This window comes from Rhinopithecus roxellana, chromosome 5 (genome assembly GCF_007565055.1).
Source record: "Rhinopithecus roxellana isolate Shanxi Qingling chromosome 5, ASM756505v1, whole genome shotgun sequence".
In the NCBI taxonomy this organism is placed as follows: domain Eukaryota; kingdom Metazoa; phylum Chordata; class Mammalia; order Primates; family Cercopithecidae; genus Rhinopithecus; species Rhinopithecus roxellana.
Window position 1 is genome coordinate 83,898,917 of NC_044553.1, and position 141,703 is coordinate 84,040,619.

A 141,703-nucleotide genomic window follows, 5' to 3' on the forward strand; every position below is an offset into this window, starting at 1 on the left:
TCTGACACTTTGCGGCTGGATGACCAGAAGCAAGTTTCTCACCCTCTCTAATGGAGCCTGAATTGCCTTATTGGTAAATGGGACGATGTAAGTAGCACATAAATGCCAGCTTATGGATTTATGAATTAGAGATAACAAATATAAAGCATTTGACAGTTAGTAGGCATCAATAGAGTATATATATATTTTTTTCTTTTCTTTTTTTTGCTTGAAGCCAAATCTTCACAGAAGAGGTAACATTTGTGTTAGGTTTTGAGAGAGAGGCAGAGCTTTATGAGGAGAAGATGGACAGGACAGCATGGACAGAGGCATGAAGACATGAAAATATGGCATCTTCAGAGAAGGACAAGAAGCTTGGGGATTCTGGAGCAAGGCATGTGCAGGAGAGTGGTAGAGAGACTGGGACCAGGCTGTGATGGGCCTTGTACCCAATGTAAAGAAATTTGGATCTATGAACAATGAGGACCGTTAGGGGTTTTTGAACTTAGGCAAGACATGGTCGGCCGGGCGCGGTGGCTCAAGCCTGTAATCCCAGCACTTTGGGAGGCCGAGACGGGCGGATCACGAGGTCAGGAGTTCGAGACTATCCTGGCTAACACGGTGAAACCCCGTCTCTACTAAAAAATACAAAAAGCTAGCCGGGCGAGGTGGCTGGCGCCTGTAGTCCCAGCTACTCGGGAGGCTGAGGCAGGAGAATGGCGTAAACCCGGGAGGCAGAGCTTGCAGTGAGCTGAGCTGAGATCCGGCCACTGCAGTCCAGCCGGGCGACAGAGCGAGACTCCGTCTCAAAAAAAAAAAAAAAAAAAAAAAAAAAGACACGGTCAAATTAGCATTTATAAGATATGCTTTGTTAGCATTTCCTTGGCTGTTTGTTTTTGCTTGTTTCACTGAGAGTCGCATTCTAACAACAGTAACACAACAGTGATAAACTCCTGAATGTCTATCAGAACTCTCTTCATTGCAAGTGACAGGAAACCAAACTCAAGTTAGGTGTGATGGTTTGAAAATATGTCTGCTGGGCCAAGTGTAGTGGCTTATGCCTGTAGTTTGGGAGGCTGAGGTGGGAGGATCACTTGAGGCCAGGAGTCCAAAACCAGCCTGCACAACATAGTGAAACTCCATCTCTACAAAAAATAAAAAAAGTTAGCCAGGTGTAGTGGTGCATGACTGCAGTCCTACCTACTCAGGAGGCTGCGGATTGCTTGAGCCCGGGAGTTTGAGGCTGCAGTTAGCTATCATTGTACCACTGCACTCCAGCCTGGGTGACATCGTGAGACACAGTCAAAAAAAGAAAGAAAGGAAAGAAGGAAGGGAGGGAGGGAGGAAGGAAAGAAGGAAGGAAGGAAGGAAGGAAGGAAAAAGATGTCCACAAATTCTTTGATACTCCTCCCTTCAAGTGGTAAAGGCTGATTCCCCTTTGAGCGTAGACTGGACTTGATAATTCATTTCCCACAAATAGAATAAGTGGGAAGTGACAACGCAAGACTGCAGAGACTAGGTCATAAAAGGCACAGAGGCTTCCCCCTCACTGGCCCTCTCCTGGGTGACTCTTCCAGAGGAAGCCAGCTGCCATGTTCTGAGAACACTTCATCAGCCTAAGGATAGCCCGCATGGCAAGGAACTGAAACCTCTGTCAAAAGACACATGGGTGGACCAGCATGTGATTTCACATCCTTCAGGCCTGGTCAAGCCTCCAGATTCCTTGCTAACATTCAGTCTGAAATCATATGAGAGACGCCGAGCCAGCACCACACCATTAAGCTGCTCCCAAATCCTTGATCTACACACACTGTGCAATAAGAAATGTTTGTTTTTTGAAGCCCCTAAATTTTGCAGTAATCTATTATGCAGTAATAGATAGCTAATACATCAGCTTAAGCAAAAAGGGAACCTGTTGGTGTACATAACTGTGAAGACTAGAGGTAGGGACAACTAGATGCGGGTCATCAAAAGACGTCATTGGGGGCTGGACGTGGTGGCTCACACCTGTAATCCCAGCACTTTGGGAGGCCAAGGCAGGTGGATCATTTGAAGTTAAGAGTTTAAGACCAGTCTGGCCAACATGGTGAAACTCCATCTCTACTAAAAACACACAAAAAATTAGCTGGGCGTGTTGGTACATATCTGTAATCCCAGCTACTCAGAAGGCTGAGGAAGGAGAATCGCTTGAACTCGGGAGGTGGAGGTGGCAGTGAACTGAGATGGCACCACTGCACTCCAACCTGAGTGTCGGAATGAGACTGTCTCTAAATAAACAAATAAAAAGCTGGGCATGGTGGTGCATGCCTGCAATCCCAGCTACTCGGGAGTCTAAGGTGGTAGGATTGTTTGAGCCCAGGGAGTCAAGGCTGCAGTGAGCCGTGATAGGGCACCACGCACTCCAGCTTGGGTGACAGAGCCTCAAAGAAAAGACAGAGACCCTGCCTCAAAGAAAAAAAAAAAAAGTTTCATTGTGTGTCCTTCATTCCGATTGGGTCCCATGCCCTAAGCCAATCGTGTGCTCTGATTGGCTAGGCCTGTCATTTGCCCAGCCCTGTTGACTAGGGGTGGGGTCAACTCTACTTGAAGCCCAGGGATTGGATCAGGGGAGGTGCCCTCCCAGAGGAATAGCAAGGTATGGTTGCCAGGAGGGGGAAATGGTTGCTGGACAGCAAAACAACAGGTATCTATTATACCCACATTTGCATTGTACTTTTCGGTGTGTGTCTCATGTGCATTATTTCTTGGTAGCTACTGTGACCTATTGCCTGTTCCTGGAATGCTCATGTTTTCTCACCCATTTAGGTCTTAAAGGCTACCTACTCAACAAACCTTCCCTGAACACTGCATTTAAAATATGTAACCTCCCTCTACTTCTCCCCAAATTCTCAATTCCCCTTCTCTGATATATATATATATTCTTCCTTATAGCTTAACACTATCATATTATTTTACTTCTTTATTTTCTTATCAGGCTCTCCCAGTTGAAATGTAAGCTCCATGGGGTATGGACCTGTGTCCATTCTGGTCACTGCTACATCATCTGTGCCAAAACAGTGTTTGGCACATAGTAGGTACTCAATAAAAAATAGTTGAATGAATGAATGTGCACAGCCATCCTGTGAGGTAGGTGGGATGGAGGTGATTCTCTCTGTGTTATGGATAAGGACATTGAAATTTGAGAGAAGGATCCTGTTGGTACAAAGATTAAAAAAATTGTTTTTAACTTTAACTGTTCAGTGCTAATGAGAAAACAGCAGAGGGAACTTGATTCATTACAGTGTGTTCCAATCAAGTGAACGTTAAATGATGCCCTGATGCAGGAGTTCAAATAGAGAAAGTGGTAGGAGAATTGAGTCATTGCCTGGCACGTGGTGATACAGGCATCCCCAATGCAGAAAGAACCACCTGCTTGATCACAGTCAGAACTAAATCATGCTGGGAGTAGCAATTTTGTTTCAGCAAATAGCAACAGTTACATTTAAATTAGTGTGACTAATTTGGATCTTACTGGTTTTATAGTTTCTTTTAAATAGAATTTGTAAGCTCGTTTGCATTTTATAGTTGATTGTAAACCCCAAACCTTAGGAAGTTTTGTACCTAGTTTTACGTTCATACACATTTAAGGAACTTTAAAATAAAAATTAAGTAACTTTGTGAGGTTTTGTATCCTTTCAAAAGGAACTTGCTTAGTATTCAAGATAGAGAAACATTGTTTCAGAAGATTTCAAATCCTCTTCTCACTGAAGATAAAAAGCAGGAGTTGCAGAAAGATGTTCTTAGAACAGGGCTCAGAACTTCATTACTGAGAGCTTAAAGACTGTCTGGTGAATCCAGCCCTGTCATTTTGCAGATAAGTAAACTGAAGCCCAGCGAGTTCAGGTCTCCTGGCCTTATCCTGCTTCCCACATAAGGATATCTGCCCCTAAAAGCTATCCCATCATTTCCATGGAAGTGATCTGGACAGAGTGACTTTTCAGCTAGTGGCTGCTGTAACTTGTAAGGCCAGGGCTGTGTTGTGGGGGAGGTGGAGGGTTAGGCATCAAAGTGGGGATTATTGATTCTTCCAACCTATGAACATAATAAATCATCTTTCCATTTATTTAGGTCTTTACATTCTCAGCTGTGATTTGAGTGTATTGCTCTGATTTTTGCTGGGAACAAGAGACAGCTGGGGAAAAGCTCCCAGCCCTCCTTGGAGGGCCCAGGCTGGGCAGCTCTCGAGCCTGACTAGCTCTGCTCCCAGAGCTGACCTCAAGGTAGCCATCTAAGGCAGAGATTTCTGAGGGTCCAGGTTGGTTTACCCTGGATGTCTGGGGGAGATACATATGCCTGATAATTAGGGAAAAGAATGTACCAGGCCTGGTACGATGGTGCTTGCTTGCAATCTCAGCACTTTGGGAGGCCGAGGAGGGTGGATCACCTAAGGTCAGGAGTTCAAGACCAGCCTGACAAACATGGTGAAACCCCATCTCTTAAAAAAAAAAAAAAAACAAGCAAACAAACAAAAAAATTAGCCAGGTGTGGTGGCACATGCCTGTAATCCCAGCTACCTGGGAGGAGGCTGAGGCAGAAGAATTGCTTGAACCTGGGAGGTGGAAGTTGCAGTGAGCCGAGAACGCACCATTGCACTCGAGCTTGGGCAACAAGAGTGAAACTGTCAAAACAAACAAACAAACAAAAAAAAAAAAACAAAAAATGTGTGCCAGACAGGCCAGATATTCTCTCACCTGAGACCCTAGAGCTGGGCAGAGCATGGGAAGCACAGGAAATTTTCTGCCAGCCTCTTATTAGAGATCCCGCATGAGGTAAATTGCTGAGTGTCTCCTGCCCTGCCTCACTGGTCTCTGGTAGGACGGAGAGGAATTGGCCCTATGGCAAACAGTTCCAGTGAAGCAGAAGCTGGTGCGGAGGAATTCATCCTGGTGGGTGACGGCTGAGTGCTACTGGCTGGGGCATGGGACTGGGGACAGCCAACTCAATTTCACCACCCTGAGCTTCATGAGGTTCTCAGGAGGCCCAATAACTTAGGAAATGCTTGTGTGGACTATGGCAAAGAGCTGGCCTCCCTGAGCCTCCCATGGATTGATGGAGAAACAGGCACTGAGATGGAATTTTGCTGATGCCATTTTTCATTTAGTGAATATTGAACTGGAACACCTATTGTGTCCTAGGCTCTGTGTTACACTGAGTGGGGGAAAGAAGAGTGTTGAGGCTTCATAGAGACAGTGTGAGAGAAAAAATGGACAAAGGACTAAAATAAAGCAAAATATACTCTCTTAGTTACAAATGGTATGCTATGAGCGTTTGGGGAAGAGAAGTCTATTAACTATATTGCTACTGGGACTGAGGACAAAACTGAGATTTCTGATTTCCCAAGGCCGAAACCCAAAAAACTACAGTGATTTATTCCCTACCTCCTTCTAGCATTCTACAAACACTCTAATGACTACTATGCCCTGGGCTCTTAGGAAGAGCTCATAGGAGGCTATCACCATTAGATGTAAGGTTAGAGAATAACTTAGGATACAAGGAAGGCAATGGCCAGATATCTGGGCGGGAGGTTCATAGTGCTTTTAGTTTCCAGAATGTTGCAGATCCTACTTGTCTATGTTTCCAGACAGGGCCTCGCATGGTCAGTCACCCATAGCAGGGTGGAAAAGAAACTCATGAGCATTGAGGTGGCCTGCTGCATGTCAGGCATGGGGCTGGCACTCTCCCTTCTTTATGTCACCTCATGTGTCAATCCAGTTCTTTTTTTTTTTTTTTTTTTTTTTTTTGAGATGGAGTTTTGCTCTTGTTGCCCAGGCTGGAGTGCAATGGTGTGATCTCAGCTCACCACAACCTCCACCTCCATGTTCAAGTGATTCTCTTGCTTCAGCCTCCCGAGTAGCTGGGATTACAGGCATGCACCACCACACCTGACTAATTTTTCGTATTTAGCAAAGCTTGTGTTATACTGAGACTAAAGTCCCCAGTGTCATCTCACAGCGTGATGGTCATGAGTGAGAAGATGGGTCAGTGTGTTACCTTGGTCCACCTCAGGACCTCCCTTATTGAGAAGATAAGTTCATCAGTTATTGTTTTAACTTACTTCCTGACCGTCTTCCCACACACTGTGAGCATCCTCACCCATCAAAACTCCCCCTCTTCTTTCTCAGACTCAGATGAGGGTCTTTCTTTCTTTCTTTCTTTTCTTTTCTTTTCTTTTCTTTTTTTTTTTTGAGACCAGCTCTCGCTCTGTCACCCACTGCACTGCTGGGGTGCAGTGGTGAGATCTCAGCTCACTGCAACCTCTGCCTCCTGAGCTCAAGCGATCTGCCACCTCAACCTCCCAAATAGCTGAGACTACAGGTGTAAACCACCATATCTGGCTAATTTTTGTATTTTTAGTAGAGACAGGGTTTCACCATGTTGGCCAGGCTGGTTTTGAATTCCTGGGCTCAAGTGATCCGCTTGCCTTGGCTGTCCAAAGTGCTTGAATTACAGGCATGAGCCACCTCACCCAGCCAGATGAGGGTCTTTCTTCTTGTTCAATGGTCCATCCCTTAGCCTGTGTCCTTGAACCCATACGGTCCTATCTCCTCAAGAACTTTGTGCTGTCCCTCAACTTTCCTTTCCCTTTTTTTTTTTTTATTTTTCTAGACAGAGTCTGGCTCTGTCACCCAGGCTGGAGTGCAGTGGCCCAATCATGGCTCATTGCAGCCTCGACTTTCCAGGCTCTAGCGATCCTCCCACCTCAGCCTCCCAAGTAGCTGGGACCACAGGTGCACTCCACCACACCCAGCTAATTTTTAGTATTTTTGGTAGAGATGGGTTTTTACCATGTTCCTGAGTTCAATTGATCCACCTCTCTTGGCTGTCCAAAGTTCTAGGACTACAGGCATGAGCCACTCCACCTGGCTCCCTCAGCTTTCTTTTGCTTACATTTTCAACTTTTTCCTTTTAACCAAATTCTTCCTCTCAAACAGCTCACATTTTCCAGTTTTAAAAGAAATCCTCCTTTGATCTCAGTACTCACCTCTAGCTATTGCCCCTCTAGCTACTTCTTTTTCCCCTCTGTATTCACTGTCTCCATTTATTCACTCCTAATGTCTCTTTAAACTTACAGCTTTCGCCACTGTGCCAAAATTCCACTGGCCAAGGTCATCAATTAGTTTTCAACTGTCATATCCAAGAACACTGTTTAGGCCTTACTTTCCAGACTTTCTGAATATATCTGATATTGCCAATTCCTCTTACTTTGAAACTTTAACTCCTTTGACCTCCATAACATCATATACTCCAGTCCCTCCTCATTCCTGGATGACCATTTTCTTTGTCTGCTTCAGGGGTTTTTGTTCTTTGCTGTTGCTAAGTGTTGCTCTTCAGGGTTCTGCCCTCTTCTCATCTCCACCTGGGCATTCTTCATGGGTAGTCTCCTGGTGTTAATATCATCCATATGCAGATGACTCTCAACTCTGTTCTGCCTGAGGTCAGGGCTATGCAGTCAAACTGCTTTCTGGGCAACGGAATCTGGACATTCTAAGAGCACTCCAAATTCAATGTATTCAAACTCAATCCATGATTCTGTTCCCAAATATTTTCTTCTTCTGTTCTATTCTCAATTGGTCGTAGTGCCACCATTCACCAGATCACCTAAACTATAAACTCATGATTAAAGCAGGATTGCTCAGCCTCAGCACTCTTGATATTTTGGGCTGGTTAATTCTTTCTTTCTCTTTCTTTCTTTCTTTCTTTCTTTCTTTCTTTCTTTCTTTCTTTCTTTCTTTCTTTCTTTCATTCTTTCTTTTCTTTCTTTCTTTCTTTTTTTTGTCTGGACAGGGTGTTGCTCTGTCACCCAGGCTGGAATGCAATGGTGCAATCATGGCTCACTGCAGTCCTGACCTCCTGGGTTCAAGCAATCATCCTGCCTCAGCCCCCCATGTAGCTGAGACTACAGAGTCACACCACCATGGCCAGCTAATTTTTGTATTTTTGGTAAAGATGGGTTTTTGCCACATTGCCCAGGCTGGTCTCGAACCCCTGACCTCAAGCAATCTACCCGCATCAGCTTCCCAAAGGGTTGGGATTACAGGCGTGAACCATCATGCCTGGCCTGGAGAATTCTTTGTTGTGGGGATGCTGTCCTATACATTGTAGAATGTTTAGCAGCATTCCCAACCTGCATCCACTGGACACCAGTAGGAACCCACCAGCTGTGATAACCCAAAATGACTCCAGACATCAACAAATATCCCTTGTGAGACAGAGCTGTTAAAATATCCTAGGGTTGAGAACCACTGGGGTTAAAGGCATGGGTCTGGGAGTCACATATATTGGTGCCATTTTGGATGAGTTACTACCTCTCTGAGCCTCAGTTTGTTTTCTCTATAAGACAGACACAACTCTTACCTCATAGGAGGAACGTAATATAGGTAAAGTGCATGGGATCTCTCAACAAAAACACTTCTCTTTTCTCCACAATCCTAGGTCTTTCAGTATTATCTCTTAAGTATTTCTGGTCTTTCCACACTTTTCCATTTCGACCTGGATTATTGCAACAGCTTTGCAACTGGTGTCAAAGCTTCCAGCCAGCCTTGCTCCCTTTAGATCCACACTCCACCTGGCACATGAGGCCTTCATGGTCTGGCTGCTGTGCACCTCTCTAGCCCCATCTCTTGCCCTTCCCAGCCATGTTGAGATGCTAGACATTCCTTTGTATACCATGCAGTTTCCTGTCCCTGTACATTAGCTTGTGCTCGTCCTTCCTTGTGGAATAACTTCCCACACTCTTTATCTGGCTGATTCGCATTCTTTAAGGTTCAGTTAAGTTTCACCTCCTCCAAAAAGTTAAGCCTGGAGCCTCCTTTCCCACGGGGTTCAGTGTCCCTCCTCTGTTCCAACAGTACCCTTGTCATATCTCTCTCCTTGCATCTAGCTCATGACATCATATTTTTGTTTCTGTGTCTGTCTGCTGGGCTGTGTGTGACAGGGACTATGGCTTTTTCATCTCTATATACATATCATCTAGTACATTCCCTGATACGCAGATGGTGCTCAGCAAATATTTATTGAGTTAATGAATGGATACAGCACTACCATTACCCTCTGTGTTAAGTTTAGAGCCACAGTTTAGAAGTGGTGATAAAATAGTCCATAAATCAGCTGTCTCTGTGGCTCAGAAGCAGCGTTTCCTTAGCCAGGGGCTTTTGGAAGGCACAGTGCTGAAGGGTAACACTCATATGAATGTGTGTGGTTGACGAATGATGCAGCCAGCGACACCACCCGATATCTGCTTACAACAGCAGCAGCGGCTTCTGAGAACCAGGGGGCACTTTCTTCACCTTTTCCATGGGTGGCCTTTCAGGGTATCCACCATCAGCCTGGAGAGAAGGTAGAGGACAAAATCCAGCCCATAATTCAGGGCCCTTCCTGTCCGTGAACTTCTTCATCTAGCTCCTTCATTCACCTCTGAATTGACATATTTGCATTTCTAAATTTAAATTTAGATTTAAATTTTGCAGTTGATGCAGCCATTTATTCTACAAATACAGTCCTCCCTTGGTATTGGCAGGGTATTGGTTTCAGTATCCCCGTGGATACCAAAATCTGAGGATGCTCCAGTCCCTCACAGTCAGCCCGGGTATCTGCAGGTTCTGAAGCCTGTAGATATAAAGGGCCAAATGCATATATGTATGTATATATTTTAAGACAGTCTTGTTTTGTCACCCAGGCTGGAGTGCAGTGGTGAAAACGCACCTCACTGCAACCTCGACCTCCCAGGCTCAAGCGATTCTCCCGCGTCAGCTTCCCAAGTAGCTGGGACTACAGACGTGTACTACTATGCCCGGCTAATTTTTGTATTTTTAGTAAGGATGGAGTTTTGCCATGTTGGCCAGGCTGGTCTCAAACTCCTGGGCTCAAGCGATCTGCCCGCCTCAGCCTTTCAAAGTGCTGGGATTACAGGCATGAGCCACTGCCACCGCCGCCAGCCTCAAATCCATAAATGAAGCTCGACTCTGTGCTGGGTGCTGGGGTGGAAGACTGGCACAGCTGTTGTTCACAATACAGTGCATAACGTAGGAGAGATTTATTTGCTACTGTTCTTCCGACCCGGGAGCCCATAGAGAAGGCTGCCAGAACGCGAGGCCTGCTCCTTCCCGGGCATCAGCGCTTTTATACTCTGCTCTTACTAAGCGCAGGGAAAGGAGTCCTGGCAGGTGGCAAGCAGAAGTTAGAGCTGTTTAGTCACTCCCGCCCTCCGTCCTCCTCCAATGACAATAAGGTTTTGTTTGTCAGGCATAAGGTTACAGGATTGGCCTGTGGAGTCCAGAAGCTCTTTCCGCGCTCGGCTCTTTGAGCCTCAGTTTCTCCATCTGTCAGGTGTGTGTATGTGGGAGGGGGGCACGGAGTAGATCTACCTAGATCACTTGGGGCCGTCCCTTCCAGTTTTGGGGGAATGTCGGGGTGTCTGTGAGGGGGAGGGAGGACCCCGCCACGCGAAGGTAGTTTTGGCCGCAGCAGCCAGCCAAGTGTGCCCGCGGAGACCGGCAGGGAATTCCGGGAGGCCCCTCTGTGGAGCAGTCCCCAGAGCCCGAGGGCGAGCTGAAAGGGTTCCTGCGGCGAGGCGGGAATGCTCGGTAGCCCCTGAGAGCAGTTTGCTGGCGAGAAACCGGGCTCCTGCAGGGCATGGATCAGCCGGGTCGCGCCTTGTAGGGTGGGGTGGGGTGGGGCGGGGCCGGGGGAGGGCGGTGGAGCCATGAAATTCCCAAGAAATTCCTTTCCATTGCCTCACCCCGCCCCCTTTCCTAGGGTGCCGACCTGTCCAGACCAAGGTTCCCTGGAAAATAAAAAATGCATGCTCTTCGGGTTTTCTCGCGTCCCTTCTCCAGCCCCCTCCCACCCCGGGATTTGGAGCGCGCGTGGGAGCGCAATAACGGTGGCGGGGAACGGGTCCAATCCCAGCGGCTCCTGGGGCTCCCGAGCGCCCTGCCACTCAGTCCCCCAGCTCGGGGAGGCGTCTCCCGGCTTCGGTCCCGTTCAGCTTAAGCTGGCGTCACATGAACCGTGGGGGAATGGGCACCACGGGAGTGGGCGGGGGTGTGCGCGCTGGGAGGGGGCCGCCCAGTCCACCTATATGTGCCGCAGCCTGGCTGACGGATGCCAGGAATTCCCAATGAGAGGCGATGGGGGGAAGTTTGGGCAACTCGGCCTGGCCAATGGAGAGCCTCGGGAGGGCTCTGCCCCTTCCCCCCGCCCCCGCCCGCCTCGCCTCCCGCAGCGCAAGTGTGTCCGCCTAGCTCAGTGTGCGTGGAGATTAGTTAGGTCCAAGCGCCCGCCCAGAGGCAGGCAGTCCGCGAGCTCAGCCGCCGCTCTCGCCGCCAGTAGCAGCCTTCGCCAGCAGCGCCGCGGCGGAACCGGGCGCAGGGGAGCGAGCCCGGCCCCGCCAGCCCAGCCCAGCCCTACTCCCTCCCCACGCCAGGGCAGCCGCCGTTGCTCAGAGAGAAGGTGGAGGAAGAAATCCAGCCCCTAGCACGCGCGCACCATCATGGACCATTATGATTCTCAGCAAACCAACGATTACATGCAGCCAGAAGAGGACTGGGACCGGGACCTGCTCCTGGACCCGGCCTGGGAGAAGCAGCAGAGAAAGGTTAGCAGCTGCCCCCGCCCACCGCAGCCCCCAGCCCCCAGCCCCCAGCCCCCAGCCCCCAGCCCCGACCAGCTCTGCCCGCCGGGCTCTAGGATCCGGGCTCTGAACCGGTTCCGGGCGCGCACGGGAGGGGGCGGGGGCGGCGCGACCGCTGCGAGGTGGGGTGTTGGGTTACAGGCGCCTGGCGGAAGCGGGAGCGCCCCTGCCCCGGAGCCCGCGAACGCTGGGCCGGACCGCGGGGAGGTGGCGCCGCCGGCGGGCAGGTCTCCTTGGGGGTCCGTGGTCCAGGCCACCCTGCGGCTGCTGCAACCATCCCCGCGTGGGCTGTGCGCGGGGGCGGTGCTCCTCAGGCTGGGGCTGAGACCCCGGCTCTGGGCTGCTTGCCCCGGATCGATTTTCCCTTTTCTTCCGCCCCCGGCCACCTCTCCATATGGCGTGCGGTGGCCGCGCCGCTTCCTGGGCCGCCCTGGGTTCAACCTGAGCGGCGGGCCGCCCGGGACCCTGCGGCCCCCCAGGCCGAGGGGAGAGCACCGGAGAGATCTGCGGCCGCCTCCAGATCTGTCTAGAGAAGGACCAGCTGGAGTGCGTCTGGGGCCGAGAAAACTGGGGGGCGTACGCTGGCTCCCCCGCGGGCCTGTTGGAGGCGGAGTCAGGACTGCAGACCGTTTGATTGCTTAACTCAGTGGGTTGGAAGCTGTAAGACCCACATGGGCTTGCGTCTACGTCCTGCCCCTCCGACCCCCGGGAAAGGTGGGCAGCTCGGTTCGAGTTGAGGGGCTCCAGAACGAGGGTCTGTCTTAGGGGATATTTGGGGCCAGTCACTGGGGATCCCTACTTAGCCACGGAACTGCTTCCCAGGCAGGCGCGGTGTGCCGGGTGCGCGCCCCGCCATGGGAGCTGGGCTCCGAGTTGGCGATGGGACCCGGGCACAGTGGCCAGTGGCAGGAAGAGGTCAGAAACCACTCGTGGTGGTTGGGGGAGGGCGCCTCAACCCTGCCGCTGCTTCCTGCCTGCGCGGTGAGCCCGTGCCCCCAGGCGGCCACGTACCCTGAATACCCCTTTCCCTCCCCCTCCTCCCGGCTGCCCGCTTCCATCCGGTCCCTCCCCGTTTCATACCCTCCCCCCCACCCCCCTACACCCCCCCGGCTGATCTGGGAATGGGGTTTGGGGTGGGGGGGACAGGATGGCGCGTCCCTTTGGATAGTGCGGTTAGGGCTGGGCTTGAGGGAGAACGCTCATGTCCAAAAATGGTAACATTCATTCCCTTTTTTAAACTTAAAAGGGGGGTAGTTTATAGAGCCGACTGAAGTTTTTTTTTTTCAGCCAAAGGCATCCTGTATTAGCTCACTCAGGAATCCCAGGCCCTGAAACGGAGCCCTTTTACTCACTTCGTCAGACAGGCAGAGGTAATCTAAAACACACACAATGGGATTCCTCAAAGCAGGACGACCTGGGCCACGGTGCCTAAGGCCTATGCAAGGCTGGGCCCTATACAGCGACATCGGTCATCGGTCATCTAATCGGACATGGAAAGGTCCCCTGACTTCGAACTGACTTCTTTGTAATGTGCCAGTTGCTTAAACTCCCCCTCTTCCTGTCATCTTCCTAGTAAGAGCTGAGGACTGGGGGAGCTGCAGACAGTCCCCCACTCACTTGGCTAATTTCCTGGGACCATGGGTGCTGTGGGTGGAACTGAAAAGTGAGTGGGTAATTTGGAGATCCCTATGGGGCACCACACAGAAGGCTCTTTAATAATTTCAGGGTGAAGCCTTCTTGCGAATGGATTTTAAATTAGAAGTGAGGTTAGGATGGTGGATTGGGGTCTTCCTTGGGGTTTAGAAGCAAAAGAGAAATCCCTGCTTAGGGAGCACCTGCTTTGGGCCTAGGAGGGGCAGGAGTAACAGAGCTGCCCAGGAACTAGGCCCCAGGAACTGCCCAGGAAAAGGACTGTGAGACCAAGTTCCTGGGGGACAGACACTGAGCACCGGCCTGAACATAGTATTTAATATTTCTGAATGAATGAATATATTAAATGCAGTTGGGGAGAATATAGATTCCCAGGGCTCTGACCTGGGTGGCAGTGGGTGTGCCCCAGGCCTTTGGGCAGCCAGGTAGGAAGAGGTGGTCTGGGAAATTGGGTTATCCTGGAGGCAAACTCAACAGTGCCAAGAGCTGGCATTTGCTGATATGTGCCAGGCACTCACAAAGATGAGGAAACCAGGGCCAGAGAGGGGAAGTAACTAGCTCCAAGTCCAGACTGGTGTTTGGTGGGACTGGGGTGCAGCCATATTTGGGACTGGCAGCTTCCCCTCACTTTTCCCTCCTTGGCAAGGGAGGCAGGAAAGCTGGGCCTGGCAGCCAGAGCCAGAGCATCTCGGAACCAGGAGAGCGGACACGTGCTTTGGGCGGGGTTGATGAAGGGGCCACACAGAAGGAGCTCTGGGCCTGACTCGGAAGATTCAGATCCACATTTTTTTTGTTTCCTGTTAATTCTCTAGATTATCTTTCGTGGGCCTTAGTGTGCAGAATTTCTGGCCTGCCTGGTTCTCAGCAGGTTGATATTAAGGAGGTAGTATTACAGGTGAGGGATAAGACTTAAGGTAAACGTGTTGCTTTTGACACTCTTTCTACTGACTGGGAGGCAGGGTTTGTGTGGGACCAGAGTCCACAAGTGGACAGAGGCTGATGGTTCCAGAGGAGGCAGGGAGTGAGTGTGAGGAGGGGAAGAGGAGGACACAGTGTAAAGGGATACAAAGGTCACCTGGTAGAAGGCAGAAGGCCCTCTTTTTAGCTTTGGTGCAGCCATGGCGATTTGTGAGACTTTGGGCAAGTCTTTCCATTTCATTGAGCTTTTATTATTAGATCATTCAGCAAATACTTTGTGAGCACTCATTCTGGGCCAGACACAGTTCCAGGTATTAGGGATGGGGCACTGAGCAAGACAGACTAAGCTCCCGTTCTTGTGGCACTTTCATTAGGTTTCCTCTCTGTAAATGGGATGCATTTCTGCCCACGGAGCCCTCAGGACTCTTCTGGGGAATCAGGTTAAATGACGCATTGAGAAATGCTTCCTTGGTGAAAGTATGGCCTGATGTGGATGCAGGGAGAAGTCTGTGCAGGCAGGAGGCATGACTCAAGAAGCTGCACTGGCTTGGCCGAGGCTTGTCCCTCTTTCAAAGAATGCTTTGGTGCGGAGTTCATGGGCTGGTCGCCATGCCTCCAGACACAAAATGCAGTTATCTTCCAGATAGAGCACGTGGATTAGAGGCACTCCTCTCCTTTTCCAGCTTTCATAATCTTCCTGGTCTTTGAGGCTGGGCTCTGAAGTTGCTTTTCCTAGGAGTTGCTGTTATTTTCAGGGTGACTGCGGCCCCCAGTTTTCTTCCTTATGTAATTTTGCTCATGTTCTTAGGTGTATGTGTGTACCCAGTGTAGGTCAAGCTGGAGAGAGCATCAACTTGGAGTAGGATCCTGGCTCTATAATTTTCAGGCTTGTGACCTTGGGCAAGTTCCTCTACAAGTCTCCAATTCCCTACTTATAAAAAAGAGCTAATACCCACCTTGCTGGCTTGATGAGAACAGATATGTAAATGGTAGCTTCTGCTGTTAAATTTTATTTTCTCTCTTCCTTCTCAAGTCCTGGAGATTCTGGTTTAATGTGTGTTTCTACAGGTGCCAGCCTGTGGCCTTTTACGTGTAGGAACTTAATCAATACTTGTTGAGCTAATGGATGTTGAAACAGAGAGGCAGCGTTGGCAGGTGAAAAGAGGTGGTTGTGAATAAGGCCCACATCCCCATTCAGCAGACAGGTGAGGATAGGTCACAGGAAGAGGGGACATGTTGTTTGCACTTCCTTCTGGACAGCTAGGCTGTTGCAGGAGCTAGCCAAGGCCACCAGTCAAGGTGGAGGACTACAGTGAGAGGAGGATCTGCTGTAAAAGAGTTTACCTGGGGAGAGATGGGACATCCAAAACCAGGGTGATGCCTTGTAGAAATAAAACCAGAAAGAGGAGAGGATTGGCTGTCCTCCCCATTCTTAGGCCCCTCCCTGTTCTGCACTCCTTGCAGCTTCACCCCATGCAGTGTCCGTGGAGGCAGGGACCCAGCCTGTCCTGTTCTCTGCTGAATTCCTAGTGCTGAGCACAGGGGCAGGCCTGCTGTAGGTGGCCTGATCTAGGACTGTCTCTGAAAAATGGAATAAATGGCATCATGCGTGGCTCCCAACTTCAGGCTTGGGGTCGGGGAAGGCAATGAAATGCTTTATGTTCAGATAACCACCTATCCTGGGGGCTGTCCCAGACTCTGCAGATAAATGTGTGCTGGGTGCACCGTGAGTCCAAATCTTGGTGCCCCTGTTGACTGTTGAGATCTTGGCAAGTCAGCTTACCTGCTGTGTGCCTGACGATATCAATGGGGAAATGGGGATAATAATAGTTCTTGCCTGATAGAGTTGTGTGGAGGTTTAAATGAAGCAATGTATATAGGGATTTAGCACAGCACCTAGCATATAGTGAGTGCTCAGTAAATGTTATTTGGAGGAACCGGAATTTCTATGGTCTTTACCCAATAGGCTTTGAGATAAGCCATAGTATATAAACCCATCTTTGCAGGAGCCAAGGTTGTTTAGGGGTGTACAGGAGTTGTGTTGTCCTTGATGTCTGACCTTAACCTCTGTGATTGCTCAATCTCTTCACCTGTGGAATAAGGTAGCCTTCCTTGCCTACCGTACTCCCTGGGTATGGGGATGAAGGGTGGATGTTAAAGTACTTAAAAAACAAACAACCCCACCATGTCAGCTTATATAGGGAAAATGGCCACACGGTAGGAATTCCCTGTAAGTGATTTAACTCTGGATGTCTTCAGGCTGAGGCATTCCTTTTTTTTTTTTTTTTTTTTTTTTTTTTTTTTTTTGAGACGGAGTCTCGCTTTGTCGCCCAGGCTGGAGTGCAGGGCCGCGATCTTGGCTCATTGCTACCTCCATTTCCCAGGTTCAAGCAATTCCCTGGCCTCAGCCTCCCTAGTAGCTGGGATTACAGGCACGCACTACCACGCCTGGCTAATTTTTGTATTTTTAGTAGAGATGGGGTTTCTCCATGTTGGCCAGGCTGGTCTTGATCTCCTGACCTCATGATCCGCCAGCCTTAGACTCCCATAGTGCTGGGATTACAGGCATGAGCCATCGCCCCCGGCCCGGGCTGAGGCATTCTTTGGGCCCTACCCATCCCTCCCAGCAGTGAACCCAGCCCTGCTTTATCTGAGCATCTGATGTGTCTCCTTCTCCAAACCTTGCCCCATTGGTTGGCGAAGTGATTGACAAAGCTTGAGGAGAGGTGGACTGGGGAATAGGGCTGCAGAGGCCAGCTGGCCTCAGACCAGGCACGTGGGGGCTGCTTCTGGCTGCCACCCAGGCTGCGGTAAGACAGGCAGGTGTGAGGAGGCCTGGTGAGCCCTGAGAACCAGATTTTCCAGTTTTGAGAAATGGTGGTACTCCAAGGGGCTGCTGAAGTCACCGGACACTGGAGTTTGGTTTGGAGGAGAATGAGGCTAGCAGCTCCTGTAAGATGCATGGCTACCACCTTCTCAAGAGGAAGAGGAGGAACCTCCCTCCCTTCAGTCTGACTTCTGGGGAGGTGCTGCAGGCTCTGCAGGCTGTGTTGGACTTGGACACCCCTTTTCATCTGCTCGAGGAAGGCCTGGGGCTGGGCACCTGGCTGGGGCCATAAACCATCAGTCTGGCTCAAAGACTTGTCATACAAGACCTGGGGGCCTGGAGCCAGGGTGGGGCAGCTGGAGCCTGAGATGTGGCCTAGTCACAGATGTGCTATGGTGGGTCTCTGGGAAAGAGCCCAGCCCTTAATAGGGTGAGAATATGGATGGTTCCTCCTCATGGAGGCAATCAGTAGATGTTCATTAAACCCCTGTTAGGTATCAGATGCTCTGCTTGCTGTGTGGAGTGTGGAAATGATGGTTTAGGTAGATAGGGAACCAGAAAGATGCAGAATTGCAACAGGCTCTGCCAATAATGGCCATTGGCAGAAGCTTGTGGAATAGGATCTGCACTCAAAGGAAGGCGGTTCTGCTGGGAGCCTTACCTTTCTCTGGCATTTCAGCTGCATGTATGTGTGCGTGCGTATGTGTGCGTGTGTGTGTGATGTAGAACAGAGGTGCGGAGAGGGGAGATGCCTGAAAGGGCAGAGCAGAGCAACAGTGACTATCCTTGCTGGGGAACACCCCCTCCCATTACTCTCCCTTATCATTCTTCTATTATAGTTTTAAATTTGTGTTTTATAGAGATGGGGGTTTCGCTATGTTGCCCAGGCTGATCTTGAACTCTTGGCCCCCAGTCGTCCTCCTGCCTCAGCCTCCCAAAGTGCTGGGATTATAGGCGTGAGCCACTATGCCTAGCTTCATTGTTCTTTTCCATTTGTTTTGCCCCTCCCAGAGCTGACCTCTCACCTTTCTGTCCAGGCCTTCTGGACAGGTCACAGACCAGACTCTCAAGGCCACACCTCTGTACAGATTGTTGGGATCATCCCAGCCGGTTAATCCCACCTGAGCTGCCTCCATGTGTAACCCACCTATGGTTTTCCTGGGCTTGGTATGGAGCCAAAGCGCACCTTCTCCACCAGCCCTGCTTTTATGCCCTCTTTAGAGTACACAGAGAGGTGTTGGTAGGCCATGTCTCTGCAAGAGGGGCCTGTGGGTTGGGCTGAGTTACTCACCATGGACACTGATGGGGTCCTGGAACCCGTCAACTGAGTTGGTTTGGGCAGTTCTAGTCTGCACCTCCCCGGAGAGGTCACGGCAGAGAGGCCGGGGCAGAGGAAACCCACTGAGCCTGCTTACTTAGTTCTGGCAGATGGGTCAGCCCCCACTGCACTCATGATTCAGTTTAGCCCAGGGTTCTGGCTCCATCTCCCGTGGTGCCAGTGCAGGTGGCCTCCTAAGTACTGTTTGGCCAAACCTGGCTCTGACTGAGGCAAGGAGCCTTAGGAGTGGTGGGGACAGGAGATATAGTAAACCAGGGCTCAGAGCCACCCCGGAAACCCTCCTTCCTCCTTCTTCATGCATGACCAAGGTTTCTGTATTCATCCATTCTCACGCTTCTAATAAAGACATACCCAAGACTGGGTAATTTATAAAGCAAAGAGGTTTCATTGACTCATGGTTCAGCATGGCTGTGGAGGCCTCAGGAAATTTAAAATCATGGCGGAAGGGGAAGCAAACATGTCCTTCTTTACATGGCTGCAGGATGGAGAAGTGCAGAGCGAAGGTGGGGAAAAGCCCTTTATAAAACCATTGTATCTTGTGAGAACTCACTATCATGAGAACAGCACGTGGGTAACCACCCCCATGATTCAATTACCTCCCACCGGGTCCCTCCCGTGACACATGGGGATTATGGGAGCTACAGTTGAAGATGAGGTTTGGGTGGGAACACAGCCAAACCATACCTGTTTCCCACCTATCCCCAGGCTGGGCATCAAGTCGAGGCTCCCAGGAATCCATCCTTCTCAGCAGATGGGGGGAAACTCATGGAGAGTGTTGCTCAGGCTCTCCCTTCCCTGCCTTTCTTGCTTTCCCTCCTTTCATGTCATCCCAGGGGGTTATCTGGCAGGTGAGTGTGGTTATCTGGGCATGGGGAGTCTGGTCTAGTGATGGGCAGGCCCCAAAGCTGTGTGTGGCAACATTCATGACCCCAACTGGCCCCTTCTGTATGCACCATTCTGCCATGAAGTTAACAAAATTCCTTTTCTCATAATAATTCTAGTGGCTCCCCTTTTTGAGCACATGGTAATTATCAGCAACTGTCCTAAGGACTCTATATGCATGAGCGCATCTAACCCTGTGAGATGGATCCTCCTGTTATCCCATTTTGCAGATGAGAGAGCTGGCTCGGAGAAGCTGCAGAACTCCTCCAGGCCCACACAACCAGCAAGTGGTGGAGCTGGGATCTGAAGCCAGGCAGTCGGGCTCCAGCATTTGCACTTCTTCTCAACTTTGCTCTGCTGCTTATACAACAAATGCTTGCGTGGGTAGAACACTTAGCCCAAGACAAATATATACAAGCAAAACCCTGGTGATGGAAATGTTCTGGAATTGGATAGTAGTGGTGGTTTCACAGCCTTACAAATATACCTGAAACCAATGGATTGTACGTTTTAAAATGGTGACTTTTATGCCATGGAATTTTATCTCAATTTTTAAAAACCTAAGAAATTATTAACTAATATAACGAAGAAAATGACAATTGCTTGTCATCCCACCTCCAGAGGTAAACAAGCAGGATTTCTGATGGCTTCTGCCATCCTTGTCCCTCTTCCCTTGTTTGTATGTCCCCTCCTCTGTCATGCCCAGTGTTCAGAGCCGGGGTCCAGGTTCATGATGAATGAGAGGAGCCTGGAAGAGGAAGACAAGGGTGGGAGCTTTTGTAGAAAGCGGGATGTGGCTCTTTCCTTGGAAACTGACCAGAGTAGATCATAGATATGCACAGGCAAACAGAAGACTGGGTGGAGTGGGGAGAGGGTGGCCTTCATTTTCCAAGTCTCAGTCCAAGGGGAAAATTCCTTCCCAATCTCTGTCTATAAATCCTGTTGGCCTGGGATTGCTTCTCTCCATGTGCTCTCCCCAGGGTTGGCAGGGTGGGAGTCCACGTGAGGCAGCTTTCCTTAGGGTTGTAGGCAGGGGAAGGGGAGGGCAGGGTCAGGCTGCCCCCCAAAGAAGGCAGCTGTACCACTCTTGAAGGTTGCCTAGCAATCGTGGGGAAAGGTGACCTGGCCCACTACAGAGGTGGGAGGAGAATAAAAGACAGCCGAGGATGGAAATCGGGCGTACATTGCAGAGGATGCTGTTCCCCTGGAAACTGCCTCCTTGGTCCTTGGCTACAGCAGGGGTGGGGATCTGTTCTCCATTAAGAGGGAGTGGAGTCTTCCCTAGGCCTGTCACCCACAGGGCAGGGCTGGGGGACCTAGGGAAACCCTTCTTGCACATGAAGTGTATGTCAGACACGTATGTCAGTGGCTGCATTTAACGTTGACAACAGCCTTGTAAGATATGTGGGATGATGACACTTCATAGATGAAGATCCTGAGCTTCGAGATAGAGAACAACACACTCACAGCCACACAGGGAGAGAGGCCTGGAAATGAAGGTGCTGGTACCCTTCACCCTTAAAGGGAACCATTCATTTTGGTTCAAAACATTTCACAAGCCCAAGGTACTCGGAGGTAAATGTAAACACTGACCACCTCCTGGGGAGGGAAGAGAAGATGAGGGAAGGCTGGAAAGGTGTGTTACCTGTTTTATATCAACCAACCAACCAGCCAGCCAGTATTTATTAACAATGTCTTGGTTTTCCAAATAAGCACAAAGCCTAATAGTTCACACTGATTAAAGGCTGAATGGTTTGGATTACCTCCACCTGTCAAACAACTCTTTGGGGAAGGGACTGTTAGTTTTCTTGGTACAGACAGGGAAATGGAAGCCCAGAGAGGTTAAGTAACTTGCCCAAGATTAGGCAGATTGACCTCTGAACTCAGCTCTTAACCAGAAGTACAGACACACTCTTTGCTATTAGGAGTTTATGTTTGAATTGGGAGGCAAGGCTTATATAAAATTGAAATAAGAGAACAACTCATTGTGGCACATTTTTAACATTTATGCTTCCATGTGTGGCTTTCTCTCCAGTAATCACGGTGAACAAACTTGTGAGGTCTTATCCCCATTTTACATGCAGGGAAAGTAAGGCTCAGAAAGGTTAAGCGACTTTACCCGGCTTTCTGTAGCCTGGAAGTAGAGTTGGTTTTCAATCCAGGTCTTTGACAGGAGGGTCTGTGAGGGTTAAGGGGATGGACATAGGCCTCAGTGAAGGTACTTTTCTTGGTTTTGAAAGTAGTGAAGGATGCAAGTTGTATTTCTCTGTGTTTTTCAGTTGAAGCAGTAACTGTCAGGAATAGACTAAAGTCCCCTGAACTTGGAGGCCTCCCCAATCCCACGTTCCTGGTGGCCACTTCTGGTGCTGACCCCAGCTTTTGGGAGCTAGCTTCCCCTGCTTTAAGATTCAGCACCACCCTCCCCTTCTCTCTTGTTTTGGTTCCTTCAGTTTCACCTGTTCTGTCTGTCCTTCCCTTTAGAGAGTCTCTTCCTTTGTGGTCACCACGGGAACCAAACAGGCTTTGAACCAGGCAGCTGAGGCTCAGGTTTATTTTGATTTTAAAAGTCTGTGCACGTGAAACCTGTAACGTTTCAGGTTCTTGTTTAAGCCTTGAGACGATTTAGAAAATTGATGAGGGAGTGGGGGACTTAGGTTGGCTTTTGGCACTGCAGGGCTGGGGAGTTTTTGTGCCAGGTCAGAGAACAGCACCAAGTGGGGGGCAGTGCCATTTCCTGACCCCCAGCTTTGAACTTTCCAGGCCTAAATCAGAGGCCCCAAATGTTCACCTCGAGGTGGAAGAGCAGCTGGCTGGGGGAAGGGAGGCTCCTCCCTGTTACCTTGTTTTTCCTGTGTCTTGGTGGTGGGTGATGGTGGAGCTGGTTGGGAGCGTGGTCACAAGGCCTGTGATTGAGGCCAGGCCAGGGCTTGTAGGGGAGCATTTTTATGGGCCTGAAGATTTATTTTTTAAAAGCCATCTGCAAAGCTGATTATAATTGATGGGAGTGAGACAGCATCTGAGCTCTATTTTCAAATCATCTGTAGGTGAAATGACAGGAGGGGAGGCAACTTCAAGGTGGGTGGGCTCCTTTAGGCCGGTCCCCTAATGGAACTTGGCTTTCCAGGCTGGAAGAGGCACCAAGGCTTGCATGTGGGTGGGAGGGGATTGTTAAAATCAGGCTCTATCTTTTCTCCTTATGTCTGATGTGGAGATGTCCAATGCATAACAGCCTGTGGTTTGGGGATAGGGAAGAGGAGCTTTTAATTATTCTGAGTCAAGTCTCGACACCCCCAATATGAGGGCTTGGTCCAGGAAAAGGAGGGCAGCCTCCACCGAAGCCCTCTGTCTTGACACTTGTGTCTGTCAGGTCTGTGAGCATGGGGTGTCTGTCAGCGTTTGGCTGCATGTGTCTCTCTGGCTCCAAGAAGCCCCTCTGTTGTTTTTGGCCACGTCCTTGACCTTGGCAGAGGAGTGGCTCCTTTTTAAACGCCGCAGACATCCTCCAGATAATAGATAATGGCGCTTTCCAGTCAGTTCCCGATATTTTGTAAGGGCCTTTCTTTCCAGGAACCCAAAGTGCTTTTCCAGACTCGGCCCTGGGAGCTGGGAGATGCAGGAGGTGGCTTATGAATTGTGTTTTCCTGGAGGCAGGGAAATGGGGCCAGACCCCTGGTTTCCTGTCCTTCATTTCGGATACTGGTGGCTGGGGCTGCATGGAGGTGTCTTTGCATGCATGAAGCCCTGAGGCCTCTTATTAGAAATCTGCATATTTTCCCAACTTTAGCTCCAAATGAAGCTTTGCTTTGTAGCTTTCTCTCTTTCCTCTCTTTCTTTTCTTATATTTAGAGGTTCATTGTATGTAGTTTTTTTTAAGGAATACCACATTGGGGGCTCAGTTATATAGTGGGCCCATGTGCCACCCCCTCATTGAGGCTCCTTGGCACGGGCAAAGAGGCCACAGTAGCACCCAAAGGTGCCTGGCTGGAGGACCCGTACCCGACGCCTTTTCCCCAGAAGCCACTGGTTTGGAAGCAAGCTTACCTTAGGCCCATCTTGCTAGCCCAGGGACTGTTCTGGGAATATGGAGCTGAGCATCTGTGCATCCCCCTGACCCACCCCCAGCATTAGCCAGCCCTGGGACTGTGCTTTGGGCCAGGCACATTTCTAAGTGCTTTCAGATATTAATGTAATCCTCACAATACCCATATGGATGGCTTAGTGGGAGGTAAAGGACATTTGAGGGTATTTGGAAAGACCTGAAAGGTTCAGGTGGTTACAGCAAGTATTTCTAGATTTTCTGATCTTGAAGCCAGTTCACAAAGACCATGTTGGCTTCAGATTTTCATTTTCAGGAAAGAGTACCTTGTCGAGTTGAGGCCCCAGCATTCTCCCTTCCCTCACCGGAGTTAACCGCTGTTCCAAGCTTGGTGTTTTGTTCCTATACATTTCCTATACACTTCTTGCCTATGTAGCTGTCTGTATCTTTGTCCCTGTTTTAAAACTTTGTGTAGATGGGGTCATACCCAATGCATCACTTTGTTCATTGCTCCTTTCGCTCCCACCTCTCCTTTGCCGGGGAACTGTAAAGGTAGACCTGGTGGGAGCTCTGCCATCCCTGTTTTGTGGCTGAGACTGCTGAGTTCCAAAGCACTTGCCCAAGTCACACAGCTCCTTGTAGGTGGCAGGTGGGACTGAACCCAGCTTCCTGCCTCTGCGGTGGCGTTCGTATGTTACACCTGCCGCCCTGCACCCCGCCAGAGTTCAAAGACTTGCTGATGTTTGATGAGGGAGGGCAGGAGACGTCAGTCTCAGTGTCTTACTCTCTTCCCACCCACGCATGTGTGTGGCATCCGGTGTCCATACCTATGGGTCCCTGGTCCCTTGCTTGCTGCCCTCTTTTCCTGGGCTTGAGATTCAAGTTCTTAGGGACCTATGCCACGTTGCCATTTTTTTCACCTCCCAGGGTAATAGTTGTGCTTTTATTACTTCTTGATAAAGCAAATATGTCATGACGAAAAGCTATAGTGAATTTGGGAATGCTTCTAAATGAATTTATATTTTATGGCTCACAGCAGCCTCTTGCGCCATTTGGAAGCTGGTTGTGCTCTGCAAGACAAGAGACTGTGCTCTGGATACGAGGCTTGGGCTGCATGTAGAGTTTTGGAAGAGGCCAGATGTGGGGAGCCACGATGAGCCCCACTCTGCCAGGCCCGTTCCTGGACTCCGAGGACAGCAAGTGGGGTCCCGGTTGAGTGGCCCTTGTCCTTGCCTGATTTCCCTGCTCTTGCCTTCCTTATCTTCTGGCTCTCGGCCACTCAGCCGTTGCCTTGCCCAGTTAGTGCCTGAGCTAGGAGAGTCAGAAAGGACAGATGTATGGCAGCCTGCCTGCCTTCATCACACTTTCTTGGGGCACTGTTGTGAAACTCCTCTCTAAAGACATTTAGAGGATTCTCTGGGATGTCACTGATCTGTGACCGATCTGAGGCTCCTTCGATGATCAAAGGTGGATTTATGGAGTCTCCTGGGGTCCCCCTAGTAACTGACTCTCAGGAGCATCCTGATCAGCTCATCCTAGCCCCCCAAAGAGCAGGTAAGCAAGAATCAAGCTTGCACATACTAGGTATTCATCGAGTATCCAGTGTTGATGAACGGTGGTGATGAGGGCCTTTAGACAGGAGTGTGGCAGCTGTAGTCCCTCAGGAGACAACTGACAGATGCTGAGGGTCTGGGAGCCGGTGGTCTGAGTCACCAAGGACCACCCCAGAGATGAAGTTGATCCCTGGGGCCAGGGTAGAGGCCCAGTTGGCTCCTCGGGACTCAGAGGTGTGTCCTGGAATCAGAAGGAGGCCAGGGGCCAGGGAAGCTGGCCTTGTCATTGGGATGGGGTCACAGCCTAGGATGACCTCAGCCCCTGCCATGCTGCTCAGCACCCCTCTCTGAGCTGGTGCCTCCAATGGCAGGCAGGTTGGAGCTGGCACAGACCTCCCAGCTCCCTACCAGTCAGCCCAGCTGCATTTTTATCTTTGGCTAGCTGCCCATCAGATTCCAAGGTGCTGGCCATACTGACATGTCCCTCTGTACCCTGCCCCTTCCTCTCTGGAGGGTGGGGTTATTGCATTTGGCTGGGACCTGCCTCAGAAAATCACAGGGAATTTCTGGTCCTTTTGTGTGGGTTTGTGGACCTTAAAGGAATAAAACATGGGTCTTGGTTTTCCTTCTCCTTCCAGTCCCTCCACTGAGGGTTCTCTCTGGAGTGTTGGACGTCAGCAGCCCACTGCCTTTAGCCATAGTATCCCAAGGGGTGTGGATCTAGATAACTGTGGGGCCTCTAGCTTCCCAGCATGTGGGGTTCAGCAAAACTTTCACCTGCCTCCTGCTACCTTTCTGTTGGAACTTTGGGAGTAGCATTTGGGAGTGGGGATAGATGTGAAAAGACTGTCTTCTTTGATTTATTAGGCCAGAGAGCTGCTTGGCAGAAACCTATCTTGTCCCCCAGGAACAGAAAGAGTGGTCGTGTGTTAGGTACCAGGACCTCAGGAGACCTGAGGTCTTGTCCTAGTGCTGCCTGTGGCCACTTTGTGATGCTGGATAAGCCACACCCGAAACCACCTATAAACCGAGAAATTGGATGGTAGGATGGTGGTGAGGCTCTGTTCTTAAGGCTGTACTTGGATTATCATATGCAGATGATCTCTAAGGGTCTGGGGTGATGCCAACATTCTGTGTTTCTGCCCTCTTGGGGGACACTCTGCAGAGTCAAGCACTTCTTTTTTTAAAAACAAAATTGGTTATGTTTTTATTTTTTGAGAAAGGTCTCGCTCTGTCACCCAGGCTGGAGTGCAGTGACATGATCTTAGCCTCTACCTCCTGGGCTCAAGTGAGTCTCCCACCTCAGTCTCCCAAGTAGCTGGGCCCACAGGAGTGTGTCATCATGCCCGGATAATTTTATTTTTTTGTAGGGACAGGGTCTTGCTGTGTGACCCAGGCTGGTCTCTAACTTCTGGGCTTAAACAATCTCCTGCCTCCCAAAGTACTGGGATTACAGGCATGAGCCACCATACTTATCTGAGTCAGGCACTTCTAAAGGTGACCTTGCAGTTGACTCCTGGGCTTCGTAGCCTGGCCCTGAAGTTGACTATGCTGTGAACACAGCTTCTTTAGGAGCCCTCTGTGTCTCAGCTTTGAGGAATTTGTTCTCACCCTCTAGGGAGGGCGCAAGTGGGGCCAGGTGAATGTGCTTTCTTTATAGATAGACCCAGAAGCTAGTGCTCTTTGTGTCCTGGGCTCTGCATTCACTCTGTCTCTGGAAATACCTGCTTAGGGTGTGGTCCTGATTGGGAGGCTAGGTGCCTGGGGGAGGTGAGAGTCAGGGAGGCACTCTCCCTTGTTTGGTGTTGGTGAAGGGTACCTTAGCTCTGCCTTCTAGCCTGGGTGCTCCAGGTGTGTCTGGGGATGCTGGAGGTGGCTCAGGAGAACTGCAAGGTGGACTGATCATAATTGGTCCTTTGTGTAGGCTTGGCTGACCCACAGGCCTGGTGTGAGGAGGCTGCTTGCTTCTGGGCTCAGTGGGTCTGAAACACTGGCTGGAGCCAGGGAGCAAGGCTTTCAGTCTGGAATCTGCCCAAGGGACTGGTGTCAATAGGTAGCCTTGTCTTCCACTTGTTTATTTCCAGAGCCTAGCTCTGGCCCTTCTCTCCTTTGCAGCAGTTTGAGAAATCAATAGAATGCCCAAGCCAGAAGGGACCTGCACTGTCACCTACCCCTCTTCTCCCTCAGATAAAGGGATGTGGTCCATAGTGGTAATCTGATTTGTCCAAGGACACTCTGCCATGAGTTCATTCCTTGTGGGGCTAGCTTTGGTAAGGATTCTTTATTCTGGGTATACGTAAGCCATCTTCTGAAGTCATCCTTGCAGGTGGGCTCCAGAACACCTGCAGATAGATGCACATGGGGCAGGCCTCTGTATTCTGAAGGCAAATGAATCTGCTGGGGTTCTGGCTAGTGTGTGGGTGGTCAATTTCAGATGAATTTCACACATGCAGGCAGCTGTACCCTGCCAAGTTGGAGGTAGTGATCCACATGCGGGCCCTTACACTCTGATGTTCCTGAGACTGGCTCCTGCGTTTGCAGTTGAGGGAATGGAGAAATGAGCCTGCAGGACAGAGGTAGCCTGTTGGCTGTAGTGAACTTGGTATTAATAGCCAGCACTTATTACCGCGTGTCCAGCACTGTGCTAAGTCCATTACGTGCATTATACCAAGGAATCATCATAGTCGCCCTATGAGGAAAAGGTACTGTGACATTTTTAGTCCCACTTTACAGAAGGAACTGAGGCTTAGAGAGATGAAATATTTTCTCCCAACTCACAGCTTTTAGTGGGGCAGCTGGGCTTTGATTTCAGGGCTGCCTGGCCAGAGCGCACACTGCTAACCACTGTCCTAGTTGCTTCCTCTCTGCTGGGTCATTCCTTCTGGTGGTGAGCACCAGCTGTCAGCCCTGGCTGGAGAAGGGAGGCTCCTCATGAGAGATGGAGCTGAGTCTCCACCCTCCCGGGCCCCATACACTTCTCTCCTGACCCGTGCATTCCTGTGCACCAGGAAAGTGGCCCGTCTCTGGTCATGGAGACTGAAGTCCCAGCGCTGTATTGAGCAGTGGAGGTGGGGGTGGCTCAGGGTCAGGTGGAGGCTTTACGGAAAAGTCATAATGGTAGAGTGGAGGGTACCTGAATCCTGTTTTTTGAGGGAAAGTTGCCTTTAAGTTGGAGGGATGCTGTTGGCTTCCTGCAGCTCCTTGCTGCCTTTCGATGATGCCCCTGTGCATGGGAGCCTTCGAGTGTAGGTGGAATAGGCAGGGTTGGAAAGGCTCCCTGCTCCCCATAGTCCAGGAGAGGCAGTACTGGAGCCCCTTATTTGCTGTTCATCTTTGGTAGGTCAGCATAACCTTTATGTTACAAATGCCAATAGATGTTTAATTCCTGGGGTGGGATAAGGTAGCAAGCAATTTAGAATTTAATAAAATTACGAATTCATAAGGAGGTGATTCTTATTTCTTTCTTTATCCATGATGCATGTTAGTTGCATGAATAAATGAATGAATTTTTTTTCTTTTTTATTATACTTTAAGTTCTAGGGTACATGTGCACAACGTGCAGGTTTGTTACATATGTATGCATGTGTCATGTTGGTGTGCTGCACCCGTTAACTCGTCATTTACATTAGGTATATCTCCTAATGCTATCCCTCTCCCCTCCCCCCTCCCCACGACAGGCCCCGGTGTGTGATGTTCCTCTTCCTGTGTCCAAGTGTTCTCATTGAAATGAATGAATTTTTAAAAACTTATTATGGAAAATTCACACACAGGAGTAGAGAGAATAGTATAGTGATTTCCTGTGTACCCATTACTCAGTTTCAGCAGTTAACAACAGAATTGCCTGTAATATTTAACCATCTGGGCTGTTTTATTGGCACTGAGATTAGTGTGCTAGTGTGAACTGCAAGGAACTTCTCAAGTGAGAAGGGACGCGGAGAAGAAATGATACATAGTATGAATGAAACCTCATCTTTGTGGTGCTGCCATACTAGGCAAGTCGCAGGTGCTCCCCTGAGGGTTTGAACTAACTGCTCTGGATAACTGGCCAGTTGGTGTTGGGTTCCAGCCCCAAGTGGGAGGAAAGTTTCTGAAGGGTGAATTCAGCTGGGTATGTGAGCTTCTCAAACACACATTGGGGCGGAGGCACTGCAGCCAGCCCCAGTTCATCTACTCAACTCATGTTTACTGTGGATCATCTTTTTTTAAAGTTGACATTTCAAACATAAGAAAAAGCATTGAGAATAATAAAAATGAATATCTACCTGCTTGCCACCCAGACTTAACAAACATAAAGCAGACATTCTTTGCAGGTGAGGGGCAGATGCACGGTCTCTGTCTCCAAGGAGGCCCGTGGGTGAGAGACCCAGGGACGGGCAATTTCCTTGTCATATACAAAGATATCACATCAGGTATAGGAATGGAGTTCCAAGGAAGGCTCCAGCCCGTCCTGGAGGAGACAGGTAGGACTTCTTGGAGGAGGTGATCATGTGAGCTAAAAATCAAATCTGGAATATGTGAGTCAGGCCAAGCTGGTGTGGGGGCAGGGTCAGGGGGAGGTAGGCCTGCAAAGAGTGTGACCAAAGGCAAGAAAAAGGGAATGCAAAGTTCTGAGGAGGGAGGGGCAGGAGGCAAGTGAGGAGTTGGCTGGATGCAGCTGGAGTGAAAGATATTTGGGGGTGGGCAACAGTGAGGACTGGTGAGTCGGTGAGGGATAAGCTCTGGGCATCTTCGAGGCAGTAGCAGGCACCAGGCTTGTCCTGAGACCTGCTCAGTGCATGGCTGTCTGAATTCGACTCCATACGTTGAGAAGATTATAGACCAATATAATCCCATGCAGAAAACCCACACAGCGGGTGCAGAAGGGCGGAAACCGTATCGGGACTATTTGATTGATCTGGGATGTTTAGAGCAGGCTCCAGGCTGTCATTTGAAAGAGGGGATGTATTGGGTTGACCCAATGGGGAGAAGTAGGACTTGGTGAGAATTGTGTGGAGATGGAATCTAGCTCAGAATAGAATTTCTGACAGCCTTCCAGAGAAGGGATGCATGGTTGGGCGAGAGTTTCATGGTCTTAAATGTGTTGAGGTAGTCTCAGGTTGGAAGCAGGCAGGGCTGGGGTGTGGAGAGAGGAGGACTCTGCATTGCCTGGTCTTCAAGGCCTCTCCTTACTCTGAGTTCTGAGATTTAGGCTGGGGAGGGTGGGTAAGTGACCCGTGGGCACAGGCAAATGGTGCTCCTGGGAAGGCGGCTGTGGAGGAGGTGCTGGCCCGTTGCCATGGGAACCATCACTGCCGTGGGTTTCCAGTTCCAAGGATGCCCTGGAAGGGAATGAGCTCACTCCACCTGCAAGCTGGTGAGTCAGCCCTGCCTCTCCCGCTTGCTCGCCAAGGCTAGGTGGGAATTTGAGCAGTGAACCCTGCCTCTGTCCCCTCCTCAGATCACCCAGGTGCCCGTGCCCTGGATGTGGGGTCTTGTCATAAAAGATGCGGGGCAATAAAGGCAGCTGCCAGTCATTCTGGCGTCACTGGGGATCCTGACTCGGGGAAGCTACTAGCCTCGTTGGCTAAACCTTGGCCATGTGCAGAGGGTGAGCTATTCTCTCTGCTGGCCACTCAGCTGATGTGGGCTGCACACCAGCCACAGCTGTACTGGGCCAGGGCTTGTGGTCCAGGGGGTAGATGGGTGCAGAGGGCAAGCTTTCAGGGTGCCTTGTGAAGGAGAAGTATAGGCTGGGTGGGTGTGAAGGCCTGTCGTTGGGGCATGGGGGTAGTTTCTGGAGGTGGCTGAGGAATGCTTCCTGTGGGGAGTGGCTTCTGATCCGGTGCTGGAGGGATGAGGAGCAACTAGTTTGCCCACCAAGTCCTAGGCATCTGAGGCCAGGGTCATGGCCCCTGGCTCCTCCTTCTGTGCCCCTTCCCAAGTGCCCAGTTGTGAGGGAGTGATCAGAACATGTCAGGGGTATTGCAAGAATCTCAAACAGTTGTGACTTGAATGTACAAGCCATTTTATCCAAGACCCTGTGAAATCCATGGCACCACCCACTGGGGGCTGGTCCCTCAGGACCACATAGGGCCTATAGCCCGCCCCTGTACCCCCGCGCCCTGCGCCTTGCACCCCGTGCCCCATGCGGCATCCTGTGAGATGCATCAGAACACCCAGGGGAACGCTGCATTTCTAGCCTCTGCCCGCCTTACTTGCTTCACCCACATGGGCCTCTGTTTCCATTTGAGAAGATAAATAAGTTAGGGGAGAAAAATGACCATCTTAGACCCTTTCTCCTAAACACAACAATTTATATTTTTAGAAACCTATTTTTATTTTTAGTCTTCATGCCTGCATTATTCTGATAGCAGTAATCATAGTGTATATAAAATTTCGCTCTGCTTTTTTATTTCCCCACTTGGCATTTTATCAAAAACACTTTTTCTTATATAGCCACACAGCCTTCATGTTCCTTCCCTGGAGAAACTGAGATCCAAGTATAGATTTGTTTCATAAATACATGTTTATTTGTACTTTCCTGCCTCTTTCCAAAAAGCATTTGAGTTGGATATATTAAAAGGCTCGTGTATAACAGTTTTTTTTGTTGTTGTTGTTATTTTGTTTTAGAGACCGGGTCTCACTCTGTTACCCAGGCTGGCATGCAGTGGTGCTATCATAGCTCACTGCAGCCTCAAACTCCTGGGCTCAAGGGATCCTCCCACCTAAGCCTCCTCTGAGTAGCTGGGACTACAGGTGCATGCCACCATGCCTGGCTAATTTTTACATTCTTATGCAGGGTCTTGCTATGTTGACCAGGCTGATCTCGAACTCCTGGTCTCAAGAAGTCATCTGACCTTGGCCTTCCAAAGTGCCAGGATTACAATGTGAGCCACCACACCCCCTTCCTTCAGAAGCTTTTTGTTGTTTGTTTATTTATTTATTTATTTATTTATTTATTTTTGAGACGGAGTCTTGCTCTGTCGCCCAGGCTGGAGTGCAGTGGCCGGATCTCAGCTCACTGCAAGCTCCGCCTCCCGGGTTCACGCCATTCTCCTGCCTCAGCCTCCCGAGTAGCTGGGACTACAGGCACCCGCCACCTCGCCCGGCTAGTTTTTTGTATTTTTAGTAGAGACGGGGTTTCACCATGTTAGCCAGGATGGTCTCGATCTCCTGACCTCGCGATCCGCCCGTCTCGGCCTCCCAAAGTGCTGGGATTACAGGCTTGAGCCACCGTGCCCGGCCTATTTATTTATTTTTTAATAGAGATAGGGTCTTGTCAAGTCGCCAGGACTGCTCTCAAATTCCTGGCCTTCAGTGATCCTCCCTGCTTCACTTCCCAAAATGTGGGGTTCCAGGTGTGAGCCACGGTGCCTGGGCCAGAGTTTTAAATTAAAGTTAGAAGATCCAGAGCTATGTCATAGTGGCGGTGAGACAATTGTTAAGAGAACAACATTAAAAGAGGTTAGTTTTTAAGAAATTTTAATGTAATTCCGCCAGCTTTATTGAGGTATAATTTAAAATTTTAAATTATATATATTTCAGTTATGCAACATGATGATTTGATAGACATGTACACTGTGACATGATTACCACAATCAAGTTAATTAACACATCCATCACCTCACACAGTTGTCATTGTTTGTATGTGTATGTATGTGATGACACTAAGATCTGCTGTCAGCAAATTTCAAATAAACAATATACAACCGACCCTTGAACATCACAGGTTTGAACTGTGCAGGTTCACTTACAAGCAGATTTTTTTTTCGTAAAAGTTATACCGAGTGTGCCTGCCTCTCCTGCCTCCTCTTCCTCCTCTTCTGCCTCTTCTGCCTCTGCCACCCCTGAGACAGCAGTAGCTGTCCTCCTCCTCCTTCTCCTCCTCCTCAGCCTACGCAGTGTGAAGACAACCAGGATGAAGACCTTCATGATGATCCACTTGCACTTCATGAATAGCAAATATAGTTTCTCTTCCTTATGATTTTCTTAATAACATTTTTTTTCCTGTAGCTTACTTTATTGTAAGAATACAGTATATAACATACAACATGGATGTCGATGTGTTTTTAATCAAATGTTCGTACTATAGGTAAGGCCTCTGGTCAACACTAGGCTATAACAGTTCAGTTTTTTGGGAGTCAGTTATACGTGGATTTTCTGCTGCATGATGGGAGTGTGAGGGTTGTTGCCTCTTACCCACATGTTCTAGGGGCTCAACTGTAGTATTATTAGCAATAGTAACTATCCTGATGGAAGGTTTGTACCCTTTGACCAACATCTCCCCATTTCTCTCAACCCCCCCAGCTCTAGGAACCACCATTCTACTCTCTGCTTCTGAGTTTGATTTTTTTAGATTCCTTATACAAGTTAGATTATGCAGTATTTGCTATGTCTGGCTTATTTTGCCTAGCCTAATATTAAAAAAGATTAGTTTTTGTAAGTCAGCACAGACCCTGGTTCTGAGCTTCCTGGCAGCCAAAGCAAAAGGAGAACTTGGAAGTATCAAAATGTTTATTTCTTAGTAGAAGAAAGTATACCAGTTCACAAGAAAGGGGCACTTTTTGTAAGTACTAAAAACTGAGTTTTACCATTTTAGGAGAGTGGTGCAGTAAACAGTGTTGTCAGTATTGGTTTCATGGAACACACAGAAACTTTTTTGTATACTTGTTTCTTAAATCAGCTCCCACTGAAAGCCACAGGTATGGTGTTAAATCACACTTGTAGGAAGGCATTTCTGTGGGGAGCTGAGGCAATGAACTCGAGCTCCACTCTTTCCAGAGGTTTAACCTCTAACCTCAGAGAGGCACAAGTCCTTTGAGATACCCTTGAGCACTTCTTGGAGACTCTCTCGTGGCAGTTGTTTGACAAGAGCTGGAGAACAGGCTGTGTGGACTCCTGGTTCGGAATTCAGAGGTTTTCTGAGGTCTTGACAGAAAAGAGAGCTATTAGGTTGGTGCAAAAGTGATCGCGGTTTTTGCAATTAAAAGTAATGGGAATTTTGCACCAACCTGAATATTTGCTTTGGGTGCTAAGCATGTGAAGGGCAAAGCTGCTATTTTATTATGAAAATGAGAGCCTGGCCCACTCTCCCTTTCCAGAAGGATGGCTGTCGAGGTCAAAGTTGTCTTCTAGAAGCAGTTTGGGATCTGCCCACAGAACTGGGATGAGGCCCTTCAGGAAGGGAACAGTGTGGTCAGTCGGGGCTGGGCCTGGGTAAGTCCCCCTTACCAGCTGCCTCACGCTCGGCTGCTGACATGTCCTCTACTCATAATTCTCCCATTATTGGACACTTTCGTGGTTTCCAGTTTTGGCCTATCATAGATAATGCCTCTATAAATATTCCTTTCATGTGGACGTTTTCCTGCATTTTTGGATAATATCCAGAAGCTGGGTTTTTTGACCATACTTGGAGAGGATCATTTCTGAGTCCTTTTCCATGTGAATCAATTGCTTTGAAAAGACTGACCAGCTTAATATGCCACCTGTTGTTTTCTTAATTGAAAAGGAAAGTAATATTTATTGTGGAAAATTTGGAAACTACAGCAAAGTACAAAGAAGAAAATAAGAATTAGGAGAAATTCTACCACCCTGAGAGCACAGAAGTGTGTGGCCTGGTGCACACACCTGGTTCACTGCTGCAGTGAACTCGTCTCTTGGCAGGCAGGGGATTGAGCCTGGGACAGTCCCCTGCTAGTAGTCTGTCTAGGTGGATGGGCCACCTGATTTTCCTCTGCCCCAAACGGTCTTATCAGCCGCTAATTTGTCTGCCTCTGAGCATATATTTCTAAGGTTTTGAAGGACCTGTTAACCTATTAATCTATTAATCATAGAAAATGGTTTAGAAAAGTTTTAAATGTCTAAATGTTTGGGAGGAAATGTTAAATTATCAGTGACTGGCTTCTTAGCAGATTTCTCAACAGCTACCACCTGCCAGGCTTGAGACCCAAGTGGTCGGGACCCCGGGCTGATGTGCTTCGGTGCGAGAAGTGGTGGAATCGCCTGGGAAAATGTTTCCCAGATCTGACCCCTGACCACGTTCCTCAAGTTCCTATCTGGCTCTGAGGCTTGTCTGGAGAGCCACGGTGTTTGGTAAAATGGAAGGGAAGTGGGAGCGATCATAAATGAGAACCTAAACCTGCCGTCTCTCACTTCCCTCTCTTCACTTCCCTGAACCAGACATTCTCTGGGCCAGGTAGACATGCCCTTCTTCTCCCCAGTTGTTAGGAGGAAACTTTCAGGGCGGGGAGGCCTTTCCCATGCTGGCCAGATGCCTTGCTGAACTCTTGACCAAGGCACTGGTTGTGGGCTGAGGGTTACTGACCCCCGCAACCCACAGAGTTGCTTCTGTTACTGGGTAACTCCACCATCACTCAAGCGGTTACATGTCAGACTGAATTTCCCAGAATATGGGGCAGGAAGAAGACGGTCCATTCATGGAATTACTTGACCTCAAATAGAGAGTGAGGCTTCAGTCCTTAGGAACTGTAATGACTGACCAAAGAGTTCCCAGGTGGCTTTAAATGCCAGAATGGGCACGGCGGGTATGCTGGGCACTGTCATTGTTCAGCATATAGGAACTAATGCACAGAAGGCCCGCTCTCCTGCCACTCTAGTGGTTTCATTGTGTTGGGTGGGATCTGGGCAGGGACCACAGCTGGAAGTCACAAGGGGTCTCTTGGGGGAAGAGGAGATGAAAGCCTAAATGATGGCATCTTATCCAAACCCCTCTTACCATGCATGGAACTCTCAGACAGATGCTGTTAGAGATGTGCCTTGAAAATAGATGCTTGATGTCTTTAGAGCTGTGTATCCTCCAGCCAGCCCATCTGACACACAGTTGCAAACAGCTTTCAGTTTTCCAATTTCCAGAGGCTGTGGATGATTAGAACTTTGGAACCATGGGATTCACCAGAGAGAATCTTGGTTTGGGGATGTTTTCTTGGGGCAGAGAAGGGGGAAGCCACTGGAATGTCTCAGTTGCTGTTTGTGTTGTTTGGGTGAAGAGCTCCCTTTTGGGATCTCGTGATGCCTCCAGCTTGTGGCCATGTGGATGGGCTGGGATTGATTTGTTCTGTCTGGCTTGTTAGACACTCGACCCGCCTTGTCTCTCCCCACCCAGAAAACCATAATGAACTCTAAAGGCTGGTCCAATTAAGATTCATGGTAATTGGGGGAGAGAGAGGGGGACTTGAGGAGACAAGAGTGACTTGTGCTTTGGTCTGTGAAGGAGAGGTTCCTTTGCGATGAGGATTGGATGTGCGTCATGCAATGAGGGGCCTCCTGCCTAAGCTGTATTCAATGATCACCCACTGCAGGTGACCACAACTTTCTCGTAGGTATTCTCGTTCCCCTGGGTATGTCCACCCTCTGCTACCCAAATGGAGAGGTTCACTGCAAGGCTATATCCCTTATAGAATGGCCTGTGGATCACCTAGGTTTGTGTAACACTGTAGTTTCCTGGGCCTTTTCCAGACCTCCTGAACCAAATGCTCTGGTTAGAGCCCAGAAATCTGCATTTCCAGCAAGTGCCCTACTTACTTTTTAGATAAAGCTAGGTAACTCTATGAAGGATTATCTGGAGGAATATTGCTTCAGTCTGAATGGAAGGAGTTTAGCTAAAAGAACTCAATTCTTTTACTTTTTTTCCCCCTTTAATGTTTTTCGGTTTTTATGAAAATGGAGACAGGGTCTCACCATGTTGCCCAGGCAGGTCTCAAACTCCTGAGCTTAAGTGATCCCTCTCCCTCTGCTTCCCAGAGTGCTAGGAATACAGAAGTAACCCACTGTGCAGCCTCTTTTTTTTTTTTTTGAAACAGGGTCTTCATTGTTCTGTAACCCAGGCTGGAGTACAGTGGCATGATTATAGCTTACTATAGCCTTGGACTCCTGGTCTCAAGCAGTCTTCCTGCTTCAGACTCTTGAGTAGCTGGGACTATAGTGTGTGCACCACTGTGCCTGGCTTCAGCTCCTTCACTCTTATTTACTCTTCCTCCAGGACATTCTTAATGAAGCTTTGTCTCCTTGTGACTTAGGCCATAAATTCACTAGCCACCCCCAAATGTGAATCAAATATTTCTTCTGGACGCCAAAACCCCATGACTTAGACCAAAAGTGAAGAAAGGAAAGGCAATCTGTTATTGCTTTCCTGGTTGTAAATTGCTTTTGGATTTGGAGCACATGGTCTGGTTGACTGTCTGCAAGGCTGCTTTAAAGAACACTGCAGTGCTAGCAGTGGAGGCCCTGCTGATGAGTGATTCATCCCAGGGATTCTGAGGGGCCATCTGTATCAGGCAGGTGACCCACCCTGCCCACTGATCCCTCTCACCCTGCTCAGCAGGTCCTCCCCTGCCACCAAGCACAAACATCTGTGTCCTGCAGTGACCTGCCCAGCTCTGTTGTTCAGTTTCCTGTGGAGAAGGGCTTTTTAACTTTCTGCTTCCTGCCTCGCCCTGCTTCCCTGGTTGGCCCACCGGAGTGACCTCTGATCCTCTAGTCTCAGTTGAGCCAAATTCTGACTGTGCACTGTTGTCTGGGTTCTAGCTTTCTTCCAAACCGCGTGACGGTAGGAGTTTGGGTTGGCTCTAGAAACAGTGAGCGGCTAGTCATTGTCATGAGACTGGATCATTTCAGCCTGGGGGTCTGCCAGCAGTTGTGTGTTTTGCTGGGATAGACTCAGACAGCTCCTTTGAGACATTCCCAGGCAATGGGAAGCCTAGGAGGCCTGCAGGACTCAGTTTACATGCAATCTCCTAATGACTCCACACTTGAGGTTCATTTTGGAGGCTCTTGGTCAAGAAACCCTCTGGCTGCTTCCCTCTTTTTCCCTGTGGGAGCTTCATAGGGGAGATGTGGAGGCCACAGTGCAGATGGGGACCAGGAAGCTCAGAAATAGAGGGAGGCCGATGATGGGGGAGCAGAATTGAGTGTGGCATGGAGGCCGCCAGGGGAGCTGTTATAGGTCTGCTTGCATCAGAGTGGACAAGGTTGATGAGAAGGATTAGTAAAGAGGAGCTGGGACCTGAAGCTAAGATTTAAGAAAAAGGATCTCCAGGATACCTCATCTGGAGGCCCAGAGAAGGCAAAATCTTGCAGTCAAAACAACTTTGCTGAGAAACAATTTCTTAAAAGAAAAAAGTCTGACCAGGGCAAGGTTCTAGTAGAGCAAATGATGTGTTCGTTTCTTAAGGTGTTGCACATTGGCACAGCCTTCAGGTTAGCATCATGGCCACTGATGCAGCAAAAGCTATGAAAATGCTCAGACCCTTTAGCCCTATAATTTCACCCCCCAGGAGTGTGTCCTAAGGAAACTGTCCAACTGAAAGAAAGACATGCTTAAACATATTCTCTGTGTGGGCTGGGTGCCATGGCTTGTGCCTGTAATCCTAGCACTTTGGGAGGCCAAGGTGGGCGGATCATGAGGTCAGGAGTTCAAGACCAGTCTGGCTAACGTGATGAAACCCCATCTCTACTTAAAATACAAAATAGCTGGGCGTGGTGGCAGGCACCTGTAATCCCAGTTACTCGGGAGACTGAGGCAGGAGAACCTCTTGAAACCAGAAGGTGGAGGTTGCAGTGAGCCAAGATTGTGCCACTGCACTCCAGCTTGGGTGAAAGAGCGAAACTCTGTTTCAGAATAAATAAATAAATAAATAAATAAATAAATAAATAAATAAATAAATAAATAAAATTCTCTGTGTGGAACAGCAAAACTGGGGGAAAAAAAAGTGCTTCCATATCTAACTAACCCTGGGGAAGAAATTTAACAAACTATCCATCTTGATACATCATGGTGGTGTAATATTTTTGCAGCCTTTAAAAATGATAATTAGGAAGATTGTACAGGAACAAAATATTCAACATACTGTTGAAAGTCGGAGAACACTAAAGAGTAATACATTATAATTGATTGCACTGTAAATAAGGAAGATAGTGTAGTAAGTAGTATAAATAAGGAAGATAATATGCAAAAATACAAATGGCTATGTTAAGGCTAGAGAATTCATTATTTAAAAAAAATTAGTATTTAAATTATATGGCAAGTCAGGGAATTTCTATCTGAAGCATCATTCCTCTTCAAATATTTTTCTATTATCACTCATCCCTTTTCTTTTTTTTTTTTTTTTGAGATGGAGCCTCACTCTCTCACCTAGACTGGAGTGTAGTGGCATGATCTTGGCTCACTGCAACGCCCCCTCCTGGATTCAAGTGATTCTTCTGCCACAGCCTCCTGAGTAGCTGGGATTGCAGGTGCCTGCCACCATGCCCAGATAATTTTTTTTTTTATTATTTTTCATTTTTAGTAGGAGACGGGGTTTCACCATATTGGCCAGGCTGGTCTCAAACTCCTAACCTCGTGATCTGCCTGTCTTGGCCTCCCAAAGTGCTGGGATTACAGGCGTGAGCCAGCATGCCCGACCACTTGTCCCTTTTCTTAGGGAGTCATGGCAACTGGGTGAGACTGAATCAGCCATTTTGAGCACCCTTAATGTGTGCTGTGCGCTGCCAGGCTCTGTGGAGTACACACTGTAAGATGTCATCCTCTGAGCTTAAGGGCAGAGGATGTGTGTCTTTGCTGGGGAGATAAGATGTCCCTGTGCTGGACACGCTGATTAGTGCTGAGGCTGAGGCATGGCTCAGGCATGGAGTGAGGGACATGGAGGCTGAGGGTGGCGAGTGGGTGGAGTGGTTTGGGCCTTTAGCTGGGGTTGGAAGGAGGACCAGGAGAGCTTTCAGGACATGGAAGCAATCAGCCTGGCATTGGGGCAGACCAGCAGAGTTGAGTTTGCCTAAGAGGGATTTTCAGCTCATCACAGCTATGAGTGAGCTCTGAGTTAAATAAGATGTCTGTTATTCACCCTGTTTTCTAGAGATTGGAAACCGAAGTCCAGGAAATAAGCTCTTCCAGGAATCTCCAGAGTCCCCTGGGGACAGGGGTGGGTGCACAGGCCGGCTCCCATGGGTTGGCTGCGCTCCAGTGGCAGATCCCCCTAAGGGTGGGAAATCATCCTCCTGACCCTCTCGGGAAACCCTTTCGGTCCCTTGTGGGTTGGTGGCGTCACTGGTGGCGGAGGATCAGTGTTCCTTCTCCTTTCAAATCTGCCCCATGCCCTGCTTGGGTGTCAGGCCCTCCTGGGGACAGCCCCATCCACACTTTCCGTTTGGGGGACTTTGACATTTTGTTTAAGTGGGGATGTGATTGAGAGTGTGTGAGGGTGAGAACCGGAGGCTCTGGCTCTTTAAGGCTCGGCCTTCAAGTGAGGTTTGGCAGAGGAGATACTGAACGTTTAATTTTAGGGCCAAGGTAGGGGGTGGGGGAAAGTCCCTACCGCATCTGGTTTGTGTTAAGCCTGTGCCTTCAGAAAAGTACTGTGTTTATGGTTAAAATCCAGCAGGGAAGGGGGGTGGACGGGATGCCGCTTTCCCCTACTAGGCATTGTGGCACAGGGACAGGGCACACACCTACCTTCCTTCGCATGCTTTGACCCCATCCCAAGCCCGACAGTTGCAACTTGGAGAAAACTGCATGTGACATCCATTTTATCTCTGCAGTTAAAACCAGATGTTTGCTTTCAAGCAGCCTCCAGCAGCTGGACTTTGCCAGGCTGAAGCTGTATCCTTTGTGCCCCAGAACTCCCTGCCGTTGGCTGCCTGTCACTTCGGTCTGTCTGCAGCCCACAGGGTCCCGGGTGGGTCAGGGCTGCTGCGGAGTCCAAGCTGGGGCCTTTCAGAAGCTCCCCGGGGCTGGCCTCCAGCAGGCCGCCCTCCCACGGTCTCAGGATTGAGAAGTCGAGTCAATCCCTAGGATGTCTAGACTGCCAGCACTGGAAGGTCCCACAGAAACCAGATCCAGCCCCTTCTGTCAGATAAGAAACTGAGGCCCAGGGAGCTGGAGACTGAACCAGACCTCCCCACTCTCAGCTTGGCTCACTGCTCTTTTCCCGCCTCCATGTAGCTTCCCTTTTTTCTACTGTTTGTGTTGCTCTTCCATGCTCTACTCCCTCAGAGGGCCGGCCCTGGGAACAGGGAGTAGGGTAAAAGATCTTCAGACCCAATGGGAAGTTCACAAGGCTGTTCTTGTTAACTGCTGTTTGCCAGCATTAATATAGTACCTTGCACAGGGTGAGAGTTTAGAAAATCTTGAATGAATGAATGAATGAATGAATGAATGAGTGAATGAATGATGGGGTTGCTTGGCCTGAGGGTGGGGATGCTGGTGTTGCACTTAAAGCCATTACTTCTGGGAGGGCTACCAGGCACGAGTCTCCATATCCAAAGCTCGCCCTGTTCCAAGACCATGTCCAGTCTTCTCCAGGCCTTCCTCAGCCCAGCCTGTCACCCAGCTCTTACAGAAGCCTGGAGTTTCAGAGCTGAAAGGGGCCTCATATATCAAATGTTGCATCACCTTCATGTTAGAGATGGGGAAACTGAGTCAAGGGCACACAGCTAGTCAGCAGAAACGTCAGGACCAGATCCCAAGTCTGTGGGGTTGCAGAGCTTCCATGTATCCCTCCTTGGGCGTTTATATTGGGAGTTGAGGTTAGAAAGAGAGAAGGCCCTGTCTTGTCCATTGTGCCTCCCCCTTTCTGTATCTTCCTCCGTTGGATGAGCTGTTTCCTCTTTCTCTCCCTCTTCACTCTGACTTCCTCTCCTGTAGTGGAGGACGGTGGGGTGGTTTCTCCATAACAGTCTGAGTAAAAAGGCTGGGCCCCTGGGATTGGGCCAAGTCATTCCCTTGTGTCTTCCTAGAAAGGGAAAAAGAGAGTTGGCTGGCTCACTTCCTTCCGGGGAAACCAGTGCCTGAGTCACCCTGGAGTCAGGGCCCAGGGAGGAGCCTGCCCGTCACCCCGTTGCCTCTGGCCATGGGGGGTGCTTCCCTACCACTGTTTCTCAAAGGGCGGGGGGCCAGGGAAGGCCTGTGCCATACAGCTGCCCCACCGCTCGTCTGCCTTCATGGCTTCTTGGAAGGGTTTCTTGGCCTTCTGCAGGGAGGCTGGTGCTGGTGGCAAGGAAAGCAGGCAGGTGATAACATTGCCACCCTCTAACTGGAGGTCTTAAACACCCTTCTGAATCACAATTTGAAATGTTTTTGATGTACACGTCTTCAGTATCTGTTTTGTTTTATGATAAAAGTTTGACATGCTTAGGGCTGGGTGAGGTGGCTCACGCCTGTAGTCCAGCACTTTGGGAGGCCGAAGTGGCCAGATCATGAGGTCAGGAGATTGAGACCATTCTGGCTAACACAGTGAAACCCCGTCTCTACTAAAAATACAAAAAGTAGCCGGGCGAGGTGGTGGGCGCCTGTGGTCCTAGCTACTTGGGAGGCTGAGGCAGGAGAATGGTGTGAACCCGGGAGGCGGAGCTTGCAGTGAGCCAAGATGGCACCGCTGCACTCCAGCCTGGGTGACAGAGCGAGACTCCGTCTCAAAAAAAAAAAAAAAAAAGTTTGACATGCTTTTGGTAAAATAAAAAATAACTCCCCACAGGTAACACTGTTATTTTTCTATACCACAGATAAGATTTTATATGTTTGATTGATACGTATATACACACACGCACATATATATTATGGTAAAAGATACATAGTATGAAATTTACCATTGTAACCAATTTGAAGAGTACGTACGGTTCAGCAGCATTAAGTACATGTACCTTGTTGCACAACCATCACCACCATCCATCTCCTGAACTCTTTTTTTTTTTTTTTGGTGAGATAACAACTCATTGTCACCCAGGCTGGAGTGCAGTGGTGTGATCTCGGCTCTCCACAACCTCCTCGTCCGGGGTTCAAGTGATTCTCCTACCTCAGCCTCTCGAGTAGCTGGGATTACAAGCACCCGCCACTACACCTGGCTAATTTTTGTATTTTTAGTAGAAACGGGGTTTCATTATGTTGGCTAGGCTGGTCTCCAACTCCTGACCTTGTGATCCGCCCGCCTCGGCCTCCCGAAGTGCTAGGATTATAGGTGTGAGCCATCGTGCCCGGCCCCATCTTCTGAACTCTTTTCATCTTGTAAAACTGAAACTCTGTACCCATTAACAACTCCCCCTGACCCCAGCCCTGACAACCCCATTCGACTTTCTGCCTCTATGAATTTGACCATTCTAGGGGCCCCATGTAAGCGGAATCATACAGTATTCATTCTTTTGTGTCTGGGTTATTTCACTTAGCAGAATGTCTTGAAGGTTGGTCCATGTTGCAGCATGTGTCAGAATTTCCTCCCTTTTTAAGGCTGAATCATATTCCATTGTATGTATGACCACATTTGGTTTCTCCATTCATCTTTGATGGACATTTGGGTTGTTTCCCCCTTTTGGCCATTGTGAATAGTGCTGCGGTGAACATGGGTGTACAAATACCTATTTGAGTCCCTGCATTTAATTTTTTTGTGTATATGCTCAGAAGTAGTATTGCTATATTTTATGCTCTTACTGGTTGTGCCTCTCAGGCACCTTGGGTCCCCGGGGCAGTGTCAACAGGTCAGCAGAGGATTTTGGATACCACCCCTTCCCCCTGCCAGCGCCAGGCCTGCTACAGTAGCTGTCTGCGGAGGCTAGGGCTGGCCTGGCCATTTGGGTCCCCGAGGGCACACTGTGGAACTGCAGAGAGAATGAAAAGTTTTGGAATTTGTTGGTGCAGAAGGACCTCTTTGAGCCAGGTCCCCACCCTTCCTTCCTCCTTACCTCCTCCTGTTTTGTACTTGGGGAAGGGGGATGCAGCCTTCTGGGAGCCCTGGGGAGGCACAGGGACCCTGAGCTTACTTTGGGACCCAGAGCCCCATTCTTCTTATGAACTCCTCCTCCTGCCCCCAGTTCTTCCTGTCCTGGGCTGTTTTTCTCTCCGCAGCTCTCCCAGAGGGTTAGTGTGAGAAAGATTTTTGGCCCGTGAGTTACAGAGATTAATGCAAAACTTGCTAGCTTCCTTTGGAGGAAAATTCTATTTCTTGCTAACAGAGCAGGAGCTCCTTGTCCTGATTCCTGCTTTCACCAAGTCGGGCCCCAGAGCGGCTCCTCACCAGAGCCCTGTGCACAGCTGACTGGTCTCTGTGGGCTCACTGGTTCGAGCTTCATTATGAGCTGCTCTGACCCCCGCTGGCAGAGATCTGCACGCGGCTGTCTTTTGGGTACCCCGTGCGCCTCAGGAGGCAGTGTGTCTGTTCTGTCAGCTAGATCACAGCTCTCTGAGAGCAGAGCTGCTGATTGTTTCTCTTTGTGGCCTGGTAGTGGCTGGTCTGGTAGCCTGTACTTCCTGGATGCTCAGTTAGAGAAAAAGAGAGGCCATGAAAATAATTTGGGATTTGGCATTGGAGAACTCCTGGCTTTTGGTTTGGGGCCTGCTCTTTGCTAGCCGGCTTACTTAACCCTCTCGAGCCTGTTTTTCTGTCTCTAAAACGGGGATCAGAAAACCCTACTTTTTTTTTTTTTTTTGAGATGGAGTCTTGGTGTTTTGCCCAGGCTGGAGTATAATCTCAGCTCACTGCAACCTCTGCCTCCCGGGTTCAAGCCATTCTCCTGCCTCAGCCTCCCGAGTAGCCAGGATTACAGGCGCACGCCAGCATGCCTGGCTAATTTTTGTATTTTTAGTAGAGGCAGGGGTTCACCATGTTGGCCACGCTGGCCTTGAACTCCTGACCTCAGGTGATCCACCCACCTTGGCCTCCCAAAGTGCTGGGATTATAGGCGTGAGCCCACCATGCCCAGCCAGAAAACCCTACTTCTTTTTTTTTTTTTTTTGAGGTGGAGTCTCGCTCTGTCGCCCGGACTGGAGTGCAGTGGCCCGATCTCAGCTCACTGCAAGCTCCGCCTCCCGGGTTTGCGCCATTCTCCCGCCTCAGCCTCCCGAGTAGCTGGGACTACAGGCGCCCGCCACCTCACCCGGCTAGTTTTTTTGTATTTTTAGTAGAGACGGGGTTTCACTGCGTTAGCCAGGATGGTCTCGATCTCCTGACCTCGTGATCCGCCCGTCTCGGCCTCCCAAAGTGCTGGGATTACAGGCTTGAGCCACCGCGCCCGGCGAAAACCCTACTTCTTAATAAGCTTGTTGTGAAAAGTAAATGGGGTCATTGTTATAAAGTGCATGGTAAGTGTCAGTGAATGTCAGTTTTTTGTCACTGTTGTGCCTCTACTAAGTAGAAGGGCCTGGGGAGGACTCCCTGCAGAAGGCCAACTTCCTAGGACCTCTTTATGCTTTCTCTCCGTCCAAGCCCTGCTCCCCTGGGAGAGGCTGCGCGTGGGGTTGTCTGGTTGGGTGGCAGCAGCTTCCCCTGCAGAAGGAAACTGCTTCCTCCCCAGGGAGATGGGAGTTGCTAAACTCTGGCTTGGGCCAGCTGTGTGCTCTAAGCAGAGATTATGTGCGTGTGTGATGAGGGCGGTGCCTTGGGCTTCATTCCAGATACACCGTGTTCTCTGACCTCGAGCTCCCTTCCTTGGAGCCCCTCACTCCAGCACCAGGCATTGTGGCTCAGAACTCCCACTGCTCTGGATGGCTATTTGACTGTTTCATAGGTGGGTCCTACTTCCCTTTTTAGATGATAGGCTCCAGGGCCTCCGTATTCCTCATATTTGGGGACAGAAAATAAGGGCTTCTCTTTCCATGCAGTAGGGTGCCCCTTTCTCCTGTGGGATGATTGGGACTGCCCTGTCCAGGCTTTGGGGAGGGAATGGGAATGGGAACCCTGCTTGGAGCTGCATTCTGTGTTCGGCCCCTGCCTGCAGAAGATTTTACCTTACAGAGACTGCAGGGTGTTAGGGAGAACCCAGCTTTGGAGCCAGCAGCACTGGTGTGGAGGCGAGCTCTGCTGTCTCACTTGCTGTGTCCTTGAGCTGATCCTTATTCTGAGCCTCAGTTTCTTCCTCTGTAAAAAACAATCTGTGTTGCAGAGTTGTTGCCGAGACTAAATGAGATGATGGATGTAAACCACCCAAGTTGGCATCCCATACCTGGTAGGCTCCCTAAGTGTGGGCAGGTGTTGTTATTTTGTGTGTGGATGGGCCAAGGGGTGCTTTTAGCAAACCATTCTTCTCCACACAGAGAGGTGCGGTGAGACAGACTTCCTATACATTTCTGTAGCCCAGAGTTGCCCAAACTTGCCTGATTATAGGATTCACTTGGAGTACTTGTTACTTGTTAAAATACCAATCTGTGAGTCCCATCCCAGAACTCCTGAACCAGAATGGTGGTTGTTGGGGTGAGAGGTCTCTACTGTTAACCTTTTTTATAATCGGGCCAGTCTGGGAAATGCCGTTTCCCTCAGATTGCGCTGCCAGTTGCTGTGTCATTCCATCTTCACGGGGACCCATTGGAATGAGGCAGGTATGGCCCCTTGGAAAGATGAAGACTTTGCAGGTAAGACTGAAGCTTGAAGGGGCTGCCTGAGGCCCTGAGCTCCTTGTGGTGGAAGCAGATTTAGAACTGAGATCTCCCAGTGCTGTGTGTCCACTGTGCCTGCAAACATTCCACTAAAGCATGGAAAAGGTGAAGGTGGGGACGGAGAGAGATGCAGTGACAGGAAGGAGGTGAGGGCCGAGGGCCTTCATGATGGCCTTGGGACCTGCAGAGACTGAGTAGGGGATGGATGGTGGGACAGAGCTGTGAGCCCCACTGGGACGCTTCCCCAGGTGTGCCTTCTGAAAACCGGGGCCGCAGTGAGCAGGCGGGGCCTTGGGCTTCTTCTCAGAGCCGCTGGGAGTCCACAGGTGTCTGAGCGGAGGCACGGTCTCAGGCAGCATGGAGCCGGTGGGAGGGGCTGGGACTCCTCCCCAGGGCTGCTGGTGGAGTCCTGGAAGTCCTGTGGGTAGGACTTCTGCCACTTCTCCCCTCTCCTTCTGCCTTTTTTGTTGGGCTGGGAAGTTTTCCAGAAGCACGGGCAGGGCTGGCTCCCTTGTTCGGACAGGGAAGTTGAGGAATAGGTATTTCCAGGGTCAGCGGATGATGTCAGGCACTGGGGTCCCACTGCCTTGTCTGTTTCCTCCTTCTCGAAGTTGGCCTGGTCCCTTAGAGAAAAACCCTTTCAGGTCCTCACTATGCCATCTTTCTTTCCATTTTACCCTTAAGAGGCCCTTAAGGAGGATTTCAACCTCTGCTGGGCCCCACCCCCAGAGGGTGACTTGATTGCTGGGGGTGAGGTGGGCTGGTGGGCTGTGAGCGGAGGGGCCCTGTTATGGATGGTTGTGAGAGTCTGGCCGGGGCACGGTGACCTGCTGCCAGGCCCTGGGGAGAGTCACGCTGACTGAGCCTGTGGTTAAAACTGCGACTTCCACTGCGGGTGGAATTCTGGCTCCTCTATCTACTGTTTGCTGGGACCTTGAGTGGCTGTGACCTCTTGGCCTCGGTTTTCTCATCTGTAAAATGAGATGCCTTCTGGGGTGGTTCGGATTCATTGGGCTGACACTGGTAGAGCACTTGGGGCAGTGGGTTGGGAACGACATCCTGATCTCTGAAGCTCTTCCACTCCGACCTTTCAATTAGATCTGCGGCCTCAGGACTTTGGCCCTTTGAGGACTGCCATGAACAGCGAGCTGCCCCAGGTGTCTGGGCAGGCAGGGAGTATGGGTGCAAAGCTGTGGCCTCTCTGACTATTCCTTCTTCTATTGACTCAGGTCTGAAAATCTGGGTGTGGCCTCTACCCCTCCGCCCTGTCTCTCCTGAGTATCACTTGTATCCACCTGCTTCTCCGTCTCCTCCACTGCCAGCCTGGACTGGCTGCCTTCGTCTCTGGCTGGGCCTTTTCGTGATCTCGTGCTTGCTCTCTTTTCAGCCACTCTTGTCCATATCTGATCTGCCCTTCCCATGGCATTTAGAGATCTCTTTCCAAGATGCAGGTGGAATTATGTAACCAGCATCTGATTCACACCCCCAGCTCAGCCCGCCACAGCCTCATTTGTTTCTTTCAACTGAAATAAAATGTCTTCGGTGACTTCCACTGCTCTCAGGAGAAACAACAGCTGCAGGCACCCGAACACCCATGTTGCTAGCTCATCTCCAGTCTCTGGCACCCTCTCCTTCCCTCCTGCACTGTGACTTTTTTTTTTTTTTTTTTCCAGTTTTTTGAACAGACCTTACTCTCTTTTCTCTGGGGCCTTTGCTTTTTTTTTTTTTCTTTCTTTCTTTCTCTCTTTCTGTCTTTCTCTCCCCCTCCCCTCCCCTCCCCTTTCCTCCCCTCCCCTCCCCTTGCCTCCCCTCCCCTCCCCTCCCTTCGCCTCCCCTTCCCTCGCCTCCCCTCGCCTCCCCTCCTCTCACCTCCCCTCCCCTCGCCTCCCCTCTTCTTTTTTCTTTTCTTTTCTTTCTGCTGGAGTCTTGCTGTGTTGCCCAGGCTGGAGTGTAGTGGTGCAGTCAGCTCACTGCAACCTCCACCTCCTGGATTCAAGCAATTCTCCTTCCTTAGCCTTTTGAGTAGCTGGGATTACAGGCACGTGCCACTACACCCAGCTAATTTTGTATTTTTAGTAGAGATGGGGTTTCACCATGTTGGCCAGGCTGGTCTCCGACTGCTGACTTCAGGTGATCCACCCACCTTGGCCTCCCAAAGTGCTGGGATTACAGGTGTGAGCCACTGCGTCTGGCCTGGGCCTTTGCTATTTTGTTTCCTCTGCTTGGGCAGCATCACCCTCCTGACCACCCTGCTACCCGCCCCACACACGCATAGGGTGACCTACAGCTCTGCCTATACCTGCTATGCTGGTGTAATTATTAGTAGACCCCCTGGTGCCTTGGTTTGGATGACAGGTTATATGGGCCTCCTTCACATTTACAAACTTTTCATCTAATACTCCCCAGCCTTATAAATTCACTGACATCCTTGGGGCAGTGATCAGACACACTGCCCCCCCCACCCCCCCACAGCCCCCCAGGATCAGTTCAGGGTCCTGTTTTAGCCTCATACCTTCCAGGACTTTTCCTATAGGCACTGGAGCTTAGTGTACAAAAATACACTCATTGATATAATCTTTGCTTACTGTTTGTCTTCTCCATTAGACTGCAGGCTCCATGACTTAGGACAGTGCCTGTATTTGCCCATGATGTAACCCCAGTGCCTGATACAGAATCAGTGCTCAGTAAGAATTTATGGAAGGAAGGAATGAATGAATCTGGCTGCAGCTGTCTGGCAGGGGAGGCCTGGAGCCTGGGCGAGTCTGTAGAATCTGCAGTGGCCTGCATGAAGGAGGCTGCCAACATCGGGCCAGTCCAAGCCCTAGCAAGCCAGTTGCCCACACTCTGGCACACATCATCGACTTGGCTGCCCCTTTAATTATTCATCAGTCTTTCTCAATGGCCTTTGTGTTCAGAAACCCAAGGGAGAAGAATTCTAACCCTCTTTCCATCTCCCTAAAACTGAGACCTGGAAGAAAAACCTGCCTGGCCCATTCTGCATCCCCAGGGGGCCAGCAGGTCCACAGCCTCCTTTCGGGGCTGGCTTTGAGCATCGAAGTGTCCTGGGCTGCCCTGTGGCTCTGCTCCCCAGTCCACTGGGCCCAGGGACTGCCTGGGCACAGCTGAGCGGGAGCCCGTGTGGCTTGAGACTGAGCAGGGACTGGTGCAGGCTGGTGGGCAGAGCTGGATGAGTCCCCATCATTCCGCAGCCTGAGCAGAGGCTGAAGGCTGGCCTGGAAGAGTTTAGCCTCCCAGCAGAGTGGAGCGGGCTCAGGCTTTGACGTCCTAGAGACCTAGTTCACACCTCAGTTCTGCCTCTTGCTAGCTGTGTGACTGTGGGGAACTGGCCCTTGGTGTCCTGCTGCTTTGTTCCTTTAACCTGGAATTGTTGAGTGGATTTGCTGAGATGGCACATGCCTCGTGGGTGATGACAACAGTGAGTGGGCACTCACTGAGTGGTTATAACGGTAGCCAACATCTTTGAGCAACCCTAGGCTATGATTCCCTCTCCTTCCCTCACCTCCCCTTGGGGCTCCCTGAAACACGTTGCCATCAGTGTCCCCATCTTGAAACCGAGGATGGAACGCTGAACTTTCCTCTCAAGGTCGGGGGGAGCGGGGTGCTGGGGAGCGGAGAGCACCCCTGGGGCTGCCCTTGCTGCAGTGTCTGAAGTGAAGCCTAGGAGCCTCGGTGCTGGTGGAGAACAGCAAGTGTGGATCTCTTTGATCTTTGAAGAGGACTGTAAATACACTGACCACAGGCGGAAGCCCCTCGTCCCGTCCTGCCCCGCCCAGAGGTCCCTGGGCTTCTCAGCAGAGGTGGACAGATCTGCCTACGGCTGCCCTTCTTCCCACTCTTCTGGAAATGGAACTTTCCACAGACACATTCCTGTTCCTCAGCTTGCTGCTCCCTGCTGCTGATACCTTGCTGCCCTGTCCCTCACGCCGGGCTGGCCATACCAAGGTGTTGGCGAGCTGCTCAGCCTGCTGGGCTGCTGACACCCCAGACCACTGCCGGCCTAGTGGACAGGCCAGGAGGGCAGTGATGGCACTGGGTCATGTTGTCCTGGGCCTGGGTGAGGGTTTCCATGCTGCTTTTTAAGGTGCTGATCTGTGTGTGTGTGTTTTGGGAGAAGAAACTTTGTGTTGCTGAACCTCAGGTGAAGAGAATTGAGGTCGTTAGGCTCCTCCGTCATGGCCCAGTGTCATCTCGGGGCCATGCAAGGCCACTGTGTGTCTGTCACATTTTATCCTACAATCTTCTGTGATGGACATGCAGATTGTCCCCAGCTGCTCTCCTGCTGACACAAATGAGGCAATGATGAACGTTCTCCCATACATCCCAGTGCAGCTGTATGATGATTGCATTGAGCAGGGAATTGCCGGGTTGGAGGGAATTTCCTGATACGGTGCTGGGTTACTCTCTAAAATGGCTGTGCAGTCTACTCTCCACCAGCCAGGCATGAGGGCTTCCGGATCCCTCAACCCCACCGACATTTGGCATAATCACCTTTCTAATTGTTTGCCAGTCTCTTAGGTGTAAAGAGATGCATTTTAGTTTTGAGCTGCAGCTGAAGAGGAACTCTCCACGTGCCTAGACTGCTCGCCTCCTCCAGTCAGCTCTCTTGGAACCAGAAACTTCCTCCTGGGTGGTGTTGAGAATCGTGGTGATGCTCTGCAGAAAACCTCTCCTCTGTAGAAAACCTCTCCTCTGTAGGGAGTGGCAGTTTATAGATACAGCGTTTAATGCCTCAGTCCCTGCAGGAAGTTCTTTTTTTTTTGAGATGGGGTCTCACTGTCTCCCAGGCTGGAGTGCAGTGGCATGATTACGGCTCACTGCAGCCGTGACCTCCCTGGGCTGGGGTGATCCTCCTGCCTCAGCCTCCTGGGTAGCTGGAACTATAGGGGCATACCATCATGCCTGGCTAACATTTTAAATTTTTTTGTAGAGACAGAATTTTGCCTGTTGTGTAGGTTCCTGCGGGAAGTTCTGCTCCCTGGGGATGTCTGCTCCAGTCCCACCCCCAGGGTGCAGATCACTGCTGGGACTTGTGGTGGCTTGTGATGCTCCCACCACTGCTGAACTCGTTCCCTCATCCCTTGGTATCTCTGGCATCCTGAGGGCTTGGGTTCCCTGGAGCTTTGAGAATTCCTTTGCAAAGTCATGTGGCTACTGCTGGGTGGTTGTCCCTCAGGGAGGACGTGGGTAGTACTGTGGCATTGGCTTGGAGTTTGGGCGGGATCAGTGCTGAGGTCCTATTGATCACGTTTTGACTGAGTCAGAGAGGCTGGGGTGCAGTGCTTGCTGGATCCTGTGGCCCAGATAAAGGAACACACTGGGCACCAAGGTGTCCCCCATGATCCCTTGATGCTACCTGGGACCGTTTAGTGACAAGGGCAATTCCATGGATCCTGGAGTCGTTCTTTTTGTCTTATGCCTTTCCATGAGCACCCTTTCTCTTGTCTTTCTTGTACTTTAGTAATGAACTCTAGACACTGTTAACTACTTAGGGTGTGCTGGGCTTTTTGCATAGATTATCTCATTGAAACTCCTTACCAACCCAGTTGAGAAAGGTATTGTCCCTGTTTTACAGATGAGGAAACCGAGGCTCAGAAAGGTCAAGAACTTGCTTAGGTTCCAAGGTTAGTAAGTGGCAGACCCATACTGAACCCAGCTCTTCTGTGCCCAAATCTGTTCTTAGCCACAAAGCCTTGGTCCTCAGAGTGTGGTCTCTGGACTGGCAGCATCAGCATCACCTGGATACTTACTAGAAATGCGGTTTTCCTGCCTGCCCAGAACTTTGGAATCAGAAACTGGTGGTGGGGCCCAGCAGTCTGTATTTTAACAAGCCCTCCAGGCGATTCTGGTAAATGTTGAAGTTTACATGTCAAGTTTGAGAACCATTGCACTCAATTATTCTGCTGTTCTTTTTTCTGTTTTTTTTTGCCCGGCTTCTCCCCTTCTGTCACTGGGCCAGTCACTGTAAGCCCAGACTTTGGACCCTGGCTACTCCTCAGGGACTTCATGCGCCTTTTAAAGAGGTACAGTAATCTGTCCTCTGGGGCCTCCAGGAACCCCTCCCAAGTCCCCAAAAGCAGTTGACAGAGCTGATGCTCCAGCTGCCTCCAGCTGACAGCCTGGTGACCGGAACCACCATGGGGGTCAGAGTTCCCAGTCACTATGCCCGGGGAGGTGCTTTGAGGGGTATGAGTGATCCAGGGGTGGACTGTGGGACAGACCAGGACAGAAGCTCCTGCTGGGAGGTTATTTTAGGGCTACAGAAAGGAGACTTGGAAAACTTCCTTGTCCAAGCAGGATCTCTTCCTTTCTTGCAAATTTGTAATGATAAGTGGTTTGATCTTTGGAGAGGAGCTTCCACACAGGGGGTTGGAATCTAGGCAGGTTCCTTGTTTCTGGTCAGCAAGGCACACTCAGGAGAAATGACCCTGGGGAGAGGACAGAAGCTATTTTTTTTTTTTTTCAGTAGAGACAGGGTCTTGCTATGTTGCCCAGGCTGGCCTTGATCTCCTGGCCTCAGGCAGTCCTCTTTCCTCAGCCTCCCAAAGTGCTGGGATTGCTGGTGTGAGATACCAGAGCCAGCCATATTTAATTTTTGAGCCCCCACCGTAAGTCTAGTTTTCTGCTGTTTAATTCTTAGCTCAACCCCAGGAGGGGTAGATTTCATCATCCCATTCCACAGATAAGACCATGGAGGTTTCAAGCTGGAAGATTGAGGGTCATACCTCAACTACGTGGAGGGGTCAAGTTAGGGGCCAGAGTCTGCCAGACCCCGGGGTTCCCATATTGTATGAGTGGCAGGCTGGGCCAAATCCCTGTCAGCTGGGGGAGTTCTCTATGGAATTGAGTGACCCAGAGCTCTCAGCATCTGTGCCAGAAAAACCAAATGACCTCACTTTTGGTGGCTTTTCCTTCTTTGGGGAAGGAATGTGCTGGCCACTGCTGGGAGCTGCAGCCTGCTGAGGCCTGTGTGCTCTCAGACCTGCAAGGGCCAGAATCAGACTCCAGACATGGGGGAGGGGTTACAGGCAGGACCAAACTGTAACCCCGGAGGAGTGAGGAGGAGGCTGTTCTCACACTGGCCTCCTGGAGCGGGTGCCACTGTGCTTCGAAGACCAGCTCCTCCCATTTAGTAATCCTCATCTCAGCAGGCTTACCAGCCACTGTTCAGTAGCTGAACTAGCTCAATTACATCAGTCCCCTGAGAGGGCTCTGGTCCAGGGCCTGCCTTTGAGCCTGGTTTCTTGCCAATGGGCCAAATGGGTTAAAAACAAAACCACATCTTGATATAAAAGGCTTAGCGGGGTCCTGGAACATTTTAGTTTAAAAGAGAAATAACAGCTTTATTGAGATGTAATTCACATACCCATACAATTCACCCATTTATACAACTTCATGGTTTTTAGGATGTTCACATAAATGGGCAGCTATTTATGTCATCAGTTTTGAACATTTTTATCACCTTAGAAAGATATTCTATACCCCTTAGCTATCACCTTACCCCAACTCCTCTGTTCCCAGCCCTAAGAAACCACTAATCAAGCTGCTTTCTGTCTTTATAGGTGCTTTTGTGTATTAACATCTAGTGAGTGCTTGGTCTGTGTCTGGCAGCGGACTGAACCCTTTGCACTAGCTCACATAGCCCTCCCTTGTGACTACCTTACAGGCTGCAGGCTCGTTTTATCTTTATTTTATTACTATTTTCACCATCATCATTCTGGCCTACAGAGCCTTTATTGATGTGAGAACCAAGGCTCCGGGAGGCCCAGTCACGAGTCCAGGATTGTGAAGCCTGTACTGGACAGAGCTTGCTGTTGGCTGGCAGTTGGGGTGGGCTCTTGGGTCCCTGGGAGGGGGTGAGGCTGTGGATGGTGACAGATTGGCAGAGGCAGTTGACTCTCATTGGCGAGGAGCTAAGAGGACAGACCTGTTTCTTCACTAGGATCGTGTGCCCACCTGTTTTAAAGCAGCTCTGATTTCTCCTGGGAGCCCATAGGTTCCACCTGTACCAGGCAAGAAGGAGCTGGGCAGTCTGCCTTCTGGGGGGCCGTGGATGGCAAGAAGGCCAGATCGGAGTCTCTTGGTGGCCCAGGAATCCTCTCACGCAGGGTGCCTTTGTTAGGTCAAACAGCCTCCCAGAAAAAGCTGCGGGCTCCCTGCTTCTTGGCCCTGGTGACCCTCTGGGGGTGTGGTGCTGTGTCTTTTGAAATGGGCTGTAGGTGGGTGTAAACCAGGAAATGCGGGCTCCACTCCCCACTCCCTGTCTCCTCCTCTTGGCCAGAGGCCGGTCTCAGAGTTCTTTCATCAATGGAGAAAAAAACAACAGGACTTCTTTCTTGCTCTGTGAATGATTAACTTTGATTAAATAGACAGTGAATGGGAAGTGAGAGCATCCTGACCGCTGACATTGACTGGGCTCCTAATGTGCCCTGGGTATCTTTCTGGCTGTTTTGCTTCCATTGTCATAATCTTCACAAAGTGGTGATGTTCTTTATCTGCATTTGTAAGGTGAGGCAATTGATGCCTAGATAGTTTAACTAAAGCCGTATAGTCAGTGAGTGGTGAGGACCTGCTGGGTTAACACTGTTTAAGTGTCTGTTGTGGACACAGCACCAGGCTAAGTCTTTCAGGACATAGGATCTAATTTGGTCCTGTCTCATTCTGTGCCATTGTAGGCCTTGTTATCCCCATTTTACAGATAGGGATCCTGAAGCTAGGATTAAATCTCTGTCCAAGCAGACAGATCTAATGTGAGGTGTGGGCTGGCACTGGAGCCTAGGTCTGTCTTGTTCCAAAGTCCAAGGTGCACCCCCAGTCCCCTGCACTCTAGTCACCAGGACCCCAGCACTCACATGTCTTGGGAACAGGCTGTTAGGGCAGTGCCCGGTCCCAGCAGAGGCCTGGCAGTTGTCAGCTTTTTCAGCAGCCACTCCCAGGTGGATGGGAAGTAGGCAGATCTGGGTGGAGATGTTCCCGAAGACTCTGCTTTTCATCAGCGCATGAACCAGCTGACGGCTGGCTTTGAAGGGCTGGCAGTCAGCCCCTGATAAGTTAGCCAGATACTCCTATTTACCTTGCCAGAACACTGGGCATCTGAGATCACTTCTGGGCAGGTCTTTGCTTAGACAAACCATCCAGGGCCCACGCCCTGGCCAGACTGGCCATACTCTATGGGGGTCAGAGGGATTCCAGCACACCCCGGCTGCACCTCAGTAACCTCTTCGGCATCAGTGGATGCTGCAGGGGATTCAGCCCTGAGCACAGGGGCTGGCCTGGCCTTCCCCAAGGACCCTGCTAGTTCACACACCCCGCTCGCACAGCAGGGGGCTGGCTTGGGCTGGCAGGGTGCTTGCCTGGGGAGGCTTGAGGGCTGTTGGAGGCTGACGAGTTTGTTTTTGACTTGATGAGCCTAGACCAGAGTCCTGGGTGTTCTACTCAGGGAGAAGAAGGACCATCAGATGAGAAGCTGGCTTGTATAGGAAGCTGTGTACCATTTTCAGGAAGCACAGAAGCTCATTTGGGTGATTTCCTGGGGTCACTTGGCCAGAGTACAGCCCTTCATCTTACCCAGTTAGCAGTTTGCTGTCTTAACTACTGGGGAGATGTGTGTGTGTGATTGCTGGTGTATCCTCATGTCCCGCTCCCTAATTATGACTTTCTTTAAGATTTTACACTGATAAGGCACTTTTAAGTTCTTCAGAGCCTTTTCCCTATATTATGTCTTATTTTATTCCCAAACTCATCCTTTTAAATAGATGGGATAATTTTTTCATTTTTTATCTTTATTTCGGAAACATCCTTTTTCCTTCTCCGTAATACCTGAGACTTGTCCCACCCTTGCCAAATAATCCCAGAGAAATGGGAAGTCCCCTCTATCCTATCCTAGAGGTCTGACATAACAATTAAATGTATATATTCCCAGACAGACTTTTCTTTTTTCTTTCTTTCTTTTTTTTTGAAAGTCACTAACTTTATTGATCTAAAAAACTTTACAAGGACAGTGACTGTTCTGCCAAAAAAACAGCCAAATGGTATCAAATGGACTGAAAGTGAGGGTGGGGGTGAGGGACAGGGCCAGGGATCCATGCAGGAAAGCTGATGACTGTCACCGGGGAACTGGCAAGGGAAAAAGGAAGGGGGAGGCATGCAAGAGCGAGAATCCAAAAAAGTTGAAATGGTTAGGGGAGAAAACTCCCAAAAGACCTGGAGTACGTTGGAGGTGAGTACAATAGCAATCTTTTCCTCTGTAGAGGACGGGGAGGAGTCCCTCCTCGGCTGCAAACTCCGGATGAGGGCTGGGGATCGAGGGCTTCCCAGACAGCATCACAAGAAGGCGTCGCAGCCCTCTGGAAGGCATCCGAAGCAGTCCTGGGACTGCTTGGCGTTGGCACCACAAGTGTGCTTCAGCCATTCCTGGAAGGGATCTTCATCTTTCTTCAGCACCAGAAACTGGCCAAGGACAACACAGGCCTTGTCAAAGCCCCTTTCCTCCAGCTTCTTGCCCAGGACTTCACTTGGCCAGGCTCCCCACTGGCTCTTCCCCCATGGGCTCTGCCACGAAGTCTCGGTGCTTTTGGGAAGTTGTCATCTTGATCAGGCCTAATCGGCAGCTTCAGTTCCCGTAACAGTTCCTCCCGCCACCCCCTAGACAGACTTTTCTTATATTTGCATACTTTAAAAAAAAAAAGGTAATGACAGCACATTTTCATACAAATGGTTTTGGTACAAAACTCAAAAGAAACAAAAGTATATTCTGTGAAAAGCAAGTGTCCCCCACCCCCTGCCTTCCCATTTTCCTCCCTGGAGGCAGCCGATGATCCCGGTCCTTCTGTGTCCTGCTAGGGAGGTTGTAGCATAAAGCTTTTAGATACTGTTCAGGAAACTAGTATCGGGGTCTGCTTGGTGAGGAGGGTTAGGAGCTGGCTTCCTTGAGACTGAAACACTGAGTATATTCTGAGTTCATGGAGATGAAATTGTCCCTGGGGAATTTTTTGGCTTTCTTTGGCAAGGGGGAGAGCCCACCAGTCAGAATAAACCCTACACAGGAACAAAAGATTGTTGCTGGGTGCTATTTGGTTGTGTCTTCTAATTAGGCATGTTATGGGAAAAGTTGCTGGGCTCTAGCCTACAAGGTAGGAGGGACTTGTTTGGGCTAACAGAGCTGGAAGGGATTGAAGTGACTTCTCTGAGGTCACACGCCTGGCCGAGCCAGGGCAGGGCCCAGGTTTCCTGAGCTCATCCTCTGAACACAACTCTCCTGGCCTGAATGGTGGCTGGTATTTTTGATTCCGGGAGAGTGGGAGGATGTGCTTGGAAGAGGTGTGGCCAGCACATGAGGTTGGAACCTGGGCTGTCCCACCACTGCCCAGCTAGTCTTGTTTGGCTGCGGGTGGGTTATCTTGTTTATTCCACTGTGCAACAAATGGAAAAAGCACCTTTGTCAATGGAGGTTTCTCTGGGGAGGTCAGCCAGAGTGGATGGCCTGGATTGTGTGTTGAGACTTAAACATCAGAACAGAGTGCTCTGGCTGGGCGTGGTGGCTCATGCCTGTCATCCCAGCACTTTGGGAGGCTGAGGTGGGCGGATCATTTGAGGTCAGGAGTTTGAGAACCAGCCTGGCCAACACGGTGAAACCCCGTCTTTACTAAAAATACAAAAAACTTAGCCAGGTGTGGTGGTGCTCGCCTGTAATCCCAGCTACTCAGGAGGCTGAGGCAGGAGAATCGCTTGAACCCCTGTGGCCGAGGTTGCAGTGAGCCGAGATCGCACCACTGCACTCCAACCTGGGCAACAGAGCGAGATACATACCCCCCCCAAAAAAAACCAAAAAAAAAAAAAAAAAACAGGGAGGTGAGGACTAACTTGTCCTACACTTGACCCCTCCTTTTGCTTTAGTTTCCTCATCTCTAAAGTGGAGAGAATACTTGTCCCACAGCGTCATGTTGATGATTCAATGAGTTAAAGGAGGTAAAGCACTCAGGAGAGGATCTGGCATGTAGCAAATATTCCATACATATCAGCTGCTGCTGTTACTATGATCTGTGGCATATGTGTTTGTCTCCTCCAGATGAGGAACTGAGGGGTGAATTTTAGTTGTCATAGCTTGGGGTTGGGGGATGTTACCAGCAACTAGGGCGGGGTCCAGGGGTGCTGCCGAACATCCTATGATGCATACAGCAGCTTCCCTGCCCCCACCAAAACATTTTTCAGACCCCAAATATCAGTAGTACTGAGGTTGAGAAACCTTGCTGTATATATAAAGGGGAGTTTGTTAAGGAGTACTGACTCACACGATCACAAAGCAAGGTCCCACAGTAGACTGTCTGCAAGCTGAGGAACAAGGAAGCCAGTCCGAGTCCCAAAGCTGAAGAACTTGGATTCTGATGTTTGAGAGCAGGAGGCTTCCAGCACGGGAGAAAGACGGAGGCCAGAAGACTCAGCCAGTCTAGTCTTTTCATGTCTTCTGCCTGGTTTTATTCTGGCTGTGCTGGCAGCTGATTAGATGGTGCCCACCCAGATTGAGGGTGGGTCTGCCTTTCCCAGTCCACTGATTCCAATGTTAATCTCCTTTGCCATCACCCTCACAGATGCACCCAGGAATAATAATACTTTGCATCCTTCAATCCAATCAAGTTGACAATCAATATTAACATCACACTGGGCATGGTAGTGTGCACCTTTAGTCCCAGCTACTTGGGACGCTGCCAAAAAAATCCTCTAAACCAACATTTTCAAGGGCTGCCTTTGCAGGGCTGCCTCAGGCTCTCAGAGTCAGAATGATGAGGGACCTTACTTAGCTCTGCCGGAGGGAGCTGCTTGAATCCCTTCCCCAGCGCCTTTGCCGAGCCCTGCCTTTAGCCACAGGTAGCAGCACACTGTATAGCCAGCTTGTGGTCTGTTCTTTATTATGTTGAACTCTAATCTTCCCTGAAACTTTCTGTCCTTCATTCTAATAATAGTAGCTCCCATTTTTGGAGGCTTATGTGTGGGTAATTGTGCTTAAGTGTTTTCCACGTGCTGCTGCAACGATCTTCCCCACCCTGTGAGGTAGGTTCTATTACCATGCCCGTTTTACAGATGTGGAGATGGAGGCTTGGAGAAGTCGAGTCACCTGCACAGTCACTCACTGGATCCAGGTCCATCTTGCTCTAGAATCCACTTTCCTCACCATTCCTCACCACTGGCCTGTTCTGCCTGGTCAGTACCCAGCAAGTTGACTCACTCATTCATGGGAGGGTCTTTAGATATTTGCAGTGAATCCCTCAGCCTTCTCATCTCTCCTTCTGGTCATGGAGCCCCCGTTCCCAAGGTTCCCCTCAAAGGCCTGTCTGGTCTGCTTACCATCTGGAGTGATCTCGCTTGCCTCTTGACAACCACCTGCCTGTCTCTGGGCTCTGCCTGTCTCTGCCAGGCTGCCCCAGAGAGGCTGCCCATCTTCTGCCAACTCTGCTGATGTTCCATCAGCTCAGACTGTGCCAATGCTGGCTGCAGTCCCCTGGATTTCATCTGGTTGGTGTTTTCACTTCACAGTGACCCATTTTCAGTGACACCCTATGAGATTCAGCTTACCTGTTTGGCCCCTGAGAATCTCAGCCTTGGTTCTGCTGTTCCCTTCCAGCACCCACCCGTGCCTGCACCTGAAATCCACATCATTCGGGTGGAGCAGAAAGTGTGAGGGGCTGGAGGAGTTGGGAGGTTGGGTTGTGAATATAACCCAGCCGTGTGGGCTGGGGAAAGCCGCTCACCCTCTCTGGTGTGTGTCCTTAGTTGTAAAGTCAAAGTTTGACTTGGGTGGTGCCTAACACCTCTTCTAGCTCTAACATTCTTTTATGAGGTGTGTTAACAGCATAAACTGATAATAATTATACTCCCAATTGTGGTGGCAGTAGTAACAATGGTTAATTATTGCAGTTGCTGTAACATTTTCAGTGTTTTAAGTGGACTGTCTCATTGACTCCTCCAGTAGTCCGCTGGGTAGGTGCTATTACTACCCCCATTTTATAGATGGTGCCTTGAGGCAGAGCCATGTCAAGTGACTTGCCCAGGGTTTACCACCTGCTAGAAGTTGATAGGCCTGGATTTGCAGTGTCTTCTTTAGAGTGACTAAATCCTTGCATTCCCGTGGATACTTGTCTGCAGAGTGATCCGAGCAAATCCCATAGCCCTCCTGCTTTAGGATCTTGTGATTTATCCCTCCCTCCCCCCATGACCAAGGGTATGAAGGATGCTTGACTGTAAAAGCTCATCCCCTGACTCATGCTTCTGTGGTAATCTTCTGTACCCCAGATCCCTGCAGAGTGTGATTATTCAGACATCCTTTTAGAATCTAAAATTCAGGCAGTGATGATGATGGCAGGAACCACCACTTTGTGCACACTTACTATATTTCAGACACAATGATACTATATTGTCATTAGTCACATAAATTAACATTACTATGCTAATATTATTTACTGCATAAGGGTATTTCCTCTCAGTCATGCCTGGGAGATGCTATTGTCCCCCATTTACACACATGAAAACTGAGGCTTAAAGAGGCCCATTGTGGCTAAAGTCACGTTGCAGTGTGTCTGAGCTGGGGGGCAGGGAAGGCATGTTCTCAAAAGCCATATTCCTTTCCAACACATTTTAAAGGAAGTGTATCAACATGATAATTGTGAAAGATATGACGAAAAGATGTTAGCGGCATCTGTGAGAGCAAGGCTGTGAGACCTGTACAGAAGGTAGACAATGTGATTCTGTCTCCATGGCCAGCTCCGTGAGCCCTGGCCTGGGTTGGGGCTCCTCTGTTGGCACCTGGCCAGGTCCCTCTTTGCAACCCTGAACTTCAGGGCTGGAAAGTTGCACTCTTCACCTCCTCAAACCACCTTTAAACTGGATTAGACATGGGCAGTGGCTTCGAGGTCAGTGAGAGGCTGAGCAGGGGTCCAGGCTGTTTTGCGGCCCCTCGCTCTGTCCCGGGTCCTCAGAGACTGTGCAGGGCCGGGGCGGGTGGAGTACAGATAGGGCTGCTAAGAGGAGAACAGGCCATTGCCGCTGCTCTGTGGGAACGTCCCAGTGTGATCCTTGGTCCCAAGGACTTTTCCTGGGACCTCTCGGCATCCCCGAAGCCATTTCTGGAACGGAGTGGATCCAGTGAAGACCTGCCGTCCCAGGTCTCCTTTGTCAGGCTGTGAGCCTGAGCGTGACCCAAGGAGGTGACTTGAAGATGGCCCTCTCCCACGAACACGCCACAGTTCCACCCTCTCCCACGAACACGCCATAGTTCCACCCTCTCCCACGAACACGCCACAGTTCTACCCTCTCCCACGAACACGCCACAGTTCCAGCCCTCTCCCACGAACACGCCACAGTTTCCAGCCCTCTCCCACGAACACACCGGCACCGGTTCAAAAAGCTCGCATGTTGTCATCTTGGAAACAGTACAGTGCATGGAGGGGTGGGACCTACAACAGGAGGGTTTGGTGGCTGGGGACAGGGAGAGGATGGGGGTGGGAGTGCAGGGGAGCAAGAGCAAGTCCTCTGAGACCTGGTCCTGGGAACATTGTGGGGAGCTAGTCCTCTTCCTCCTCCCCACTGTTCGCTAGCATTTACTCAATGGCAAGTTCTTTACGGATATTTTTTGAGTTAATCTTTTTAATTTTTACGAAGTGCTCTTACTGTCCCTGTTTTACTGCAAAGGGAACTGAAGTTTAGGAAGGTTAATCTGAAGGTCACACAGCCAGTAAATAGTGGATCTGAGAACAGAACCCAGCTCTGATGCGTCCCGAAGGGCATGTTGTTGATCACCGAGTCACTGCCACCATTTCCTCCTCTTGCCTCAACTTTGCGGTGGGTGCTGCTTGTCGGGGAAACTTTGCAGTTTGAGAGGTGCTCAGAGCCCCCTTCAAGGCAGTAATCTGTGGGGCCTCTGAGGATTGGGGGTTTTAGTAAAGCCGTGTTCCAGTGCTTTGTCCAGGAGACCCGAGCAAACACAGGTGTGTTTTGTTTCCCAGGGCTAAGCCTGGCTTCTCCAGGAAAGGGGACTGGCTGCTTTCAACAGCGCTTTTCCTCTTTCAAAAGCAGTGTCTTTTTACAACAGCAGCCTCTTCCTCCTTTATCTCACCCCCAACCCCCTCCACGACTGGGTAGTAAACAGTGAGAATTTACAGCCCCCAGCTGGGCGGGCACAGGGCGGTGCCTGCTAGGACCCCGGGTGTTTCAGTTCACATTGGACCTGAAAGCGTCCCTTCGAGTTGCCAGGGCTGACACAGTTCCCCTCAAGGGAATAGAAAACCTTAGGCTGAAGGTTCAGTGCTGGGGGCCTGGGATTGGGTGCTGGGGATGGCCAAGTTGGTGATAAGTGAGAAAAGACCGTCCACCCCAGTGTGAACGCACACTCCAGTGTGAATGCACAGCTTGAAGACACTGGGCAGACCAGTGTCAGCTGGGAGAGAATGTGCAAAACCAAAATAAATTATGTTTGTTTTAAAGAGTTAAAAATCCTTTAATATTTTTTCTACCAATAAAAAGAAGTTAAAAATAAAGATAAAGGCTAAAGGATAAAGGTGCAGTGCCAGCACCGGAGGAAGGATGCCTGATACATATGCTTCCCTCCCCTGTTGTGTCCTCTTTTCTCCGAGCTGTCTTCTATGTCCAGAGGGTCCCTAAGAGCACTGTTTGTCCCATCACCCCCTGCCCTGAGAGCATTCAGCCTCACCCACAAGGTACAGTTGGATCTCCCAGGACCCTCTCAGCTTTGCATCCAGTTCCCCACTTGTTCCTTCACCTGGCTGCCCAATTCTTTTTTTTTTTTTTTTTTTTTTTTTTTTTTGAGGCGGAGTCTCGCTCTGTCGCCCGGTCTGGAGTGCAGTGGCCAGATCTCAGCTCACTGCAAGCTCCGCCTCCCGAGTTTACGCCATTCTCCTGCCTCAGCCTCCCGAGTAGCTGGGACTACAGGCGCCCGCCACTTCGCCCGGCTAGTTTTTGTATTTTTAGTAGAGACGGGGTTTCACCGTGTTAGCCAGGATGGTCTCGATCTCCTGACCTCAGTGATCCGCCCGTCTCGGCCTCCCAAAGTGCTGGGGGCTGCCCAATTCTTATGTCCACTAGAATGTCTGCTGCACAGAGGCAAGGACTTTTGCTGTTTAGTTCACTGCTATGTCCCTGACTCTGTGCCCTGGGTCTCTGGGATATAAAGGTGAACACTGAGTTTCTACCTCCAGGAGCTCCCAGGCTGGGGGTGTGGAGCTGACAAGTGGCTAGACATAATGGGTGAATGCAGGGTACTGTGGGTGTATGTCCAGCCCAGACATAGTAGGTGCCTATCAGGAAGGCTCCCTGGAGCAGGTGATATCTCTACCCAGTCTTGAAAGATGAGTGAGTTAGCCAAGCAAGATAGAGAGGACACTGGAAATCAATGTATGCCTCCTATCCACCCCCGATTTGTGTGCCAGTCTTCCCAAAGCTCTGGGATAGCACAATACGCTGTTCCTCTTCATCATGGGAGTAGGCTGGCCTGCAGAGTAGAGATATGTTTGCAGGAAGAGACAGGTATTCCGTATTGGTAAGTTACTAGTGAGACATGATTGAAAGATTAAGCCCAGAGTCACGGGGTATCATAATGCTGTCCCTTTCTCCCTGCCTGTGTGGAGTGATAGCTCCTGTCCCCCTGTTCCCTTTCTTGCTCATAGGCTCTTCAACTTTTGCTTCTAAATCTAAGCAGCTATTTCTTTTCCCCTAATACTCACTGATGTGATGTTCTTCCCTCTTCCTGCCCACTCATTGCCACTTCACCTTTGGAGTTCCCCAGGGCAGGAGGAAGGGGGTGGGGAGCATGAGGCTGTGACCTTTCCCATGAGGAAGAGTATTTCTAGTGTGGTTCCTACTATCACATGAATGATACTCTTCCCACCCTTTGAATTTTGCAGGGCAGGTGGGAAGAGAGCTGAATGGCTCTGGTGTTGGGTGAGCCCCATGTAATTGGTAGTGCCATTTGGTGCAGAGAAGTCTGGAGTTGCCAGGCCGGGTGCGGTGGCTCAAGCCTGTAATCCCAGCACTTTGGGAGGCCGAGACGGGCGGATCACGAGGTCAGGAGTTCGAGACCATCCTGGCTAACACAGTGAAACTCCGTCTCTACTAAAAAAATACAAAAAAAGCTAGCCGGGCGAGGTGGCTGGCGCCTGTAGTCCCAGCTACTCGGGAGGCTGAGGCAGGAGAATGGCGTAAACCCGGGAGGCGGAGCTTGCCGTGAGCTGAGATCCGGCCACTGCACTCCAGACCGGGCGACAGAGCGAGACTCCGCCTCAAAAAAAAAAAAAAAAAAAAAAAAGAAGTCTGGAGTTGCCAATGAATGATTTAGATCTAAAGCAAGGGAGCTCTTCTCTCTGGTTACCATAGACTGGAGACAACTGGAGAGAGACACCCGTTTTAGATGTGTAAAACTGAGATGCATGCTTTTCTCATGTTTGTTGAGACACCCTGTTTCTGTTTGAACCACCAGGTGGTGCTGTTGGCACAGGATGGCTTAGTTGCTGCCTCACCTGATCATGATCTGCTTAATAGAGAACTGTGAAGCTGATGGTCTTTGATTTAACCTCCTTATGTTCCCTTTCTGGAACTCCTCATGCTTTTGCGGCTTAAGGTGCCCCTATCCCCACCCAAAACACACACAGATACACATTGGGGTGCTTACTCTTCTTCCCCCGTATCCTGACACCCTGCATCTGAATTCTGTTTTCAGTGAAACTTATTACTCCTTTCTCTTAGCTGGCTGCTAATGAAATGATTTAATATACTAATTTACCCTAAGGTGTCAACAGGGCTTAATATGTTACTTCCGGGTTACTTTGTCTTAAAACTGTGAAGATTGAAACTAAGTCTTATAACTTAAGAGGTAACTTATAAGAATGGAATTGTGGCATTTTCAAATGTGGGTGTGCATGATGTCTGTGAGAGAGGGCTAGGAGGCGGATGTTAAGGAAATTTGCTGCTTCATCTATCCTGCTTGCTCCCACCCATGTAGCAGGCTCTGTGTAGGGTCCCTCGGCTGCTGCCCTGTGGGGAGCTCAGTGCTTGGTTGATGCTGTGAATGAGACCATGGTGGGGCAACTCTGTTGAGAGGCTCTGCTGAGTAGGTGTCCACCACCCACCTCCCAGCATTGTTAAACAGCTTGTCCAATGAGGATGACAACACCAGTCCCCTGACCACTTGCCCTTCTTCTCTCTGCCCAGACATTCACGGCATGGTGTAACTCCCACCTCCGGAAGGCGGGGACGCAGATTGAGAACATTGAAGAGGACTTCCGGGATGGCCTGAAGCTCATGCTGCTGCTGGAGGTCATCTCAGGTGAGGCGGACCCCGGCCCAGGACGAGATGCTGTCTATTGGTGCTGCCTGACACCTTGGCATCACTCTGCCCATGGGCGCAGCTGGTTTTGGGACTCTTGAAACAAGTTGGGGATGACATGTGTGAATTCCCCCTAGGAGCGTGCGTCTGAGTTCTGGTTCTGGTGCCAGCCATCCAGGTGCCTTGGACAAGTTGCTTTGCCTTTCTGTTTCAGCATCCTTGTTTGTTAAAAAAAAAAGGGAGGCTTTGAAGGAACTGAGGTTCTTTCTCCTCCCCAGTGCCAGGATTCTGTGGCCAAGTATGTTAACCATGGGTGACTGTCTCCAAATCTTGGCTCCATTAATACTTATCTAGCTGTATCCAGGTGACCCAGGCCATTCCCCAGCCCCCGATTTGTCCAGATGTCTGGAGGGACAGCTCTACTGGAACACACATCTCATCCTGCTTATGAATGCCTTTCTGCTACCATCCCTTAAAGAGTGGGAGTCCCGTGAGTCTAGCCTTGGTTGATACACTGGGCCATGTTAGCTACTCTCTTCACTTTCTCTTCACCTTGATGCCGGTAAGCCTTAGACCTAATCCCAGCCCAGGCCTCTCCCTTGAGCCACCTCTCAAATGCTGAACCTCGCTGGGCATCTCCACCCCAGTGTCCCACACGGTCCTCTCAGCATGTCCAAAACTCTGTGCTTGTCACTCCCGCCCTAGCAAACCTCTTTTCCCTCCCAGAGTCTTGTTCTCTGCACCCAAGCTGGGATCATAGACAGTTCTTCTTTGCAACTTGTTACTGATGTTCTGTTCATTCTGATTCCTTCTTCTCAATCCTTCTTTTAACTCCTACTGTTGTGGTGTCATTGTGGCCTGTGTCAACTCTCACCTAGATGATCCCATAAAGGCCTTTACCCCAGCTCCTCCTGGCAGTCCACCCCGTCGATGTAGCCAGAGGGCTCGCCCGACAGTCAGTCCAAATATGGTCACGCTGTTCCCTGCTTACAGCCCTCAGCCTGTGGTGCCTCTCCAGGGCTTTCAGCCTGCAGGCCACATTCCTTAGCATAGCTTATGGAATCCTGCATGAGCTGGCACCTGCTTTGTTTTCAACTCACTATTCCCAAAAAGGTATCAGACCTTAGATCCTCTGCCAGTTGGCGGGGGGGGCGGGGAACGTGCAGCTCTCCTCAGATGACATCCACTTTCTGTTCCCTGTGCCTTTGCACAAGCTCTAACTGCCCTTTTTTTTAAAGTAATTTTTTCCACTTTCAGATAAAACCTGTGTGTATGGTAAAGTAATATATAACAAAAATGTATCATTTTAGCCATTTTAAAGGTTGCAGTGCAGTGGTATTAAATGCATGCACTCACTGTTGTGCAGCCATCACCACTGTCCATCTTCAGGGCTCCTCACCGTCTAAAATCGACACCCTACACCTGTTAAACACTAGCTCCCCGCTCCCCCGGCCCTCCCCTGGCAACCACTGTTCTACTTTTTGTCTCTGATTTGACTCCTCTAGGTATACCTTGTACGAGTAGAATTATACAGTATTTTCCCCTTTGTGACACTGGTTTATTTCACTTACTAGAATGTCTTCGCGGTTCATCCATGTTGGAGCATGTACCACCATCCCTTTCCTTTTTAAGGCTGAATCATATTCCATTGTATGTACGCCCTACAGATATAAAATGGCTGCCTACATTTTGTTCATTCACCTGTCGGTAGACATTCGGGTTGTTCGTACCTTTTGGGTATTGTGAATAATGCTGGGACACGGGTGTACAAAATACTTTTAAAATCCCTCTTTCAGTTCTTTTTTTATATATTCCCCAAAGTGGAATTGCTAGGTTACATGGGAATGCTCTGTTTAATTTTTTGAGGAGCCACCATGCTGTTTTCTTCTAACTGTCTTTATTTATTTATTTATTTTCTTTTTCCTTTTTTTCCTTGAGATAGAGTTCCACCATGTTGGCCAGGCTGGTATTGAACTCCTGACCTCAGGTGATATCCCCGCCTCAGCCTCCCAAAGTGCTGGGATTGCAGGTGTGAGCCACCGTGCCCGGCCTCTAACTGCCTTTTAGAATGTCCCTGCTTCCTACCTCCTCCACTACCCTTTCCCAGTTTTAAACAAACCTGGCCTTACTATTTGTCATTTTTTTTTTTTTTTTTGAGACGGAGTCTCACTCTGTCGCCGGGGCTGGAGTGCAATGGCCGGATCTCAGCTCACTGCAAGCTCCGCCTCCCAGGTTCACGCCATTCTCCTGCCTCAGCCTCCCGAGTAGCTGGGACTACAGGCGCCGCCACCTCGCCCGGCTAGTTTTTTGTATTTTTAGTAGAGACGGGGTTTCACCATGTTAGCCAGGATGGTCTCGATCTCCTGACCTCGTGATCCGCCCGTCTCGGCCTCCCAAAATGCTGGGATTACAGGCTTGAGCCACCGCGCCTGGCCTACTATTTGTCATTCTTCAAAACACAGCTTGAGGTTGTCCTTCAAGAAGGCTTCACCCCTCCTCTGTCCCCTAATCTGAGTGGGCTGTGCCCAGCCCGCACCACCGCCCCCCACCCCCCGCCCAGCTCCCCAGCACCTCTAATACCCCATTAATTCCTCTGCTGTATCTTTTACCACGAAGTGTAACCATTTTTAGTTCACTTGTTTTCTTCTCTGCTCCACACAGCTCCTTGGGGCAGGCCATCTTCTCTCTGTGTCCCAGGTGCTTCGAACAGCACCAGACATGTAGGTGGTGCTCCAGGAACATTAGAACGACTGAGTGCCCAGAGCTGGACTTGTCCGCATGATACCCAGTGTATTCCTGCTGCATGGGTCTGACCTGTGCCCGGGGGAACCTGTGCGCTTCTGTGAAGCATGTGTCTCTTTCCCAAGGCTGGGGAAGATCTGTTCTATGAAATGATCTGTTCTCCCCTGGACAGGAAATGCTGGGGTATCTTCTCCTGATCATCGTTGGAGATGGGTAGGGTGCCCCAGGATGAGGAGAAGAAGGGGGATGCTGCCTACAGAGGTTCTCAAAGTGTGGTCCTTGGACTACCCACGCCAGAATCAGCAGGATTGCTTGTCAAAATGCAGATTTCCAAACCTTACCCCAGCCCTCTTAATCACAGACTTAGTGAGAGGGGGAAGGGGTTGGACAGCCACAGATTAGCAAGTTCTCCAGGTGATTTTGTGCTGACTGATGTTTGAGAACCACTGGCCCAGGTCTGGGAAGTGTTTCCCATTCTCCCGTGTTTAACCCTTGCCTCCTCCACTGTCCTCTGCAGAAGCCTCCTTCCAGCCAGTGTGCGCAGCTGCTGAATGGCTGGGGCACTCCACTTAGCTGGACAGGCCCCAAGGGCTGGGGCTGTAGCAAGAGTAGCCTTCCAGGGAGGGACATGGTGCTGCCTGCATCCATCCTGTGGGGAGGGAGCCCCTGTGCCATCTCCCCTGGACAGGAAATGCTGGGGTACCTTGCTGGGCTGCAGCCAGAGCCTTGGGAGGGCCCCAAGTGGAAAGTCTTGATTTAATTTAAAAAACAGCTGTGCTTCCCTGGGAGCTGACAGCCAGATCCCATCTGTGGCAGGAAGTCTGCTGTCTTCCAGAAGCTAGCGGGCTGCTGGGAGGCCACCTGGAGAGGTGCTGCTCTGACAGGGTGGGCTAGGCCAGAATCCCAGTGGCTGGTCCCTGGAGCTCTCACAGCCAGACTGTCGGCCTGCTGAGGAGACAGTGGGGCTGGTCAGGAGATCAGGGCAGGCACAAGGGGCCTGAGCTCCAGGCTCTGTGATGGTGGTTCTAAGCCTTTTGGGGTCCTTGGCCCCTTAGAGACCCTGAAAGCTATGTACCCCTTTCCTAGGTATGGCCACATGCTGCACTTAGAAAATTCTCAGAGGCCCCTAGATGCTCTTTGTTCTGGGATAAAAGCACTCTTAATGGGGGTATTTGGAGAGCCAGCTCCTCTACCTCTATTTTCTCGAAGGTTCTGACCTTGAAACCTGAGCAGCAGAAGCTACTGTGTGGAGTCTGGAGGTGGGGGTGGAGGGTTGACCTGGAGCTGAGCCCTGGGTGCCCATGGGAGGCAGCATAAAAGGACAAGAACTGCAGTTCTCAAATGGGGATGGGCTGCTATAGGCAGCCCATTTAAATACCAGGGAAGTTCATACTTGAGTGACCTCTACCCTCCTCCCAGGGCACAGGGAAGGCTAGAAAGGAGTCCAGGGCCTTTGCATGTACTATTCCTTCTGCCTTGATCATCATTCCTTGCTTTCTTTGCCTGGCTGCAAAGACTCAGACCTTTCTGACCAATCCTCAGTTCCTCCTTCCTCTTCCTCCTCCTCTTTTGAAGAGCATGGATCTTTCTTTGTATATGTTCATTGTATATATTTATTTGTGTTTCTCTGTTTAAGGTCTGTCTCTCCTACTGGACTATAATTACATAAAGGCAAGAAACTGTTTTGTTCACCCCCCTATGCCTAGCACCCAGCCAAATCCCTGGCATGCAGTAGGGGCTTGATAAATAAATGTTGAGTGGATGCAAGCAGGTTTGGACCTGAGAAGCGGAAGAAAGAAGAGGCAGGGTAGATTTGCCTCCATTCCCTGCCAGGGTGACATTCTCCAGCCCCTGAGCGGCATGTGAGCGCAGACACACATGCACACATGCACACGCTCCTGCCTAGCTAAGCTGTGCCTTGGATGAGGGTGTAGTGATAGTAGCTCTGGCCCCTGGCTCATAGCATCTCACCTTCCTTTTCCTCCCTCTTGATCCAAACAGGTGAACGCTTGGCCAAGCCAGAGCGAGGCAAGATGAGGGTGCACAAGATCTCCAACGTCAACAAGGCCCTGGATTTCATAGCCAGCAAAGGTGTCAAACTGGTGTCCATCGGAGCTGAAGGTGAGTAAGGCCTGCCTCTGGTGGCCCCAAGGAGTCTGATTTTCTTTGTCTCCCCTGGTTCTCTTGGCCTTTTTTGAGCTGCCTCCTGGGCCCTGCATCACTTGGGGACATTGGGCAGTGGGTCCCCAACACCTCCATCTGATCGCCTGTGGGTGCTTCGTATTGCAACACTTTTCTAGTCTCAGCCCCGCCCAAAACCAAGGACTCAGACCCCTGTTCCCATGCCTGCACCCGCTTAGCCACGTCCTTGCTCTGTGGAGTCCTATGTGTGTGTGGCATGCCACCTCCCCTATCCACAGGCCTGACTGCACAGCATTGCCTGGAGCAGAGGATTTGTGTGTGGGCTGGAAAGGGTGTGCAGACACAGGCTGGTAGAGGCCGGAGGCTGCCCCGAGACTCCCCCGGGGTCCTGGCAAGACTGAAGTCTGTAGGAACATTTTTAATAGCATTTCCCTACAGTGTAGCTTCCTAACTCTTTCACTTTTACTTAGAAACACTTCCCAAAAAAGCTATTACTAGGATGTCCTTAATGATTGAAAGAAGATAGTGTAATTTCTTGTGTGCATTGTGGTGGCTCTGAAAAATTAAGAGTTGGTCGTTTAGAGCAGGCAGAAGATATTCTATCCAGGCCCCTTCAGTCCTGTGACCATGGATTTATCAAGTATTTATGGGGCACCTGCTGCGTGAGGTCAGAGACCTGAAAACGAATGAATCTCACTCATTCGAGACACACCCTGGCTGTGAGAGTGGATTGCTCACTCTGTGGCATGTACTTAATCCTCCAACAACCCTATGAGGTAGCGCTCATAATTAATTCTCCCAATTTTGCCATAAGAAAACAGATGCTTGAAGAGATTGTTACTTCCTTAAGGTTCTGCCGTCAATAAATGGCAAAGCCGGAACTCAAACGCAGGTCTTTGTGACACCAGAGAAATGCCCTCAGAGAGTGGCCTTTCCTTGGAGGGGGCAGGGGTCTTGCTCCTGGTAGGTCCATAGGGGCAGATCTCTTCTCTGGTTGAGGCTTACAGTCCCCTCTCTTCTAGAAATGGAGGGATATTTTGTTGATACATCAAATGGAGAACTTTAACACAGGCTCAGCAAACTGTAGTGCATGGGGTCAAGTCCAGCTGACTCGGATTTTTGGAAATATTGGAACACAGCACACCCGTGTTAATGTATCATCAGTGGCTTTTGTGCTTCAATGGCAGTGTTGAGCAGTTGCTACAGAGATTATATGGACCACAGAGCCAGAAACATTTGTTATCAGGCCTTCTACAGAAAAAATTTGCTCACCTCTGGCCTTATCTGGACTTCAGGCCAGTGCCCAAGGTGGTCACGGGAGGTGCCTTATGGATTCCAGCATCTCCCCCACCAGCTATGAGCTTCCCAAAGGCAGAAAGCATGGTTTCTACATCCTGTGGCCCCAGCTCCTAGCAGCATGATGCACACAGTAGGTGCTCAATAAATGTTCAAAGGATTGACATATAGCGGTATACTCTGCTTTGTGATTAGGAAGATGTTCTCCGCCTTATAAGAAAAGAACAGTTTGTTTTATTAGGGAGCAATTCAAGACTTGGCAGAAAAAGTTATAACTAAGCAGGCGTGGGAGGCCAAAGACAGTCACCCAGGTGGTTGGTGCAGGCTCAGATGCCCCCGGGGCAGGGGAGTGTAGAGAATTTGTGAAGTGGTTCAGGGGTCAGTGGCAGGGGTGGGTAGGGGCTGTGGTGAGCTGCAGAATCATGTCCTAAGCGGGGTGGGCACCTTGTGGATGTAAGAAATTGCCGCCGTGTGGCTCCAGTGCTGCTAGATCTTCCGGTTTTTCAAAAGAAGCCAGAAATCCAGATTTTTTGAAAAGAAAAATTTGGCAACTAAATTTTAAAAAACAACTTGTTTTTTCTTTAAAGCCTCTACCAAAGCAGGGGAGGAGGGCAGGGAAGGGGAAGGTGGAAGAGAGTAGCACTCACCGAGTACCAGCTCTGTGTTGCCAGACAGGATGCTCTACAGGGGCCATCTCCTGCTACCGTCACGATGGACTCGTAGGATGGGTATCACCAGCCACGTTTTACAGTTAAGGAAACTGAGGCTCAGAAAAGTTGCTAGAGTGGAAGAGTGTCGTCAGTTGAGCCCAGGCTCTGAGCCAGACTGCTTCTATGTGGCAGATCCAGGGTTAAACCCAGGGTTAGGCTCCAGAGCTGAGGCCTCCCTCTTCCTGTCAGCGCTGCCTCCCCGGGTCGGGTCCCAGGACAGAACTTTCACATGGAATTCTCTTCAGCAATGAGATGGCAGATCAAGCCTGCCCCTGCCGTGCTGGCCTCAGGGGTGAGGAGTGAGAGGAACACTGGCGTGAACTCTTATCTCACTGCCGCTGCTGTGCTGGGAAGGTGATTCACCTGGCGGCCTCGGTTTTCCCTTTTCCTTTGACACAGGCCTAGCTTCTCTCAATATTTTGAAAAGGCTCCTTTATTTTTTGTTTTTTGAGGCAGGGTCTCACTTTGTCACCCAGACTAGAGTGCGATGGCGCGATCTTGACTCACTGCAACCTCCGCCTCCCAGGCTCAAGTGATTCTTCTGCTTCAGCCTCCCAAGTAGCTGGGATTACAGGTTCGCGCCACCATGCCTGGCTAATTTTTGTATTTTTAGTACAGATGGGGTTTCACCATGTTGGCCAGGCTGGTCTTGAACTCCTGACCTCAAATGATCCGCCTGCCTCAGCCTCCCAAAGTCCTGGGATTACAGGCATGAGCCCCTGCGCCCAGCCAAAAAGCCTCCTTTAAAATGAGATATTCTTTACCTTCTCCCTGCCCTGAGGAGCCAATGTTTTCAGCTGCGGCTTCCAGGTCTGAAATCATCCACTCCCATCAGGCTGAGCACTAGGATCATGCCACAGTGGCCACTCTGCTAAACCAGGAAACTAGATGAGGCAGCAAATGGCATTTTGTGGGCTTTTAAAAGTGAAATGGAGTTTATTGATGTAGATTATAAATAAAAGGTGACAGGCAGATCGCCTGGAATGAGCTCTCCTGGAAGGGGGGCGGGGGAACATTGCAGGTTGTCCATCCTGGGCTGCTGAAGGCTGTGACTGTGGAGACCAGGCCCAGCAGGGACACCCCTCAGCCCCCCACCAAAGTCTTTGAAGGATTATCATGCAGTGTAAGGACTAGGACCTCTGGCTGACTCCGAAGGGCAGAACCAGACCCAGAATTGGTACTCTGTGGGTAGGTGGACTCTGGATAACAGGAAGAGCCTTGGGAAATGGAACCGGGGCTCTGGGAGGGTCATGAGTGTCGTGTCCCTGAAGGTGTGCACATGGAGGCTGGAGACAAGGAACTTCCACACATCAGGGAGAGGTTGGAGCACATCCTTAAGGTCTCCCTTATGATACTTGGTTCTAGAATGCCTAGACTTCATGGAACTGGGACTTGGCCTGGGTGAGTGGTTGGAATGTAGTTAACCAGGGGAAAGAACTCAAAAAGAATTTTGTATTTGAAGGTCTTTGGGCAGGTAGAGCCTGAGGGTTTGGGTGCTGTGAGCGTGGAGGTGGTCTCAGTGAGGTAGCATGTGTCTTTAGGATGGAAGGGGCCATGGGTGCCCTACCACAGCATTGGTCTGGGAGATGGTGGCCCCTGGGGTTCTAGTTTCTGTCACATGGAATTTCTGCAGCATTCATTCTGCCATCTGAATACTGAACAGATAACAGTGTCTCTGGAGGGAGAAGAAGGGAGAAACAGGTTCCCAGTAAGCAGGGGATGCGAGCAGCTTCATAGCTCGCCGTAGACCAGGAAGGGCAGACGCTGTTAATCTGTCATCAAGATTTTTCCCACGAAGCCCAGTTGTGACCTTGGGACCCTCCCTTTGGGCCCAACCTTCCAAGCAGTCCCTGTCACAAAGCTGCTTGCGAGATGCGGCATCCTTGCTGCAAGTGTTGAGAAGCCGGAGGCCTGGAATACAGGACCTGCCATGCCAGGGAAGGGGAAGGAGAGTGCATGGGATGGGAGTCAGGTGGGAACTGGGGCTGGGCATACATGGGCTGCTAATTAAGCACACTCTACTCTCTGTGCTTGTGCTTGGCACCTCTGTTTTCTGGAGTGAAACTATGTCTTTGGTGTAAATGAGAATTCAGTAAGCAAAATTCTCTGGGGAGTTTCTGGGGAAGGAGAAGAGGATAAGTAGGCAAGACCCAAGAAAGAAGCCACTTGCCTCTCTCTCAGTCCCTCCAGAAAGGCTCCAAGATGGCAGATCTGCAGGCACTGAGGTCAGGGCCAGCGGGAGTCCCTGAAGTTTGGCCGTGACAGAGTGGGGCAGCATGTGGGGGACCAGGGGAGGGCTAGCATTGCAGTCCCACTCCTAGGAAGGCCAAACCATAGGACTACCGCCAGAGCTTTTTTCTAGGCTTAAAAATTTTTTCCCTTATATTTTAAACACTGTTTATGAAATTTTTTACCTGCTTTTCCTGTTTCCCATGTTGAATAATATTTCTAAGTTATTAAGCACTCATGATATAATCGTTAATGGTTGCATTCATTGTCTTTTTTGTTTTGTTTTGTTTTTGCGACGAGTCTTGCTCTGTTGCTCAGGCTAGAGTGCAGTGGCACGCTCAGCTCACTGCAACCTCCCCCTCCCGGATTCAAGTTATTCTTCTGCCTCAGCCCCATGAGTAGCTGGGATTACAGGCACGTGCCACCACATCTGCCTAATTTCTGTTTTAGTAGAGACAGGGTTTCACCATGTTGGCCAGGCTGGTCTTGAACTCCTGACCTCAAGTGATCTGTCCCACCTTGGCCTCCCAAAGTGTTGGGATTACAGGTGTGAGCCACTGCGCCTGGCCTCATCATCTGTTTGTTGTACTTCATCCCAGGCCTGGGCCCTGCCCTGGAAGACTGAGGCCCATTGTGTTCTCAGGGGGCCCAGGCCTGTGTTAGCTCTGCCCATTCCCCCACTTGTGGTTAGTGTTTGTTCACTCATTCATTCACTCAGCAGATGCTGATGGGGGCTTTCCCTGTGCCAGGCTTCATACTGGACTCTAAGCAATGATGCAAAATAGGAAGTATTCTTACCCTCATGGGGCTTACGTTCTAGAGGGGAAAGAGAAAATATGCATGTACACCTACCAGATGGAGAAAACCAAAGCAGGGAGGAACTTGGGTGGTCAAGGGAGGTGTCCATGAGAAGGGGGTATGTGAGTGAAACTGGCAGGAGGTAGGGACAAGCCATGTAGGTATCTAGGGAGGGGGAGCTGCAGGGGGGCCTGAGCAGGGGGGGAGGGGAAGAAAGAGCAGGGGGAAGAAGGGGAACCAGAGGCCCAGGCAGCCAGACCACAAGGGCCTTGCTGGCCACTGGCTTTGACTCTCAGGGAGGTGGGAAGCTGTGGAGGTTTTAGCAGAGGGCGATATGGGGTCTGGGGATTTACTTGGTCATTCTGTGTACTGTGTACATTTGCGAGGTTTCTAGTACGGGGCTGTGGTAAATAGCCTTGCAGCAAGTGCATTCATACAGGAACCTTACTCTGCGTTTCCTTTCATTGGCTAGGGATAGATTCCTGGAGATAGAATTTTATTGCCAAAAAGTTGAGCAACTTTAAGATGCCTACTCCTTGTGGCCAAATTATTTCCCAGATTAATTGATTAATTTCCCAGAAATTATTATTATTGTTTTTAAACCAATTTACACTTCTAATGTGGTAGCCTTGCTGACATCAAGGCATGTGGTTTTTCAGCTTTGGGTTTTTTGTTTGTTTGTTTGTTTTTGTTTTTAAGAGACAGGGTCTTGACTTGCCATGCAGGTTGGAGTGCAGTGGTGCTGTCACAGCTCACTGCAGCCTTGAGCTCCTGGGCTCAACCCCAGTCCTCCTGCCTCAGCCTCCCAAGAAGCTAGGACTACAGGTGTGCACCACTGCACCTGCCTAATTTTTTCATTTTTTTGTAGAGACAAGATCTCCTATGTTGCCCAGGCTGGTCTTGAACTCCTGGACTTAAGCGATCTTCCTACCTTGGCCTCCCAAAGTGCTAGGATTACAGGCATGAGCTACTTCACCCAGCCTAACTTTGTTTTTTAAGTTTGCTAATTTAATAGCATGGGAAGATTATCTTATTTCTTTGATTATAAGTGAGATTGAACATTCTTATGAATTGATTATTTGTATTTCATGTTTTATGATTTTTTGTCTTTTGCCTATTTATTGAGAGTTTAGTATTTTTTGTTTTTTCAATTTAGATGAACTCTTTAAACCATTAGAAATCACAAATGAAAGTGCTTTTTAAAAAAATATCAAAGCTTTATGAGCCGATTCCTTTACTTTTTTGTTTTATCTTATTTTTTTTGAGAGAGGGTCTCACTTTGTTGCCCAGGGTGGAGTACAGTAGCACGATCACAGCTCACTGCAGCCTCTGCCTTGGCTCAAGCAATCCTCCCACTTAAGTCTGAATAGCTGGGACTACAGGCACTACCATGCCTATTTAATTTTTGTATTTTTGTAGAGATGGGGTTTTGTCATGTTGCCCAGGCTGGTCTTGAACACCTGGGTTCAAGCAATCCATCTGTCTTGGCCTCCCAAAGTGTTGGGAGTACAGACTTGAGCCACTGCCGGGACTATGAGCTGATTCTTAACGAGTAGTTCTGCCTCCCCACGATGTGGACTGCAGAATGCTGGCTGGCTGTGTTGCTTAGTAGCAAAAGGGGTTGCATGCTGCTACAGCTCTCTGTTTCTCCCCAACCCAAGTGCTTGGATGTGGGACTGTGCTCCGCTGGTGGCTGGGGCTATGGGAGGGGCATTTTTACTTCCCTGTTTGCAAGAAGGGTTACATCCTATTCCATGTCCAAAGTGGACACTTCTTCCTTTGCTCAGCATCCCATGCAGACTCAGTGGGTTACCTGCTCCCCTGGGAGGTGGCTGTGGCCAAGCACTGCTCCATGGACTACACCCTGCTGGTCATGCAGCAGCATACGGTTTTGCCCTCACTTTCGGGAAAGGGGCTAAGATGTCAGTATACTGTCCTTAATGGAAATCCACTCTTGTTTCAGGGGTTTGTGGGATGCAAATCCTAGTAGGGTCAGGACTCCCTGGAAATTGATCCTTCTCATGGTTCTGTTGGGTCTCCCCTAAAATTAATGTTGTAGGTAGGAAAAAATAAGATATTCTTTGGGTGCCTTACTCTTGACTGAGCGTATTTTACCATGGGCCAGATTACTATCTCCTGATCTGGAAGCAGGTGATGAGGGGGTGTGGAATGTACATTTGAGTATCACTTGTTCAACCACAAGACCATAAATTGCTCCATGTATTGGGCTCCTTAAAATAGGGCTTATTTATGTTGTGTTCCCTGCCATTAGGCCTGGTGCAGAAAAAAAGAGAAAATCTACTTCATAGAACTTCTAGATTCTAAAACTCTAAAAGGTGCTGCTTACACTAAATATAGTGGGTTATCTGTTAGCTGTGATCTTGAAGCTGTTGTTTGATTTATTTATTTATTTATTTATTTTTTATTTTTATTTTTATTTTTTTTATTTTTATTTTTTGAGACGGAGTCTCGCTCTGTCGCCCGGGCTGGAGTGCAGTGGCCAGTTCTCAGCTCACTGCAAGCTCCGCCTCCCGGGTTTATGCCATTCTCCTGCCTCAGCCTCCCAGTAGCTGGGACTACAGGCGCCTGCCACCTCGCCCGGCTAGTTTTTTTTTTGTATTTTTTAGTAGAGACAGGGTTTCACCGTGTTAGCCAGGATGGTCTCGATCTCCTGACCTCGTGATCCGCCCGTCTCGGCCTCCCAAAGTGCTGGGATTACAGGCTTGAGCCACCGCGCCCGGCTGATTTTTTTTTTTAAATCTGTTTTAATACCCAAACTAATGGCATTGTGAGGTTGAGTCAGTGGATGGTTCAAAATGGCAATTTACAAAACTTTAAGTTTGTGACTTTCTCTTGATTCCACTGGTTTTTCCACATGTGGGTGGCTATTTTGAGAGCTGTGATTGCCCAGACAGCCCCAGCTCACAGAATTGCCAGAACATTTGTGATTGTTTAGAAATCCTCTCCTCTTCCTCATCAACTGGGAACACAGATCAGGATTTCAAATGCCCCCTTCTGTGTGGCCTTCCCTGATGTACCCACTGTCTCCAATTAGGATTGATTACACTTTTTTTTTGGTGCCCTAAATAGACTTCTCTTCCAGCACCTGTCACAGTTTATGCATTAACTTTAAGAAACATCCAGGCCAGACATGGTAGCTCATGCCTGTAATTCCAGCACTTTGGAAGGCTAAGGTGGGAGGATCATTTGAACCCAGGAGTTTGAGACCAGCCTGAGCAATATTGTAAGACCCTGTCTCTACAAAAAATGAAAAAATTAGCTGAGTGTGATGGCCTATCTGTAGTCCCAGCTACCCAAGAAGCTGAGATGGGAGGATTGCTTGAGCCCAGGATTTGGAGGCTGCAGTGAGCCATGATTGCACCACTGCAGTCTAGCTTGGGTGACAGAGTGAAAACCCTGTCTCAAAAACAAACAAGCAAAAATCCGGTTTCCCTCTAGAAGTAGAGCTCTGGAGTCTGATTCCTAGTGTGGGGCATGGAGTGCTGTGGGTGCTGAGGGAGTGTTAATTCTGTCCCCGCCGAGGCCCTTTCTGATGCGTGGTGCTGCTGTTTCTGTAGAAATCGTGGATGGGAATGTGAAGATGACCCTGGGCATGATCTGGACCATCATCCTGCGCTTTGCCATCCAGGACATCTCCGTGGAAGGTGGGTTTCCGCTTTGTTCCATCCTGCCATCACCACCCCATCTCCCTCCCTGGGCTTAGCCTGGAGAACTCCCGCACCCAGGGCAATGGACGTTCATCAGGGGCCGTGTCCTAGGCTTTTTGCTCATTTATTGGGCATCAGCCCTCTCTTCCAGTCAATGTAGAAAAAAGAACTATTTGCCATTCTGATTCTCATAGGCGTGTTGGCCCCAGGGAAACTCCCCACTTTGGGAAAGCCCAAGGCTGCCATGGGGAAGTATATTGGAAAACCCACCTGGCTCTTGGGCCTTTCATCTGAAAGGGTGGGGAAAGTGCCAGGAGGGTCGCTAACCCCGTCCTCTACTCTGCTCCCCTAGCACCCTCTAGTGGCCACTTCACAGATCTACAAGGGCTGTCGTGGTCTGGAGAAGTGATCTCTACATTTGGTTCCATACTCGGGCAGTTTTTGAGCTTTATGTCTGCTATGCATGTATTTATCTTGCATAATATTTGTGTATTGCTGTGCATATGATAAAACACACATACTGAAACAAACTTTTACAAGATGAGATGGAGATAATATTTTAAAATGTTTTAATGGCATAGACATAAACATTTTTAATCAAAGGAATTTCTTAATAAAAACAACGTGGATTCAATTCAGTTGCTTTGTGATGGAGATGTTGGTTTATACAGCAATGCAGGGGTCCCAGTTCGGTTTATGGGTACTTGGTATTTAGGGTTGAAGTGGTTGGAAAGAGGGTCATAGTAGTCACCTGGGGTGTGGTTCTTGTTAATGACAGTGGATGTAAATCTATTTCTCAAATAGCCTTCTTGATGATTTTGATTCTTTTGGGTGGACTTCCTGTCAGCTCTGAAGTCATCATTGTGTTACTCTTGTGATTTAGCTGACAAAGAGCTTAAGCTAAGTAGAAGCACTAGCTTTGCCAATTTTTAAATTGTCTGCTTTTGCTTAGGTGGTTATGGTCTTTGTAGGAACCCTTGAATGTCATTTTAAAGTCCATTTTGTGCATTGAAAATAAATGAGATCACTCATGAACCCAGTCCACTGAGTACCTTAACCTTCAATTCACAGGCATGAACACAGGAGTATATTAGTCAGTTTTCATGCTGCTGGTAAAGACATACCCGAGACTGGGTAGTATATAAAGAAAAAGAGGTGTAATGAACTCACAGTTCCACATGGCTGGGGAGGCCTCACAATCATGGTGGAAGGCAAGGAAGAGCAAAGGGACCTTTTACATGGCAGCGGGCAGAGAATGAGAGCCAAGTGAAAGAGGTTTCCCCTTAGAAAACCATCAGATCTCGTGAGACTTATTCACGACCACGAGAACAGTATGGGAGGAACCACGCCCACGACTCAATGATCTCCCACTGGGTCCCTCCCACAACACATGGGAATTATGGGAGCTACAATTCAAGATGAGATTTGGGTGGGGACACAGCCAAAGCATATTGGGGGGTAGTGTGGTTTACAGTCTTTCTTCTGTGCTGGGAGCTCCATGAGCCCCCTCAGTTGCCTGCCTAACCTCACAGACACGTGGTTCCTTCACACACAGAGGGCAGCGGTATTGAAGTAAATATAGGGAGACCTTATTTTTTATTTATTTTTTATTTTTTAGATTAAAAACAAAATCTGTCTAGGAGTCCTAATGCTTTCTTCTCACTCAGCTATGTGCACCCTCAGGCTGTGGGATCCCCTGTCTGGAGACCCCTGGATGTGTAGATTTCTCAGATCGATCAAACCTTCCTCCTCAACCTGATAGAGGTTGCTGACTTATTTTGTATCATTACCATTTCTTTTTTTTTTTTTTTTTTTTTTGAGACGGAGTCTCCCTCTGTCGCCCAGGCTGGAGTGCAGTGGCCGGATCTCAGCTCACTGCAAGCTCCGCCCCCTGGGTTTACGCCATTCTCCGGCCTCAGCCTCCGGAGTAGCTGGGACTACAGGCGCCCGCCACCTCGCCCGACTCGTTTTTTGTATTTTTTAGTAGAGACGGGGTTTCACCGTGTTAGCCAGGATGGTCTTGATCTCCTGACCTCGTGATCCGCCTGTCTCGGCCTCCCAAAGTGCTGGGATTACAGGCTTGAGCCACCGCGCCCGGCCTACCATTTCTTTGAATAAAAGGAGTAGGGGGAGATAATTCTTGAAGTTGGAAAAACTGTTGTCTCAGAATTTATATGTATAGCACAACTAGCTCTGAAAAGCTTCCCAGCTTGCTTTTTCTGTTTCTCAAATAACTTCTCAAACTTTGTCAAGGGAATAGACTTGATGGCCAGGGCTCCTCCTTCAGCCCTCTGAAGGAGGGTTGGCATCAAGGGGTCACAGTGGGGCCTCCATCAGCTGGCATCCCTTCCTCCACCGAGTCAGCCCTCTGACCTCGCTGCCCGTCCCCTTCCCCACAGAGACTTCAGCCAAGGAAGGGCTGCTCCTGTGGTGTCAGAGAAAGACGGCCCCTTACAAAAACGTCAACATCCAGAACTTCCACATAAGGTGAGTGCTGGGGGCTGAGGGGCCTCGCAGAACCAGGCTGCCTCCCCCGGGAGCTCCCAGACCCCCCCTTGACTGGGTCAGTCTCAGCTTTAGAACAAAGTGGAGACTATTGGTGGAAGAAGTAGCTTTCCTTAGGAAGGGGGTGCCACCATCCCTCTGAATCCCCCCGTCTCTCTCCCTGCAGTGTCTTAGGGCTGCTGCCTGATATAACTTTGGTTGATGCTTTTGCTACTGGGGGCGTCCCCAAGGAAATTGTCCAGGAAGTCCCAGCCCAGGGCTCTGGAACAGCAGACTAGGGCCGTGGGCCTTGGTTGGGGGTAGGGCTGGATATGGCAGGTTTATCTCAACCTGCCAACCCTGCCACAAAGTCTTGACCCCAGTGCCTGGGATTGTGGCAGGAACAAATGTCCCTTCCCATCCTGTCTTCTAACTTCTGCTCCAGAAAGCTCTGTGTTCATCTCTCTGGAGTCCAGGAGGCCCCTGCTTTGCCCTGGTTAGTGCTTGGCTTCCCGTTTGTTCAGCCTCATTTACCAGCCTACCCCTTCTTCTCTCTCCCCGGGCAGTTGGAAGGATGGCCTCGGTTTCTGTGCCTTGATCCACCGACACCGGCCTGAGCTGATTGACTACGGGAAGCTGCGGAAGGTATGTGTGCCCACCTGACCTCCCACTTTGGGTCCCTGGCAGGTGGGGTAGGAAAAGAGCAGGACTAGGACCCTTTCTGTGACAGTCCATGGTCCAACCTGAGCGGGGTTGGCCTCTTAGAATAGCCAGACAGAGCTCCAACTGAAAGTGAAGAGAAAAACACCTTCCCTGTTAGGGCAACTTCATTAGCCTTGTGCGTGGTGTGTGTGTTCTTGCACACGTACACAGCCCACCAGGAAAAATATCACAGCTGTGGCAGCAGCTTTGTCAGGGATGGAATGGTACATAACGTTTCTCCTTTCTGTTTTTCCGGGACTTGTAAAGAGGAGACACATATTCTAAGAGACAGTTCATCCCCGCCTTGTCCTTGACTTCCTGTGCAGTCCTGGGCAGCTTATCCTATCCATGGATTTGGTTTCCTTTATTGCTGAAGTTTGGCTGGGGGATTTTCTTTTGGTTTCACTCCCGCCTTCAGCATGAAGCTGCAGTGATTTTTCTTGAGTAGATGTGTGGAGTGGGGACAGATGTGGGAGTGGGAGCTGTGTTTCTAGCCTCATGGTGGTTCTCAGTGTCTGAGCTGGTTGGATGACACTGCCCTGGACCTTGGAGAAACCTGTCCTGGACCCTCTGACCACACTCTCCAGGTTTCCTCCTGGACCCTCTGACCATACTCTGCAAGTTCCCTCCTGGACCCTCTAAACACACTGTCCAGGTTCCCTCCTGGACCCTCTGACCATACTCTCCAAGTTCCCTCTTGGTCCATCTTGGTGCCAAGAGGCCGCAATGGCATGGCCATCCCGGGAAAGGCCCTTCCCAAGGCCCCAGTTGGTGACCTGGAGTTGGGGTTGGAATGTCGCCTATCTGTGCTCAAATCTCTTGGCAAGGGAGGCTTCAAGGAGCGGCTGGACTTGTGTGTCTCTACTTCACCTTGACGCTGGAGAACACAGTGTTCAGTGTAGCTCTTGTCTTGCCTGGGCCTCCAGGAAGGGCGTCTTGCTTCTCAGTGGCCAGAAGAGGTCTAGTATTGCTGGGGCAGGAGCTGCTGTGCAACTCGTGGTGGTGGCAGGTCCTTTGCTGCGGGCGGGTGGATAGCAAGCTGCCAAAAAGGATCTTGAGGGAGGGAAGGAGCAGATTCCTACTTGCTTCCCTGTACTGCACCGCGCCTCCGCCAGCCCCACACACACTGCCCCGTCACCTGAAGCTTGGGGCTGAGGCCTCTGTCCACTGGGAGGGCCCATCTGCTGAAGGAGAGGAGCCACAGCAGGGGCCAGCCCTTCCCCAGCTAACCTCCTGGGGGCAGAGGATCCTTGGCCTACTTCCTCAGCTGCTTTGCAAGGAAAAAAAAAAAAGAGAGAAACTTCCTGTCCTGCTGGGAAGCTGTGTGGCCAAATCAAACGTGGCCAAGGGGGTATATCCTAGAGGTGGCAGTTTTCTCTTTTGAAGGCATCATCACCACTTCCTATTCAGCTGATGGGCTTTGATGACAGGTGTGCACGTATCTCTGTCCCCGCTTGAGTATGCTGGGGTGTCAGTGGCCAGTTCATCCACAGCTGTTGGACATCCCCACATAAAAGGGTCTGTGCTGACCGTGGCTCTGGAGCCCCCTCCCTTACTCTGAAGAATTTGGAAGCATCAGCCATTTGGGAGGTGAAAGTCCAGGGGTTCGTTCTGATACCCAGTTAGCGCCCTCCCACACACTATCCCTCTCTGTCTTTTTATTTATCTCTGCCAATTTCTCCCTGTTTTGCTGTCTCTGTCTCCCCTTCTGTTTTTATTTATTTATTTATTTATTTATTTATTTATTTATTTATTTATTTATTTATTTTTGAGACGGAGTTTCACTATTGTCGCCCAGGCTGGAGTACAATGGCGTGATCTCTACTCACTGCAACCTCTGCCTCCCGGGTTCAGGTGATTCTCCTGCTTCAGCCTCCTGAGTAGCTGGGATTACAGGCGCGCACCACCATGCCCAGCTAATTTTGTATTTTGAATAGAGATGGGGTTTTGCCATGTTGGTTAGGCTGGTCTCGAACTCATGACCTCAGGTGATCCACCCGTCTTGGCCTCCCAAAGTGCTGGGATTATAGGTGTGAGCCACCATGCCCAGCCTTTTTTTTTTTTTTTTTTTTTGAGACATAGTCTTGCTGTGTTGCCCAGGCAAGAGTGCAATGGTGGAATCTCAGCTCACTGCAACCTCTGCCTCCCAGGTTCCAGCGATTCTCCTGCCTCAGCCTCCCGAGTAGCTAGGATTACAGGCACCCACCACCATGCCCAGCTAATTTTTGTATTTTTAGTAGAGACGGGGTTTCACCATATTGGCCGGCTGGTCTTGAACTCCTGACCTCAGGTGATCTGCCTGCCTTGGGCTCCCAAAGTGTTGAGATTACAGGTGTGAGCCACCGCGCCTGGCCCCCTTCTGTTTTTTAATTGTAATTTTTTTGTAGAGATGAAGTCCCACTGTATTGCCCAGGCTGATCTTGAACTTCTGGTCTCAGTGTGACCCTCCTGCCTCAGCCTCCCAAGTAGCTGGGATTACAGTCACAGCCACCACACCTGGCTTCCACTCTTTTTTTTTTTTGGAGATGGAGTCTCGCTCTGTCGCCCAGGTTGGAGTGCAGTGGCGCAATCTCGGCTCACTGCAAGCTCGGCCTCACGGGTTTATGCCGTTGTCCTGCCTCAGCCTCCCGAGTAGCTGGGACTACAGGGGCCCACCACCACGCCTGGCTAATTTTTTCTGTTTTTTAGTAGAGACGGGGTTTCACTGTGTTAGCCAGGATGGTGTCGATCTCCTGACATCGTGATCCACCCGCCTCGGCCTCCCAAAGTGCTGGGATTACAGGCGTGAGCCACCAAGCCCGGCCTGCTTCCACTCTTTTTAATTCAGTATCATCATCAGTAAAATCCAGCCCAAATCCTAGCACACACCTGGGCCCAGCGAACCAGGAACACCCTTCCAGAGAACAAGGAGGTTGCAAGACCAGCTGGTGCTGAGGAATAGGGAGAGAGGGCTGAGGGGCTCCGACTGGGAGGCTCTTCCTTCCTGCAGCAGCCATGGGTGGGCATGGGGCCCTGGGGGCCCTGGGACTCACGTGGGGTGGGTGTGTGTGTACCTGGACCTGAGCACTGGCAGCTGCTGCTCAAGGCCCTGGATGGGAATGACCTGGACTACTTGGCAGTGTTCACCCTCCTGGCTGCTGTTGGAGACTTTCCCAGAAGGACCCCACCTTCTCTGTTTAGAACAATTTCCTCCTGAAAACATCCTGGATGATGTATTTATCTTTTTCTTACCCTATACTTCTCCCTTTAGCAAACAGGGAAACTGAGTCCTGGGCCGACACAACCAGCTTGCTCTAGGTTAGTCTGGGGAACCAAGAATGGAGAAGGGCCCAGCCAGAAACTCTTCCACTAAGGTTTTTTACCCCTGCATTAAAAACTTATAAAACAGCTTGTGGTAAAATATACGAAACAAAATTTACCACTTTAAACATTTTTAAATATACTTACTGTTCAGGGGTATTCCATATACTCACATTATTGTACAACTGTTCCTACCATCCATCTCTAGAACTCTTTTCTTGCAAAACTGAGTCTGTACCCACTAAACGGTAACCCCCTTCCTTTCCTGCCCCTAGCCTCTGGCTGCTACCATTTTGCTTTCTGTCTGGGAACCTCATAAAAGTGAAGCCATATGGTGTTTGTCTTTTTTTTTTTTTTTTTTTTTTGAGGCGAGGTTTTACTCTGTTGCCCAGGCTGGAGTGCAGTGGCGTGATCTTGGCTCATTGCAACCTCTGCCTCCCAGGTTCAAGCAATTCTGCCTCAGCCTCCCTAGTAGCCGGGATGCACCACCACACCCAGCTAATTTTTCTATTTTTAGCAGGTGTTTTGTATTTAATTGCAGGTGTCATCATGTTGGCCAGGCTAGTCATGACCTCCTGACCTCAAACGATCCACCTGCCTCAGCCTCCCAAAGTACTGGGATTACAGGCATGAGCCAGTGCGCCCAGCCTGTGTCCTTTGTGTCTGGCTTATTTCACTTAGCATAACATTCTCAAAGTTCATCCATGTTGCAGTGTATGTCAGAATTTCCCTCCTTGCTAAGGCTGAATAATATTCCGTTGGGCTTGTGCCCACGTTCTGCTTATCTGTTCATCCATCTATGGGGACTGGGGTTGCTTCTACCTCCTGGTTACTGTGAATAATGCTGCTGTGGACAATGGAGGTATAAAAGTCTCTTTGAGAACCTGCTTTCAATTCTTTTGAGTATCTCCCCACAAGTGGAATTGTGGGACCATGTAATCCCATGTTTAATTTTTTGAGGAGCCACCATCCTGTTCTTACAGCAGCTGTACCATTTGACATTCCACCTACGTTTATGTTGCATTCATCGCGCAAGGATTACAGCTTCTCAACATCCTTGCCAATCCCTGCTAAGTGTTCTTGAGAAGGTAGCAGAAGCCAGAAGAGTCCAAAGCTGTGGCTATTTAAAGGAGCCTCCAAATTTCATGGAATGTGAGCACCAGAGGGGTCCTGCTCCGAATCTTGACTAGTCTAGAGTTTAGAGCTCCCTACTCCAACTCTTGAGTTATGGGTGGAAAAGCTAAGGTCAGGTTATCTACCCATGAGTCCCACTGGTGGGAGGCAGAGCTGAAACCAGAAGCCAGGATGGATGGTGAATAGGCCAGTGCCCTGCTCCTAGCACACATTTCTTAGGAACTCCTTCCTACTCCCAACTCAGGCTGCAGACTACTTCGCCCCATTTCCCTGACAATCTGAAGCTTGAAGGGGGAAAGAGAATGCTTTAAACCTCCAACCAGTGAGCCCCAGTGGTGAGACCAGCCTTCCACATCTGGAACTGTCCCCTGAGGATCGAGCTGGGGCTGGGAGAAAGTTGCTCTGCTCCCCAGTTTGGGTGGCCACCCAGTTGGGAGTAGCCAGTGACTTGCTGTGGCTCTCACTTTATCATCCCTTCCTCCTTTTCTCCCTCTAGGATGATCCACTCACAAATCTGAATACAGCTTTTGACGTGGCAGAGAAGTACCTGGATATCCCCAAGATGCTGGATGCCGAAGGTGAAAGTCGCTTTCCTTCTGTGTCTGTTGCCCATCCCCCCGTCACTCAGTGGCTAAGAAGGGGTGGACCCCAGCAGTCCAGGGCTGGACAGGAGCAGGGCCTGGTCTTCTGGGACTGCATTTGAGGAGCATGGGGATCACAGCCTCCTGGGGATTCTGCCATCGTTCCCTGAGCTTTGGAGGGAGAGGTGTTAGCTGATTCTGCAAAGGGCTTAGGGGCTGTTCTTGCATCGATTGCCTGAGGATGGTTCTCGTCTTTGCCTTGGAGTCAGGGTAGCAGGTGATGGGGTGCGGGGAAGTGTGCCCTTGTTGTCCGACACAGTTTGGGATGGGAAGTTTCTCTTGCTGAGAGGTGCACTGTCCTAACCCTCTGAGCCTTGGGTGGTCTCTGGACGGCTGAGCTTAGCATCTCCTTATGCCCCAGCTATGACTGGAGCTGACTGGGCATGGTGTTTGCTCTCATCTGTAACCCTGGCTTCCTTCTAGCATCTTCTGAGGAGGGTGCTAGAGAACTATGGCTTGGACTTTCTCAGTGGTCGAAGTGTCCAGTTCTGACCTTGCTGGGCAGATCCCAGCCAGAGGAAGTGGCTCCATGTGGGGTAGGGAAGGAAGGAGGGGGCCTAAGTTGAGTGTTGACTTTTATGTTCCTCACCAAGGCCTTGGTGTCCCAAATGCTGCTAACCAGGACACCTGGATGGGGACAGGTTCAGGGTTTGACACTAGAACATCCTTACCAAAGATTGGGCCTGGGGCTGGAAACCCAGCTCTTCCTGGCCGCTGACCCCGCCGTTGCCCCTCTCCCCATGCAGAACATCTTGGATGGGGTGAGCAGGGGCTGTAGGGGGAAGGGAGGCATCTGGGAGCATAGGGGCCTGTGGGTTCATGAAGCCCGGGCTGGCAGCTCCAGGCTGGGGTCAGGCTGGGTCTTCTTGTCCCATCTCTGTGCTTGCCCCTTGGGAGGAGCCTGACGCACCATGGCCACTTCCCTGTGTGCTCTCCTTGGTCCCACCTGCTCGGTGCTGAAGGGCTAGAAAAGGGTTATGGGGACAGGAAAAGACCACGGTGGGGTCCAGACTGCTCCCTGCCCTTCTGCCCCACCAGTGACTTTTTTTTTTTTTTTTTGAGACGGGGTCTCCCTGTATCACCCAGGCTGGAATGCTGTGGTGTGATCTCAGCTCACTGCAATCTCCACCTCCCAGGTTCAAGCGATTCTCCTGCCTCAGCCTCCCGAGTAGCTGGGATTACAGGCACCCACCAATGGCTAATTTTTATATTTTTAGTAGAGACGGGGGTTTCACCAAGTTGGCCAGGCTGGTCTCGAACTTCTGGCCTCAAGTGATCTGCCTGCCTTGGCCTCCCAAAGCCACCAGTAGCTTTTAAAATTTCAAAAATGTCATGAGGAAAGTTTTCAAACACATAAAAACCCAGGCAAAAGCAGAAAGAATAGCATGATGACCTTTCCTATTTCCATCATCCAGATAGAATGGCTACTGAGGTCTTGCCACACTTTGTTTTTTTCTTATTTCTTGGTTGGAGTATCTTAAAGCAATTCTGAGATATCACATCATTTTACTACTGCATGCTTCTGAATACATACCTTAAAAATAGAGTTATTTTCTTAGGCAACGATGAAGTTTTCACATTTAGCAAATTGATAATTCCATTTGATACCCAGTTCATAATGAAATTTCCATAATTACCTATGACATTTCTTTGAGGGTTGGTTTGTTTTAATCAAAATCTGAACAAGGTCCATGCTGCCATTCGGTTGTGTTTCTGACAGCTTTTCCCATGTCTAGGACTTCTCTCCCCCCTTTGACCCCTTTTATTCCTGCCATTGAACTTGTTACAGAAATGGGGCCACTGTCCTGTAGCAAGTTCCTTATCCTGGGTTTGTCTGCCTCTTTGGGGCTTCATTTCACGTGTTCCTCTACTTACATTCCCATAAGCGCAAGTTGATGCCAGAGGCTGGTTAGATTCGGGCTCCACATTTTGGCAAGAAGACTTGGTGGTGCTGTGTGCTTCTTTCTGCATCACATTGGGGGTGTATGGTGTTCTTGGAACCAGCTGGCTTTAACTCCAGATTTTTCTTGACAGACATCGTTGGAACTGCCCGACCGGATGAGAAAGCCATCATGACTTACGTGTCTAGCTTCTACCACGCCTTCTCTGGAGCCCAGAAGGTACCCGGGGCCCCCTGCTCCTTCCATGCCCAGCACACCTCCTGCTGGACCCCAAACTATGTCCTCCTGCCCGCCTCCACCTCTCCTGGTGACAGGTATCTGGATGGTCTGGTCTCTCAGACAGAGGCAGCCCCTGGTTCTGAAGTGGCGTGTTGTTCTTACCCGGCTCCTCTCCCACCCCACACCTCTCTCTCTCATCTTCTACTGTTAACAAGAAAATTGGGCAGCACCCCACTTTCTGGGACCCAGATGACTGGCTTAAGCAGGAAGGGCTGTGTGCATGAGGCAGCCCGGGAGGTTCTGGAAGGCTGGAAGGTAAACAGGAGCAGCCCTTCCATGCCCAGGTCTGTTGAAGCCACTGGCTCGACAGAGCAGCTGGAGTTCCCTTAGAAGGGCAATGCTGGGAGGCAACTCCAGTCTTCACTTACCCACTTGGCAAAGGCATCATAAAGCCCCACCTTTGTCCTGCTCATGGGCATGACTTAGCAGATCTGTCCTCAGCCCCTTTGGGCTCTAGTGCCTTCTCCTGTATCCTGCCTGGGACTCCCATGCGGCCATGCTGCACTCTGTGTTCTCAGACATAAGCAGAACCTCTGGGAGGAATGGAGAGGGGGTAGGCAGCTGTGAGCCCCTTCAAGTGTCCTGGCCCAGTTTTGCTCTGGGAGGCCTGAGGTTAAAGTTCAGTTGTGCAGGTTCCACACCACACAGGGGTACCGTTCATGCTGCGGACATTGAAGATTTGAAGGTTTTCATCACCAGGCTTAGGCAGCACACCCCCCCCCCCCCCGGCCCCAGACCTCCCTGGTAGGCAGGACCCTAGAGGAAGCACAACATCACCATGTCCACAGAACCTTCATGTCTCATGCAGATCTCCCACCCTCCACATGGCATCTGAGCGACCATCTGAAAATGCATGATGAGGCCGGGCGCGGTGGCTCACGCCTGTAATCCCAGCACTTTGGGAGGCCGAGGCGGGTGGATCACTTGAGGCCAGGAGTTCGAGACGAGTCTGGCCAACATGGTGAAACTCCTTCTCTACTAAAAAATACAAAAATTAGCCAGGTGTGGTGGCGTGCGCCTGTAATCCCAGCTTTTCAGGAGGCTGAGGCCGGAGAATCGCTTGAACCTGAGAGGCAGAGGTTGCAGTGAGCCAACATTGTGCCACTGCACTCCAGCCTGGGTGACAGAGTGAGACTCTGTCTCAAAAAACAAAACAAACAAAGCAAAAAAGCAACCACAAAACAAAAAAATGCATGATGGGAGCCCCTGCCCTCTCCCACCTCTCCTGTGCCATCCCTGCCTCAGACTCTGCTCACCTCCCACCCACTCCCTCCCCTGCGGTCTCATTTTTTCTCTTTCTGCTCATTCCTTCCTTTTCTGTCTGTCCGTCTGTCTTGTGTCCTCTTTCCGTCCACCATGGCTGTTTGGGTTTATTCTGTGCTGCTACCGCTGCCTACTTTCTCCTCTCAACCTCTTCTCCTTCTCTGTGCAGATGTGTAGGCACGCTAAGGCCGGATGGGAAGGCTGTGTGACCTAATGTTTCATGTCACGGCCACGCCTTCTCGGGTGCGCAGAAGGTGAGCTCTCCCTCGGCCTCCTCCACTCTCCCCTCTTGCCCATCTCTTCCGTCCTCCCTGGACACTCCAGCAGCAGGCCCTGGGATGGAAGGAGGGACTAGAGAAGCCCCTCCTTCTCTTGCAGGGGGACAGTACTCTGAACTTTGGCCAGGACACTTGAAGATGCCAGAGAACCCCAGCCTCTGAATGACCTCCTGTGTCTCTGTCCCTATGCCATGGGCATAGCGGATACTACAAGCAAGAAAGAAGCTTGTGGTCTCAGCTTCTTCCCTGCAGCCCGCATCAAGAGCCCTTATCCCAGGCAGCACAGCTCTTGGCAGTGCTTGCTATTTCCTTAAACATCCAGGACCTCTTCCCTCTTTCTCTCCCTCCTTCCTGCTTGAGCAAGGCCATCCTCGCAAATTTAGCCAGCAGCCAGAGCAGGGAGAGGTCTTCCTGCCTTCTCCAGGGAGTCCAGACCAGAGCCCTGCCTGATGCTTCTCAACCAGGCTGCCATGGACAGTTGTGCAGGTTGCAGACTACCCACGAGTGCCATGTGTGTGCAGTGGATGACGGAGATTTGAATGTTGATTACTAAAGTGATCCTACAGATGGCGGTGAAAATGTCTTCTAACAAAATCAGTAGGACATTTTCCCAGTAGAAGTGCCCTTGGGGAAGAGGTGAAAAATGATCCAGAGACACCATATGAGCTGGCAGCAGCCCTGTTCCCTGCCTAGTTGGGCGTCCAAGACCCTCCTGAACTTCCTTCCAGGGCTCACTGGTGTGGACCAGAGACAGGAGAGCAGCTCCGTCTGGAGGCTCCTTCTCATAGGTGTCCCCCCAGCCTGCCCAGCCCCTCTCAGCCTCTCCTCTGGCCTTCCTTCTGCTTCCTCTTTGTCCTTCTCACCTCTCCTGCTGCTGTTCCTGTGCCCCCTCCCTTTGCCCCTCATGGCCAGGGTGTGAGCAGCTTCTCTCCCTTGCCTTGATTGGCCTCCTGGTCCGATAGCTGCAGGTGTGCACCTGCCCGTGTCCATGGTCAGGCTAAGCTCTCTGCTATGGTCGTTTCCCCTCCTCCCAAAGCTCCTTCCCCCTCTTCCAGTCTCTCCCCTTCTCCTTCAGGGGTCTGTCCCGGGCTTCATGCCCATCGATGCTGGCCTTCCCTGTCTCTGAAGCCTTCACTGTGTCCTGGCTGGTGACAAAACTTGGAAGGGAGTGTGAGATGCGTGTGGGTGTAGGGGGTATGAAGTGGGTGTGTTTGGTGTGTATGGGTATGCGGGGTTCTGAGGAGTGTGTGGTTTGCAATATGTGTGGTGTGAGGGATGTGGTGGGTGAGATATGGGGTGTGTGTGAGGTGTGTGTGTATGGTATGGATGTGTGTGTGGTATGTGTATGGGGGGTGTGGTGTGTGTATGGGGGGTGTGGAGTGTGTGTAAGGTGTGTGTCTGGGGGGTGTGGGGAATGTGGTGTGGAAGGGTGTAGTGTGTGAGGTGTGTGTGTATGAGGGGTGTATGGGGTGTGGGGACTGTGGTGTGTGAGGTGTGTGTGTATGAGGCATGTATGGGGTGTGGGGATTGTGGTGTGTGAGGTGTGTGTGTATGAGGGTGTATGGGGTGTGGGTACTGTGGTGTGTGAGGTATGTGTGTATGAAGGTGTATGGGGTGTGGGGACTGTGGTGTGTGTGGTGTGTAGGAGGTGTGAGGGATGTGTGCTGTGGGTGTGAGGTAGGGTGTGAGGTGTGTGTGTGGTGTAGGTGTGTGTTTGATGTGGAGGGGTGTGGTGTGCTGTGGGTGTGAGGTGTAGGGTGTGTGGTGTGGAGGAATGTGGTGTGCTGTGGGTGTGAGGTGTAGGGTGTGTGGTATGGAGGGGTGTGGTGTGCTGTGGGTGTGAGGTGTAGGGTGTAAGGTGTGTGTGGTGTGGAGGAATGTGGTATGCTGTGGGTGTGAAGTGTAGGGTGTGAGGTGTGTGTGGTGTGGAGGGGTATGGTGAGCTGTGGGTGTGAGGTATGTATGTGGTGTGAGGTGCGGTGTGTGTGGAGTGAAGGGGAGTTCTGTGGCTGTGGAGTGTGTGAGGGGTGTGTGGTGTGGAGGGGTGTGGTGTGCTGTGGGTGTGAGGTGTAGGGTGTGTGGTGTGGAGGGGTGTGGTGTGCTGTGGGTGTGAGGTGTAGGGTGTGTGGTGTGGAGGGGTGTGGTGTGCTGTGGGTGTGAGGTGTAGGGTGTAAGGTGTGTGTGGTGTGGAGGAATGTGGTATGCTGTGGGTGTGAGGTGTAGGGTGTGAGGTGTGTGTGGTGTGGAGGGGTATGGTGAGCTGTGGGTGTGAGGCATGTGTGTGGTGTGAGGTGTGGTGTGTGTGGTGTGTGTGGAGTGAAGGGGAGTGCTGTGGCTGTGGCGTGTGTGAGGGGTGTGTGGTGTGGAGGAATGTGGTGTGCTGTGGGTGTGAGGTGTAGGGTGTGTGGTGTGGAGGGGTGTGGTATGCTGTGGGTGTGAGGTGTAGGGTGTGAGGTGTGGGTGTGGTGTGGGTGTGATGTGTGTGTGTGGTGTGAGGTGTGGCGTGTGTGGTATGTGTGTGTAGAGTGAAGGGGAGTGCTGTGGGTGTGGCGTGTGTGAGGGGTGTGTGGTGTGGGTGGTGTGTGGGTAACAGCTTGCTCTTGCTCCCAAATCTCATGCCACCTCCCCATGCCCCCCTCCCTTTCACTCATCCCTGTTGCAACCATTTCACGCTGCTTTTATCCACACCTGAGGGCAAGGTCACAGCTGGGTTGGTGGTGGTGGTGGTTGTCCTCTCATGTCCTGGTCAGGGGTCTGACCCAGAGTTGCCCCCACCACGTCTAAGGCGACTGCTTCGATCTGAGCAGGCAGGGGAGGGGAACCCCACCTCACCGTGTGTGGTGGGGCTGATGGAGAGGAAGGACTCTTCCTGACTCACACACTCCTGTCTTGTCTGTCTCCGGGCTGGCACCAATGGGGAAAATCTTCCAAAACCCGTGCCCAGTGCCCTCCATCCTCTCCACTGTCTTTCTGTCACCCAAACTTGTACAGTGGAATGAAAAGGCAACAGTGCCTAATGTGTGTGTGCACGTGTGGTGCACGGCTTGTGTGCCTGTACAGGCCCATGCTGTATAAGTCTGTGTACTGATTTCCCTCATTAGATGAGGACCAACTGCTGTTTGACAGGTGGGTTTTGGTTCTAATTCTTTCTCTGCTTCCCTCTCCCCTCCTCTTCCCTTACAGGGACTTAGAATGGGTGGAGAGCATTAAGATTTTGTTGATGTAGCTCGTGTTTTAGAGTTCATGGTCTGCTGTTTCTGAGAAAGAACACTTGAAGGCATGGACTCAGTCTGAGAGAAATTCATGAGCCATCTGGGAAAACCCTAAAAAAAAGAGCCGGCAGTGGCTGCGGTCTGACCTGTGCCTTGCTCTGCTCCAGATCTGAGCAGGGCAGGTGCAGTCACAGGACTGCCGGCCACCAAGGTTGTCTTGAGTAGCAGAAACTTGAACATGAGGGTCTGTAGGAGGAAGGCTTAGCAAGGCCTTGGGAAGGGGCAGACAGTGTTGTGGAGGGAGGTGACCACAGCTTGTGCAAGAAGCTTTGGGTGTGCAGGTGGAGCCTGCGGCAGGAGAGGAAGCTGGCAAGGTGTGGGCTGCCTGAGGAAAGGGGCCAGTTCCCCTCTGCCTGGTCACCCACCCTGGCCCACTCACCACAAGGAAGCTCGGATGCCTGGTCTGAGATCCCTGCTGATCTGGAGCTCAGTTAGCAGGAACCCTGGGCTTGCTGGCTGACTCAGGACAGAGGGAAAGACTGGGCAGTGGACAGGTGTGGGAAGAAGAAAAAAGCAGGTCCAGCTAGATTTGGGAACGTTTTGGCTAAAGATGACATAGATGAGATCCTCGTAGCATTCATGTGAATCTGTGGGTTGTGGGTGGTGGAGCCACAGCACATCATCTGGCCATGTTTGGGTGTTTTGATGTCACCTTGAAGACAGATCCTCTCCAGACTGTGCCTGTATCAGGCAATCAGATGCTGACTATTAGGGTAGCAGTTTGGCTTGGGATAGCTAAGTACTCGGGGATAATAATAGTTCATATCTTTTAAAAAATAACTCTTGAATATACAACAAAATGTATTTTATGTTAAGTTGTATAATAGCGCAGCCTAAAGTAGGCCAAAAAAAAAAAAAAAAAAAACATGAAAATTCGGGTTGGGTGCATTGGCTCACACCTGTAATCCCAGCACTTTGGGAGTTGAGGCTGGTGGATCACCTGAGGTCAGGAATTTGAGACCAGCTTGGCCAACACGGCGAAACCCCATCTCTACTGAAAATACAGAAATTAACCAGATCTGGTGGCACGCACCTGTAATCCCAGCTACTCAGGAGGCTGAGGCAGGAGAATGGCTTGAACCCTGGAGGCGGAGGTTGCAGTGAGCTGAGATTGTGCCATCGCGCTCCAGCCTGGGTGACAGAGCAAGACTTTGTCTCAAAAAATAAACAAAATAAAACAAACCAAAATGACCATGAAAATACCAACTAAGGGAAAGGAAACACAGATTTCTAGTAGTCTTCTCCTTTGGCACTTGGAAGCAACATTTTGCTCATTTCCAGAGAATATTTTCTGAGCCCATCAATTATCTGTTGCATCTGTTACATTATCTCATGTCAGGGCGCCTGGTTCTTCTTGCTGGGGTCCAGAGAGGCCCATCTCCTCTTCAGGAATAGCCTGAAGCCAGGGCTCTCCTGGGGTTCTCTTCTGAAGTTGCTTCTGAGGCTGCTTCAGTTCCTGAGGTTCTCAGGGAAGGAATCTTTCCTCCCCTAGAACAAATCTGTCCTTTGAACTTCTGGACTAAAGCGTCTTTGAGATTCTTTATGTACTTGGTGGTTCTGGGTGCCTCTCTCCTAGATCCCTCAGAGTTCATGGGGTTCTTGTAGCCATGAGAGGAAAACGCTAGAAAACCAGGAATTTGAGGTGATGGGGAAGGCCTGTCATCCCTAACAGGCTTTTCTTCTGCTCCCGGGATCATGTCCCATGGGCCTGACTAAGCCTGGCCTTCCCAGCTGACCTCAACTGACTTCTCAGACTGAGGCTGGTGGGTGATGAAGCTGCTTTCATCAAAGGACCACTATGGAAGCAGGTCCAACTCACCACCCAGTGGGCTTCTCTGGGGTGCAGCCTGCCTGTTGGGGGAGTCAGGCTGCGAGAGAAAGGGAAAGGATGAGGTTCTGAGGATTCTGCCATGGTTTTTTTTTTTTTTTTTTTTTTTTTAGAAAAATCAAATCTGGACTTCAGGAACCTACTTTCTAGAGGTACTGTAGGAGCTGGGCTGTCCCTCAAGGGAGCCCCGCTGGAGTCTGCAGGCTGGCCTGCCATACAGAAAGCGTTCTCATGTCTCCCGTGGTACTTGTGTGTTATTTCTGAAGGCTGATTCACTGGTTATAATGGATGGTATTCTCAGTCAGTCTCCTTCTGGAGAGGCCAGCCTGGGAGCAGGTGGCTGAGACTCAGGCTTGGGAACGCGGTCGGATCTTTGTGGAAAGTCCCCAGGAGGCCCACCCGGAATCTCCCCCAGACTTCATCCAGAAGGGAGCCCTTCTGACCCTGACCCTGACCCTGGAGTAGTCAGCAGGCTCTTAGGGATGGGCAAGGCTCTTGCGGTCCCACAGGACACATGTAAAATCCCATGAATGCAGACCTTAGTCCATCAGTTTGATAAATTGGCACACATCAGAGTTTATGACCCTTGAGCCGATGGATCAGGAGAGTAACAAAGTGAAGGTGGCTTTATCCAAGAAAATCACAGCCACAATTGCTTCATGCCAGTGATGAGTAGCTGCCAAGGAGTTTCAGCTGTTTGAGTGGCACATCTCTGGCATAGTCTGCAGGGGTGGCACATCCTCACAAAAACATCAGCCTGGAGGAGGACACACGGGTCTCTCCACAGCCCCCTGCCCCAGCCTTCAAGGGAAGTAGTCTGGGGCTTCCAGCAAGTTGCTCTCCAGCCAGCCCCATGAGGCTGCTGGCCTGGTTCCCGTGGCCCCGCTTGCTTTCTGGGGCTCCACGTCTCCTCGGCAGGCTTCAGGAAAAGCATTTCCCTCCTCGTTGCTTCTTGGGATTCCCCATGGGTGCTTGTTGGTTCTCCAGAGAAATGGCCATCAGTCAGGAGCTGTGGGTGAGAAGCAGCCATGGCATCTCCAGGACAGGGTTGAGTTGGGGGCAGGGGGTGAGGGCCTAAGGATGTGACTCCCTGTCTCAGTTTCTTGAGGCCCAGGACTCAAAGTCCCCACCTCAGGGGACTCTTAGACCACCCTCTGGCCACTCCCACCTTCTCCTTATTGCTTCTCCCAACCCACTCTGACACCTTGCTCTGCAGGGCGTGTCTCCCTTGACCTCCTTGACTGTGTTTCTGACAGGGCCTTTAGGATGATCTCATTCTGCCCCTTACCCCCTGCCCCACACACCCCACCCAGCACAGTCATCCACAAAGCACATGATTTGGTGGGTGGATGTCTTATTCGAGAAGTTCTTCAAGGAAAAAACATTTCCGTCTTCCATCTTAGTCATTCCTTCCAATTCTAAGCACGTTCATTCTCAGGAAGCTCTTCCTTACGACCAGCCTCAGTTCATCTTGCTACAGTTGAAACCTGTTTTGTCGTGTTCATCAACCAGTTGTGAGGTCCTATCTTTCAACCCGTTAATCCAGGGATCATTTTTCATCTGCAGGACACCCTTCTCCAGGGTCCCAGGAGATACTAGCTTCTCCCACCCCCAGGCTGTCTTCCTTTCTACCTTCTGGCCCCCAAAAGGCTTTGAGTTCACTTCTCCCTTGGCGTAAGGTTGGAATGTATGCAAGAACACAGCTGGATTTTAAAACCACCTGTTTGAAGTGGACTCAGGAATGCTGGGTCCCTGCTGGTATTAGGGGTACAGTAGCCCCCACAGCTGCAGAAGGCACAGCTGCAGCTGTGGGGGCTACTGTACCCCTAACACCAGCAGGGACCCAGCATTCCTGAGTCTACTTCAAACAGGTGGTTTTAAAATTTAAACCCATTTAGGTTTCTTGGTCTTTGCCTGGGTTGCCATTCAGTCCCTTTCCCTTCCTTTCCCTTTGCTGTTGAGGCCTGTCTTGGGTCCTTGCTAGCCCGGCACACAGCGCATGATGTGTGCTTAGCTGTCCCGGAGGGGCCTGCGCTGGGCTTGCTGGGCATTGTGTCCATACTTGGTTGATCTGGAAGTCTGGACTCGGGTGCAGTAGAGGGGTCCCTCAGTTTTCTCTAAAGTGCTTCAGGCTTTGGGCCAAGAGCCTTGGGAGATTCTGCAGGGATCCCGAGAGGTCCCACGATTTCTCAGTCAGCACTTTATCCCAGGACTCCCAGATTTGAATTCCCACATCTCCAAGATCCTGGAAAATCCAGCCAGAGGTCCTAAGCCTTGGAATTCCAGTGCCTCCACTTGGAATTCCAGGATGGGTATGAATTTTCTCACCTCTCCACCTGACCTGAGCATTTTGATTATATCAGTCATTGGATTAGTTTCTTCCCAACCTGCAGGTTGGGCCTTAAACTCAGGCTGTTCTCCAGGGGCCCAGTTCAGCCACCAAGACCTCTGTCCAGGCTCACCTGACCCATGGGACCTGGCCATGGGCTGGCAAGGAGAATGGTAAGGAGAGAGGAGGAATGTGGCCTCACAGCCTTCTTAACTCCCTTCCGATCACAGGGAGCTGCAGGAATGGGAGGGGCTTTGTCAGCACAGGTGTGTACCAGGTGCCCCTGCTGCTGGGGCTGGCTGGTCGTGACTCTCTCTGTCTTGTTGCCAGGCGGAGACAGCAGCCAATCGCATCTGCAAGGTGTTGGCCGTCAACCAGGAGAACGAGCAGCTTATGGAAGACTACGAGAAGCTGGCCAGTGATGTGGGTACCCCCTGGGTTCACCTGGCCTGTCTCTAGCAAGAGTCAGTCCCCTAGAACGTGTACCTCCAAATCTTTCCTTGGAGCGTAGTCCCAGGCTGGTATAGTCTCTGATCCCAATACAGCTAGTCCAGGGCAGCCTGAGCTCTGTTGTGGCTCTCCCAGAAAGTAGTGAGGTGGGGGCAGAGGCCAGTCCCTGAGTCATCATGAGCCTAGGATATCCCTTTGCCTCTCAGGGTCTGGTTTTTTTCACTTGTCAAGTAAGAGTTGAGCCAGGGGATGTCAGAGCCCTTTCCAGCCTCGTGTACTCTTAGTCTGTGAGTTTTTCTTCAATGAGAAAAGGAGCGCATCTTGTTCTAAGAGGGTGAGGGTAGGGCTTTTGGTAAATTAGTGCTGGCTCAGGCTAGCATAGCGGCTACCAAACTGTAGCGGCTGTCCCCTACTTTTCAGGGGACAGGATTACGCAGTGCTGGGTTTCCTGTTCTGCCATTGGCTACATTTGGGTTAAGCCTCCTCCTCTTGAAAGAATTCAGCCCTTTGAGCTGCTCAGCCCAGGCTCTTGGGGGATCTGCTGCCTAGCATAGTAAGAACCCAGGTTCTGGAACCCAAGTACCTGGGTTTAAATTTCTGCCATTCCAGCCAGGTCACCTTGGCAAGTTCCAGGACCTGGTAGGGCCTTGGTTGCCTCCTCTGTAACATGCAGATGATCACAGCCCTTAGCTTCGTAGTGTTTCTGTGATGATTCAGATGAGTCCATGTGTGTGATGTGCCTGGCCCCCTGCAGGTGTTCAGTGTATTCCTATTGTCATGTGCACCCCTCCACCTTCTCCACCACCATCACCTTGGCTCAAGGAAAACAGTCCAGGCTGTGCCTGCTTATGCTCCAGGCCAGCTCTCTGCGCAGAAGCCAGTCTCTTCCCTTTTAAGTCAGAGACCCACATTCTAGATTCCTAGGAAGTCAGATGGCAAGAACTTCTGGAAACAGCTATTAACCCCCTCCATGGTAAAGATGAGGAAACTGAGACCAAGTCAGTTAGAACCTGGTGCTAAAACCCAGGTTTCCTTCCTGCCTTTTAGTTGCACTATTTTCACACCAGGTCTATGGGTCTTCCCTGAGCAAAGCAGGGAGGTTGAGTGATGTGACTGTGAGTCAATGTACTCTAGTAGCCAGGCTTCACGAAGCCTGTAGTTCTCAAAGGGAACACCCTGGAAGCTGGCTTCATGGCCTGGGAATGTTGGTAATTGGGAAGGAGTGTGCTATCAGGAGAGACCCCTTCCCCTTGCGGGAAGGACTGGGAGGAGAGAGAGGCTGGCTCTAGCACACTCCCTCCCCGCGTCCTCACCTCCTGCCCCCACCACCTTCCCGCCCTAGCTGTTGGAATGGATCCGCCGCACCATCCCATGGCTGGAGAACCGGGTGCCCGAGAACACCATGCATGCCATGCAGCAGAAGCTGGAGGACTTCCGGGACTACCGGCGCCTGCACAAGCCGCCCAAGGTGCAGGAGAAGTGCCAGCTGGAGATCAACTTCAACACAGCTGCAGACCAAGCTGCGGCTCAGCAACCGGCCCGCCTTCATGCCCTCCGAGGGCAGGATGGTCTCGGTGAGCACTGGGGGTGATCCTGGGCCCCTAAACTGGACTGCCTCCACCTCTGAACTGCTCCTAGTCGTGGTCAAAGTCAGCTTTATGGGGGTGGGGATGGGTGTGTTTGCTTCTGCCTACATACACTGCTCCAGAAGTCACTTCCCCTTCCAGTTACCACCCAGGCACAAGCCCAAACTCGGCCATGTGGGGCAGTCCCCTCTGCCCAGACCATTCTGGGTCAGGCTTGCCCTTCCAGACCCCTAAGCATCTACTCCAGACCTCCCTCTCACAAAAAATCATCCCTGTGAACACAATGCTTTTTGACACCCTGAACAAAACAAGGCATAATTGAATCGCAGTCAAGTTGATATCTACTTCCATGGAATCTTTTTTTTTTTTTTTTTTTTTTGAGACGGAGTCTCGCTCTGTCGCCCAGGCTGGAGTGCAGTGGCCGGATCTCAGCTCACTGCAAGCTCCTCCTCCCGGGTTTACGCCATTCTCCTGCCTCAGCCTCCCGAGTAGCTGAGACTACAGGCGCCCGCCACCTCGCCCGGCTAGTTTTTTGTATTTTTTAGTAGAGACGGGGTTTCACCGTGTTAGCCAGGATGGTCTCAATCTCCTGACCTCGTGATCCGCCCGTCTCGGCCTCCCAAAGTGCTGGGATTACAGGCTTGAGCCACCGCACCCGGCCCCATGGAATCTTAAGTAGTTAAAAAATATTATTACTTAAATAATAGTTTCGTGGGTTTTTTTGAGTGGTATATTTCAAAGATACAAATAAGCAAAATACAGAACATAGAAATTACTGAAGATCTTACTACCTAGTATCAACTTTAAAAAAATGATTTTAATCTTTTTGGTTTTTTCATGTAAATATTTGAGGGAATCCTAAAGCATATGTATTTGAAATTAAACATTTTTCCCCATTTTTGTACTCAAGTGTCCACTGACAGATAACTAAAGCATGTTTTATATAATAAGCTGCTTTTAAAAAAAACCAAAAAACTCCAATCTTAGATTATATTCTGACCAGCTTTCCATGTCATAAAATACTCTTCTTTTAGGTTATTTTTGTTATTCATCCCCCTTGACACTGTCCCCACAACTTAGGGAAAAATTGTCTAAGCCAGAGGAACACCCAGAAGAAAATGTAAGAAATTTGCCGTGACGGAGCTTTTTGTCCTTAAGCGAAAAGTAATAGGAGCGTCCTAGGCACACGACAGGTCTAGAAGGGGAGGGTGAAAGGCAGACAGCATTGTGGGGAGAGCAACCCAGGGGGTGGTGGAGGGAGAATACATTGCAAGTGTGTCTGCAGTTTGGAAAGTTGCCGTCATTTTGGGGCTCCAAGGCTGAATCAGTAGCTTTTAGGTGGCCAGAGCCAATGCTAGCCTAAGGATGCTCTATGAGAATTAGACAGAGTACCCTTTCTGGGGGACAGATGTAGCTTGGCCTGGGGACATGTGATGGGGAGGGTGGCTTGCAGGGTGCAACCCCAGCGACTGCCCAGCTGGGTACCCTTGCACAAACTAGAGGCATGGCCCTGTCTGAAGGGGCGTGTGGGTGTGCACTCGGCATCTGTCCTCCCAGAATTCTGGCCGGCTCACCCAGGCCGGGGTCTCTGTAGGCCCCAGGCCCCAGGCTACTGCCCAGAGGCCTGAGTCCATGAATGGATCCAGGACCGTGAGGAGGCTGGGCAGCTCCAGTGCCTGCTTGCCTCATTCATTGTTGGTCTGTTTACCTGGGGGGGCCCTTTGCCTTAGCACATGTGTGGCTCCTGTGATTGGATAGAGTCCTGTGGGAAACCAGTCCTAGTCAGGGAGAGCCCGGGGCCGTTTCCCCATAGGACTCTATTCTCAAAGTCCCATAGCTGGGTGACCAATGTAGACGCAGGTCCCATGCCTTGCCCAGGAGGCCTGGCTCCTGGGAGCCCAGAAAATACCACTGCGAGATGGGAGGTAAGGTGGGGCAGCCTGGTTGGGGTGGATATGGGGCAGAGATAGGGAAGAGGCTCTTCCTGGAAGGCATGGGGCACCTTCAGGGATCTAGGGGGCCAGGGGACCTTAAGCCTAGGCCCAAGGCAGATCCTGACCCTGTACCTCCCATCCCCACAGGACATCAACAATGCCTGGGGCTGCCTGGAGCAGGTGGAGAAGGGCTATGAGGAGTGGTTGCTGAACGAGATCCGGAGGCTGGAGCGGCTGGACCACCTGGCAGAGAAGTTCCGGCAGAAGGCCTCCATCCACGAGGCCTGGACTGACGGTGAGGCCAACCCAGCCTCCTGCCTCCCCAGGGCTTCACTTTCCTACTCTGCAGCCCAGCCGGCAGCCACTACACTATTCTTTGCTTTTCGTTTGTTTCATTTGGTCTCTTACTAGTTCCATGGCATTAGGCAAGTTCATTAGCCTTCTGGTTGCCTCAGCTTCCTCATCTGTAAAGTGGGGATAATAATAGTACCAACCTCACAGGCTTATAAGAATTGAATCAGTTAATACATAATGAAGTTCTGAGGGGAGTTCCTGCATAGTGCAGTGCTGTGTGAATGTTCACCTTGCAGTCAAATGCTCTAGCACCTGAGTGTTCACTTTGGTTTTTTGTTTTTTGGGGGGATTTTTTAAGACGGAATTTTGCTCTTGTTGCCCAGGATTGAGTGCAATGGCGGAATCTCGGCTCACCGCAACCTCTGCTTCCTGGGTTCAAGCGATTCTCCTGCCCCAGCCTCCCTAGTAGCTGGGACTACAGGTGCCCGCCACCATGCCCAGCTAATTTTTGTATTTTTAGTTTCACCATGTTGGTCAGGCTGGTTTTGAACTCCTGATCTCAGATGATCCACCTGCTTCTGCCTCCTGAAGTGTTGGGATTACAGGTGTGAGCCACTGCACCCAGCCGTATAATGTCATCTTAAGGAATTGTGTCTGCAAAGACCCTATTTCCAAATAAGGTTCCATCTTGAGGTTCTAGGTTGACATGAGTTTTATGGGGGACCCCATTCAACCTAATTCAGCCTCCTCATAGGGTTGTTGTGAGGCTTCAGTATTATAGTACATTTCATGTTCATGGTTTTCACCTGTTCAGTTCTTTTTCCTGTATTTCCTGGCCTCCAATGACAATGAACTGCCCTTTGCCTTAGCACATGTGTGTCCCTGTTACTCCAACCTTGAGGCTCTTGGGGACGTGTCTGGTGTCTGCTTATTGGCAGCTAAGGTGAACTCTGAAGAGAGAGGCTCATACCCAGGATAGTGTTTCCCCAGAACCTGGACCACGGCTAGAGGTAGGGAACAGGCTGCCCATCTGCTGGGGCCCCTCCGGCCATTTCAGCTGGAGTCTGGGGCAGACCCATTGGCCGGCGGAGCTCAGTGCCCTAAGACTCCCCCATTCAGCCCTGTTTTGTACTCCTCAGACCTTAGGTTGGAGATAAGAAGGAAGAACCATACCCCAAGGCCATTTGGGAGTGGCTTGGCTTGGTGTAGGGCAGCGGTCCCCAGCCTTGTTGGCACCAGGGACCAGTTTCGTGGAAGACAGTTTTTCCACAGAGTGGGGAGGAGGCAGATGCTTTCAGGATGGCTGTTCTACTTCAGATCATCAGGCATTAGATTCTCATAAGGAGCACACAACCTAGATCCCTCGCATGCGCAGTTCACAATAGAGTTTGAACTCCTGTGAGAATCTAATGCCGCGCCTGACTCAACAGGAGGTGAAGCTCAGGTGGTAATGCTCACCCACCTGCTGGCTCACCTCCTGCTGTTTGGCCCAGTTCATAACAGGCCACGGACTGGTACCAGTCTATGGCCCGGCGGGTGGGGGCCCCTGGTGTAGGGGATGGAGTGTGCTTGACTGGCTAAGGGGGGTTGGGTCTAGTTCTCCTTTGTAAGTAAAATGCTGGGCTTTGCACACAATGGTTAGAGGTTGCTGCCCCCACTTCCACTGTGTGTGTGTGGAGTTATTTATCCAGGCGTGGACAGGGCAGAGTGGAGGAGGGATAGTGGGGATTGCACTGATTCATCACCTGCTTCTATTGGGTCCAGCTCACAGCCAAAGTACAGAGGAAAGATTGACCTTGTTGGCTTGCCAGCCACCAGCAGGGGCACGAGAAGTGCTGGCATGCTGGCACAGCCTCTGGGGAAAGCAGTTTGGCTACATGTATTCACGTCTACCAATTTTACTACACTCTAACCTGGGAATTCCATTTCTTGAGACTGTCTAAAGAATCCATCCTGAACATGGAGACATCCACACTAGGGCAAGCCGAGGGGCCCAGCACGCCACAGGACAGTGAAGGGTTAGGACAGTGGACATGCAGCCTTTCAGCAGACGTCTGCATGAGAAGACTGTGGAGCCAGGGTAGAAATTCCAATAATGTGCTGCTAATTTTTTTTTTTTGAGACAGAGTCTCGCTCTGTCACCAGGCTGGAGTGCAGTGGCACGATCTTGGCTCACTGCAACCTCCAACTCCCTGATTCAAGCGATTCTCCTGCCTCAGCCTCCCAAGTAGCTGGGATTACAGGCATGTGCCACCACGCCGAGCTAATTTTTGTATTTTTAATAGACACGGGGTTTCACCATGTTGGTCAGGATGGTCTCGATCTCCTGATGACCTCGTGATCTGCCCGCCTCAGCCTCCCAAAGTGCTGGGATTACAGGCGTGAGCCACCACGCCCTACCAATGTGCTGCTAAATATTTTAAAAGCAGGAAACATAATTTATATATGCCCAAAGTGTTCACAGAATATCCACATAAGGAAGGACTGAATAGGAGTGGATAAGTAGGCTTACCTATAATTTTTTCTAAACTTGATATATTACCATTCTGTTTTAAAGAAGAAAGAACAGGGGGCAGGAAAGAAATGCCGCCTGGGGACACAGCCTTGGCTCCCAGCCCAGCCTTATTTTTTGAGATAGGCTGAGCATCCCAGCAGCAGAGGGTTGGGTGTGTGAGTGAGGGAGGCCGGGCCAGCCCCCGTCCTGTGCCTGTCAACTTCACAAGGCAGCTGGTGAGTATCGTCTAACAATGACTGTGGGAGGTCATTTCTTGTTCCTGCTTTCCTCCTGTGGAAACAAATTTAAGAAACGCAAGACCTGCTCATGCCCTGTAAAGAGAGGGCAGTGTGTCTGAGGGTCAGAGAAGGCACTAGTCATTGTCGGATTCTGTGCAGAGTGCACTGGACACACCGACCCAGGGAAGGGGCCCCTGCAGGGCTGCCAGCAGCCAGTGACAGTAACTGGGGACATTCTAAAGGCAGGGTGCCCCTGAGGTGCTTGGGTTGTTTTTTTCCTGGTTATACCAGAGGGTGTGGATGGCTGTGTTTCCTGTTGTGTTTCCTGTTGTGTGTATAGTGTCATGCCCTATGCATTCCCGCAGACTTCTGCATAGCCTTCCTACATAGACACTATCATGGCCTTGGAAGTGCTCTGAGGAGAGCAGTGCTTTTCCCCGTTGCGCCCGTGGTTGGATGTTCTAGTTGCACATCTGCTTTTGTACACTGCAGATCCCTACACAATGGGCACCTCTGTGGGAAGCACTCCCAGAAGTGGAGATCCTGGGGCTCTGAGGGGTGGGCGGTTGGGACCAAGGAGATGCTTCTCACTCTTGCTCAGCCGTGTGGCCCTCTCTCAATCCAGGCAAAGAGGCCATGCTGCGACAGAAGGACTATGAGACAGCCACCCTCTCGGAGATCAAGGCCCTGCTGAAGAAGCATGAGGCCTTCGAGAGTGACCTGGCTGCCCACCAGGACCGTGTGGAGCAGATTGCCGCCATCGCACAGGAACTCAAGTAGGTGGCCCCAGATACCCCTACCCTGTAGCGCCCTGTGGTGAGGGGCCAAGGCTGGGCTTTCTCAGCTGCTGGGGGAGGTGGGGGTGTGGCCATGAAAGGTGGGTGCCCAGGTAGGAAGGGAGTCTACGCAGAAGACAAATCTCTCTCCTGGTGGGGAAGGAGCCCGGGACCACGGCCTTCCTGTTAAAGGCCACCAGTTCTCACCTGTAGCTAGTACAGGAGCAGAGGGTGACCAAGCCTTGGTTCCGAGCTTTCTGGTTGGGCCTTGAGGGCTCCCTGCCGTTGGCCATTGGGGTGAAGGCTAGTGTCACCTCCAGCCATGATTGGGGAAGGGGTCTTCTTTGGTCTCCTCTCTGCGAGTCTCCTGAAAGAGGGGAGGGGGTGGAAGGAGTGCCTGGAAGGTCTCTTGAAGGGAGTGCCCCTGGCTCTTCCCAGCACCACCAGCCACCCCACTGGCAGCCTCAGGGAGAGGGAGATGGGCCATGAAATTAACCTGGGTCCCCCGACTTCCTTGTCTCTTCCCTCCCCAGTGAGCTGGACTATTATGACTCACCCAGTGTCAACGCCCGTTGCCAAAAGATCTGTGACCAGTGGGACAATCTGGGGGCCCTAACTCAGAAGCGAAGGGAAGCTCTGGAGGTGAGGGGTCCCAGAGGGAGATCTAGGCCCATATCCAGCAGCCCTGAGGTGCTCCTTCCTGCTTCTTGACTCTCTTTGCTTTGGGCTAAAAGACTATGGGTTCCCCAGACCTCCCCCAACCCTGGCCTAAATGTGGAAGATTTACTTTGGCACAGGATTTGGATTTTGCCCTCATGGCGATGCCTCCTCTCTTGCCCTCACTTGTCTCATCCTCCTAGTTTAGTGTGCTTTACAGCCCAACCCCAGCCATTTGAGAACCCTCCTATTCTACACACCAGACTCTGGGAGCCAGGCCAGGTGACTGCGATGTGAGATGGTTCAGACACCTGGCAGGAAGAGCTTGTTCTTTCTGCCTGATTGAGGCAGTGCTTCTAGACCTGGGGCTCACCAGGAGGATCTCAATAGGAGTGGGGGATGATTCTGGACATCACTGTACTAACGCCCACCCTATTTGGCACTCCCAGCGGACCGAGAAACTGCTGGAGACCATTGACCAGCTGTACTTGGAGTATGCCAAGCGGGCCGCACCCTTCAACAACTGGATGGAGGGGGCCATGGAGGATCTGCAGGACACCTTCATTGTGCACACCATTGAGGAGATCCAGGTGAGCCCCACCCCACTCCCCAGAGGCTGGCTCCCCTGGGGCCCTTGGCTCACGCTCTGTGGGTCGCTTTTGCAGGACTGCCCCTGAGGAAGAGCATCCCAATGATTTTATAGACACAAAACCTTTGCATCTGACTTATTTTGACAAGATAATATATGCACATGGTCTAAAAAAAAAAAAAATTAAAAGGGATGTATGATAGGGTCTCCCTCTGACTCCTTATCCTCCAGTCCCTAGTTCTCTCCCCAAAGGTAAGAATTTGACTACAGTCTCTGCACACAAGCAAATATGTTTGTTTCCATGCTTTGCACCCTTTTTGTATAAAACAAAAATTAGCTTTTATTATATACCGTATTCTAAATCTTGATTTTTATTTTATTTTTTTAGAGACAAGGTCTCGCTCTGTCACCCAGGCTGGAGTGCAGTAGTGGGATCATAGCTCACTACAGCCTCCAACTCCTGGGCTTAAGGGATCCTCCTGCTGCAGCCTCCCTAGTAACTGAGACTACAGGCTAACATCACTATGCCTGGCTAATTTTTTAATTTTTATTTTTGTGGAAATGGGGGTTTTTCTTTGTTGCCCAGGCTGGTCTCAAACTCCTGGCTTCAAGAGATCCTCCCATTTCAGCCTTCCAAAGTGCTGGGATTACAGGCATGAGTCACTGTGCTCAGCCGTGAACCTTGATTTTTAATGTAACATTTATTTGGAGCTCATTTCACATCAGTTAGCAGCTTCCTCAATCTTTCATGCAGCTGCAGAGTACTGGGTTTAAAAGGTTTTGCCAGGAGCTAAGGAAGTCCATGTTGTGGGAGGTCATCTGGGGAGTGAGCCTCTGGAGCAGCCCTTCTCCTTGACCTGTCAGGTGGTGAACACGCCAGAGGGTTTGCTGTTAATTTCACCAGCCCTAAGGATGAAACTGTTGCTTTTGATGACTGTGGCTTCTCCTTCCTGTGGCCATACCTGCCATCCCAGTTCTCAGCCACAAGAATCTTTGAATTGATGCCTCCTGGTCTCCCAGCTGGTGTGGAACTCAACTTCCATGGCCCTTCCACTCACTTCTAGCGCTCCCTTTGTTCCTCTTACCCATATATTCCCATCTCTGTCCAGGGACTGACCACAGCCCATGAGCAATTCAAGGCCACCCTCCCTGATGCTGATAAGGAGCGTCTGGCTATCCTGGGCATCCACAACGAGGTGTCCAAGATTGTCCAGACCTACCACGTCAATATGGCGGGCACCAACCCCTACACAACCATCACGCCTCAGGAGATCAATGGCAAATGGGACCACGTGAGTTGAAGGGCATGGGCCGAGCCATCGTAAGTTTCATAAAGTCAGGGATTTTTGTCCATTTTAATTGATTTTTATCAATTTCATTTAAAATTGTCATATAGTAAACACTCATTGTTTGTCCAAATGTCAAATGACTGGATTTCCAGAACAGGTTGACACCTTCACTCCTGTTCTGTTACTGACCGGCCCTTCCCCTCCTGGGTCCTCCATTTCCTCATCTGGCACATGGGCGGATGGCTGACCTGTCCCCAAAGTCGCCTTGTTATTCTTGCCCCAGGTGCGGCAGCTGGTGCCTCGGAGGGACCAAGCTCTGACGGAGGAGCACGCCCGACAGCAGCACAATGAGAGGCTACGCAAGCAGTTTGGGGCCCAGGCCAATGTCATCGGGCCCTGGATCCAGACCAAGATGGAGGTGGGTCCCGTGCTGGGAAGCCGTGCTGGGGCTCCCACCCCTCCCCACACTATCCCAGCCAGCCAGGCTGCCTGTCTCCCTGGGTGGGACCCATGGAGGACTGAGGCCCTGAGCCCACCATGGGTCTGCTCTCCTGTGGAAGGCTGTGGGGGTCTATGTGAGGAAGCCCTGCTGGCACTATCTGATTTGGGAGCAAAGACATATGAGGACACCACTAAGAAGCTGCCTATGGGCTCACGCCTGTAATCCCAGCACTTTGGGAGGCCGAGGCAGGTGGATCACCTGAGGTCAGGAGTTCGAGAGCAGCCTGGCCAACATGGTGAAACCCCGTCTCTACTAAAAATACAAAAATCAGCCAGGTGTGGTGATGCGTGCCTGTAATCCCAGCTACTTGGGAGCCTGAGGCAGAAAAATCACTTGAACCCGGTAGGCAGAGGTTGCAGTGAGTGAAGACTGTGCCATTGCACTGCAGCCTGGGCAACAGAGCGAGACTCCATCGCAAAAAAAAAAAAAAAAAAAAAAAAAGAAGAAGCTGCCTGTGAAAGTCCCATAGGAGGGTCAGCTCCTGAGCACCTGATCCGGCTTAATCCCTTTGGTGTCTCTTGTTGACCAGGCCTCCCCTTCCTCTCCTCCTCCTCCTGATCAATGAGCCTGGCCAAAGAAGATGATTGATCAATCCCAGAAAGAGAACTGAACCCCAGTGGAGCACAGAATGTTTTGCTGAATTGTGTGGGGTAGATAGTGGGGTGCTTTAGCAGATCAGGAAAGGGGCCCTGCTTGGCTAGAGCGTGGCCTCTGAGTTCCTTAAGGACAGAGACCATGTTGAGTTCACATTTGTGTGTGTTGCCCCCCGCACCCCTGCCAGCACATTGTCCGTAGTAGACAGGCAGGAAATAGCTACTGGATTGAATTGAGTGGACAGAAAGTGCTTTCACAAACAAGGGTTGTTTACATGGATGAATAACAGACATAAATAGGCATTAGGCCTGGCCTGCAGGGATGGATGGGATTCAGGTGGGCCAGGGCAGGCATCCCAGGAGGCAGAATAGCAGGAGCAAGAGCATGGGCACTGAGGGAGGTGAGTGAGGTCTGCCGAGGCTATGAGGATCCTGGCTCAGTGGGTCCCTGAGATGGACAAGACTTGGGAAAGGGGCATTTGAATGGCAAGCAGAGGAGTGAATATTTAGGTTAGAACTGACCCTGCATTCCCTTCCTGAGGCTGACAGGTACCTGAGAGATGGTAGGTATTTCATCCAGTGATAACAGGGCTTGTTATATACCTCTGTGGTGCTGTTTCCATACCTAGGAGCACCCATGCTAAAAGTGTCTTACTAATTACCAGTGATGGCCTCCTTAGGGCTGGGATAGGAACTGAGAATCATTTGAAGGCTTAACAAATGATTTTGGAGGCCCCAGTCCCCACCCTATGGGAGCAGAGTGAGGTGGTCTGACAAGGTGCCTCTTTCCCGGTGAGCAGGAGATCGGGAGGATCTCCATTGAGATGCACGGGACCCTGGAGGACCAGCTCAGCCACCTGCGGCAGTATGAGAAGAGCATTGTCAACTACAAGCCAAAGATTGATCAGCTGGAGGGCGACCACCAGCTCATCCAGGAGGCGCTCATCTTCGACAACAAGCACACCAACTACACCATGGAGGTGGGTGGGGCTGGCCTTGTTCCTCTCGGGAAGCCCATGTGCCCTTCTTTCCTTCCTCCTGGGTGGGAAAGTCTCCAAGGAAACAGGTCATAGTTGGAGGATAAATTCACTTCACCTCTGAAGCCTCACATCTTCAACTTTTAGTACCTTTTACTTTCCCGAGGAGCGTGTTGAGAATACATATTTCTAGGCCCCGTCTCTAGAATCTGCTTCACTAGTTCTGGGGTGGAGTTCAGAATAAGCACTTCTGGTGGTTCCGGGTGCTGGCAGGCTCCAAACACTGGCTCAGGCACCTGCTTATAAGATGGCTACTTGTTTTAACTGTGCAAGTGTGTGTGGGCTGGGGGTTGTGGGGTTGGAGTTTCGGGGAATCACACATTTTTTTTGTCTCAATCTTTCCTACCCCCAAATCTGCCCTCCTTCCTGACCTGACCCCCATTGGCAAGTCCCGGTCTCTTTGCTCTCCCAGGCAGAGGCTGCTACCCTGCCTCCTCGATCATCTAGGGTCCCTGTCCTAGTAGGTTGTGCTTGTCCTGGTTCCCCTCCCTCTGGTGACACTCAGCCACACGGAAGGCCAAGTTTGATGGCTTTGGCCATTTTGATAGTTGGGGATTAGGGTGGATAGGGGCCGCCAGGAGCCCAGGCGTGGGACCCCTTTGCTGACAGGCCTCTTGCCTGCCTGCAGCACATCCGTGTGGGCTGGGAGCAGCTGCTCACCACCATTGCCAGGACCATCAACGAGGTGGAGAACCAGATCCTGACCCGGGATGCCAAGGGCATCAGCCAGGAGCAGATGAATGAGTTCCGGGCCTCCTTCAACCACTTTGACCGGGTGAGAGCCCCACCCTGTGTTTTCTTAGTGCAGCCCCCAACCCCTGCCCCAGGGCCCTGGAGGGCACTTCCCCGGGATGTGGGCTGCCATGAAAGTGAGGAGGGAGAGAAAGGGGAAACTGCCATCAGCCTGCCCTGACTCGATGCACCCCACAAAAGAAACCTTGGAAAACTTGTGTTGGTGCCTCATAAGCTTCCCTGCTTTCTGGGAGAGAGTGTTCATCCTGTGGGTAGAAAGAGGACCTTTGACCCCTGACCCTTGCTCTCCTACCATGAAGAGTCACCCACAGTGAAGGCTTGCTGCTCCCTGGCTGTGGAGACAGAGGAGCAGAAGACTCCTCCTGCCCTCGCTGGCCCCCACCCCTACCCCGACCTCCAGCGGCCTCTGGGACTCTGCTGGGGATGTCAGAGGCCTTGGTCCTGGGTTCCCATCCCAGCTCTGGGTCAGGCCGGGTTTTAGTGGGTTGCCCCTTCCCAGTGCCCTGGGGCTTGCGGGCGGTCCCAAGGCGTGGGAGCATGTTCTTGGGTGCTGCCCACCACCCCTGCCTGCTTCATGGCTCTCTAGGCACCTGGGGGAAGTCCCTGGGGAAGCCGGGGGGGCTGGGTCACTTCTGGGGGAGCTTCTCACCCTTGTGGCTCATCACACCCCACTCTGGTCCTGCTCCCTGGAGCAGGGCTGTGTGTGCTGGGGGGAGGGCACCCCCTGGAGCCTCGTTGGTGTGTCTAACCGTGTGCACTTTTATTTCCCCTCCTCCCCCGCCCCCACCCTCCCTCCGCATGCCTGTCCCTGTGTCTCCCCACACACGCCACCTTCCCCCGGGGCATGCCCCCCTCACGGCTCCACCTCCCTGACACCGCATGGCTCGCTGCCTGGCGCACCGCGGCCCCAGGATCACTCCGGCACACTGGGTCCCGAGGAGTTCAAAGCCTGCCTCATCAGCTTGGGTTATGATATTGGCAACGACCCCCAGGTACTCGCCTCCTGCATGGAGCACGCTCAGGGGTGGCGTCTGGGGCGAGAAATAATGCGTTTTTCCTTTTTCTCTTCTCTCTCTCTGGATCTCCTATCCCCCTCCTATGGGCCATGGGGCTCGTCCTCTCCTGCTGTCTCTGTCTGCCCTGTCACTGGTCCACCCTCTGCCCTCTGCTGTCTTTTGTGGCAACCTGCTGGGTGCCCACTGTCTTCCATCCTCACCGCTCTTCATCCCATGGGTGGATTTTTGCCTCTCCCTGCTCTGTCTTCCTCCTGTCTTTGGACGTTGCCACCAATGTGTGTTTGCATCTTCTCCTCCTATATTCCTTTCCCTGTCCTGATTCCCCAAACCATAAACCTCATCCCCGCTCTGGCCATCTGTTCCTGTCTTCCTGGCCCCGGGCCGGCCCTTCCTCTTCCTGCCTTCCCGACCCTCCTTGTGTCTTGGTACCACTGCCCCCCACAGAAGAAGACAGGCATGATGGACACGGATGATTTCCGCGCCTGCCTGATCTCCATGGGTTACAACATGGTAACGTAAACCCCACCCTCTGTCTGCCCTGGTGAGGAGGCAGCCAGCTGGCGGGAGCGGCCAAGTCCCAGGAGTGGCAGGCTGGAGGCCCTCAGGCTAGGGATTGCCCTCTCTGGAGGAGCCACAAGGCCCATGTCCTTGGGGAAGATGGCTCCCTGAAAGCCGGCCCGGCCACCGGCCTGTGTGTATCCAGGAGCCCTGGCCTCCTCGTCTCAGTCTCTGTGCTACTTCATCTTCTGGTACTTCCTCACTCCCACTGTGGACAGCTGGGCTGACCCTGAGGCTGGCAGGAAGGACTGGTGGTGTGGGACATCCCAGGTTGGGGGTTGGCCTGCGTCACCTCACATGGAGCATGGAAATTGAGACTTCCACCTCTGTCCTGGCGGTGGCTCCGGTTGGGCCTGCTGCCCCTCTGAATTGTCCCAGGCTGTCCCCCATTCCCCAACCTTCCTATTCTGTCCCCCCTCACACAGACATTCTGAGCAGGGCAGTCAGGTGACTCCTGGGCCATGGTGCCAAGTGAAGAGCTCACAGGCTGCCCTGTGCAGTGCAGAGCATGGGCATGGGGCTAGGAGCAGTGAACCTGGGAGTAAATCCCAGCCCTGCCATCATTAGCGTGTAGCCTCAGGTGAAGTGGGGGAACCCTACAGGACTGTTGCAAGGGTTAAATGAAGGAATTTAAGTCTGTGCATGTATCTGGCACATAGAAAATACAATGTGGTGGGGAGAGAACAGATTCTAGAACCAGACTGCCCGAGTTCAAATCCCAGTTCTGCTGCTTCCTGGCTGTGTGACCCTGGGCAAGTCACTTAGCCTGTCTGGGCTTCAGATTTCTCATTTGTACGATGAAGATAATAAAATACCTACCTTTATGGTTGTAGTGAGGATTAAATGAATTGAAATAAAGCTTTTAGGTTAATACTTGGCACATAAGACATGCTGCATAGGTGTCAGCCATTGTTAATCGTTGTGATCACTGTAGTTATTATCAACATGATTATTTGCTATAAGAGGAACCCAGGCATCTGCAGGGCATGGGAAACCCTGAGCTGGGTCTCTCCTCTTGAGTGTTGTGTCCCCATCATACCCTTAGGACAACCCAGGTTAGGTCAGGGGGATGTGCCCTCCTCTTCCAGCCACAGGCTGATCTGAGTCCCCAGGGTCTTCAGTCCATATGAGATATTCCCAGCAGGCCATGGGCTGACAGGCCTGGGGTTGGCTGTTTCCTCCAGGGAGAAGCAGAATTTGCCCGCATCATGAGCATTGTGGACCCCAACCGCCTGGGGGTAGTGACATTCCAGGCCTTCATTGACTTCATGTCCCGCGAGACAGCCGACACAGATACAGCAGACCAAGTCATGGCTTCCTTCAAGATCCTGGCCGGGGACAAGGTGGGTGTTCTATGGCATGGGCATTGTGCTGGGGTGGCGGGCACTGGCTGGACTGTGATCTAGAGGGGTGAGAGCTGGAACCGCCCCTTCTTCCAGGGTCTTTTGGCCTCTCCTTGTTTGCCACTTCTACTCATTTCTATAATGCCTTGGGCTCAGCTAAGGTGTCAGGACACAGGATTAGTTTAAGTGACCCTCCCAGGATCACTGCTTGCCAGTGAGGGACTCCATAGCTGGGATGAAATGACGGGTGGCAGAGGGGAGTAGAGTGGTGTGGATGTGTAATTGGACTCTTGGAGTCCATCTGACAACCCCTGGGACTTCACCCTTGGTATCATCCTGTGCATTGGCATGGACTATAGTGGGAGCAGGAAGAGGGACTGTGGGACACAGGAAGGAAGCATGTCTCTCGTGTTTTCTACCCTGAGCAGTGATCCACTCTGGGTTTCCCAGTCTCCCAAGTACCCTGCAACACTCCACCTGGCAGTGGAGGGATGCAGGGGATTGTCTTCATGGATGCCAGAGGCTCAGTCCAAGTCTCCACTGTTCTGAGATGGTCATTGGTAGACCTGGATGTCACCCAGAACCACAGCCATCTCTAGCCCAGGGACCTGAGGGGATCTATAGAAGCCACAGATCCCTCAAATATTATAGAAAAGACTCACAGAGCAGCCAGAAGAAATGGTGGGGGTGGGATGTGGGCCTAGGGTCTGTGTTCTGTTCTGTAAAGTCACAGTAAATCCTTATGCCATCCTTCCTTCAAAACTGAGAAGATTCAGGCCAGGCATGGTAACTCATGCCTATAATTCCAGCCCTTTGGGAGGCCGAGGTGGGTGGATCACCTGAGGTCAGGAGTTCAAGACCAGCCTGGCCAACATGGCAAAACCCCATCTCTACTAAAAATACAAAAAATTAGCCGGGTGTGGTGGCATGCACCTGTCATTCCAACTACTCGGGAGGCTGAGGACTGAGAATCGCTTGAACCTGGGAGCCGGAGGTTGCGGTGAGCTGAGATCACACCACTGCACTCCAGTTTGGGTGACAGAGTGAGACTCCATCTTAAACGGAAAAGATTCAGTTACCAAAAGCAAAAGCCAGTAGGGAGGGAATATAATTTCTGAAATGTCTGTCTACAAGGGAATAAAGGCTGAACCTACAAAGAAGTCCCCAAAGGTCTGATTTAAGTACAAGAACAACCTTATTTGCATCATAGCACCTTGGAGCTGGAAGGATCCTCAAACCATTTAGTTGTAGTTGCTAATTTTGTAGAAGAGGAAAACTGGGGCCGAGATAGGGGCCTCGTCTCCCAACTTTGGGATTGACAGTGGCAGCTCCACCCTCCCTCAAACTGGTTCCCAGGGCACTCTGGCAGAGGTAGGGCATGGTGCAGGGGGACTACCTTGTGGGTCAGAGCCCCCAAATGAGCTCTCCTGGATCTTGAAGCTCCTAAAAGACACAGCTTTCAAATAGACCTAGCATGGGCAAAACCTGGGAGACGGCAGATACTCAGGCTGGAGCTGCTTGTATGGGGCAAGGCCCACATTTCTGCAAAGGAGCTTAAGATAGCCTGACCATATTTGGGAAGCAATGATGCCCAAACGTGAATGGTGTTCTTAATCTGCTGGAGGGCTCATTAAAATTAGACTCTCTGTCCAAAGCCTCCAGAGAGCTCAGCAGAGTGCGTATGGGGTCCCCCCAGGAACCTATACGCTCCACCAGAGTATCTGCGGATACTGCTCCAGCACGCAATTATTGCAGACTAGTGTGATTCAGAAGATGGTTATAGGTGTAATTGGCATATGGAATTAGATTGGAAAGTGGCTTAAAAAGTAGGTACTGAAGTGGAAAACCTGAGACAGTTTTAAAAATACATGTGTATGCGGTATGTACATGTGTGGATATTTATGTCCATACATCCTGTAGTTCCAGGAGGGAGGCATAATGCAAATGGCACGCACTGCCTTCACGCAGCCGGGCTTTGCGGCTGTGTTGGACCACCCCGCTTTACGGCTGCTGGACTTTGCGGCCGCCTTGATCACTCTTTCCCCGCAGAACTACATTACCGTGGACGAGCTGCGCCGTGAGCTGCCGCCTGACCAGGCCGAGTACTGCATCGCGCGGATGGCCCCCTACACCGGCCCCGACTCCGTGCCAGGTGCTCTGGACTACATGTCCTTCTCCACGGCACTGTACGGCGAGAGTGACCTCTAATCCACCCTGCCCGGCCGCCCTCGTCCCGTGCGCCGTGCCCTGCCTTGCACCTCCGCCGTCGCCCATCTCCTGCCTAGGTTTGGTTTCAGCTCCCAGCCTCCACCGGGGCGAGCTGGGGCCCACGTGGCATCGAGCCTCCCTGCCCGCGAAGTGACAGTTTACAAAATTATTTTCTGCAAAAAAGAAAAAAAAAAGTTACGTTAAAAACCAAAAAACTACATATTTTATTATAGAAAAAGTATTTTTTTCTCCACCAAATGGAAAAAAAAGAGGAAAGATTAACTATTTGCACCAAATTGTCTTGTTTTGTTGTGACATAGGAAAATAACCAAGCACAAAGTTATATTCCATCCTTTTTACTGATTTTTTTTCTTCTTCTATCTGTTCCATCTGCTGTATTCATTTCTCCAAATCTCATGTCCACTTTGGTGTGGGAGTCGGGGTAGGGGGTACTCTTGTCAAAAGGCACATTGGTGCATGTGTGTTTGCTAGCTCACTTGTCCATGAAAATATTTTATGATATTAAAGAAAATCTTTTGAAATGGCTGTTTTTTAAGGAAGAGAATTTATGTGGCTTCTCATTTTTAAATCCCCAGAGGTGTGACTAGTCTCTTTATCAGCACACACTTAAAAAACTTTAATATTGTCTATAAAAAATAGGACAAACTTGGAGAATATGGACAACTTTGATATTGCTTGGCAAGAACGGTATTAAAACAACCACACTCCTATGACAACTCTTTGCCTGCTCCTTGCTTGATGTTTTCTGGAAGTGTGTGTGGGGTCAAGGATGGCGTGGGGCACCTGTATCTACCCCTAATGTTTTTGACCCTGCTGTGTTCAATCGTCTTACACTTCAGTTTCTTCATTTTAAAAAGGAAAAGGTAATTTCTCCAGTCTCCTATGAGTTGGACAGAAAGTCATGGATGCGTAAAGGACTTCTTGATGATAAGCCCCACCTTCATTTTTCCACGGCATCAAACAGCTCTGTGACATCTGCATTCCCCCGACTTGTTTTATTTTTGCTGCAGGGAACAGCTTGAGTTGTCTCTTAAGAGTCATCTCATCCCTTGCTATTCAAGATGACCCACAGATGGCAGCCGTTCGGCATCACCTGGGAGCTCATTGGAAATACAGAATCTCAGGCCCCATCCCTGAATGCCAAATACTGTGTGTACTGCTGTAGCTTCTCCAGAGTAAAAGATAGTCTTTATAAGACGCCGTCTGCTCTGGCACCAGGGCCCCTGAGCCCATGCCTTTTATCTGACCTTTGTTTTGCAACCCATTACATCACTTGCCCCCTGGGCATCCTTTGAATTTCATCCTTGGCCAGTTCTCATTGTACCCTGTTCCAACTTGCTTTAAATGATCGGGTGGATGAAATTCTCCCCATTGACAACTGACAGGTACAATTAATTGTTCATGCGTCAGTGGAATGAACTCATTACAGCTCTTTCCTGCCTATGTGGATGTGTAGCTCTTACATTTTTATCTACCTCCGACTTTTTTGTAGGGACTTTGTTGATAGCCTCATGAAGGCCCATCTCTCCTCTCTCTGGCCTGTCCATTCCTTAACAAAACCCTAATGACTGTTCTGGTACCAAATCTGTGGCAGGAGTGTGACCTAGCTTCTACCCATCTCTTCCATCACTGGACCAGCTCATAGTTTGTCCCTTGGACATGGGGTTAGTGCCCAACAAGCCTAGTCATTTGGCGAAGTAAGTTACTAGAAGGGAGAACAGATTCAATTTCCTAATGTGGTGAGGAGAGGCTGAAGGCTTTGCCAGTTCCTTGGCCTATGTCAGGCTCTCTGGTACCTCTGCAGGTGGCATGAGCTGTGTGAAGCGCCTCTGAATTTAAGGCTCCAAAGCTCTCCAACAAAAACAAGACTTTAGACTAGGATCTGCATTATGGGCGCCAAGAGAAGAAATACAACCTCAACATCAGTGCCTGTCAAGGGAGGCAGATGTGAGCTCAAGTCTGCCTGCCACCGGCCAGTTGGATTACCTTGGTCAAGTGACCTCCTTAAATGGGGCCAATAATGTTGCTTTCCTTCTCTCTCTGGCACACAGTAGGCATGTAATAAGTGGCAATGGGTATTGTCCCTAGAGTTGTATAAAAAAGCAGCTGTAGCAGGGCATGGTGGTACATGTCCATAGTACCAGCTACTTGGGAGGCTGAGGTGAGGATCACTTGAGCCCAGGAGTTTTGAGTCCAGCCTGAACAACATAACAAGACCCTGTCTGTAAAAGGGGGGGGGGGGGGGGGGGGAATTCAGCTGTGCTTTGTTATGCTGTTTAAAATATTCTTAAAGAAAAAGGCCTGATTACAGAAAAACACCATTAAGGGAAGCCCTCCTTCAGTCTCTGTGCTCTGTAGTAGGCACTCTGTGCACTACAGTAGTGCTCTGTAGTAATGATCCCCCAAGATGTCCATGTCCCCTGGAACCCATGATTGTTAATTTATATGACAAATAAGACTTTGCAGATGTGATTAAGAATCTTGAGGTGGGGAGATTGTTCTGGATTATCTGGGTGGGTGCTCAGGGAGCAGGTGTGTCAGCATCAGAGGAAATGTGACAACAGAAGCAGGGGTTGGAGTGATGTGAGGCCACAAACCAATGAATGTGGGCAGCCTCTGGAAGCTAGAAAAGCTAGGGAAACATTCTCCCTGAGAGCCTCCACATAGAATGCAGGTCTACAGACCCATTTTGGGTCTCTGTTCTCCAGAACTGTGAGATAATATGTTTGTATTGTTTTAAGTCACTTCATTTGTGATAATTTGTTACAGCAACCATAGGAAGCTAATATGTGCTCCATCGTTCATGCCCTGGGGAGCTGGCTGCCTTCCTGATGTCAGTGACCCCTGGCATAGGCATGACCTGCTGGAGAAACTGCCCTAGCTTCAAAGGCCTGAGTGTGCAACACTGGCCCTTGGGAGACTGCCTTAGCTGCTGGACTTGACTTCCTGAGCCCTAAAAGTGCCATCCATGGAGAGGGGAGAAGGAAGCTTCCAAGCTTTGAGAGCCCCAGAAGGCCAGAATAGCTGGGCCCAGCAGGAGATGGGTGGGCTGCTTAGCTCAACTGGTTAGTGGCAAAGGGCTGAGGCTGACAGCTGTGGGCTTAATCCAAGAATGGGGCAAGTGACCTCACTTGGAGATCTCTAAGGTCACAGGCTGCCCCTCCCTCAGTGCCCCCTATAGATGAGGCCAAGCTTAGGGGGACAGAACATAGGTAAATGGGCAGTAGCTGGACCTGAGCTTTACAGGACACTCAAACACTGCCTTATAGGATCCTCATCTGAGCAGTAGCTCTAGAAGTTGCTTTGTGAGTTGTTTTTTGATCGTCATGGCTTTCACAACCCCAAAAGGGGTGGAGAGGCTGCTATCTGAAATGCAGTTGAGACCTGAGCAAGCACAGCAAAGGTGGTGCAGTGGGGCTCTTTGTCAACGACGTGGGCCAACTAGCCAGCTTAAAGACACAGGGGAAATTATTGTAAGGCTTCCTGTTGTCTCAGATGCAGGAGCCAGAGGGCAGTCCAGCTCCAGGTAGGCACCAGCCACAGAACTGGAAAGCCCTTGGGAGGCTGAGGTCCTGCCTTCTCTCTAGCTTATCTTGGCCCCTCTGTGTGTCAGCCTCCCTCCTCTCCCTGCAGTCCAGCTTTCGGTGCACACCTCCCCATGGTGGTAGAGGCCAATTCCGCGGTGCCTAGTGTTGACATTTTCTTGACACAAGAGACTAGTTCCAATTCCAGATGTCCAGGACGCACTTGGCCCAGGCTGACGTGGTCTGATAAAGTGATGCCTGTCAGTGGATGAGGCTGGGGCCATTGCTCATGGGCTAGATTGGGTATCACCTTTAGGATAACCCAAAAGGTAGTCTCATAAGAACTGTCTCAGTTCATCAATATTCACATTGTAGCATCTCTGATATTGAGCTACAGCATACAATCGATCTCACTTTAGGATTAATGGTGCCTTACAATTGCTGTTGGCCAGACAGCAGTCATGACTTAGTGTCATTGCCTGCCTATTTGAGACAGGAATGTGAGTCCTGTCTGTTGTCTCAAAAATTTCCATTAATCTTATCTCCTGGTAAGATCAAGCTCCAGTATCAACACTTGCATAGTGGGTCCCCAGAAAGAAAATGCTGGTGGTCATGGTGTAATACTGGCTTAAGAAATGCTAGCCAGGGTGCAATGGCTTACACCTATAATCCCAGCACTTTGACAGGCTGAGATGGGCAGATCTTTCGAGCCCAGAAGCTCAAGACCAGCCTGGGCAACATGGTGAAACCCCGCCTCTACTACAAATACAAAATTACCCGGGCGTGATTGTGCGTGCCTGTAATCCCAGCTACTTGGGTGGCTGAGGCAGGAGAATCACTTGAACCTGGGAGATGGAGGTTGCAGTGAGCCGAGATCATCCTGAAGGAAGGAAGGCAGGAAGGGAGGGAGGGAGGGAGGGGAGAGAGAGAAAGAAAAAGAAATGCTGCATTTTCATTTCTATTGATGGCACAGCAGGCAATGGTGTGTGAAGAACAGGCACTTAAAGACTCTGGGCCGGGTGCAGTGGCTCACGCCTGTAATCCCAGCACTTTGGGAGGCCGAGGCGGGTGAATCATGAGGTCAGGAGTTTGAGACCAGCCTGACCACATGGTGAAACCCTGTCTCTACTAAAAATACAAAACATTAGCTGGGTGTGGTGGCGGGTGCCTATAATCCCAGCTACTTGGGAGGCTGAGGCAGGAGAATCGCTTGAACCCGTGAGGCAGAGATTGTGGTGAGCCGAGATCGTGCCACTGCACTCCAACCTGGGCGATAGAGTGAGACTTCATCTAAAAAAAAAAAAAAAAGACTCTGACAAGGGATTCAGAAGAGAGTTTTAGCAAATTTGCTTTCCTCATATTGTACATGATACATGTCTAAAAAAGTCTGAGCTCTTTCAATAAGTATATAATAATGTATATATATGAGTACGTAAAGAACATAATAAAATTCTAAAGAAAGCATTGTGTTATGGTTTAATTTGTTATATTTTATAGCTCATAAAATAATGGAGCATCTATAAATCTGATCATATCTTAGTTGAGTATAATATGGCCTATGGGCCCTATTGCCTGTCAAATCCCCCAAATCTGGATTCTATTTTTGATGGAAGAGGAAAAGAAAGATCCATCCTAAACTTAATCCAAAGGCAATGTAAGGGATGTCTGGAGGGCCTGGGCGGGTCGGCTTTGGAATGGAAGTGGTCTGTGAGAAGTTAACCTGGCGGTACTGATTCAAAGAGCCTGTCCAGTGAAGCCCCCTGAAATGGGGAGAATAATAATCTTACAGGTTGTTCAGTAGAAGTCTTGGAGTGCATTTTCAGTAGTTAAGGGGAAAAAAAATGACTACTCTTAAAAGTTTAGAAACCAAAGTCACCCTTACTTCATCCCCAAACTGAGGAGCAGGAGATGGAATGGACACTGAGGAGCCACCTAAATCTGTTGAAGTGCCTTCTGGGGTCCAATCCAGAAGTCATCATAGCCTTCGGGGTCCATGGAAGAAAGCAGTTCCATCACAGAGAGCCCATGAGTTCAGCCAGGGAAAATGCTCACTGAAAAGCAGTAGAAGTGGAAGCTGTAAGAATATTAGGTCCCGCCGGGTGCGGTGGCTCACACCTGCAATCCCAGCACTTTGGTGAAGCCGAGGCCGAGGCCGGTGGATCACCTGAGGTTGGGAGTTTGAGACCAGCCTGACCCACATGGAGAAACCCAGTCTCTACTAAAAATACAAAATTAGCTGAGCGTGGTGGTGGTGGGCACCTGTAATCCCAGCTACTTGGGAGGTTGAGGCAGGAGAATTGCTTGAACCCGGGAGGCAGTGGTTGCAGTGATCTGAGATCATGCCACCGCACTCCAGCCTGGGCAACAAGAGCGAAACTCTCTCTCTCAAAAAAAAAAAAAAAAAAAAGAATATTAGGTCCCAAAGTTGCTATAACTCATGATAGCTCCAACAAAAATACAATAACTCATGATAGCTCCAACAAAATTATGATGTCTCTGGGATATCATAAAGGAGAGTTCCTTGGTCAGTCAGAGAGTTATAGAACCTAATAAGGAACTCTCAGAGTAAAGAATATATTAATTAGAGACTGGGCATGGTGGCTCACGCCTGTAACCCCAGCACTTTGGGAGGCCAAGGTGGGCAGATCACAAGGTCAGAAGTTTGAGACCAGCCTGGCCAACATGGTGAAACCCCGTCTCTACTAAAATACAAAAAATAGCTGGGCGTGGTGGTATGCGCCTGTAGTCCCAGCTACTGGGGAGGCTGAGGCAGAAGAATCGCTTGAACCCAGGAGGCGGAGGTTGTAGTGAGTCAAGATCATGCCACTGCACTCCAGCCTAGGCAACAGAGCGAGACTCCGTCAAAAAAAAAAAAAAAAAAAAAAAAAAAAAAAAAAAAAAAAAAAAAAAAAAAAAAAAAAAAAGGAAAAGCTCAAGAATTATGAAAGAAGGTTACTATAGGACAAAGAAGGTCTTTGAAACCAGCTCCGTATACAGATGGAGGTAAGTCATAAGTTTAAAAAGTTGCTGGTGGCTTCTGTTGTGGATGATCTTCAGTATCACTTTGAATGTCTAGCCTGTGAGAAAAATCAGCTTATTTTAGAAAATGAAACCCTAGGTTGAAAAACAGCTCAGCTTTCCAAACAGTTAGAATGTATGTTAATACAGTGTGATGTATGGCGAAGTAAATTCCTTGCAAGCAGAGTAATGGCAGATGAGTTAACCAACTCAAGAGCACAGGAGCAGTTTTATTTTTCTGTTTTTTGAGATGGAGTCTCGCTTTGTTGCCCAGCCTGGAGTGCAGTAGTGCAATCTCAGCTCACTGCAACCTCTGCCTCCCGGGTTCAAGTGATTCTTGTGCCTCAGCCTCCCAAGTAGCTGGGATTACAGGCACCCATCACCACGCCTGGCTAAGTTTTGTATTTTTAGTAGAGTTGGGGTTTTGCCATGTTGGCCAGGCTGGTCTTGAACTCCTGGCCTCAAGTGATCCTCCTGCTTCAGCCTCCCAAAGTACTGGGATGACAGGCATGAACCACCATGCCTGGCCTCAAAAGCAGTTTCACAGCGTCAAAAACATGGTGCACGTGGTTCCATACAGGATCTCCTAAGTGAACAGGAACAGTTTCATTAGGAAATGATAGCTACCCAGAAATTACTGGAGGAGCTCTTAATCTCTTTGCAATAGGGAAGAGGGCAACCTTACTCTCCTAGCATACAACCCCACAGCACAGCAGAGCTGGCATTAACAAATCGCAAGTTGGCAAAAGCAGTAAATTCTCATCTTCTGGGAAATGTTGGCATTAACAATCAAAAAAAGATTCCATGGACAGTTGAATTCTGCAGCACCCCAGCAGAGAAAATGGCTGAAATGGTTCTACGAATTTTAGCTCCAACTACCTAAACAGAGAGCTCGCCTGATAATCCATGTTTTGAATTTTCACCAACCACCTTACTTGCTACAAAGAAAAATTTTGGATGATTTCATCCCTATGCTAGATATGAAAATAAAACTTTCAATTGTTGCAATCACTGCCAGGGAGAACTTACTGCCCTTTAACAGTCAATATATTGGAGGCATGCTACAGGTATTTATTTGCTTGTTATCCAAGAGTCATTATTATTTGGGAGCTGGGGTTCTTAAAATGCTAGAAGTAATATCACTTCCTATTTACAAAATGTAAATACCCGAAGATGTTTTATGTACTAGACTCCAGATTACTCCTTCTTAATTAATATCTCAGGGTAATAAAAGAATGCAACTGTATTTAAAATTTAAATACAGTTGCATTTTTTTCTTTGAGTTTATACAATGTTTTAAAAACAGTCTACTTTTTATAAATATCAAGTTGGATATTCTTGTGTGTTAAACTGTATTTAATATTTAAAATAGAGAATACTTTCCAAGCAATACATGATGCTTTTCCTAAAGGACTCTAAAAGAAAAAGGTTCTATAACTTTCTTTTAAGCACTAAACTATTATTTATCTTACTGGATAGTTTATATGAACAGTGTTAATGTAGGTACACTAAAGCAAGGATAGGCAAACTACAACCATGAGTCAAATATGGCCATACCCATTCATTCACTATTGTCTAGGTTGTTTTTGCACTGTAGCTGCAGAGTTGAGTGGATGCAGCAGGGCATGTATGGCTTGCAAAGCCTACGGTATTTACTGTTTGATCCATTACAGAAAAAGTTTTCTGACCCCCACTCTAAAGTAATTGTAGTACAAGACCAGAGGACCTTTACGGTAATTTTTTGAGCTACAAAAGAGCCTTGGAGAAATGGATGAAGGGATTAATCTTTTTAAAATAAATGCTATAAATTAGAAAAAGAATAAATATTTTAGAGCCAAATTAACAAGTGCGTCAGCAAAACATGTTAGTTTTATGCAGGGGATTGTGTATTCTGAATGGACACAATCTGACATATATAAAAGAAACAGATTCTTAACTATTGACTCTTTTTAGCAAATGCAACACAGAATATCCAACTTGATGTTTATAAAAAGACTGCTTCTAAAACATTGTGTAAGCTCAAAGAAAAAAATGCAACCCATCAATTAATATATATTATGTAATATATACTATTGTATATTTATTATTAGCCATCATAAATGCCCATTGATTGGCCTTTAGGAATAATTACAAAATATTTATATCAAATTATGCAAATTTGTTGCAGAAGTGCCTATCAGTAGAGAAGTCTTCAAAGGACAAATCTCGTCAAATAATAATGTATTTTAATGTCAACTTAAAAACAAAGGCAATATAAAACATCCCCTCTTATCACAGATTACCTTAAGATATACTTTCTAATTGCACTCTTTAGCATCTTCCATTTCTAATCATACTTTCTTCTCTAGAAATCTCCTTAAGTCCTACTTTTCCAATCAACAATACAAGAGAAATTTTGCAAACTCCAATACCTGGGGAAGCTGGCTTCTGGAAACAAGCTATTTAAAAGATGGCTTGTGAACACTTGTAAAAGGATACGGGGGGCTGGGCACAGTGGCTCTCGCCTGTAATCCCAGTGCTTTGGGAGGCTGAGGCAGGTGGATCACAAGGTCAGGAGTTCAAGACCAGCCTAGCCAACATGGTGAAACCCCATCTCTACTAAGAATACAAAAAATTAGGCGGGCGTGGTGGCAGGTACCTGTAATCTTAGCTGTAATCCTACCTACTTGGAGGTTAAGGCAGGAGAATCGCTTGAACCCAGGAGGCAGAGGTTGCACTGAGCCAAGACCGTGCCACTGCACTCCAGCCTGGGCAACAGAGTGAGATTCTGTCCCCCACCAAAAAAAAAAAAAAAAAAAAAAAAGATACAGGGATCCCTGGGCCCAGCCCAGTTCCAGATAGAAGAGGCTCTGCTTGGTCAACTCTTCTTTTGGGGCTAGATGCCGGCCTCTACAGAAGAGCAATATAAAGATGTCTCTGTCCTTGCTGAAATTCAGACAAACAGCGTCTCCTCTAATCCTGGTGAGAATGATGGGGAAAGGGAAGTGGATGGAGAGTCCCACTAGAGGACTAAGTGGCTGTGGAAACGAACATGCCAGAATGTGCTGGCTTATGCATCTGACAACTTGCAGGGACATTTCTGCATGCTGTGAGGACCAGTGATTATTCCCAGTCAGTCATTTTTCTTAATGACTTGGACTCATCAAACCCATGGGATTGGGTTTTATGGGATTGGCCATTATGAAGCCAATAAGGTAAATGGGAGATTTGGGGTTCAAAAAGACAATGGGCAGTCATGATGTAATCTTACAAGGCTACATTTCATAGTAATAAACATAAAACGCTGAAATTGGGTCTAAAACACCAAAACCTGTCTCCAAGGTGGGAAGATATGGTGGGATCACATGGAAAAGAGGTCGAGAAGACTCGAAATGTGAGTCAACAGTGTGGTTGAAGCAGCTGAAAAGAGTTACTTCAATCTCGGGCTGGACAGATAACTTGGGAGCTCAGAAGCTGGTGGTGCCTACGTTTTCTGCCAATGTAGCTGTGAAGCACAGAAAGCTGGTCTCTGATGAGAGAAGAATGAAACAACGCTCCACAGTGGAGAAGAGACCCTGCCACGTGTCAGCCCGAGCCCATGGGTGAGTGACATGAATTGTATCCTGGTACCTCGTGACACATTTTCCTTTTCTTTCTTTCTTTTTTTAAGCAAGACTTATTTTTTTCTTTTTTTTTTAAGAGATGTGATCTCACTCTGTCACCCAGGCTGAAGTGCAGTGGTGCAATCATAGCTCACTGCATCCTTGACCTCCTGGGCTCAAGTGATCTTCCTGGCTCAGCCTCCTGAATAGCTGGGATTACAGGTGCATTTATTTCCCTTCTCTAATTTGAGTTAGTGCAGGTGGATTTGGGATTGGATTTGTAACCCAAGTCCTACTCAAAGCAAATGTTATAAGGACTGTGAGAGATGGGCAGGACACGACCGCTAACACTGAGTGGTTTGGTAAGACCAAGTGGTTGAGGCTCATTTGGGACTTTGAGGATCACAATGAATGGAGATCTCTGCTTACTCTTCCACATCTTCTGGTGGTGAGGGAGAGAGGGGGCTTCCTGGGCTGTACTCACTGCAGGAGTCTTTTTAGTTCCAAATTTGCACTCCATGGTGAAAGCAGCATTTAAAGAAGAAACAGAGAAACCCATTCTTATTATATAGGTAATGGAAGTGGGGAATGCAGAAGGAATGGGTTAGAGATTTCCAAGGGAACTTCTGTGGTCCTCGGTGACTGGCTAAATGCAGTTGAAGAAGGAGAAGAATGTCCATAGAATGTTAGTGTTGGAAACACCTTTGAGGTCATGGAGTCCAACCTTCCCATTTATTGTAGGAGAAAACCAAGGCCTGGGAGCATGGGTTGCCTTGCTGTAAGTCACAGGGGCTGAGGCAGAGCTAAGGTGAGAACCCAGGTCTCCTGACTCGTAGCCCAGTGCTCTGTACAGGACAGCAAAGTTTGGGGCCATGATGGTCAGGAGGAGAGAGAGAAATGGAGGTGGCAATAATTTGGTTTTATGTACAATCAGCATGAGATAATAAATGTAGTAAGTCATCAATGTACCCAACCCAGTGTCATTTGTGGGTGACAGTAACCATTAGATTGTGTAGTGGTTAGGACCCTTCTGGGTACAGGAAACATAAAACCCAATCTAAGCTGGTAAAGACAGAAGGATAAGCTGGGTGTGATGGCTCATGCCTATAATCCCAGCACTTTGGGAAGCCAAGGTGGGTGGATTGCCTGAGCTCACGAGGTTGAGACCAGCCTGCGCAATATGGCAAAACCCCATCTCTACTAAAATACAAAAAATTAGCTGGGCATGTTGGCACATGCCTGTAGTCCCAGCTACTCAGGGAGGCTGAGGCACAAGAATTGATTGAGCCCAGGAGGTGGAGGTTGCAGTGAGCTGAGATCCCACCACTGCACTCCAGCCTGGGCAACAGCAGAGTAAGACTTTGTCTTGGAAAAAAAAAAAAAGGATAAGTTACTGGGTCAAATAACTGAAGTGTCCAGAGGTAATGCTGACTTTCCAGGTGGCTAAGGCAGAGACTGAAATGCCAGCAGGGCCTGGCTTCTCTGGCTGGACCCTATTCTCAAAAGCGTCTCTCTCTGAGGTGGCAAAATGACTTCCAGCAGCTCCAGTTTTCCCACCTTGTGATTGCAAGTCTGGCAGAGAGACACTCTTGAAAAAGGAGCGGCCCCAGCTGGAGGCAGGCAACATGGTGGCCCCAGCCAGGACACTAGGTTTTGCTTATTGTTATATGTAAAATGTTTATTCAGAAATAGAATGCTTGTTCCTCGGCACCACAAGGAAAAATTAGCATTCAGACAAAAAGTTTTCTCAGCAAGGCAATTTTACTTTCTGCAGAAAAGGTGCTCCTTGCAGATGGAACAATGGTGAAAACACACCTGAACAAAGGAGGGAAGCAATTTTTATCCTTTACACAGCTTGTCCCTGCTACTGTGTCCTGTCTCCATTGGCTAGAGCCAGACCTCACAATCTAAACTAAAACCTGAGTGGCTAATAATTTAAAACTTTTCTAAACAGGTGAAGGCAAGGGAGAACAAAGGAAAAGAGGAGGTTGCTTATGCCTAATAGGGAAGGTGCATAGGCTGCAAGCTGGGACATGCCTGTGAGCATGTCCAGCACAAATATTTTGGTTAAAGTACAAGGACATAGAATGTACTACGTGTTTGTGAGCATGTCTAGCACAAGTATTTTCGTTAAAGTGTAAGGACATAGAATACACTTATTCCTTTATATCTAACAGCTACATAGGATAGAGCTTAGTAAAGAGTTGATAGCACAAAGCAAGGAGGCTTGAAGGAAGTTAGTCTTTAAAAGAAACTATTATTTCTAACACTTACGACTTATTCTTTAACAAGAAGGGAAACTTTGAAGAGGAAACTTTTATCAGGGGAACCCACCCTGGATAGTCAACATGGGTTCTTTTCTATTTCCCTAAGCATCGGCTGGTCTGGAAAATAAAGGGAAAGAGTACAAAAGAGGAAAAATTTAAAGCTGGGTGTCCGAGAGAGACATCACATGTTGGCAGGTTCCATGATGCCCCCCAAGCCTCAAAACCAGCAAGTTTTTATTAGCGATTTTCAAAAGGGGAGGGAGTGCACAAATAGGGTTTGGGTCACAGAGATCACATGCTTCACAAGGTAATAAAATATTTACAAAGCAAATGGAGGCAGGGTGAGATCACAGGACCACAGGACGGGGAAAAATGAAAATTGCTAATGAAGTTTCGGGCATGCATTGTCATTGATAACATCTTATCAGGAGACAGGGCTTGAGAGCAGACAACTGGTCTGACCAAAATTTATTAGGTGGGAATTTCCTTGTCCTAATAAGCCTGGGAGCGCTACAGGAGACAGGGGTTATTTCATTCCTTTGTCTTCGACCGTAAAAGACAGCCACCCCTAAAGTGGCCATTTTAGAAGCCTACCCTCAGGAGCACATTCTCTTTCTCAGGGATGTTCCATGCTAAGAAAAAGAATTCAACGATATTTCTCCTATTTGCTTTTGAAAGAAGAGAAATATGGCTCTGTTCCACCCAGCTCACTGGCAGTCAGCGTTTAAGGTTATCTCACTTGTTATCCCTTGAACATTGCTGTTATCCTGTTCTTTTTTTTTCAAGGTGCCCAGATTTCATATTGTTCAAGCACACATGCTCTACAAACAATTTCTGCAGTTAAAACGCAATCATCACAGGGTCCTGAGGCGACATACATCCTCCTCAGCTTACAAAGTTGATGAGATTAAGAGATTAAAGTAAAGACAGGCATAGGAAATCACAAGGGTATTGATTGGGAAAGTGATAAGTGTCCATGAAATCTTCACAATTTTTGTTTAGAGATTGCAGTAAAGACAGGCGTAAAAAATTATGAAAGTAGGCTGGGTGCAGTGGGTCAAGCCTGTAATCCCAGCACTTTGGGAGGCCGAGACGGGCGGATCACGAGGTCAGCAGATCGAGACCATCCTGGCTTACACGGTGAAACCCCGTCTCTACTAAAAAATACAAAAAACTAGCTGGGCAAGGTGGCGGGCGCTTGTAGTCCCAGCTACTTGGGAGGCTGAGGCAGGAGAATGGCGTAAACCCGGGAGGCGGAGCTTGTAGTGAGCTGAGATCCGGCCACTGCACTCCAGCCTGGGCGACAGAGCGAGACTCCGTCTCAAAAAAAAAAAAAAAAAAAATTATGAAAGTATTAATTTGGGGAACTAATAAATGTCCATGAAATCTTCACTATTTATATTCTTCTGCCATGGCTTCAGCTGGTCCCTCTGTTCGGGGTCCCTGACTTCCTGCAACAAACTTTTTACTTTCCACACTTACTGTTTGAGGCCTAACTTGGGTTGTGTGCTTACCCTAGGGTGGAGAGTGCAGCCCCACGCAGGCCACCTGAATTCAGAATGCATGTCAGGGCTCCTTATCACAAGCAACAGAAACCCATTCTGCCTGCCCCCAAAACTCATATAGGGCATGGGCTTCTCCAGAGGCAGATGCTGGTCAATAGGCAGGACAGACATCCATGAGCATGGGGAGGAGTGGGCTCCCAGCCCAGATCCAGGAGAAGCGCTGTTGGGACAGTGGGCAGCCAGCACCTGAGTCAGAGGTGAAGGTGGCCTCTAGCGGCAGCTGTCACCACTCTGCCTGTGCCCATCCCACCCTTCAGTTTGCTCCAGCAAACTTCCATCTGTGTACCTGCATCTGTGTGCCTGGGGCTTTCCTCCCAGAACTGCAGAAGACCACTCTGTGGATGGAGCAGGCTACTGAGGAAGCAGCCACCAAGAGCAGCCCTCAGCCCTCAGGGTGGGTGTCTGAGGCCCTCAGCTCCCTCACCACTTGGATGGGATGATTCTGAGGCACGTGTTTTAGGCTGTTTCTCGGCGCTTCTTTCTTCCACGATTCAGTGCAGATGACCATGCAGTGCTGAGCTCATAGCACAGCCTCACTGGCAGCCCCCCTTCCCTGAGCCTCTTCCTCATTTCCATCCCCTGCACCTCCCACGTAAACCACTGGTGCTAGAACCCTCATCTAGTGAATGCTTTGGGGTGTCCCAAACTAGGACCCAGCCCACTCTCTGGGACCTACTTGGGGACAGCGACTTCACCTGGAAGTCTCGCTCTAGACCCTTGAGATGGGCTGGGAAGAAGCCCCACACCAGGTCCTCAGACGGCACTGGAACACTTAGACCCACAGGTGGAGAAACCATTCCTGCTGCTGTAAGGAGGGGGCACCAAGGGCTTGGGAAGGGCTTGCCACCTCTCCTTCAGCTGCCGCCCTGTTCTTCATGGGCAGCCCCCACAACAGGGCAGGAGAATAGGAACCTCCTGCATGCCTGCAAGAGGAGTGGGGGTCCAGGCATGCAGGCATGTGGCACAGCAGGGGTCACCTGTGGAGACCTCGGTGCCTGTAGGAGACCCCAGGTTTAGAAACAAGATTCTCATTTTATGATTCAAGACAATGAGGAAACAGTTCTTTAAGGAAAACATCTCTCTATAGGTTATATAGGTTATATTTTATAGGTTGTACTAATATTTTATAGAACTTAGGCTGGGTGCAGTGGCTCATGCCTGTAATCCCAGCACTGTGGGAGACCGAAGCGGGTGGGTTGCCTGAGGTCAGGAGTTCGAGACCAGGCTGACCAATATGGTGAAACCCCACCTCTACTAAAATACAAAAATTAGCTGGGCGTGGTTGCATGCGCCTGTAGTCCCAGCTACTCAGGAGGCTGAGGCAGGAGAATTGCTTGAACCCAGGAGGCAGAGGGTGTAGTGAGCCGAGATTGCACCATTGCACTCCAGCCTGGGCAAGAGAGCGACACTCTTGTCTCAAAAGAAAAAAAAGAAAAGAAAAAATTATAGAACCTATTTTGTGTATTCTGTGATAGGCTATATCTGTTTACTAAGGGCTGCCTGGAATAGGATGCATAAAATGAACCACTAGGATAAAACAGCTAACCCAGTGTCCAGTAAGCCCCCATGAAGGCTTCCTTCCATCTTCTGCACCTCTGCAGCTGGAAAATTCTTTTTTAGAATGGCCTTCCTAAAAATGAGCGAGTGGATGCTGCCCTCCAGTGGCCAAGTGTGCCCTTAAAGCATGTCAGAAGCAAAATCAAACCCTTCCCCCTGCTTCCTCCTGGGGCTCCACAGACTGCTCCTAGTGGGAATACCGCTGGGGTATTCCTGGAGTGCTGACGGGGCTGGATCTGTGCCACAAAGGGACAGCAGAAGCAACAAGGTGCATTTAGCAGGAGAAAAACAATACCTAACATTTGCTGAGCACTTACTTTGCATTGGCCTAAATCTGAAATGATTGACATGCCTTTAGTCATCACACATACCATTATTATCTCAACTGAAAAAAACAAGGCCAAGCTATGTGGCTAATGCCTGTAATCCTAGCACTTTGGGAGGCTGAGGTGGGCAGATTGCTTGAGGCTGGGAGTTCAAGACCGGCCTGGGCAACATAGTGAGACCCTGTCTCTACAAAAAAAACCACAAAAAGTGGCCACGCATGGTGGCACATGTCTGTAGTCCCAGCTGCTACTTGGGAGGCTGAAAGGGGAGATCCCTTGAGACCAGGAGGTCGAGGCTGCAGTGAGCTATGATCATACTGCTGTACTCCTGCCTAGGTCACAGAGAGAGAGAGACCCTGTCTTTTTTTTTTTTTTCCCCCAGGATTTGGTATGTTTTATTTGAGCGAATTTTTAACAAAAGGTGGCTTTTATTTACAGAATTTAAAGTGTGTGGGAACTGTCCAACCCACATAGACTGAAGTAAGGATAACCATTAAGCCTGCTAATGTATTTTCTTATTTTCAGTTTACATACAATTTTTTTGTTTGCTTTACATTTATAAAAAAACCAATATTGTAAATGACAAATAATCCCTCCCATCCCTTAATTAAATATACAAACAGCTTGAAAAACATACAATTTAAATTGGTTTAATCTTGAAGTATAATCCAATGAGACTGAAAACTAAACATTTCAAGTCTTGTACCAAATAGTAAAATACTCGAAGGCCTTCAGGATCCTTTGACTGATTTACGTCAATAAGAGAACCTATTTTTGATGTGGCAAAAGATATGTGTGCCGGGCACGGTGGCTCACGCCTATAATCCCAGCACTTTGGGAGGCCGAGGCGGGTGGATCATGAGGTCAGGAGTTTGAGACCAGCCTGGCCAACATGGAGAAACCCCATCTCTACTAAAAATACAAAATTAGTCAGGTGCTGTGGTGTGTGCCTGTAATCCCAGCTACTCGGGAGGCTGAGGCAGGAGAATCACTGGAACCCAGGAGGCAGAGGATGCAGTGTGCTGAGATTGCGCCATTGCACTCCAGCCTGGGCGGCAGGGCAAGACTCCGTCTCAAAAAAAAAAAAAAAGATATGTGCTTATCTCCAAGCTCACGTTGGCCAGCTCTGTCAGGGGGAGGCCACAAAGCATCATCTTCTTTTCTGATTTCACTGTCATCAATAATTCTCTTCAGTTCTTCCATTAAACTCTTGTGCATATAAACCTCTTTTCTGATCATGACATCATTTTTGTAATTGTTGGCATATCTAAGCTTTCCGTCTGGCTGAAATTCAGACTCCAGAAACTCGTGCCCAAACTTGCCCTTGTGCTCTACGTAGTAGTGCAGGTATAAATCACTAGGCATAGCCATTTTTGTTCCCGGGAAGACAGCTGAAAACCCAGACAACCAAGAGACCCTGTCTTAAAAAACACACAAAAACAGGAGGCCACGGCCTGAGATGTCCAGTGAGTGACAGAGCTGGGACTTGAAACTATGTTTCTCTCATCCCCAGAAGCAATGTTTTATCTACTTCACCAGTGGTTCTCCAACTTGGCTATGCTCAAGAATTGTTTAGGGAGATTGGTAAAGAGGCAGCATGTAGGACTCTGTCACTAGAGATTCTGATTATTTCTTTTTTTTTTTTTTTTTTTTTTTTGACACGGAGTCTCGCTCTGCCGCCCGGGCTGGAGTGCAGTGGCCGGATCTCAGCTCACTGCAAGCTCCGCCTCCTGAGTTTACGCCATTCTCCTGCCTCAGCCTCCCGAGTAGCTGGGACTACAGGCGCCCGCCACCTCGCCTGGCTAGTTTTTTGTATTTTTTAGTAGAGATGGGGTTTCACCGTGTTAGCCAGGATGGTCTCGATCTCCTGACCTCATGATCCGCCCGTCTCGGCCTCCCAAAGTGCTGGGATTACAGGCTTGAGCCACCGCGCCCGGCCGAGATTCTGATTATTTCTAAGAGGAGCAAAGACAACTGGGAATTTGTCCCTAGGACATTCTGGGTGGGGTCCAGTAATGGAAACAAGTTCATGGGCCACCTTTGAGAAGTGCTAGATTAAAACCTCATCATTACCAAGAGGGAGATTTTGTGTGGAAAGAAGAGAGAACTTTCTAATAGTCATATCTGTATTCTGATCCAACAAATGCTGCATGCCAGCATTGGGATCGTGCTTTCATATACACAATCTCATCTCCTCTTGGTGGCTCTTTGAGTAGGTGCCTGCAGTTTACAGATGAGGATACCAGGCTCTGATACCTTCAAGAGAGAACTAATCTCTCCCTTCTTTCTTCTAATTCGGGACCCTGCACCTGCTTCATCTGGCATTCCATTATGTGCTTATGGTGGGTCTCCCTATGGAAATTGTGCACCTTGATGTTGTTGAGGGCCTTTGAGTGTTGTCTGGCGAAGGTCACAGATTGTATCTGTTGAGCTGAAATGTCCCGTCTGCTGTGAACAGCTTTGTGTGATGAGGAACTGGGGGACCTATGGAGCAGCTGCTCCAGGTGTCACTAAAGTGACATCAATCCTGGTGTCTGGAGCCGCTAATCCCTGAGGGAAGGTCCTGTGGAAGAGAGAAAGAGCTATAACTGGACATTTGGGAGCCGAGTCCTGGTCACCTTTGGGGCTACTTCTCAGGGGAACCCGCCAAGTGCTGTCAAATCAGAACATGTCCTCCGCAAGGTAAAGATCCCATGAAGGCAAGCCCAGGGTTGTGATAGGGTCCCAGGAACCAGGGCAGTATGAAAGCTCTGAGGAAGGTTGGGAGCATGGTGAGGCCAGCTATTTCACAGTCTGGTCCCTGTCACTCCCAGTTCCTCCCCAGGATTGGTAGGATGCCCCTCACTTCTACCCATGAAGGTACTCCTCTCCTTACATTCTGCTCTTCACACTTCCCTCTTTTTTTTTTTTTTTTTTTCTTTTCTTTTTTTTTTTGAGACGGAGTCTTGTTCTGTTATCCAGGCTGGAGTGGAGTGGTGCGATCTTGGCTCACTGCAACCTCTGCCTCCTGGGTTCAAGCAATTCTCCTGCCTCAGCCTCCTGAGTAGCTGGGATTACAGGCATGTGCCACCATGCCCGGCTAATTGTGTTTTGTATTTTTAGTAGAGACGGGATTTCACCATATTGGCCAGGCCAGTCTTGAACTCTTGACCTCGTGACCCACCCCTGCTTCAGTCTCCCAAAGTGCTGGGATTACAGGCTCACACCACCATGCCTTTGTATTTTTAGTAGAGATGGGGGTTTCTCCACGTTGACCAGGCTGGTCTTGAACTCCCAACCTCAGGTGATCCCCCCGCCTTGGCCTCCCAAAGTGCTGGGATAACACACGTGAACCACAGCACTCAGCCAAAACTGTCCATCCTTCATCAAACCTAAGCATAAATACTGTTTTCCCTGGGTCTTTGGGTCTTTATTTCTGAAGGCTCCCATGTGACATAAAACTTTGGTTAAATAAATGTGTTAAGCTTTCCTCTTGTTAATCTGTCTTTTGTTACAGGGGTGTCAACCATGAACCTCTAAGTGAGTGAAGGAAAGATCTTAGTTTTTCTCCCCTACACCCCGCTTTCCTGGAGATCATTCCCTTTGTAGTTTTCTCCAAATGATTATAAAAGTGACACTTGATTCATGCAAAAAAGAAAAAATCAGCGCATACAACATGGTATAAAGAGGAAAGTGTGGCCAGGCCTCCAGGTATGGGACAGGACACCTGTGGCAGAAGGGTCTTCAGGGGAAAAGGGAGGAGGTCAAAGAGTGACCTTGTTAAGGTCACTTAACCTAAGTTTTATGGCTTCCTAAGTTTTATGGCTTGCTTTGGGGGAGAGGAATTCTAGTTTCCATGATCTGCTTTGGAGGAGAAAAGGTCACAGAGACCTTTCTGTGTCTGTGGCCCTCCGAATCCCTTGCAGTTCAAAATCCTCAGCTGGTGGGGAGTGGTGGCTCATGCCTGTAATCCCAGCAACTCAGTAGGCTGAGGTGGGAGGATTGCTTGAGCCCAGGAGTTAGAGGCTGCAGTGAGCTAGGATTGCATCACTGCACCCCAGACTGAGCAACAGAGTGAGACCCCGTCTCAAAAAAAAAAAAAAAAAAAAAAATCCTCAGATGTCAAGGCGCCATGCTTTGGAGTATCGCAGGGGAAAAATAATAGCTCCCATGGGTTTGTAGTTAGAAAAGCGCCCCTGTTATGAAAGACAGATGAACAAGAGAAAAATAAACAGAAGTTTATTAACATGTGTATTCTATGTATACATGGGAGACACTCAGAGAATGAATAGTTCTCAAAGAGGTAGCTTTGAATTCTAGCTTACGTAGCATCTTCAACAAAGAACAAAGAACAGTCCATTTTTAAAGCAGTGACAAGACAAAGGAAAAGGGCTTTGAGTCTGTAGGGGCAGCAGCTTGTGGGGAAGGCAAATAAATGGCAGACAAAGGCTAGTTAGTAAAGCTTATTAATATGGATTCCTCTGGTACCATCTCCAGGCTGATAGGGTCTAAGTCGGTCTTCAGTAGTTAACCTTTGTTCTCCCTGGTTAGAAAGGGGGTTGGGGCTGGGTAAAGTGGCTCACGCCTGTAATCCCAGCACTTTGGGAGGCCAAGGCAGGCAGATCACCTGAGGTCAGGAGTTCAAGACCAGCCTGACCAACATGGTGAAACCCCATCTCTACTAAAAATACAAAAATTAGCTGGGCGTGGTGGCAGGAGCATGTAATCCCAGCTAGTCAGGGGACTGAGACAGGAGAATCTCTTGAACCCGGGAGGCCGAGGTTGCAGTGAGCTGAGATTGCACCACTGCACTACACAGCCTGGGTGACAAAAGCAAAACTCCACCTCAAAAAAAAAAAAAGGTGGGAGTTGGGACACCTTTTGTTGTTGTAAGTCTGTGTCTTACATTTAGGCAAACACAGGGAGAGCAGGGTGCTTTCCCGCATCTGCTCAAGGATCCTTCATATTTTGGGGTGGCACATTCTGGACTCCTGCAGTATTGTGTTCCTAAACCCGGCAAGGCTAAGAGGGATCATTTTATTTCAAAGAAAACGTCTCAGGACCCAGTCTGGAAAATTCTTACTTGGAAATTTAAGGTCTTATTCTATTAAAATGTCTTTCAGTTGTGAAATATTAATATAAAAACGTCATCCTTAAAAACTTGCCAAAAAACCCCTTAAGATTATTTATTAAAATAAACACAATACTTAAAAATTCTCATAGAATTTTAGTTCCTGAACATGGGTAGGTCTAAGTGCTCCAATCTGAGATACACTTACATATGATACATACGGATGTCAAGTTGATGCTAAGAAGCCCCCATGGCCCCCAGGTATTACCATGCAGGTGCAGATGAAGACTGTATGATGGTGTGGAGGAATGCTTAGAACTGAAGTAGTAGGATATAAAGGAAATTGTAGGCTTGAAGGTTCAGGCCCCAGGGTCTGATTGCTTGTGCTCAAATCCTAGCTCTGTCCCTTGCCAACTTTGTGTCCTTAAGCAGCTTTAATTCTCTAAACCTTTATTTCCTCATGGAGTTAAAAATGACTTCTGTTTTAAGTCTCTTTGGAAGGCTGAATGAGGGGGGAAGAAAAGGCAAAGCATTTTTCTAGAATACTGGCACCTGGCACCTGTAGCAAGCCTTCTGTATGAGGAAAAGGTGTTGCAAGGCCCACCCCATACCCTTATTACAAAAGACAGATTAACCAGAGAGAGGCGTAACAAAGGTATTCAGGGTAAGTTTTACATGATGAAGACACAAAGATCCTGGGGGTATGACCCAATGGTAATGAACTGGGGGGATATTGGCAAAGCCTGTTTGTTCAGATTCTTTCTGGCCTCTCTGTGAGGCATGTCCTCGCCCCAGGTATGGGGTGGGACCCTTTTGCAATGAGGGTCCTGTGGCCGCCTCGAGGGTAAGGTAGGTCAGAGGTCTCTAGGTTTTATGGCTTGTTTTGGGGGAGAGGAGTTCTAGTTTTTATGACACGCCTTGGGGAAGAGAAATTCTAGTTTCTATGACCTGCTTGGGGAGAAATGGGGAAAGGAGAAATGAGGGCAGGAGAAGGTCAGAGAGAAACTTGGCTTCTGAGGCCTTCTATCTCCTTTAGTTCAAAGTACTCAGCCTGCCCAAGCTCCAGACTTCAGGGCATCGTTTTCTGAACCCCAACACTATCAATGTTTACCATGTTAGAAATGATAATTAAGCAAAAGTTTAAGTAGCATTTATTAATTAAAAATAATGAATGTGGCCGGGCGCGGTGGCTCAAGCCTGTAATCCCAGCACTTTGGGAGGCCGAGACGGGCGGATCACGAGGTCAGGAGATCGAGACCATCCTGGCTAACACGGTGAAACCCCGTCTCTACTAAAAAATACAAAAAACTAGCCGGGCGACGAGGCGGGCGCCTGTAGTCCCAACTACTCGGGAGGCTGAGACAGGAGAATGGCGTGAACCCGGGAGGCGGAGCTTGCAGTGAGCTGAGAGCCGGCCACTGCACTCCAGCCTTGGTGGCAGAGCAAGACTCCGTCTCAAAAAAAAAAAAAAAAATAATGAATGTAAATATTGTTATATTTACAATAAATTTTTTTAAAAAATTTTATCTTCCAAAACAAAAAAGTGAGAAAATCAGTATGATTTTTAAAATAATTTTTAAGTTTTGTGGGTACATAGTTGGTGTATGTATTTATGGGGAACATGAGATGTTTTGGTAAGGCATGCGATGCATAATAATCATATCATATAGAATGGGGCGGCCGGGCGCGGTGGCTCAAGCCTGTAATCTCAGCACTTTGGGAGGCCGAGACGGGCGGATCATGAGGTCAGGAGATCGAGACCCTCCTGGCTAACACGGTGAAACCTCGTCTCTACTAAAAAATACAAAAAACTAGCCGGGCGAGGTGGCAGGCGCCTGTAGCCCCAGCTACTCGGGAGGCTGAGGCAGGAGAATGGCTTAAACCCGGGAGGCGGAGCTTGCAGTGAGCTGAGATCTGGCCACTGCACTCCAGCCTGGGCGACAGAGCGAGACTCTGTCTCAAAAAAAAAAAAAAAAAAAAAAAAAAGAATGGGGCTTCCATCCCCTCAAGCATTTATCCTTTGTCTTACAAAGAATCTAATTCTACTCTTTTAATTATTTTTAAATGTACAATTAAGTTATTATTGACTATAGTCACCCTGCGGTGCTATCAAATACTAGGTCTTATCCGCTCTTTCTATTTTTTTTTTGTACCCATTGACTGTCCCCACTTTCTCCCCACCCTCTTACTACCCTTCCCATCCTCTGGGAACCATCCCAAATTTTGGGGTTTTTTTTGGTGCCACCACACCTGGCTAATTTTTGTATTTTTAGTAGAGACGGGGTTTTACCATGTTGGCCAGGCTAGTCTCAAACTCCTGACCTCAGGTGATCCACCCACCTCGGCTTCCCAAAATGCTGGGATTACAGGCATGAGCCACCATGCCTGGCCCCAAATCAGTCTTTTTAATACATTTTTTTTTCACATCTTTTTAATGTCTGGCTTAATAGAAACCAGCTGGACACTCATATTTGCTTCTGCATTCAATCTACTGCAATATCACATGTCATGCAGCCTCTGGAAAATTCTGTACACACAAGAGAATGAGAGGGCATAAGAGAATGAGAGGGCAACATACTAATGTCTTAGTGTTGTTATAAAAATAGTTTTGATCTTGTGGGGGAGAAAAAGTAATATCTTTTCCTCACCTGTCGCAATAACAGTGACTGACACCCCTATAACAAAAGACAAATTAATAAGAAGAAAGCATAACAAATGTATTCAATATCAGTTTTACATGACTTGGGAACCTTCAGAAAATGAAGACTCACAGCCCGCGGGTAACCATGTTTTTACGGACAGTCGTGCAGAAGTAGGATCGGAGCACAGGGAAGGAGGATCTAAAATTTAAAAACTGGGAAGTCAGCAAGGCCTGTTTGCTCAGATTCTTAATGGCATTCCCGTGTGACATTTCTTTTCTTTGTATGGTGCAGGACACCTCTCACATGAGGGTCTTCAGAGAGAAGGGAGGGAGAAGGTCAGAGAATGACCTTTCTAGGTTTTGCTGTTTTCTCAAATGTCTGAGTGCCATATTTTGGGGTAGGATTTCTTTTTCTTTCTTTCTTTCTTTTTTTGAGATGGAGTCTCGCTCTGTGGCCCAGGCTGGAGTGTGATGGCACAATCTCAGCTCACTGAAACCTCTGCCTCCCGGGTTCAAGCAATTCTCCCACCTTAGCCTCCCAAGTAGCTGGGATTACAAAGGCGCACCACTACATCCGGCTAATTTTTTTATTTTTGTATTTTTAGTAGAGATGGGGTTTCACCATATTGGCCAGGCTGGTCTTAAACTCCTGACCTCAGGTGATACACCTGCCTCGGCCTCCCAAAGTGCTGGGATTACAGGTGTGAACCATCACACCGGCTTGGGGTAGGATTTCTTTTTTTTTTTTTTTTTTGAGACGGAGTCTCGCTCTGTCGCCCAGGCTGGAGTGCAGTGGCCAGATCTCAGCTCACTGCAAGCTCCGCCTCCCGGGTTCCCGCCATTCTCCTGCCTCAGCCTCCCGAGTAGCTGGGACTACAGGCGCCCGCCACTTCGCCCGGCTAGTTTTTTGTATTTTTTAGTAGAGCCGGGGTTTCACCGTGTTAGCCAGGATGGTCTTGATCTCCTGACCTCGTGATCCGCCCGTCTCGGCCTCCCAAAGTGCTGGGATCACAGGCTTGAGCCACCGCGCCCGGCCTGGGGTAGGATTTCTAAGCCACAACAATCTTACGACTTTCCTGACAGGTCTCAAGGACGCCCGGGGGCAGAACAGCAGAGTCTCTGCAGGCAGGACAGATATAGTCTGGGGGTGCCGAGCCTCCAGCCTGGGTGGACTCCCTTACCAGACACGGTGGTGTCCTACCCGGGTCACCTCTATTTGAGGACGACTGCCTGCACTGAGCGCCTCAGGTGCAGCGTTTTTCCTGGAAACAGGAGCAAGCTGGGGCTAAG

General features: G+C 49.8%; 2 protein-coding genes and 2 pseudogenes across 2 annotated transcripts; 2 read left to right on the forward strand and 2 right to left on the reverse strand.

Annotated features, from left to right (window-relative positions):
- Positions 1–10,932: 10,932 nt before the first annotated feature.
- ACTN1 (actinin alpha 1) lies at positions 10,933–117,422 on the forward strand. The gene is given in 22 exon segments (XM_030931528.1): positions 10,933–11,614; positions 65,435–65,549; positions 70,293–70,412; positions 79,045–79,131; positions 81,534–81,621; positions 82,185–82,263; positions 87,251–87,332; positions 89,430–89,515; positions 98,876–98,968; positions 100,338–100,502; positions 100,504–100,569; positions 102,663–102,810; positions 106,168–106,318; positions 106,852–106,960; positions 107,425–107,565; positions 108,674–108,856; positions 109,137–109,271; positions 110,749–110,928; positions 111,614–111,760; positions 113,199–113,264; positions 114,497–114,655; positions 116,705–117,422. Coding segments are annotated over 22 exon segments (2,664 nt in total). The 5' UTR covers positions 10,933–11,509; the 3' UTR covers positions 116,864–117,422.
- LOC104659654 lies at positions 56,546–56,810 on the reverse strand (annotated as a pseudogene).
- Positions 117,423–121,609: 4,187 nt separating the features above from the next.
- Positions 121,610–124,465, forward strand: LOC104659629 (annotated as a pseudogene).
- Positions 124,466–133,362: 8,897 nt separating this feature from the next.
- On the reverse strand, positions 133,363–134,093 carry LOC104659628 (protein mago nashi homolog 2-like). The gene is made up of 2 exons (XM_010359722.2): positions 133,818–134,093; positions 133,363–133,515 (listed from the first exon to the last, which is right to left on the reverse strand). Exons 1-2 carry the CDS (start codon positions 134,091–134,093, stop codon positions 133,363–133,365), a joined length of 429 nt encoding a protein of 142 aa, XP_010358024.1.
- Positions 134,094–141,703: the final 7,610 nt, after the last annotated feature.

Excerpts from the sequence above, each read along its gene's own strand:
- LOC104659628 (XM_010359722.2), bottom strand. The coding sequence starts at position 134,093 with ATGGCTATGCCTAGTGATTTATACCTGCACTACTACGTAGAGCACAAG. Across the intron at positions 133,516-133,817 it reads GTGAGCTTGGAGATAAGCAC|ATATCTTTTGCCACATCAAA; the intron begins ATATCTTTTTTT and ends TGCCCGGCACAC.